A 144179-nucleotide genomic window follows, 5' to 3' on the forward strand; every position below is an offset into this window, starting at 1 on the left:
GGTGCGTCGCCTTCGGAGATGGCTTCATTGGCTTTGAAACCCGCACGTCTTCTGCAGGCTGTGAGCTGATCCTGTCAGGCACCGGATTGAAAGGGACCACCACCCGTGACAGAACAGGAGGAGAAAAAAACCCACAAAAAACCCCTCCACCACGGACTGCACAATTAACTCTGCGCGCCGGGGCTGGACTCTGTGAACAGAGAACATTGGGAGGAAAATCCTGAACTGTGATGCGGGGCTGAGCTGTGAACACTCCCTGGAATCCTGATCTCCCCAAAAAAGAGACTCTGAGAGATTTGGTGGTTCCTCACGCCTAAGCCAAAGGAAAGGCTTTTTTTTTCTTCTTCTTTTTTCTTTCCTAAATAAACAAATACCTAGACCTAGCGAAACAGACGCCTTGCTTTCCCCAGCCTTGGACTCCGGCAGACAGACAGAGGTAGAGTAAAAAGTGCTGCTGGATTCGGCTTCCCCTTCCCGCTTCTCTCCCTCCCTCGCTCTCGCTTTTTTGCCTCCTCCTTCTCCAAAAAACGAGAATCTGGCTTTCCTTCCCGGGCAGTGAGTGAGTCAGAGAAAGCCTCTGGAGGAAGCCGCGACTAATGCCTGTGCAGGGAAGACCCAGAGGCAGGCGAGGGTGAATACCATTCGTCCCGCTGCCTCCGACTCAGCCGGCGGCGGATCGGATCGGAACACCTGCATTCCTGGATGTGTCACCCCCGCACGGCCAGGCGCCCGGAGGACCTGACATAACGTGCTCACCGGCCCGGGTCTGCCGCCCCCTCGGAGGGAGCTCCCTTCCCCCCGGGGCGGGCGCCCCTGGCCGGCCCGGCGCGGCCGCCGCTCCTCGCTCCCTGCGCTCCCTCCCCGAGTCGCCCAGAGACTGGGAGCCAGACTGCAGAAGGCATCACGCCAGACCTTGATGGTGTATTTCTTTCATCCAGCTCATTCTTACTATTAAAATATATATATATATATATATATAATTTTTTTTTTAAGAAGGGGAGGAGAAAAAAAAAAAAAGACCCGCACTTTCTTCGCTTCAAACGCTCCCCACTTTCATTCCTCGCCAAAGCCTTGCCTTTCTAGATGACGCGGACTGGGAGACGGGGCCATTGGAAGGAGAGGCTGAATAGAAAGAAAAGAGAGGCACTTGACAGCCCAGCCTTGTGAATGCAGAGACTGTCTCCCTTCTAGCGAGAGACAGGGAGAGAGTGTGTGTGTGTGCAGAGGACTGGGAGGTGGCTCCCCCTGCCTTCCTATTCCTCCTCTCCCTCTCTTCCCCCCCGCCCCCAAATCTGCACATCCAACCATGAGTTGCCTGTTGATTTCCTTTCGCCCGGGAAGCAACGCAAACTGGAATTAAACTGCAGCCAGAGAAGTCCCTGCTCGCCGCCGGGAGAGGATGGGAGGCTGGTAGCGGCGGCGCCTGGCTTCCCGCAGAGAAATCAGAGAGCGTGTCGTCCGGGCGGAGGCGGAGATACCTCGATACACCCTCCCTCCCCCTCCACCCCCCTCCACACACACACCACACACACACACACACACACACACACACACACACACCCTCCCCGTAGACTCACACCGCAATCGCAGACCGGGCTGTGGCTTCCTTGACTTTGGGGAGGGAGAGCCTTTTCGGAGGAAGAGAGGGAGGAGCTTGGCGGAGGGAGGAAACTACAAATCGGGACACTAGTTCTTTGCACTGCATTTCCTCCCCTCCTTGAGGCTGCTCGGAAAGCAGAGAGAGAGAGAGGGGGGAAAATACGCTCGGCTGGGAGATGCAGCCCGCCGCCGCCGCCTCAGCCAGCAATGCAAGATTAGATCTCTAAATGCGGGGAAGCGCGGCCTGATCGGCGCAGAGCCGCCGGAGGAGCCAGCAGGCACCGCACCGCGCTCCGGGGGAGGCTTCGCCACCTCTCCGCCTCTCTCCCTCTCCCTGCGGCTCCCAGCCCCATTCATTGCATCACCGGAGGCGGCCAGAAGCAAGTAAGGATTTCACTTTCCCGTCTGCCCGAAGACACACCTCCCGCTCCCTCCTCCCCTCCCCATTGGGAGAGTATTCCGGAGGCTCCCGGCGGGAGCGGATTGGCAGCGTCCGAGGGGGAGCGAGGCAAACCGGCGCATTCCAGGCTCGTTCTCTCCCCTCCCGGACTAGATTGACATTTTTTTTTTTTTCCTCCCCGCACTGTAGTCGTCGCTGAAGTTTGAGTCTCCTGCATCAAGTTCGGGGCGGCGAAAGACAAAGCCAGCCCGGGGCTTGCCCCAGCCGCGGGGGATCCGCCGCCGCCGGGCTCCGCGCTCCCGCAGCCCCGTCGCGCCCGCCCCTGCCTCTCGCCCGCCCGGCGCGGATGCTGTAGATCAACAGGTTCGGGAACTTGAGCCGGTGCAGAGGAGGGACCGCGGGGTCCCCGTAGCCCGGGAGCGGGGGGGAGGGAAGGCAGGAGGGAGACCCCCCAGGACTGGTGGCTCGGCTCCATGCTGCGCGGGGGCTCCGGGCTGCCGCGCACCCCCTCGCTCTCCGCTCCGGTCCGCCTGTTCCTGCCTCCACCCCACCGGGCTGGGATGTACCTTTCCATCTGTTGCTGCTTTCTGCTGTGGGCCCCCGCCCTGACGCTCAAAAACCTGAACTACTCGGTGCCGGAAGAGCAGGGGGCCGGCACGGTGATCGGCAACATCGGCAAGGATGCGCGCCTGCAGCCGGGGGCGCCGCCCGGGGAGCGCGGTGGGGGCGGCGGGCGCGGCCGGTCCGGCAGCTACCGGGTGCTGGAGAACTCGGCGCCGCACCTGCTGGACGTGGACGCCGACAGCGGGCTGCTCTACACCAAGCAGCGCATCGACCGCGAGTCCCTGTGCCGCCACAACGCCAAGTGCCAGCTGTCCCTCGAGGTGTTCGCCAACGACCAGGAGATCTGCATGATCAAGGTGGAGGTGCAGGACATCAACGACAACGCACCGTCCTTCCCCTCGGACCAGATCGAGATGGACATCTCGGAGAACGCGGCTCCCGGCACCCGCTTCCCGCTCACCAGCGCGCACGACCCCGACGCGGGCGACAACGGGCTGCGCACCTACCTGCTCACCCGCGACGACCACGGCCTCTTCGCGTTGGACGTCAAGTCCCGCGGCGACGGCACCAAGTTCCCGGAGCTGGTCATCCAGAAGGCGCTGGACCGCGAGCAGCAGAGCCGCCACGCGCTCGTGCTGACCGCCCTGGACGGCGGGGAGCCGCCGCGCTCCGCCACCGTGCAGATCGACGTGAAGGTGATCGACTCCAACGACAACAGCCCGGTGTTCGAGGCGCCCTCCTACCTGGTGGAGCTGCCCGAGAACTCGCCCGCGGGCACCGTGGTCATCGACCTGAACGCCACCGACGCCGACGAGGGCCCCAACGGCGAGGTGCTCTACGCCTTCAGCAGCTACGTGCCCGACCGCGTGCGGGAGCTCTTCTCCATCGACCCCAAGACCGGCCTCATCCGCGTCAAAGGAAACCTGGACTACGAGGAGAACGGGATGCTGGAGATCGACGTGCAGGCGCGGGACCTGGGCCCCAACCCCATCCCGGCGCACTGCAAGGTCACGGTCAAGCTCATCGACCGCAACGACAACGCGCCGTCCATCGGTTTCGTGTCCGTGCGCCAGGGGGCGCTGAGCGAGGCCGCCCCGCCGGGCACCGTCATCGCGCTGGTGCGGGTCACCGACCGAGACTCGGGCAAGAACGGGCAGCTGCAGTGCCGGGTGCTGGGCGGCGGCGGCGGGGCGGCCGGCGGCGGGGGCGGCTCCGGGGGGCCCGTGCCCTTCAAGCTGGAGGAGAACTACGACAACTTCTACACGGTCGTGACGGACCGCCCGCTGGACCGCGAGGCGCAGGACGAGTACAACGTGACGATCGTGGCGCGGGACGGGGGCTCGCCGCCGCTCAACTCCACCAAGTCGTTCGCCGTGAGGATCCTGGACGAGAACGACAACCCGCCCCGCTTCACCAAGGGGCTGTACGTGCTGCAGGTGCACGAGAACAACATCCCGGGAGAGTACCTGGGCTCCGTGCTCGCCCAGGACCCGGACCTGGGCCAGAACGGCACCGTGTCCTACTCCATCCTGCCCTCGCACATCGGCGACGTGTCCGTCTACACCTACGTGTCCGTGAACCCCACCAACGGGGCCATCTACGCTCTGCGCTCCTTCAACTACGAGCAGACCAAGGCCTTCGAGTTCAAGGTGCTGGCCAAGGACTCGGGCGCGCCCGCGCACCTGGAGAGCAACGCCACGGTGCGGGTGACGGTGCTGGACGTGAACGACAACGCGCCGGTGATCGTGCTGCCCACCCTGCAGAACGACACGGCCGAGCTGCAGGTGCCGCGCAACGCCGGCCTGGGCTACCTGGTGAGCACCGTGCGCGCCCTGGACAGCGACTTCGGCGAGAGCGGCCGCCTCACCTACGAGATCGTGGACGGCAACGACGACCACCTGTTCGAGATCGACCCGTCCAGCGGCGAGATCCGCACGCTGCACCCCTTCTGGGAGGACGTGACGCCCGTGGTGGAGCTGGTGGTGAAGGTGACGGACCACGGCAAGCCCACCCTGTCGGCCGTGGCCAAGCTCGTCATCCGCTCGGTGAGCGGCTCCCTGCCCGAGGGGGTCCCGCGCGTGAACGGGGAGCAGCACCCCTGGGACATGTCGCTGCCGCTCATCGTGACGCTGAGCACCATCTCCATCATCCTGCTGGCGGCCATGATCACCATCGCCGTCAAGTGCAAGCGGGAGAACAAGGAGATCCGCACCTACAACTGCCGCATCGCCGAGTACAGCCACCCGCAGCTGGGCGGGGGCAAGGGCAAGAAGAAGAAGATCAACAAGAACGACATCATGCTGGTGCAGAGCGAGGTGGAGGAGAGGAACGCCATGAACGTCATGAACGTGGTGAGCAGCCCCTCCCTGGCCACCTCCCCCATGTACTTCGACTACCAGACCCGCCTGCCCCTCAGCTCGCCCCGGTCCGAGGTGATGTATCTCAAACCGGCCTCCAACAACCTGACTGTCCCTCAGGGCCACGCGGGCTGCCACACCAGCTTCACCGGACAAGGGACTAATGCGAGCGAGACCCCGGCCACTCGGATGTCCATAATTCAGGTAGGAGACTTTTAGCATCCCCCCCTGGGACTCCACGTTAGTGCTGGTGTGGGAGCTGTCCTGAAACCTTTCTGACAGGACAAGCCACTGCCAGCAGCAGTGAGAAGGGATTTTTCCTTTTCTTTCTTTCTTCTTCTTTTTTTTTTTTTTTTAATGAACATGGTTTACACTTTGGCCACTGCGTGTGTACAACATTTATCTATACATATTCTCTCCCATGTAAATGGTCTAAAGTCTATAAGATGTACATGTCTTGCTTTTGTGGCATTTTAAAAGTTTATTTTTGTAGTTTTAAAAAATGTTAGGGTTAATTAGGCATAGTTTATTTTACTTTATTTTTGTTTGAGGCTCTATATTTTTTTTTCCCCCTGTAAGAAAGGATTTCCAGAATAGAGAAAAAAAAAATGTTTTACCTAATTCACTTTAAAAGTGAATTTAAGTTCATTAAAGCATAGGATGCCAAGTGAGAGAAATGGGTACCCAAATATTAAGGAGTTAACTGTCGGCCAGAATGCCAGAGCCTTGGGCCAGTTTTCACTGCCATCCCCAAAGTCAGCTTTGTATTTAAAGAGTATTTTAAAGGACGTTAATTTTATCTACTCTTTAAAACTGCAGCACAATGCATTAAGTTGCTTAAGCTTTGGAAATGTCACATATACTCTTAAGATCTTTCAAAAGTTTGTATAAATGTATACTCTGGATAATGATGAGTAACTATCTATGAAAAGTTTAAATTTATTCTGTCCTGTGGTTTTCCTGATCTGTGTGTGTGTGTGTGAGTGTGTGTGTGTGTGTGTGTGTGTGTGTGTGTGTGTGTGTGATGAATGTAGAAAGTTCACAATAAGGTCATGGACTACTTTGGGGCTCTTGAAAACCGGAAGCAAAGTTGCACTTAAAGGCACTTGCCATGAAGAATTCCAGAATGCATTTAAGTTTGCATACTGTGTATTTTCTGTATATCTGAGTGATACTTATTATGTGTTAGATAGTACCGTTCAAAGGTTTTGATATATGAAAAAAAAAATGACCCAGCTTGGACATAGATTTTAACAGCAGCAGGTGACTGTATTGTGTCTAGTCACTGCCTAGTTTCTTTTATCCACTATTAAGTTGTGTCACAGGAAAACTTAATCATCCCCTATTATGAATGTGAGTTACTACAAATTACTCTGGATGAGTAGTACTTGAAATTCAAAACTGAGTTTCACTATAAGTCACACTTTGGGAGGAAGATTAGTTTGGGGCAAATGAAAATAATTTGTGTTATTTTATGCTTTCAAAAGTAAACGCCTTTAAATGACACTTGATTAAGTAATGTTTTTATTATTAAAATAAAAGGGTTTAAACATTTCAGAACCTTATATTTTCTGAGACAAGTGTAACAAATGCTAAAACTTAGCAAAATTTATTTTCTTATAATAGTATAATGTCCTTGTAAAAGAGACTCTTGTACTTGATGCCACTGAATATACCAAAGTATTAATTGTACTAATATTAAATTCCACTTTTTAGTGTTTAATAATAGTAGTAATCATAGTTTTTTGAGGTTTATATAACACTGAACAAGAAATTTATCCCTTAAAAAATCATGGTTTCTACAAAAGTCTTTCTGTGACTGTCTAAAACTGCTATTTATGATAATCTTTTAAAATAGAGATGTTAAAATATATATTTATAAATCTTTTACAGTCATTTCACAAAGACACATGTTATATACTCTTCTTATATTTTTATCATTGACATTACAATGGTATCACAGGGGGTTAATGCTGAATCTTCCACTTCCAGCTCTATTTTTATTTAGGGTCCATGTAAAAATGAGTTTGGTCTATTAGTGAGGAACAACCTTGGATGGAAGTATCCCAGGAGGTTTTGAGGGTTGAGGTGGCCACATTGTATTTGTATCATAGTGCTTTTCTAGCTGGTCACTGCCTGATGGCTGGCTGGATGGTGGTGGTGGTGATGATGATGATGATGATTCTTCTCATTAGCAGTAAAACTTGAGGAAAAGCAAATCACACACACACACACACACACACACACACACACACACGAAGAGAAGGAAAAGAGATAGTTTAATCTACACCATAAAGACACAGAAAAAGTGTTTTAAATTCTTAAACCCCACCCCCCACTCCCAAAGTGGCTCAGTTTCCCATATTGCTCTTCCCCTGGAAATCTGGAAATATCCTCAATATAAATTGTTAAAACAGGGTTTTTTGATTGAATTTTTGCAATCCTATAAGGGATGCTCTGTAAATTACTACTAAGTTAATTTCCTTTTAAATGTATCAGGTTTTTCCTCAATATCTGCTCTGGAGAACAGAGTAAATTTACTACAGTTACCTTACTTTTTCTTTATTTTTTAAATTAGGTTGCTAAATGTATTCTGGGCTTAAGTGATACCTTTAAATTAAAGTGTTCAGGTATCCCATACTCTTGTTTCAAGTGCATTTATTAGTGAGTTATTTAACACAGCCTGCTGAGGAAGCACACTATTAATCTCATGAGTATTTCTGAAGGATGAATTTTAATCCAGCAGAGGACACTTGGACTAGCAGCTATTAGACCTGGTTTATCTTATTTTTCAGTATATAGAAGGTGTATGGTGTATTTCTATTGATGGAATGAAAAGAGTTTCATAATTATTTGAGATACATGGGTAGAGAGTGGTGACATAAAACTTAGAAACTTCAGGATTTGTAAGACTCATGTTATAGTACAAATTAAGATTTATTTTAGTAATCAAAAGATTTTATGTGAGCCTTAGGGCTCAATTTTAAGGTTAAGATTTGTAGGTTCTTGGGCATAAAGGTGTTTTTATTGAATATGGATGCAGCGCAATTATGTAAACTAATGAAGAAAGAGGGTTTTGTGAGTATGTATTTTATTTCAGATTTTTAAGAGATTTTATTTCAAGTATCTCAGCTGAAGTAGTCTCTGAAGTGTTTAATCAACAAACTAGTGATTAAAATATCCTCAGTAGCATGACTCATAATAAAAGGCTGTTATAATGAAATATTTTACTCATTTTAAGGCTATAAAATTTATTTTGAAAAATAGGAGCATGGATTTTTGTGGTAGATAAGGCAAATAGATTATTATACTAATTTATAAAAACACTTTTCATAGAAACAATTTCCATATGAATTATATCATGTATTATATTAGAATCTAAAATCAAACAGAGATCATCACTAGTTGTCACAAGTAACTGCTTATTGTGACATAAAATTATTTAAGACTCAGAGAAACTTCCCAACAGGTGTTTTGAAAGAAGACTTCTCTGAGAAGAGGGAGAAGACTGGGGAGTTCTTACTAGTGGGAGTATTTCCAGTATTTGTTTAAACATCTGTGTCTTCATATTTTTTGGTAGCACTACTACATCTTAGTATGCTTTCAGAGAAGAAAATGTATTGAGCCAGCAGAATAATATATTCTACTAAAGTAAAATTTTAGAAGGAATATATTCTTACATAGTTTTTTACAGTTCAGTTTTAAAGAGGTTCACATTAAGGTTGATTTTAGATTTTTTTATGTTAAAAATATAAGTCTATAAAAATGAAATTGAGACATAGATGACTAAAGTATTATAGTTTGGGCATTAAATGCAGTGTTTTAGGATGAGAGGTAAAAGAAAAATTGTATCCTTACTTGGAACATTATTCATTGTACACTTGTATTCTCACTTCTTTATTCTCTAAGCGATTCTTGACAAGAAGAGCCCAGCTAATTTCCCTAGATTATGATCTTCAAAACTTTACACACTAGTGTGTTAGCAATTTCAGTAACAAACACAAAGTGTGTGAATATTTTTTTTCTTCACTTATAATTTTGAAGTTATTTTCCTGTAATGTTACCCTAATTCAGCACAGTTTAATTAGTTATATGCAGTCATTTCCATAAACTTCATATACATCTTTGTTTTTAGGGGTAATAGTTGGTTGAGTAAAAAGGGAATGTTTCTTTCTTACTACATGCCTCCAGGACTGTCTTGTACACGAGTCTAATTTTTTTTAAGGGTAGGATTAATTCCTGCTTTAAATTAACATGAGTACATAATCATAAAACTTTTTTTCTGTTTTATTGTATATTAAAAGTAGTATAAAGTGCAAATAAACTTAATTAAAAAGATAATAAGTCATTAAGGTGTTTTTGATTTTATTTACAGAAGAATTTAAAATGCAAAATATATCGCTTCTCGGCCTTTTGGCTAAGATCAAGTGTAGTAAAATGCAAAATATTATCATCATTCTTCATATAACTTTACTTTTACTCTTAGTTTTGTGTGTGCCCATAAAAATCTGAGCTCCAGTATAAATCGGTGTGCATTTCTCAATTTTACCATAAATGAATGCACAATATAAACTAGAAACCTGAGAATCTTGTTTTAATATTAGTTGATATAACTACTCAGAAGTTAATAACATCTTCATCCATTAGCTTTTAGTTTTCAATAAAATTTTCATAATACTAGTTAGGCAATACTTGTTCTTACACTGAGGTGATAAATCCATCAGCCTTTCATAAATGTAAAAGCAAGATAATTTTACATTTTAGTTGGGCTTGTTGAGCGAATTCTATAATTTTACTTGAGTTCTATGAGTGAGTTTTATAATTGCATTAAATACTAGTAGGATATGTAAGTCTGAACAGAGGATTTTGGTATCGTTATGTTATTTAAGGCTGTATGCAGTGATGAAAAATATCAGGCCATGGAAAAGTATGTCCTACAATTTCTCTCTCAGCTGCTTCAACATGTTTTTTAGTTAAGAAGAAAATAATATATTTTGAACATTTTTCTATTGCCTGTGACTATATTATATAAATCAAACAAAAAAAACTCCAATACCATATTTTCCAGAAACTTTTTTCTACAAAGTTTATAAAGTTTATGTTATAATATACATTATTTCTTTTTCTTAGAATGCATAGACAGGCTTATGTAGGATATAAAATAAATTAATTATTAAAATAATTCCAAATATCTCTATTAGATTACTAAGAAATATACATATTTTAAGAGAAAAATTCTTAAAAATATCTAGATAAACATTAAATTCTAGTTAAAAATACAATGTTTATAGTTTATCATGTTTCCTTGCCATTGTCAGGTTTCAAAATATTTTTTACTGGTAGTTATGCTTATGCAATATTATGCAATAGAAATATATCTATAAAATAAAAAGTGTAAAATAAGATACTATCTTGTGTTTTTAAAATTAATGAAGGCTTACATGCATTTAGTACAGCAAAGGTTGGCTCTGCCTATAATTATGAAAATGTGAACAATAAAACTTCTTGGCAAAATTCTAATATAATACATATAAATACATAAGCAGAGACATTAGCCCATTTTAATACTTTATCCGTTCAAAGTCAGTTCTCTTTTTAATGAGCACAAACCTTTGTTTTCCTTTGGAAATATGTTAAAACTTGTTGATTTTACTGTGTTGAATCTTCAAACAGTTTGAAGTTCCTTAGAATAGAGTCAGTCATTCTAGAGAAGAGAAGTTAAGGAACAGCTAGCATTCAATGGACCTTGAGCAAATTAAGAGGGAAAAACAACACCTTGCAAGTTTCTGATTCTTCTGGAGAATGGTAGGAGGCTTGGAAGCAGTTTGAGAAGGTATGCTGGGAGCCTGATGATGAAATAAGAGGAGGAAGATGCAACTACTAGAACTGGGCTCATGCCAGTTCGGAAGTACAACTTAACTCCCTATGCTGAGTGATACTGCAATACACTCAATAGTGAGTACATTCTTACAAATACACCTGCTAATTATGATATTAGTCATTGCTCCAGAATGTATTCCCCTCAGTGTTACTTCTGTTTAATAAATCCCACAGGGCATTATCTTAAAGTCATATTTTAGTCAAGCCATTAGGGAAGGATTTATTTTTTTGTATTGAATTCCTTCAACCAGTGGCTATATATGTGTTAGAGAATAGCGTAAAGTTCATTTTGCTTATCAATTTTAAGATAGTGTGACTTTTACCACCTACCTACAAAATGCTTTTAAAGTTCATCAGACCTACACTAATCTATTGTCAACATATTTTAGTAAAAGAGACATTGACAAGCTTTTCTTTCTATGGCCACACAGTATTTTACAGTTAGTCATAGCTTTCACCACCAGCTTTGACAGTGATATATTACTATCCTTTGGACTTCTGAAATAAATTATCCATAATAAAGAAGTTCTTAATGACATCAAACTTCCCTGCTGTGACTAAGCAGAAACTTGCTAGAGGCTTCTTGCCACTGCAGAAGTCTGAGTTCAGTATTTGTAAGGTAAAGGGGAAAAAAGACAACAGATGCGAATTGTGGCTGTTTTGGTGGTATCTATCACTTGTATGCATGCACCAGGTCTCCCAATGATAGATTGTAAATTGATTTCAGATAATGTTTGAGAGAATCTATTGATATACATGTGACACACTTCCATTTGTATGTCCTTGTCCTACTGACATTCTGATGACTGATATTTGTAGGACTTGCCCTGGATCTATTCCAGGCAGTTTTATTGTAGTGAAATGGCTCATACAGTTCATTGAGCATCTAGCATAACTGTGCTGAACATGATTGGCACGTTTGCATATATTTATTCAAAAAATAAGATAGTCAAACAGCATAATTATTGGAAAGTGAATCATAACAATAAGGGACAATTTAAGTTAACAAGCTTTGTGATCAAAAGATAAATACAGGTTGGATAAATGAGACTTTAGATGTAACTAATTTACATAAATAGACTTTGGTCTGATTAGAGAAATGGAATATATTAAAATAATTTAATGGTATTAGAAATGCATTTTACAGCAGTCATTTAATAACATAGTCATGGACAATATTTATGTTGGATGAAAAATAAGCAAGGTAAAGATAAATGTAACCCTGTAAGCTTGGTTCTGGAATATACCCTGTCTGAGTAATATTTATTATTTTTTAAACTTGTAATGTTTTTGAATGATTTTTAATTGGTGGAACACATTAAAGGGACCACTTGAAGGACAATTTCTTGTTTATTCTCTTTATCAGCTAACAACAGCCTTTATGGAATTTGAAAACAAGAGCATTAAAACTCTATTTCAAGTTTTCAAAGTTCACATTCATATTGTTTAATAAATATATACTACTATTGAGAGACACTGGGTACATATTTTTAAATTATATTAACACATAATATAGACAATGCATAGAACCTTACTTGCATAAAGGTTCTAGTACTCTTCTAATAGCATATATACATGTACATGTACATATACATATACCTATACTATATACATATATTTCCTCAATTCTTACCCAAGGAAATATTTATTGATTTTTAGAGAGAGAGGAAGATAGAGAGAACATCTATTAATTACCTCCCACACATGTCCTGACCAGGGATTGAACCCAGAAACTAGGTATGTGCCCTGACCAGAATGGAACCCACAGCCTTTTGGTGTACAGAATAATACTACAACCACCTGGCCAAGGCATATATATATATATATATATATATATATATATATATATATATTTAAATAACAGATTTAATTTACAATATGACTAAGTAATTTATTTTCAACAACTTGGTGCTTTAGATATATTTTCTTAAGCTTCATTAGTGATGGTTTTTAAAAAAATGTAATTTAAGCATATCAATAAGTCACCATTTAGCATACTTCTTTACAGTATTTCTACCTGATTCCACTAACTAATGACTAATTATACTTTTACCTATAATGTGTCCTCCAATTAAATAAAACTCAAAGGAAATACAACTATATATCCTGAATTCCAAAAGTTTAATTTTATAAAGCAGAAATGCAATAGGTATTTTATTGTAGGTAGAAATGGTTGGGTTCCAAATATCTTCTATTTTTATAACTCAGGCTTAGGCTATAAATTATGTAAAGTCTTAAACTTTTATTTGTTTGCATTATGTACATATACATCAGTTTTGAACCCTAAAACTATAGCTATAATATTTCTTTTCAATTCACAGACTCCAATATAAATACCTTTGCTGAAAGCTGTTCATGTTATTTTGTTAAGCTGTTTATGTTGCACACAGCATATTATATCAGAATACAATTATTATTATGACTGAATATTTTATCATTTCTTTTTACAATTTCACCATAGTAATTGCACATGCAGAACAGATATTTGTAAAAATAATTCACCTATGATTATCATGAAGGATTATTTAAGTACAGTGTAAAGTGGCTGCTATCTGCTTTTACCAATGTCCTCATTTGAGTAGATCAGATGACAGTAAGATATTAGACTGTTTGAGAAATAATATGCTTAAAATCTCAGTAAAATTTGCTAAGAAAAGTATTTAATATTTTGGAGAAAAAGGAATTAACTTCAAAAGGGATTATTTTCAAACTCAAAATTGATAATTGCTTAATGACACATCTTTATGTAGTGTCGTAACTTTCTGAGCAACATTAAAAATAATTAATTTTTATTTTATAGGTTTGTCAGCAAAAAAAATAAAAATAAAATAAAATAAACAACAAGCAAGCAAGCAAACAAAAAAACCTACAAAAAACAATCCAAGATGAATATTGTCTAAATATTGGTGAATTCTAATCAGTCTCTTCTCGGGGCATAAATATCTTGCTTCTTGTTTTGCTTTGTTTCAATTTTGCATCTATTTTTAAAGAATTTATTTCAAATCAACTTATTGCATTAAGAATGTGAATAAGAGGAGTTGTATGTCATGCAAAATAAAGAGAATCAATGATTTATCTTTATTATCTTTATCGTTAGCATAAAACTTCACATCAAGGCATAAAACTTGATTGCTTTATTATTATTTTAATCTTTACATCACTTTGTATTACATTAATAATTTCGCCCCTTTTTATTTTAAACCAATGTCTAATCACTTATCTTAAACTTGGTTGATTAAATCAGAATTTCCTTACTTAAAACTGGTGATACACATTAACTCTCCCTTAGCACAGTTTGTAATTGTACAAAACCAATGAAGATATATTGTTGTTAATGCATGAGCTAATTGCAATAAGATAGAGAGGGTTATTGAGAGCATACATATGCATATATGTACAAAGCAAACATTTTAATGCAACACACAAATTGAAAAAAGAAAGTCTGTAACCTTGCAAGTTTAGTATTGGTAGATGCCAGGATAGTAGTAATTATCAGCTAAACTTTTGGGTCCTGATATTCTAGGAAAGCAACTATTTATCCCTCATTGAAAATAAGGCAGAAAATAAGCAAACTATCCTATTAAGCAAATCATACTTACAGGAATTTTAAGGGTTATTGGCAAAAGCCTATTCTACAGTGAAGCCCTAATTATAAGATATGCCAATACCAGCAAATGAAACAGTATGCCTAATTGGAGAGAAAATAAAAGACAAGGAATTCATTTAAGGAAACTTTTTGTTGTTGTTGAGCAATAGATGTTCCATGATTTTTTCATAATCAAGACAATTACACAGTAATTTGGGTTGGAATGTATGCCCAATTCCCCATCTCAAAACCCAATTTGTTACTACCTGTGGCTATTTCTATTAAAAAGAAAGAAAGAAAGAAAGAAACATAATTACTATGAGTCTCAGCAGTCTTAGAGTAAATTTTTGCAATTACAATACCTCCCTTGGGCAGATGTGTGAAAATGGCAGATTAATTCCTGCCAGGATCTCTCTGTTCCTCATGCATTTTTGGATTTGGTGTCAACTGCTTATTAGAGTGTCTCTGTTTGCTGTGGTTAAAAGTTATGTCAGTGTGTCTATAGTATGACTCTAGAAATAAAGATCCACATGTCAACTATTAAAATTTGCCTTAGGTGAAAAGTTGACAACGTAAAATCTTAGCAAAGAATTAGATAATATTCTCCATTATGTTCCTCTGTTGCCTGGTTAAGTTTGAAGTAAATGATAGTAGGACCGTTTAGCAGTGTTGAGAAAGGATTTAGACTAGTAGGTAAAAAGAAAAATGCAGTTCTTTGAAATATGAAGTAAGATTTAATCAGCAGAAATCAATGAAACTATTTTCATTCTATGCCTGATCCTAAAGCTATTTAATGCATAAGAATTTTTAAAAGCCCTAATGAATATATATTGAGACTGGATAATAGGTGATTTAACATGCTACCAATTTTCATTTATTCTTTCTTTGGATTGTGGTGTATAGTCTCTGTTCTTAATAAAGATCTAATTGATCTACACACACATAATGTGTGTAATTCAGGCTGAAGAATTTTAAACCTCTGAGTCAGGTTTATAATCAGTGGTGAAGATAATTTGTCACAAAGCAGTTTAGATAGCAGAACACTTAAGAACAAGAGTTTGCTTTTGTAGTTGAGAGAACATAGTATGGTTTCTCATACATAGGAGGCACTTAAAAGTTAGAATTCTTTATAATTTTCTATGACCAGTAATCAAATATGAGCCAGAGCTTAAAATTCAAACCTAAAAATTACTAAGGCCAGCCAAAACCGATTTGGCTCAGTGGATAGAGTGGCGGTCTGCAGACTGAAAGGTCTCAGGTTCGATTCCGGTCAAGGGCATGTACATTGGTTGCGGGCACATCCCCAGTAGGGGGTGTGCAAGAGGCAGCTGGTTGATGTTTCTCTCTCATCGATGTTTCTAACTCTCTATCCCTCTCTCTTCCTTTCTGTAAAAAATCAATAAAATATATATTTAAAAAAATTACTAAGGCCAAAGTCTGAAATATTATTTACATTAACATGCTGAAATAATTACATGCTGGAAAATAGTTTATTTGAATATGAGTTATTTTGATAATTATTAAATATGATTTTTACCTTTCAAATAAATACAGTAAAATTCCTATAGAATTCTATTGGTCATATTAAAAATTTATGAATAAAACTTGATTAAGGTTCATAGTTATGAGTATCAACTTTCACATAAATTGCATTTTTAAATATATACATGGATTGTTATGATCTCTGAATGCATAATAATCTGGCCACTCAGTATATATATTAGAGGCCCAGTGCATGAATTAGTGCATGGGTGGGGTCCAGCCAGCCTGGCCATGGGGAGGGGACATGGACAGTTGGCTTGCCTGCCTGCTGGTAGAACTCCTGGTGGAGAGGATAATTTGCATAAAAGCCTTTTATTATATAGGTTGTACACTGAGTGGCCAGATTATTATGCATTCAGATAGCATAATAATCTGGCCACTCAGTGTATATGTGTATATGTATATACTGTATACATAAATGTATATATTATAGAATATTTTAAGAGAAAATAGTGTTGGTAAGGACATATCTTTTTATATTTTGTTCTGTTTCTTGGTGTTTATAAAGTATTGAAACTATGTAGTTCAGATGTTATCACTATTTGTTAAGGCTTTAAGATCCCTCAGCTCTAGTAAATTATTAAGCAATCAATGTGGTCCTTTTATATATTTAAGATTCTTATTCTTATGAAGACTTTCCATAATATTCATGCTTATTTTTATATGACTTTTAAAGAAATGAAATTATATATATGCCATAAGTAGTTATCTTGGGATTACATTTATTTATATTTATTGATATGTGATTTTATGATACTCACTTTGGTACCAAGTGACTAGTACAACTGCCATCTCATAATGGAAAAATAAAATCACCATAGGTAATTATTACATGTGTATAATAATAGTGCAACTTACAAAATTCTATTCAAAATTTTTGAAAGTATGTTGTTTAGGTGGTAGGAAATTGTCAGGCACCTATTGAGGCAGCATGCACTGAGCACTCTTATCAACAATATATTACCCATTTTAGTGTTATTTAAAATAAATCTACCGCCTGCAGAGTTGTTCAGTCCATAATCATTAATTCAGTTACTAAAAATGAAATAATTTTAAAAGTCAGTTAAAATAATTTACTACTTTTAAGCTATTCTTGGACTTAGTCACTACATATCTGAATTAAAAATTTTAATTGCAAAATCTATATCAAACAATAAGGTGGGACTGATAGAATAAAGGGTTCAAGTAGAATGAGCTTTTAAACTATTTTAAGATTTAATTATTCCACATTCGGAGTATCTGGGATACAAAATGAAGGGCAATATAATAGAAAGGAGCATAGAAATGTAAATTTAAGCAATTTATGGTTCATTGTCAAAACATTCAAAAATATGAGAAAGATTCTCTGAAAGATTAAACAGTGTTAAATATTTTATATATGATTTTTAAATTTAAATTCTTTATTGTTTCAAGTATTACATAAGTATCCCTCTCCCCCAATATTTTATATGAGTAGGAGACAAATAATGAGTTCTCTATGGGGACAATTTCACCCACAATTATCTAAATATTATAGTTCACGTCCATCTGTAAACTCACCCTGGCATGTTTCTCACCTGGAGAGAGAAGGCACATCTGCAGGGGGTGCCCTCTCTGGGTGGCCTACCAAGCCATGTCTTGGTTTCATGTTACTACAAAAGGCTTACCTGGGAGCAGGCATTTCCTCAGACAGCCTGTAGTATTCCAAAACCTGTCTAAAATTTACTAATTTCTCTGAATCTGCTTTTTCTTGAACTATCATACATGCTTTTTTTTAGAACAGTGATTTTAAACCCTTTTCATTTCATGACACATGTAAAGTAATTACTAAAAATTTGCAGCACACCAAAAAATATATCTTTTGCTGCTCTGACAAAAATAGATATAATTTGGATTGTTTTAAAAAACAATATTAGTAATTACCTACACTTTTTTGCTCCAAAGTGACTTTTAAAAGATAACAAGAATTAACCTATTATTCTACATGACCACTAACATGCAATTCTGTTATCTGACCTATACTAGTATATTTATGGTTCAAGATAGGGCATTCACACCCAACAGGTATTGTCGTGTTGGTTTTTGTCATTTTATCTGACAGTCTAAGGGAAAAGGGATCTGTGCTCCTGACTAAATAGTCAGGTATTGCATGTTTTAAAAATGTTTGTGGCACACCAGTTGAAAATTGCTGTTTTTAAACATAGCTTAGAAATGTATTGGAAATGTGATTTCCAAACAATGTTGCTAAAAATGTTAATGTTTTGCAAATATACCAATTTTTATGCATTTATGTTAGTCTTCCCACAAAACTATATAACCTAAAATATGTGTCATTTTTTAAAAACTTCAAAAAGTTGTTTAAATGTTTAAAAAGCATTACAAAATACATAATTTGAGTGAATCAAAAACAAAGCAGTATTTGTCTTATACTGACTTGTTCTAATTCTTTCTTCTTCTCCTTACCATCTAGTCTCTTCTGTGATATCCATTCAGAAAATACGTATATTTTTTACAGAGATACCTTAAGAACCTTGTATATTTATATTTAATGTAAATATATTTTAAAAAATTAGATATCTATGTTGATGAGACCATGGTGGTGTTTACCACCAGATTAATATTTAACTAGATGTACATTTGAATCTGATAATCATATATTGATATGACACAGTGGAGCTATTTAGGATTAGATTAGATTTGAGATGGTTTGGTTTGAATAATATTATGCTTATCATTACTTAAATGCACTTAATAGACAAGAAACATTTTTATTAGTTAAAGACTTCTTGGAGTTCCTTTAATCCAAACTTTAGTACATATTTTAATAGGTCAAAATTTATTTTCTTTTATATAAAAGCATTAAAATGAACCTCTGCAGTTGATGCTTTCTTCTTATCCTTCAGGCAAGAATATGCACTATTGAGATAGAGTAGAGATTAAGTTTCCCATCTGCCACTCCTTAGACTGTTTAATTTTATGGTTTTATCTATTGATAAACCTTCGTTGTATGTTTAAGCCTATGCAGATCAGAGAAATAAACTAACGTCATTTTATAGCATAAGGAAAGGAAATTTATAAATTTAGCGAACAAATTCTTTAAAATTATTTTCATTTGAAATTTCCCAGTGATCCTCGGTGAACCTGAGCTTTATTTTTTCTCATTATTTTACTGGAGAAATCAAACCTCAAAGGACACATCTGTTATTTAATGATATTACAGTTTAGGTTTTGTGGTTTTTTTGGTGGAAGTGTGCTATGGAGATGGAAAGGCACTGGGGGTGGGAGAAGGACAGGAGCTCCGATTCAATATCCCAGGTAACATGATATAAATAATTGGAAAATGGAAGTACCATTTCAGTTGGTTAATTGTAATAAACCTATTATCTTGTTAGAGCATTAAGGTAGAATCAACATGTTGGGAAACATAAAAGGAGAAATGAAAGCATTTAAAATTCAATCATTAGATTTCATTGCATCCATCTGCTCCCAGGAAATATAATTGGAAATTTGATTCATTGACCTTTAGCTGTCAGTTTGGACCACAGTTTCAAACTCTATGTTTTTAAGTTGGATGTTTGAAGTTAATCTGATAAGAGTCACATTCAATACACTTTCAACGCAATTACCTTTTGAATGAAATGAAAAATGAAATAAAATCAGGTTTAATGGGCTGGTGTATATTAGACAAAGAGTCAGAATAGTTATTTAATCCTAGATCTGGTTAAAGTAACTAATGTTCAACTTCATTAAGATTTCCATTAACTAGAAGGCCTGCTAAACTTTTTACTGTGATTCTATGTAACACTCCTGCTTCACATTAATTTTTATCTGGGTCTGTATTACACTACATTTATACTTACAACATCCAATTACACTACTATTACATAGCATGATGTAAATAAAGCAATATTTGATATTTCAGGTGGTTATCCCAAGTTTCAAAAATTTTGGCACCCTTCAGTAGGATACCACAGAACCTTCCTGAAATGTTTTTTATATCTTCATTCAGAAAGATGATGTATGATAAAATTATACACCTAACACAAGAAGTAGATTATGTAAATTGACATGATTTCTTGTCAGCATTTGTGTATTGCTCTGCTCACTGAAGTTCATGTAACTTGGAAATGAGTCATGATTAGACAGGTGTTTCTTCATCTATGAGATCAAATTTCTGAAATATTTATGTAGGGATGAGCCAGATGTACACAGCTTAACCTTATAATCCTATTTCATAGCTTTTTCCAAATACTTGGAAACTTGTTAAGTATGAAGCTGATTATTTTGGCAGCATATCTTCATTAATAGGATTCAGAGCTTCCTTATTTATAAGCCAGTGTTGTTAATCTAATCTAGTATATAAAATCAACAGGGAAACTGCAAAAAAACAAACAAACAAACAAACAAACAAAAAAAACCATCTAGGCCTAAATGATAAGGAATTTTTTGAAGCTTTTAAATGTGTTTTTATTGAATTTATAATATAAAAAATACAAAGCACAGGTGAATAATTACATGTTTGGATGTTATACTACTGCCATTTTGCTATGAAGTAATTATTTCTCAAGATTCTTCATATTTCTATCATAATCTTGATATAAGACTATCTGCCCTTTATAGAGATATTTCTTTCAGTATCATCTCAATTGTAAAGCTTACTGTCATTTGACATGTAAAATTATTTTAAATTCACCCATCTCTTTTTTTAATGAATAGAGACAATATAGAATAATGTTATAATGTGTCACGATTTTCATTTTGCTTATTTATTGGTTCTGCAATAATAGATGGAGAGCTTATTGTTAAGCTTTCAGCATGATCTATTTATATGCTGTGCTACCAGGTGCACAATTTCATATTTGTAATGTTCTGTCCTCTCAAGGAAAAGGGTATCAGGATCCTCAAATCAAATTAGACTTACAGAAGAGTTTAATACTTTGTCATTTTTATGTTAAGTGTGTAGCTTTTAGAAACTACCTGACTCAGCCTGAATAAACTCATGCTCCTTCACAGAGAGGAAAACCCTATTTTCCCAACTATGTATGACAGCCCGATTCCCTGTTTTTGAAAAGAAGGAAAGAGAAAGCAGGCTATCAGCTAAGAGAACAATTCTTAGCTTTTCATTTCTTTTGGAAGATAATTTTCTACTTTGCATTTAATATTAATACAAAACTGTATCTAGTTCTACATTAAGGAGACATAATATCTTTAATAACAATATAGATAGATGATATAGAAAGCAGAGTTCTTCAAGAACAATTGAGATATAAATATATGAGATTTTTAAACCCTTGACTTTTGTGTGTGTGTGTGTGAGAGTGTGTGTGCTCTATGACAGATATTCCAAAGAGGAAGTCATTCACCTGAGACTGCCTCTAAACCTATATAGTTGAGATTCAGGCACTGCTAGTCTAGTGTCTTTTGGATTTCAACCACTCTATCATTGAACTGGGGAATTTGTATCAGCCTCCAGGGATGACTTGGCTACATTTTACTGCAGGGCCAGGTACTCCTTTTCTGTTTGATTTTTGGCAAGTCGATAGTTTCCCTAGAAGATACTTTACTCTTGGGAAAACATTAAAATCCCAATACACAAAATCCAAGTTTCTGCATTAAAAGAATTTCAAGTTTTCTTTTCATTATATGTCTCTAAGTTTCTTCCTTTCTTTTCTTTTATTATTGACACTATTACAGACGTTTCCTATCCATGCTCCCCCTTAACCCAGCCCCCACCCAACCCCATGCCTTCACCATACTATTGTATGTGTCCATGGGTATCCATATATGTTATTTGGTTAATCTTTTCCTGTCCTCTCCCCACAACACCCTTTTTATTTTATTTTTTTTAAAGATAAGTGATTATATCTCCCCTTAATTTAAAGAGAAATTCAACCTTAATGCAAAAATTCTATTAAAAACCCATACCTAAAAAAGCACCTGGTATGTAATATCAACTTATCACATGTTTGTAAACTGGAAATAAAAAAAGTTGCATTTAAAAAATTGTAATTGCTGATAATTTAACACATTAAGCGCCCAGACACTATACTTTCCGTCTGAAGACAAAACAGGCTGGACACTTAACAGGAGAGGTAGCTATTGTAAACCTTTTGTTTTCAGATCTGCCACCCTTTTCTAGTTAAAAAAAATTCAAAGAATTCAGACCTAACCTGATTCAAGGTAATTTTACATCCTGACTTATTCCACTTAGTGTTAATATTAACATTATTTTTTACTGAAGAAATGTTAACATGTTTAATATGTGGTGGTGTTCCAACCAGCCCCTGCTGAGATGGTAATACAAGAATATACAATAAAATGTTATTCTAAAATATGAAAGATAATACAAAACATGTCTGGATGCAAGGGGTTTTGAAGAAAAGATTGTGAATCCATGTATCTTTCTATCACAAAAACTAGATTGTTTTTACAACAGGTGGTATATGCTAACATAATGTAGTAAGCTGTTTTTTTTTTGTTTTGTTTTTTTTTTCTTAACATTATATAAATATAAATATTTTCTCATGTCAGTGATGTAGTTTCATATTATTTTTTTTCTTTCTTCTCTTAACAATGGTGGATTTCTGGGATAATTAATAGATATGTTATATTTTTAGTCAGTTACTCTCTGGTTGACAAATTCTTTACTTTGCAATTCTATTCCACAGTTTTTTGTTTTTAAAATAAACTAGCTATTCAGTCCAGGGCAAGTTGCTAACTCATATTTTTCTGTTTTCTTTTTTAAATCAGGTGTAATAATATTTGCTGCCCATAGGGCTGTCATAAGAATTAAAGATGCAATATGATTATGCATATAAAGAATATGAAGAATATTCTATGCTTAATAAATATTGCACATATCGTTATTATTGTTGTTAGCAGCAATTTGCATAAAATATTCTGGTGCTGTTAAATTTTAGATACAGCTTTGCAGACATAGTCTTTGTGAAAACAATTATTTCAGTTGGCATAAGTGTTAGTAATTATATGAGTACAATTCTATTCCACAGTACTTATGATTATAAAACAGTAATTTTACTAGAATTCTGATTTAGTTTATTGCAGATTTCATTTTTACCTCTCTAAACCAGTATCAGTGACTAGTATTGTATTGTAAATAGACATGTTAAAAAAGAGATTGATTTTTGATAGACTATCTTGCAAACATTGGTTTCCAGATATCTTAAACTTCCTAAATTACCAAAATCAACCCTCAAGTAGAAAGATGTTATAAAGTCTTCCACAAGAACTATGCTTTTTAAGGCAAGGAGACCTTGATTCTACAAAGAACTGTTGCAATGAATAACAGAAAGTTAGAAACATATGACAGTATCTTATTGCATTTACACTTATTTTCATGTGAGAAAATGGTTGCAAATAAATGTTATTCAGGTATTTACAGCTAGCTAGGAATAGAGAACTAATGGCATATGACCCAAAGTTTAGGTATTTTGCTCCTACTTCAGTTGGGATATCATGTTTGGCATGTGTTTCTATTGTGGTATCCATAGAGTATGAGAACATCTTATAGCATGCATAATTGTTGTTATGAAGAATGTATTGCAATATCAATCCTACACCATAAGGCTATTTGGAAGATAATTCTTTAAGGCCTCCACATAGTAAACATCAAAAACTCTGCTGGGACCTCTGTACAACACATTGCCATAGGGTCTTGCAATTGAGAAACCAGAAATAGTTTTAAGAGGATATGTGGCTTGGTCCTGTAAAGTGAAATAAATCCAAATTTTGGAGATTCCAGAGCAGCCCAGGATTCTCAGATTTGGTCATAGAATTTGATGGGTTCTTTTATTCTAACCAAAATTGTCCAGTAGAACTCATTATTTTTGTTTGTGTTTAAACTAATTAAGAACTGAAGAGTTATAGGGAAAAAGCCATTCAAGAGAGTGTATCCTGGTATTAGAACTCCATAGGAAGCACCGATTAACAATTAAAATGAATATAATAAATCTGTAAAATAAACCAGACTGGTAAATTGAATAGACTTAGAAAGCAAATAACTGTACACACAAGAGTGAGATGAATCACATAATACTTGCAGATTTTTTATTTGAAAGAGTGCAGAATTTTGAGTCAAGAGGAACTTTTTCCTATTACTTACTCATATCTGGACCTCCAGCTGGCTTTTCATGAGTTCCACAGGCCTCATTCTTTTCATCAGTGATATAGAAATAATTATGATAGCCCCAGCTGCTAAGGTTGAAAGGAAATAATATGTTTGGAAGGGTTAAAATATAGTGACAAGGTTACCATGTGAAAAAATATAAGGAAGATCAGGAGACAAAAGACCAAGAAATGAATATTATTTTCCCCTAAGAGGGGAAAAACACACACACAAATTACTTTGGTTTTAAGCACTCTTTGAAGAAATTTGTAATGTACTTCAGGAAGCTTCATATATCAAAGTGCATTTTGTTTTCAGGTGTTCCCATGATAGTATTATTTCCATGGTTTTAATTAGTTTTGGAATTGAATATAATCATACTAAAAATCACCTAAAATGGAAATTCATTTAAAATATATGAATAGTTTTTTAATCAGCCTCACTTCAAATACATACACTATGAATGAAAATGTTTTCTACAGAGGCTGAAAATGATTTGTGTTTTTTTTCTAAATGATAACCTAATTAAGCATGGTGTATATATTAAAATGCTTCATTAGTTTTTTATCTACAGGAATGAATACTGAAAAAAAAATTAATTATAAATTTAAGAACTCAGACAGTCTTCCTAATCCAGGAGCCTGTAATTTTTCTAGTAAGGGATAGATAGTAAATATATTATGGTTTATGGCCCATACGGTCTCTGTCTCAACTACTCAACTCTGTCATTGAAGCATGAAAGCAGCCATAGACAACGCACAAATAAAAACACATGGCTGAGTTCCAACAAAAGTTTATTTTCAAAAACAGATAGTGGGTCACCAGCCAGACTTCTCCAACCACTTTTGTGATATATTGCTAAATCTTAACAATATCTCTAACTTTTTCTATTTGTGTTATTGTAAAACAAACAAACAAACAAAAAACAACCCCTGCATCATGTAGATTATAAACAGTTTCCAATAAAATCAAAGTGATCGCTATGTCAAAACTAAGCTTATTATCTCATGAAGGGATTGTCTAGGTAAGATTGCTTCTATTATAAGAAGAGAAAAATTCTTCTAATTAAACTTTTCAAGCAAAGAAAGAGCCAGAGATGCTTGACTTAGGTATTGAGAGTGTGATAAAGAGTCGAAGATATTTCATTTCATTTGGTGCTAATGTTTAATTAAAAATATGTTAACGTTAGTAAAGACACAGCTTTATTTTATTTTCAGGTATGAATGTCAACCTAAAATAGACTATTTTCATTGGATCATACATTTACAATATAATACTTATTCTTGTAGTTTAGGGGGAAATGATAAATATTCTGGTATTCTAATACTTGTAGATTTGATTAATTATTAATTTTCCCCTCAAATCTAAGGTCACCCTTTCCTTTGTACTAATCGTTTTGGAGGACAAATCTTCCAAATTCTTTGCATATTATCTCCTAAATTTTTATAATTGTATTCTCAATTTCTAGTTCATTTTCAAACCAGCAATTAAAATCCATGGGTAAATTATTTTGGAATTTAAAATTTTTATGTTATTTTTGTTTTGTTTTGCTTTGCTTTTTTGGAAAGGGTTAGTAAATTATATATGAAACCCATGCAAAAGATTGGAGACTTAAAAATCCCCCTCCCCCAAAGTATTTACTAATTGTAAAATATATTGTTTGTTAGCTGGTTGGCTAAAATGTTGCTTATAATTATAAAGAGTTAAAACATTCTCTGTGCCTATCAAGATGTAGAGGAGAAAAATTAGAAGGGTGTTGCATTATTCAATTCACCTTAAATTCCTTCTATTTTTTTTCTCCTATTAAAAATTTGAATGCACCTATTATACAGGCTGATGCAAAACCAGACAGGAAACTTCTCTTATTGATCACTTTTTACTTCATTTTTGAAATGTAACTCATTATGTTAATAATTGACTATATCTTCTGACTAACAATTTAATATTTTGAGGAGTAAAACTGGAAAATTGTGTTTATTAAATCATTGCATTCATAAAGTTTTAGTTTTAGTTGTGAAAAAATAAATTGTTAAAATGGATACATATTTATTCACCTTTATTTGGTAATATTATATAATGATTACTAAATGTAATACCTTAAATTTCTTTTGCACTTCAAGAGGTAAGTGTTTTTTGAGAAGCTGCTATTTTGACAATTTATATGACTAGAATGATGGTTTAGCGATACTACATGCATTAGAATATTTAATAATAAATGCCATTATTACCTTTTTATGTTATTGACCAAAGGAAATACCTAATTATTGGAATTATATACACATATAAAATATTCAGCCTGTTAAAATAAATATTCAGCCTGTTAAAATAAATATTCAGCCTGTTAAAATAAATATTCAGCCTGTTAAAATAACAACATTAATGTTGTTATTTTAACAGGCTGAATATTTTATATGTGTATATAATTCCAATAATTAGGTATTTCCTTTGGTCAATAACATAAAAAGGTAATAATGGCATTTATTATTAAATATTCTAATGCATGTAGTATCGCTAAACCATCATTCTAGTCATATAAATTGTCAAAATAGCAGCTTCTCAAAAAACACTTACCTCTTGAAGTGCAAAAGAAATTTAAGGTATTACATTTAGTAATCATTATATAATATTACCAAATAAAGGTGAACAAATATGTACATCTATAAAGGCAAAACTGCAGACTGTTTTAAAGAACCATCTTGTTATTAGGGTAATAGTAGTACTGCTTTTGCTTAGTATGTGATAATAATTTAAAAAAAGCATTTCAAGATAAGCTACATTAATGTCTTATTAACTTATTTATATGGGGATATAAAATATGGCAATAGAGCATATTATTTTTCTCTTTTTCTTAGAAAGCCAGTACAGCAACTGACTGGCACTCTATGGCAAGTGTTATTGTTCTCCAATGAATCAGGCATATGATGGGCGACTCTATGGAAGTCTGTTATCTGTAGTTTGTCTGTTTTACAAAAATGTGGGCAGTAACACTACTCTATCTCCTAACTCAATGAGAAGAATGAATAATACATATCAATAATACTGTTTTGTAGGTCCTAATATAGGACAACATACTTCAAGCTGCCAAGCACAGGATGTATACAATGACATTAGTTACATACATTTAGATTCAGTGCAATATAGGTTCAAAGCATGTCTCTATTATAATAGTTAAATAAATTAGAGTAAAAACTGGTTTGAATTTAAATATTTAGTTTGTAAAAATTTTCTTTGCTAACTGGCAAGTTCCTTAAAGTGAATAAAGTATTTAAATAACGTATCACAGAAGACTTGACATTTGTAGTGATAATCAGGAAAATAATTGGCCACCAATTTGTTTCCCTACATTCTCTCCATTTCTTTTCATACCTAGAATTCTAGAAGTTCAAACCTGTAACAATTTTTCATTGATTACATAAAACTTTGAGTTTTAAGTCTTGGAGGTCCAATTGCAGATAATCTAGTTTTAGATATTCATTCATTGGAAAAATTCTTTAGTGTTCTTAATAGAGATGGAAAATAGCACAATAAAGGGAGACTCCCCTAAGACAAAATGTGTGGCTATGAGTTAGAAAAACATCAGCAGAGAAAAGAGAACTAAGCTCTTCCCAGCCACACACAAACACTATTACACCCTGGAAGGAAAAGAGGAGGAGACTGGTTATTGGACAGAGTTGAAATGAAAGGCTGACCTCACTGAAGAGAATGGATTAATCGGAGAGGTGGAAATTAGCACCACGAAGTAAATTTGGATATTTATTAGAAGATATCAACCCATGACATAATACACTGACATTGCCAATGAGAAAGCACATGTAGCTTTTAGTGGCAACTCAGTGGCTTTTGCACTCTGACTTCAGCAGAAATATAGAAAATGTGCAGCATTCTCTATTTGGTGTGCTTTTATAGATGACAAATAACACTCATCTTAAATTTTGTCTCATTTTCTTCTTGTCAAATATGATTTCCTGTAAGATTTATAAATTGCACAATTAAATTATGGCACAGAAATGATTAAGTCATCAGTGTCATTTATAAGAAGGTTAACATTTGTAAGAGATTTTAGTAGGTAGCCAGATCTTACAGATGGCCAATAGACATATGAAAAGAGGCTCAACATCACTAATCAGAGGGAAATGCAAATTAAAACCACAATGAGATACCACCCCATGCCTGTTAGAATGGCTATCATTAATAAATCAACAAACAACAAGTGTCAGTGAGGATGTGGATAAAAGGGAACCCTTGTGCAGTGTTGGTGGGAATGTAGATTGAGATAGCCACTGAGGAAAACTGGAGGTACTTCAAGAAATTAAAAATGGAACTGCCTTATGACTCAGAAATTCCACTTCTGGGAATATATAAAAATAAACCCCAAACAGTAATTCAAAAGAATATATGCACCCTATGTTCATCGCAGTATTACTTATAATAACCAATATCTGGAAGCAGCTTAAGTGCTCATCAGTAGATGAGTGGATAAAAATGCTGTGGTATATTTATACAATTGAATACTATTCGACAGTAAAAAGAAGCAAATCTTTTGCGATCTTCTGAATGGACCTGGAGAGTATTATGCTAAGTGAAATACTGTATATTAGGCAAAGAAAAGCAAATACCATATGATTTCACTTACATTTGGAATCTAATGACCAAATTAAACTATCAAACAAAAATAGAAGCAAATAAAATAGAAACAAACTCATAAATACTGAGAACAAACTGACCATTGTCGGAGGGGATAGAGTGGGAGGGCTGGGTGAAGAAGGTGAAGGGATTAAGCAAAACAAACAAACAAATAAACAAATACATAACAGAGACTGACAGCAGTATGGTGATTGCTAGAGAGAAAGGGGTGTGAGCAGAGGTACAAGAGGACAAAGTGGGGATAAATGGTTATGGAAGAGCACTTGGCTTTGGGTGATGAGTGCACAATATAATATGCAGATGATGTTTTATTGAATTGCACACTTGAAATCTGTATTATTTTATTCATTTCAATAAGTTCAATAAAAAATAAAATGGAAAACAAGAAAAATCAACTAAGTCATCCTAACTGAGCAGTAGATTTAAAATTCTTGCTTAAAGATGTGGCTTTGTGGTCCTCCGGTTTTAAATTTAAAATAATGTTAGTCTTTGCTAAATGCGGTACAGATTTCTCGTGCTTTCATTGTGCCTGTAGTAACAAAACACAAACGTCAACCACACTAAATCGGTATAAAATGTGTGATTTTGAAAATCACGGATAAATACAGTTATTGCCATACCTCACACACTTTAAAAATGCCAAAGAATACCGCTGTCAGATAACTTTATAAGTGGTGGCTTAAAATACTGTTGCCTACTTCAGCAGCGTAGGCAGAAAGAACCACACCATACATTCTGTTGAAGAAAAGCTATGAGAAGCAGTGTCAATGTGAAGAGGCTTACAGTGAATTATTCACCTCTTAATCCTCCCTTGTGTTTAGTCTGCTGCAAAGAGAATTCTTGTTATCAGTGTGAAAAGCAGTGCCTCTGAATTAAGGGAAAGTTTAATTTATTTTGTGTCCTTTTCAACCCAATGACTCCAATATATGCAATCAACCTGGTGTCCCTAATTCAAAGGAATTTTCAAAATTCCATTCCCCTATGCTCCTTGATTAAGAAAACACTGCTCACCTAGTTATATTGGAAGCTAAGATGATATGTTTTTAAAACCATAACAACACATCCAACCCCAAATTAGTAGTGAGAAGTAAGTTGCTCTCTTAATGATGACTTCAGATTCAAGTACATACTTTCATTTTCCCTTAATATTTCTTATTCTAGATCAATATTGCTAGATTGAAAACTTTCTTCATATTTGTATTATAACCTTTGGGAGATTCTTTTGTGTTTGACATACCTGTCTTTACTCTGTTATATATTGCAAATTCATAAAGACAATGTTGAGACAAATCTATAATAATAAAAGAGAAATATGCTAATTAACCAGACGTCCTTCCAAACAACCTTCTGGAGGAAAGCGGGGGCTGCGAGGGAAGCTCGGGTCTCAGGTGCCTGCCAGCAGCCAGAGGGAAGCCTGGGTCCTGGGTGCCAGAGGGAAGTCAGTGCTGGCAGCCAGGAGAAGGAAAGCCTACTCTTGCACAAATTTCATGTATCGAGCCTCTAGTATTATATAAAGCTAATATAGATAAACACATAAAACCAGCTTTACTCTTATCTAAAACTAGTGGTCTGGTGCACCAAATTCATGCACATTAAAAGGGGACTAATTAGAGGGAAATAATTTAATATTACTGTTTGCCCTTTCTCTATAATAGAAGTGTCAGAGATGAAAGAAAACTAGTAAAATGTATATGAAAACCTTCCTCCTGTGAGAGTCTAGGGCACACCATGGGACCCAGAGTCAAGTCCCTGCCCACACACATATGCCTCAAAATTGCACCTCAAAATTGTGTGAGACCCAGTTCCTGTCACACCCACACACCCACATTTGGCTAGATCCAGAGCCGGCCAGTCCCACCCTTGTCAAGCCCCACCAGGCAGGGTACATAATCTCAAATCCCCTGGCCTGGTGCCAGGATTGGGGGCATGGCCTGAGGTCCCCCAGCCCAGACTGGGACAGAGGGCATACCTTGAGGTCCCCAATCAAGCCCCTCCAGGTGGAGGGCATGGCCTGAGGTTCCCCATCAAGCCCCACTGGCAGAGGGTGCAGCCTCAGGTCCCCTGTCAAGCCCTGCTGGGCAAGGGGTACGGCCTGAGTTCTCCCAACCCAGCACTGGGGGTACACCTTAAAGTCTCCCATCAAGCCCCACTGGTTGGGGAGCACAGCCTGAGGTCCCCTATCAAGTCTGCCAAGCAAGCGGGCACAACCTCAGGTCCCCTGGCCCAGGGCTGGGGTCGGGGGGTGGGGGTGGGTGGTGGCCTGAAGTCCCCTGTAAAGCCCCACCTGGTTGGGGGCACGGCCTGAGCTCCCCTGTCAGGGGCGGAGAAGGGCATAGCCTCAGGTCCCTGCTGATTGCTCCTTAAGGCTCCTTATGGGAACTTGGCCTCAGCTGTGGGTGCACCCATCTTTGTGACGGACTGGTTGTCAATTAACATATTCCCGCTTTATTAGATAGGATATTGAGGCAAATGTTTCTAAAACTTGCTGCCAAATGCTGCATATTTTCTTTCTTGGGATTGAATTTGCTGTCGAGCCTTTTCATTTTTATTTTTTTTAATTTGAAATGTTGTAGTTTTCATCTTTAGAAGTTCAATTTGACTCTTTTTTGTATCTTCTACTTCTCTCCTTTAGGCCTGAGATAGGATGACTCAAAGGAAGTACTTAGGGTTCAAAATGTAAAGAGGCTTTTATTCTCAGGGTGTCCTCTTAGGTAAAGGAACTGACATTGAAAGGCAAAAGGAAAAAAAAATAAATTAATTAAAAAAAAGAAAGGCAAAAGGATGTTAAGAATGCTAGCAGTTTATAAACTACAGCTTCCTACTTTTTGAAACTGTGATTCTGATAACACAAAATTGATCTCTCCTTACAAAATTGCCTGACTCTTCCATGACTCTATAATGGGAAATATAATAGTGGCTAGATAGCACCAAGGGAGTATTTATATATTAATCACATAGGGATTGTACTGATTAAAGTTTGAACCCTAGCAACATTTATTTAAATAGTATTTATGATGGTGAAAACTAACCATAGAAACCAGTTTCCTAACGTTTATATTATCCTCTCTTTCTTTTGCAGGGACACATTTTGAGACTAGTGTTCTGATATTTTTTCATTGAAATTCATTTGAAACAATATTGAAAATGATGACATCTTTATTTTTTCTCATCCCCAAATTTCTCAAATTTTCTAGAAATCCAAATACTGTTTCAAAATTTACCAGACTTTCATTCAGTTATTATGATTTCACAATCATTACCATGCTGCATAGAAGGCTTAAAAAATTAAAAACTTATAACATAACTTATGTATACTAGTAAAAGGGTAATATGCTAATTAGACCGGGTCAACCAGACATCTTTCAGAAGTCTGACTTCCTTTTGGACAAAACCACGGTGGCAGGGGCAGAGGCAGAGGTAGTTAGGGGCCATCAGGCTGGCAGGGGAGCAAGCAATTAGGGGGTGATCAGGCCAGAACAGGGAGCTTGCAGTTAGGGGGTGATCAGGCTGACAGGGGAAGTCAGTTGGGGGTGATCAGGCTGGCAGAAGAGGGAAGTTGGGGGCAATCAGACCGGAAGGAGAGGGCAGTTGGGGGCTATCAGGAAGGCAGAATTGGGCCTATACTGGCAGTTGGACATACCCCAAGGAGTCCCAGATTGGAGAGGATACAGACCGGGCAGAGGGACACACCTTGTGCATGAATTTTGTGCCCTGGGCCTCTAGTATTATATAACTGAGAAATTTTCCTATATTAGCTTATATGAAGTATAAACCTACACATTTTCAGATAATATCCTAATTTTACCTCAAAGTTGTAAAATTATTTTGACAATATTTTACATATACTTTGCTACATCTTAGATGCTAATTGTTTCATATTAAAAGATTTTAAAGGCTTTATAAAGATATGCATTCACCTACTTTCAAATGCAGAATCAATTTTACAAGGTATTTCTAAATTTAAAAACTTGCAATTTCTCAGGATGGCTCTCAGTGCTTCATGATGTAGCCAGGTTTGTTTCCTGCACGGAAAGGAAAAGCTATTCCTTTGCAATAAAGGCAGTCTGAAATCTTTATTTAAAGTATTTACTTTATGGCTGGGTAAACGGGAACTGCATACACACACAAAATCCTTGAAAGAAATAAAAATTGAGCTAAATAATTCATATTTAAGGTGCCTGTCTTATAGAGCTGTTGCTTGTGTTTGCTAGTGTGGTTAAATAGATCTTTGTATCTTGAATCCATTTGTAGTCTGTCAAAATGAAAATAAGTTTTCTACATAGGCTTTAAAAGTTGACTCAGTATAATTTTAAAGGACAAAATTTAGAAACATTATTTATTGAGACTATTTAATAAAATAACTTATCCTATATAATAAAAGGCTAATATGCAAATTGTCCCCTCAACTGGGAGTTAGACTAGGGGGCAGGGCCAGCTGGATCCCACCCACTCACAAATTCATGCACTGGGGGGCCTCTAGTAGTTTTATAATTCTCTATGAAACAGAAGGATCCTCACCATGTATGATATGCAGGTGATTACTTTACATATATTTTTTGAAATATCTTTTATTAGTAATCGGTGAAATGAATATTTTATTTAGTGTGGAGTTCTATGTATTCATATACAGCAAAATGAAACCTGCATCACAGTCAGATTACTAAATAGTTCTATTACCCTAAAAGCTTCCTCAGGCTGTATCTCTGTAGACAGCTTTAACCCTTGGCAACCACTAATCTGTTCTTTTTCATAATAGACTTTTTATTTATTTATTTGAAAAGTCTTTTAAGTAGAATCATATAGTATGCCATTTTTTGAGACTAGCTCTTTTACACTCAAAATAATGCTTTTAAAATTCATTTATGTTGTTTCATCAATAGTTCACATTTTATTGCCAAATTAGAGACCTGATGCATAAAATTTGTGCACTAGTGGGGAGGGGGGTTGGCCCTCAACCAGGCCTTCACACTCTTGTGATCCAGGAGCCCTTGGGGGATATCTGATTGATGGCTTAGGCCTGCTCCTAAGCCATAAGCCGGACATCTTTAGGGCTGCAGTGGAGGTGGGAGGGACTCCTGCCACCACTGTTGTGCTGACCAGCCAGTAGTCGATTTTAGGCTGAGTGGCACTCCCCCTGTAAGAGGGCACTGACCACCAGGGGTAACTCCTGTGTTAAACGTCTGCCCCATGGTGGTCAGTGCTCATCATAGTGACTGGTTGTTCTACTATCCAGTGATTTGCATATTACACTTCTATAATATAAGATAGTTTTCTATAGTATGTATATACCACAGTCTATCTACTCACCTGTTAGAAGACATCTGGGCTGATTCCAATTTTGGAAAAGAGAGTTTCTGTAAATAGTCATATGCAAATTTTTATTGAACGTAGTTTGCATTTCTCTAAGGTAAATGCAAATCTGTTGGGTTAATTTGGCTCTTTTCCCTCCTATAGATCATGATTTTGGTATCACATCTGAGAATTCTGCCTAACACAAAGTCACAAATATATTTTTTCTGAGGTTTTCTTCTAATGTTTTAGTTTTACATTTTAAATTCAGACCTATGATCTATTTTGAGGTTTTTTTTTTTAATATAAAATGTGAAGTGTAAGGTTGAGATACATTTCTTTTAAATTACCTATTGAATTGCCTTTTGCAACTTTGTTAGAAATCAATTGACCATATTTGTGTGAACTATTTCTGGAAAGTTTCTTCTGTTCAACTGATCTATTTTTCTTTTCCATCAACAATCCTGCATTGTCTTGATAGGGTTGTTTCATTATAAGTCTTAAAATAAGGTAGCATAACTCCTTTAACTTTATTTTTTTTAAGTATTTTGGCTATTATAGTTTCTATGCTTTTCCATATGCATTTTAGAATCCTCTTGTCTATATCTACAGGAAATCATGCTGGGAAGTTGGGTGGAATTATGTTACATGTATAGATTATTTGAGGAGCATTGACATCTTTACCATGTTGTATTTTCAAATAATAAACATCTATATGTCTTCATTATATAAACTTTTTTTTATTTATATAATCAGTTTTTATAAAGGTTAGCATACAGATTCTATACTAGTTTCTAAAATCATTATTTGCTAAGTATTTGATTTTTAGGGAGCTGTTATAAATGTATTGCTTTTGCAATTTTGACCTCCAATAGTATATTGATAGAATATAGAAATATAATTTTTCTGTGAGACCTTGAATGTGGCAACATTGCTTACCTTAATTGATAGTGCTAAGAAGTTTTCTTTGTTTTAATTCCTTCCTACTTTCTAACTCATAATATTATCTGAGAATACAATGACTTTGTCTGTATTTCCTCCCCATTTCTTTCTAATGTGTGTGTCCTCTATTTTTCTTGTCTTATTGAACAATTAGGACTTTCAGTGCAATGATTAATATAAGTGGTGAATTTTTTCAGTGTTTCACCTGTACTATATTAGTTATACCTTTTGTTTTTTTATAGATGCCCTTAATACTATTGAGAAAGTTTTTTTATTCTTATTTGATAAGTTCATCATTAATAGATGCTGAGTTTGTCAAATGCTTGATATGTCTTTAAAATTTCTATTTTTACTATTTACTAGTGTAGAAAAACTGTTTTTACTCCTTTTACTATTAATTTTCAGTTCAGCTTCTTTAGACATGTGAGTAGTTGTATCAAACTAATCAAATTCCATAAATGAAGAGCTTTCTCAATTTTAGCCAACTTGGTTCAATTTTAGTAAATACTTCCACTTGCTCAAAGACTTTAATTTTTCAAATTATGATGTGATCTTTATAGTTCTAAAAGAATGAAGAAATAAATTGTAAAAAGATGATATTTTAATATTAACTACTGCTGATAAAATTTTTGATTTTGAATATAACACAAATTTACTACAATTTGCAGAATACTACTAGAGAAAAGCATAAAGGCAAATAATTAAAAGAAATCATTCATATCTACTTTGTGTTTTTTTGATAACTTGTTTATTTCTTTGTTTTCTGTACAAACAAAAACAAAGAACATATATATATTTTTATAATCTTCATAAAAATATCAAGAAAGAAAAAATCAAAATAAGAGGGCATATTCAGTTTTAGAAATAAACACCTTTATCATATGGGGCACTTAAAAAAAACAAACTTCTGTTTTTTAATTCCTGACTTTTTTTAAAAAAAATATTTTATTGATTTCTTACAGAAAGAAAGAGAGAGGGATAGAGTGTTAGATAAATCGATGAGAAAGAAATATTGATCAGTTGCCTCCTGCACACCCTCCACTAGGAATGTGCCCGCAACCAAGGTACGTGCCCTTGACCAGATTCGAACCTGGGACCTTTCAGTCCACAGGCCGACGCTCTATCCACTGAACCAAACTGGTTTTGGCTAATTCCTGATTTTGAAATAGATTTAAAAGATATCTAAAGTATTTACTTTAGAACTTTCTATACCCACCAATTCAGGGTACATATATTTCAATACTAAATTATGTGTCTTTAAAATAATAATTAAACTATGTTCAAGTTGAATTTGAAGGGAAAAAACCTAGTGAATAGTTTGTGTGGAAGAATATAAAGGTTTTAGAAGTTATAAATATTTACATTTATTTACTCTGCTAGAACTTAGAAAACTATAAGTGTGTGACTTCAAATTTTACTTTCTTTCTAAACTTAAAAGATATTTATAAATTTACCAGGTAGAAGTCAGTTAAAAACGATCTTCATTGTTTAAAGTATTACATAAGTCTTCTTTTATCCCCATTGACCTCTCTTGGGCCGCCCCCACCACCTGGCACATGCCCTCACCCCACTACTGTCTGTGTCCATTGGTTATGCTCATATGCATGCATACAAGTCCTTTTGTAGAAGCCAATTTTTAAGTATAATATTTAAAAATATCTGAAAGCCTTTCTACTTCTAAATTACATGATGTGATAAATATGGCTATTTTTCTCTATTTTTTATTTTTCTATGCAATACTGTTATTTTATATTCAGGTTATTATCCTTGGAGTCTGGATAATGAAAATGTTATTTTCTATAATAAAGCCAGTGTGATTTTCTTATAGTGAATCTGTTTGTTAAGACAAAATGACTGTTTCATTATAATTATGAATACACACAAATCTCTCACATTCCTACCCATTTTAATGGGTGAATGCAGTCATAACTAGAAATTTCTGCTATTGTGCTACTGATTAAATTTCATATTTGAAAAACATGTTCATTGTGAAATTCTACAATAATAAATCAATTCCTTTTTAAATTTCCTGCATTTTAACTCTCTCATTTATTACCCTTTATATATATATATATATATATATATATATATATATATATATATATATTTCCTTTTTATTCTTTTTATTTTTTCTTGATTTTCTCACTTCTGTTATTTTTCTTCCTTCTTTTTTCCTTCAAAATCCCCCCTCCCTTTTTTCCCCTAACTTCCTCATTTTTCTATTTTCATTAGAACTGTATTTGGTAGCAGTTCATCAGCTACTAATACATACATAAAACATACAAACATACATACATCCTTTTGCACAATCATATTCAAAAACAGCTTTTTACTCAATGAGAACATGTTTATTTATTTAGTTTTGCTTAAGTCTCTTATTTTACTTAAACTCCTTATAAGTTTAATAATTTGCAAACATTTTAAAATACTATCCTGATTAGAACAGGTGAAAAAATGTTTCCCTGGTGTGTCTCCTGTGTCAACCTCTTATAAGGCTCCATTTAATTAAAGCCATAAAAAACACAAGATTACTTTTAATAGCACTTCTATTTTCTCACTAGTTTCCGCTTTTTGGGTTACATTTTACTCTCTCCTTAATACTCAGATTTTCATTTTCTGAAATGTTCTAAGACATTTATCCTGAACTTTTAACCTGAAGCATATGTATACATATTCTGACCAATTCAAAAGATGAACTAGCCCTGGCTAATGTGGCTCAGTTGCTTGAGTGTCATCCCATGCACCAAAAGGTCATGAGTTTGATTCCTGGTCAGGGCACATGCCCAGGTTGAAGTCTTGATACCCAGTAGCGAGTGTACAGGAGGCAGCTGATCAATGTTTCCGTCTTACATTCATGTTTCTCTACCTCTCTCTCTCTAATTAATTAAATTATATATATTTTAAAAAGATGAACTAGATTTTTTTTTACATTAAAATGTGGAATACCAACTAATTATAGTTCTAAAAATTGAAAAAATGCTTTTGCAAACATTTTTTGCCCCTCATTGTGGTTTCCATTATCTTTATTAGATCTTTAAATTAGTCTTAAAAATTGTTAGTTTGTTATTTTGGAAACAAAATAAGGTGCTTCACAGAGCCTGTGAAGAAATAAAACATGTCAATGAAAAATGTATGCTACCAACTACTAGCTAAACAAATTGGGTGTGAGAAATGAATTGTCCTTGTTTACCCACATTTTTACTTTTTTTTTTTTTTTTTTTAAATTAAATAAAATTCATTTGAACAACAACAACAGATTACAAATTAAGATATTCGTAAGGGATTTCTTCTGTCCCCAAACTTCTAACAGACATTGCAACTCAATGCTTTACGATGTTACTCTTAGCCTACGCCCCCGCCCCCAGGAATATTTTGAAAAGCCAAATAATTTAAATTATTACACGGGGAGAAAAAGAGTACTGCTAACATAAATTAGCCTTATTTATAAGGAAAACACATATTGCGCTACATTAGGCCTTACCTTGGGCCCTCTGCTTCCTGAATTGCATGCTCCTGTGCCACTGCTACTTGCATGCTGGATGATCTTGTACGAACCCATAGCTGCTTCATAGCATAATGGCGTGATATGAAGTGATGCAGAAAACAGGAGGACCTTTGTCCTGGAGTCAGCTGCAAGAAGAAGTAACGTGCATGAATGTACAGTATAGGGAGATCTATGAAAGATCTAGTCTCTTTCTCCCAAAAGACTCTGTTCCATGATACAAGGAGAACTCAGTTCTTCTTGGCGGTTGTCCAGGTCAGTTTGGAAGCAGTAAAAACAACCACAAAAAAAACAAGCCTGGTGTCTCAATGTCTTTACTCTCGGTGATTTAAGTAACATTTTATTTCTTATTTTCCTTTTATTTTGTTTTTAATAACCAGGAAAGAATACATCTTTCCATTGTCTTGTGTGAGTGCAATTTTTATGGTAGGGATGTAGTTGAGAATGAATTATATGGGCCCAGCTTATCTATTTATTTTATTTTTTCACTGAATTTATTGGGGTAGCATTGTTTAATAAAATGATATGTTTCAGGTGTACAATTCTTTAATACATCACCTGTATACTGCATTCTATGTTTATCACCCAACGTCGAGTCTTATTCATCACTATTTATCTCCCTTTTACCTTCTTCTACCTCCTCACATCCTCCTTATTCTCTGGTAATTGGAAGGAAAGGATCAGTACCTCTTAATTGAGGAATGGATGACTTTTAAATGATATTACATCAAAGAAGGCATAGAATCCCAGAAGATTATGTAATTATGCTAAAAATGAGTATTATTAAATAATTCACACTTTTATTATTGAGAAATTAGGTCATTTTTCTAATCCTCCCACAAATATGCTATCTTAATATCTAAATAATGAAACAACACAGTGTTATCCATCCTGGTGCTAAGAGAGAATGCCAGTTACGACAGGCTCATTGTTTACTTTAACAGGTAATTTGTGGACCGGAATCATTTAATTGTTCTGAGTACATAATTACATGTCAGCAATTTCCAATTTAATTAAAATGTACAAATCTGAAGATTAAGGGAATTTTTGAATTATTAATCATTTTTCCACTAGGAAATCTTGTTGCTCTGCAGGAGATTTGTCCAGTGTACAACTATACGTATTTTTTTCCTTCTCTTTCACAGACAGACAATTTTCCCGCAGAGCCCAATTACATGGGCAGCAGGCAGCAGTTTGTTCAAAGGTAAGGCCCATTAAATAACTTTCTCGGCTTCCACATTTGCATTCGTGTCAAAATTGCTTTGCAAGAAACTACGCCAGCCTCAACCTCGTAGAGACACCACTTTCTCTTCTCTTTTCTTTATATGTATTCCAGTAGCTCCACGTTTAAGGACCCAGAGAGAGCCAGCCTGAGAGACAGTGGGCACGGGGACAGTGATCAGGCTGACAGTGACCAAGACACTAACAAAGGCTCCTGCTGTGACATGTCTGTTAGGGAGGCACTCAAGATGAAAACTGCTTCCACTAAAAGCCAGCCCCTCGAACAAGGTGAGTGAAGCCTTCCAATGCTTACCCAGTGTAAAGTTTAAGCAATCATTATGGGCCAATTAGCACCAGAGTGCAGCTCATTACAGTGGAATGGACCATTAATATATCAAAAGAAACAGGAAGTCCCAACTTTGTCCCAGACAAAAAGCAACTATTCAGGTACCACTGTAACAAGGGAGAGAGAAAGGCCATAGATAGCAGCCTATAATCTTCTTAAAATAAGAACTTGATGAAGTCACTAGACTTGTTCTTATCTTCATGAATGCTTCCTAACTTTCCCTATTTTGCATTTTATTTACAAGCATATATTACCTATAATGCACATTTTAATATACTCATTTATTGGATTAAAATAGTAAATTCAACGCTTTTAGGTGAAATGAAAACTTGATTGGAATTGTATAGTTCTAGCACGTTGGTATGTTTTTAGTGTGAATTTTAGTTTTTAAAGAGTCAAATAATAGCTAAGCCACAGTTTTTGCTCCTTTTATTTTGCTTTACATTGAAGTCTTCATAGATGTCAAATAAGCATGAACTTGTTTACGCAGATAGAGATGAAAAATATTTCTTAATAAATATGTACATTCTAAAAGTCCACCATCAATTTATTCAATTGATATGCCTTTTAAAAAAATGTATGTCTTCATTGTTTCAAGCACAATGGAATATTTGCTGATGATTTACCCAAAACTACTTTCATGTGTAAGAATTAGAAATCATAGCTTTTTCCTAATGTCTAATTATAGCAAATGAAAAAATAATTGTTTTATAAATAGCATTTCAGAATTATAGATGTATTTTAGATTTATTAACTAATCTTATTAGTTTTCAAAATAGTCATGGTATTTAAATATTTAATATTTATCATTTCAGTTTTTAATGAAAAACTTGATTTATACCGTATACTTGATTTATACTATATAACTGCTAAGTCATTTATTAATTGATGATACATTGAAAGTAATTTTTTGCCTGTAGTGCACTCTATCTTATCACATACAGTTTAGCAGATATAATGTTTACTAACTTTTCTAATCATACTCAAATTTTAATACAAATATACATTCACAAAGATCTATTTAATACCAAAGTAAGTAAACATAGATATAAATATTTCTACACTGAATATTATTATGCTGGGTTTATTTTAAGGTTGACCTCCCCAAGGCCTTCTTTACTAAGTAATAAGTGCTAGATAGATAACTTTCTTCTGAACTTTTACCATCACAATTTTCTGTGTTAACAGAAATATTGTTTTTTTTAGACTAGGTTTTTTTTTAGTTTTTTTTTAACAAAAGCTATTTATTTGTGTTCATATCTGTTTTTTTATTGATTTCAGAGAAAATGGGAGCGGGAGAGAGAGAAACATCAATGATGAGAGAGAATCATTGATCCGCTGCCTCATGCACACCCCCTACTGGGGATTGAGCCCGTAATCTGGGCATGTACCCTTGACCTGAATAGAATCCAGGACCTTTCAGTCCACAGGCCAAAGCTCTATCCACTGAGTCAAACCAGCTAGGGCTAACAAAAGTTATTTAAATACTTATACTTAATATTCACAGTTCCTGAAAATTTGAATGTTTACTTGAATGTGATTTAAATGTCTTGATGGGTTATGACTAGGTGATATTATGTAAATCTTTTAGACACATTTTAAATAATGGGTTGTTGAATCATGTTATGTAAATGAGTAGCATAAGACAGACCCAATTATGTATATCGATATAATAAAGTAATTGAACAGATTATTTTTTGGCTACTATTTGTAAAGTTGCATATGGTAAGTAAGGGGTTCGCAGTTATTATCTGTCTTCATGAGATTCCAATTTTCCTTTCTTAATCAACAACATAAACAAGTACACTGTTGCTCACATTTATACTTTCATTCCTTTTCATGCACTAACTGAACAGTGTATTTGAAGAACATGAAAAAGACCTCTGTAGAAAAAGAAAGTTATTTATTTTTGAAAGTTTAAATTATAGTGATTTTAAAAAATTGATATAAAAAACAGTATTTTAGAAAGGAGACTATTGTTCTTAAAAGAAAATAGATTTAGCATATATTTTAGTTAATATGACACAGAAATATTGCTAGTCTAAGGGTGAGAATGTTAGTAGAAATATCTCCTGTAACACAAATAGATCCAGATCTCCTTATTAATAAATATGGAGAAATTATTATAATTCTGAAAACCACACTTAGGTAATCAATAAATTATATAGGATACAGACTTCTACTTTAAAACATGAACTTGAAGGCTTAGCTTAAATAATTGTTTACTTAATGATTGGATTCACTAATGCACTATTTAATTAATACATATTAAAATTTTAATATATAAAGGAACAAAAATATATTTTCTTTTAGGAGCAAAAAAGCGAAAGCTCAGCAAAAAGAAACCTGTTTATCAGTTTTTTTCTCTTTCTAAAATTGTGTAGTAGTGCTTTAACAGATTTCAATTAGAAACCAGTAGCATATTCCCTTTTATATTTTTTGGCTTCCATCACTATTTAAATGATCTCAAGTAAAAAAAAAAAAAAATAGTGTTCTATTTCTAAATTGAAATATTTCTTTAACTTATAAATTAAAATACATTAAAATTATCTCCACATTTTTAGTGGAATCTTTTGTGCTAATAATTGTTTTCCTTTCTCTATGATTAAGACTTTTTGAGCTTTTATTAGCTCAAATATTATTTTTTCTCTTATTTTGTGCAGTTAGATTTTTTCCCCCATTTGTTTTGTTCCTGATATTTGTTTATTTTATTTTTTTCATTAGTTTAATCATCTCAAATATATACCAGGAGTATATGTTGCCATTATTTTAGTAAAAATATTTGAAAGGAATCAGTAGTTAATTGAAAGAATACTGTATTACACAACAGTTAAAGATTGCTTTAAACATTTTATGTTAATAAACTGTTTAATAGAAAGAGGTTATTTTAGTTTCTCTTAGTGTGACTTAAAAAAACTATCAAAAAGTATTTATATTTTTCTATTTAATTGCATTTTTGTAGTTATCATTTTTTTTTCCAATTAGAGTTTCTCTATATTGGAAAAATACTCACTTCACTTAGTACTATAGGTAGGTGGAAGATAGATAAAAGGATCCAAATGTTTTAGAATTTGTATGGTAACATACATAGTAGGACATTAGTTAGAGATGCAAATGATTATATTTCAAGTAAGCATTATCAGAAATTTACACAGAAAATTGACCAAAATACATTTGATATTATTTTGCTGAATTTATATTTTCAAATAAGAAAACTAATTTATACCAAGAACTAAAAATAAAATACATATAATGTTATCTACTTAAATAAGAGTCACATACAGTTTTATAAATAATAAAACTCAAAAATTTTTAAATTAACTTCTTATGCCTCAGAATATTATTAAATCTTTGACTTTTTAAGAAAATATTGCTCCTTTGAATTTCTATCTACTATAAACTATTTTTATTACTAGCAATAAACATTTCTTTTTTTAAAAAATTAATAAGCTTGCCCTAAAATTCAGTAGTTTCTGTTGATTCCAAAAATAATAATTATGCAGTTTTCATAAATGCTGACTGATGATTTATCTGAGCTTCTTATTAATACCAAGTGATAGCTCTCAATTTTCTTTTTTTAAAACATTTTTTCTTCATTTAATTTTCCACCACCATTTATGCCCCCAGTACCCTCCACCAATCTCCCACAATCACCATACTATTGTTCGTGTCCTTGACTTCCTTTTTCTTTTTCTTTTTTGCTCATCCTTCTACCTTCTCATCCCCCCAACACTCCCTCTCCTCTGCCTGTTCTCTGTGAGTCTGGGATAATCAGTTTACTTGATATCTTTGTAAATGACTGAAACTGAATTCTTGAAGCCAGAAGTCAGTGGAATCTCATTGCACATTATGACTGTTGACAACCCATGCCAGGGATTGCAGTGAAAGAGTCACAGTCATGAGTCTAACTCCTTTGCTGTGTTGCCAGCTGTAAGGCCCTCCTCTGGATTTCAGGGCTTTACTGAACCCCAGGAGTTGTTCTGCTCACCTTTTTTTTTCTTTTCTTTCTTTTTTCTCATTTAATTTAATTGCCAAATAATCTTCCCCCTGCCCCCATTTAATTCTGTGCTTCCACTGTTCTCTCTTTATTGCTAAAAAAATATCTGACTCCTTAGATTACATTCTGGTTCAAAACATTTCACAATGGAATCCCTAATTAAAATCTAATAAAAATAAATCAATAGAAAGTTGTGAAAGAAGAGAAATTCCAAATGAGCAGGTTTGCTCCAATGAATTTCAATTTTAAAACTAAATTACATTCTTAAGGGTTGCCTTTTTTCTTCCCAGAGGACATTTTAGAAAATTATGAGGACTAAAGCTAATGGATTTTTTTTTTTTTCTTTATGTCAGGGCTTGGATTTTGTTTGTGTGCTCCATATTCCAAAGATGATTTTACCAGTTAAGCAATTGCAGGACTGTTATTTGATTTCAGAGTTTGATAAGTTTTGAGCCCCACTCCTTTACATCCCCCTGAGGCTCCTGTTCAGGGAGGGGAGAGCCCCACATTCCAGGTTGGGGAGGATGTCCTTGTGACAGAGGGTTGGGGCACTGAACACAAACTTGACCTACTTTGCAATTTCCCCCAGAACCCACACTGAATAGAAAAGTATGAGAATAGTGCTTTTATATTCTCAGGTTTTTGCTCTGTTTTTTATTCTTCATTATGGTTCCTGCAGTTCTGACCCTTTCAGCCAAGCACTGTCTTTTCCCAACCCTCCCATAATAGGCAGCAGCAAACCCACCTCTACGTAAGCAAGAACATGAAGGTAATGACTATATCTGTCCTCTCAACAGCCATCTGGCATCCTCTAATATATAGAGTTAAACCTTACCCTAAGATATTTTTTTTCCCATTGACTTTCAGAGAGGGTGGAAGAGAGAAAGGGAAGAGAGAGAGAGAGAGAGAGAGAGAGAGAGAGAGGGAGAGAGGTGAGAGAGACACATTGATTGGTTGCCTCCTGCACATTCCCTGACCTGGGTCAGGGATCAACCCAGGTATGTGCCCTTGACATGAATTGAACCCACTGCCCTTTGGCAAGAGGATTAGTGCTGTAATCACTAAGCAGCACCAACAATAGCTGAAAATAATTTTTAAAGGAAATGTTATAAACTTATTAATTGTAAATATAACTTAGGAAGGAAGTAGAAAATTACTGCCATTAGAGCATCAGCCTGCAGACTGGAAGGTTCCAGGTTCAATTCTGGTCAAGGGCATGTATCTTGGTTGCAGGCACATCCCCGGTAGGGGGTGTGCAAGAGGCAGCTGATTGATGATTCTCTCTCATTGATGTTTCTAACTCTCTATCCCTCTCTCTTCCGCTCTGTAAAAAATCAATAAAATATACTTAAAAGAAAAGAAAAGAAAAGAAAATTACTGCCATATATGGGAGGGGAAAGAAACTGTTGCATACATAATTTCAGGAAAAAAAATTTACGAATTTTTAAAGGTACAGATGCTTTAAGACTCACATACAAGGCATTTAAGAAATTGTGTTATTTGCCAATAATTCCTGTTAGTTTAAAGCCCTGTAAATTTTTATTGGATTGCACTTATCTAAGAGCATCTTAATATCCATTTCTCCTCCTTCCTGTGCTGTCATTTTAATACTTTCAAACTTCATCTATTTTCCCATTTTTCTGGATAAAATGGTCCACACACTGTTTATTTTTGCTTATCATACATTGCAACTGTCCCATAGTTCACCTAACTTTAAGTTTCAATGATATCTCTTTTTTCTCCTGTGCAAACATTTGTTTCTAGGAGCCAACAGCTGGTATCATGAAAGAGAGATTTTATTACCCTCACATTTGTTGCTCATCATAAAACCTTCCTAACAAGTGTTGCATGATTTACTATAGACTCAATGTGATTTTGAGATTCTCTTGCTTTTAGTAAGCACAGCAATAACTTTTGCTAAAACATTCCAATTAGGAAATGCCAGATATAAAAACATGAGCTAAGGTGCATCCTGGGTCTTCAAGGAGCTCTGACTGTATTAAAATAATTTGTGACATATAAGCTATGAGGTTTGCACAGTGGGAGGTATGCCCCAAGAACTAATGATGTCATGAGAATGAACACCCAGACCAAATTTGGGGGAATCAAATAAAATTCCTGGAGGAGGATGCATTTGAGCTGATCCTAAAAAAAAAATTAGCTCACTTGACAGAGTAAAGTTGGGAGAAGGAGGACAGCATTGTCAGAAGCAGAGATGCAATGAAGCAAAATGGCAAGTTGCTATTAGGTACAAATTAATAGGGATGTGTGAGACTGGGATTGGTGGGTATGAGACTCTCAACAGTATGTGAAGCCCAACGATGAGTTGACTAATAGGAAGCCATTGGATGTTCAGGAAGTAATAGTTCAAAGTTTCATTTTAAAGAGGTGATTTTTATGCCAATTCCTGGATAGGCAGGGATACAATTAGGAAGCTGGAGAAGTAACCAGGGCAAGACAAAATAAGGCCCAATGCAGTAAAGAGGTAGTAAGAAAAGAACCAAGTGAAAGATTAAAACTTGTTCTACTATGCCATTGCTTTTATAATGATAATGAAGTGCTTGGTATTCATTTAAAGTTAATTTTGAGATAAAGGTTTCTAAAGGAAAAAGCCATTTTATACCCAAATAAGTGGACTAACACTTGAATTATTTAATGCCTTTAAGTTTTTATGTAGTACATTTATACCATATATATTAAATTAACACATACATGTTTGAAACTTTTATCATTTTCTCTAAATAACGAGTGCTTATTTGCATACTTGATTTGTTATACTAAAGAAAATTTACCAATCAAAGACACCAGAAGGAAACAGAAACAAAATCACTTTAGTTAACCAGATCTTTGAGAGAACTTGGAGAACACAGCGAGGTAGCTTAAAATTGTGTGATAATTATGACTGCACTATCTGAGTCCAGTTCACTGACGGGGTAAAGACAGGGAGAGGTCACCAAGGGGAAACATTCAGGAAGTAAAAGAAGACGTTTAAGTGAGTATCAGAAGGGGCAGCACAGCTGTTGATTATAATTTGGCAGTCGGAGAAGTCAGGAGGCAGAAGATGTATGTCTGTCATGAAGAGTTAACCATTATTTCATTCATAATTGAGACACAAGATATAAGAACTTGTAATATAAAAAACCAAAAATTTAACATGTTTAAATTAACTCCCCATGTATGTTTCAATTCCATAGTTAACATCAACTTTTGAAAGCTAATGTTTTGACATGCAGGCCTACAATTATTAGAACCAGAAGTTTTCCAGAGTTAATAACTTTTCAGATTTTACAAAGTGAGTGATATAATTCATATGCCATATAGCATGTAATATTTCTATTGGGATCTGTGGCAGTACTCATAATCAAATACAATGATGATTCTGTAGTGAAAAGCTAAATATTCATACTAAATGGAATAAAGAATAATTTAAACAGTCCATAACAATTCAAGTCAGTTTTTACTATCAAGTGAGTAACAAAATAACTGCTAGATCTGAATGTTTTGGGAGTTTCAAAATATAGACAATGTAGACTTGTCCTTAATTTGCATGTTGTGGTTTATTGTCCCTTAAAGCCTTGACAATGCATTATACTAATGCTGTTTCAAAGAGCAACATAATGAAAAAATTGTCTACCACCAAGAGAAGTGATTTTATACAGTTTCCGATTAAGTCAGATTAGAAATGTGCAGTTGGTCTCTTGCCTCAGACCAAATATAGAAAAAAATTATCCATTAGCCCTTAATAGTTTTAATGTTATAAATATTTACTCTGGAAAGCCAGAGTAATGTGGGAACTTTTAAATGTTTAAACAGTTCATAAGATCATTTGGAGTAGTACTTTTAGGATTTGCAGACTGATAACAAATGCACCCCTGCATCTGATACAGGGTATATTTTTGAAACAAAGTACATATTTCGTAAGATTGATTTGTCTGCCCTGGATTTCCTTTTCTTTGAGGCTTTGTGAATTCATATTGAGGAATGAAATGGTTTTATTTATTTTTTTTGTCTTAAGTCATTTCCTTTTTAATTTTAATTACTGTTTGTTATATAATACTATATGCACTGGTAGGGTCCCGAGCAGCTGCTGGCCAGGACCTCCCTCTCTTCCTCTGGCCGGACCCACCCCCTGGTCAAATTCCCAGACAACTCCCAGTCCAGGGGACAATTTGCATACTCTGCTTTGATTATATAGGATGATTTACATAGATATCTGACCTTTGATCCCTACAAACTAACATTTTTAAGGTATTTAAGGAAAGATGACAATAAAACTCTATAGAAAATTTTAATACATGCAGAATGACTATGATGTTTGCAAGAATTACAGGAAACCAATAGACAATAGAATGAATCTTAAGTAGACATACTAGTATCTGATAATTTTTTTTAACCCATGGGGCCGATCTCATCACCATTAATTGATACATGAATAAATTAATTCAGTAAGTATTGTTTCAGCACTCATGTTCCTGTAGATGACACTCTGCCTTTAAGGTATTTATCTTTGAGGGTATCACTCCTCTGTCCATCTAACTGTAATTCTGTTAGATAAATATTGTGATATATCTATACCGTAAGTGCAATTAATTCTGCTATAGAAATGAATAAAGCATTACTTCACAAATTAAATGTGCCTTTAACAGGGCCTTGAAAGCAGAACCTGACTACAAGATGCAGTGTAAATTAAATATATTTGAAGCTGGGATAATGCCATGATCAAAAAAGATTTAGAGATGTAGCAATCAGTATATTATCCAGGGATGGCAAATAATAGAAATAACTTTTTTGGACTATCGAGTATAGTTTTATAATGGAGAGGAATTGGACCAAATGAATGGGTTTTGGTCAGATTATGAAGGACCTTGAATGCCATACCAAGGAGTTTGAATATATTCTATAGGCCATTAAAAACTTTATTTTGATTGGAGTTACCTGTTCAGAGTTCATTAGAATGATCAATTAATAATGGAGTAGGGAAACCCAATGGTCAATTGGATCATTCATTCAGTTTCAAAAGTGCAGAGGTAGGTTTAATACTTTCTAATTTTTTTGTCTATCCTAATGTGTAATTTAAATGTTGTGCCCCATAGTTTCAACTTAAATGATTCTGAATAATAAACATGACTCAAAAGAAAGTTTGTACTTCAAAGTACCATCTATTTATATTTGTCAATAATGATCATAGTTGATTTTTCATTTCATTTTTATTTCAAAGCAGAGCCAGCAACCCTACCTTAAGTATAAATCCCAATGAAATCTTTGAAAGATTATAAATATATGACAAACTGTGTGAACTTAATCAGATAAGAAAAGATCAGCTAGTAGTAATATGGAATTAAAAAAAGATAGGATTTATTAAACATCTATTTTAGGTCAGTCACTGAAACAAGCACTTTTAAACAGATTTGTCCTCATGGTAAGCTGCTGAGATGACTGTTATCTCTTTTATTAGATGAAAAACCTGAACATCAGAGAACCGAAGTAACTCGCCCACAGTCGATACCATTAGCAATGTTCTGCCTGATACCATGTGTGTGTTCTTTCTACTCTAGTCATTTTTGCTTATTTACAGTCTTCAACAGAGAGTTTGCAAGGCAGATATACTGGCATTCCTAAGTTGAAAATAAGCATCTTACTTTTTTTAAAATATATTTTTATTGATTTTTTACAGAGAGGAAGGGAGAGAGATAGAGAGCCAGAAATGTCGATGAGAGAGAAACATCGACCAGCTGCCTCTTGCACACCTCCTACTGGGGATGTGCCCACAACCAATGTACATGCCCCTGACCGGAATCGAACCCGGGACCTTTCAGTCCGCAGACTGACGCTTTACCACCGAGCCAAACCGGTTTCGGCAGCATCTTACTTTTGAAAGTAGAGTTGAATCTGATTCTTTACACCTAAGTGTATAGAGTTATGAAGGGTTTTTTAGAACATGTAATCATCGGATCAGTTGCCGTTAATTTTATTATTATTAATAATAATAATAATTTTGACTTGCTGTGCAGAAGCATCTTGTACTATTGTTTTTTTCATCTTTGTATTGACTCGCTGCCTTTATGCAGAATAACCTTTACTTCATTGCTACAGATTCTTCAGTTAACCCTAACTTGCCTTTTAAAAAATGGACATATAGTACAAAACTTCCAATGTGAACACACTGATACTATTTGAAAAATAATTTACTTTCCTTATACTTCAAAAAGTCATCTATGTTTAGCTTATTAATATGTAATCACTGGTAAAAGTAGATATAAACAGTTGTAGGTGTATATTCTATTCCCCAATCATTGCCTCTTAAGTTTGACAAATGGTACTTGTGTTATTTTTAAGCAACATTGCATATATTAAGCTCTAGCATTAGTGTTACTTTTAGAACTATGACAAACTACTCAGAGATATCCAAGTTAGATATAAAAATTTAATTTTATTTGCAAGACACTATAGTCCATATACATTTCACAGTTCAACATATATTTGACCAAAGTTTTGCACAATAAAAATTTGAGTAAATTTTACTTAATTTATTTCTCCATCCTAAACTTTCTGACACTTTCTCTCCACTTTCCCAAGCCGTCCACAGCCAGCTCCATTCTAATCTCACTAAATGGTACCAGCATCTACCTAGTCACCCCAGCTAGAAACAAAGGGACTCTTCCATTTTCTTCCTTATTCCAGCATGTATCATTAGATCTTGCTGTTAACACCAGCCAATTCTACTTGACATTTCTTCAGTTCACTTACCTCCAATATATTGACCCACCCTAGATGCTACCTCTTTTTTTTTTTTTTTTTTTTTTTTTTTTTTCATCACAACACCCTTTCATGTAGTTAGTCACCTGCTTCTCTTGTTGTCATGTTTGTAACGGGATTTCAATAATTTTCCTCCAATTAAAACCACAGAGTACTTGGGGAAATATCTAAACTTTTAATCTTACTCTCTCCCCCGCCCTCTTGTGTCACTCTTCTGCTAGCTCACTGTCCTCCTGCTGTGGAGTTTCTTCTTTTCTTTCTCAAGACAGACTTCCTAGTGCTGAGACCTCTTTTGCACAAACTTGTCTCCCTCAGTAGTCAGCATACTGCATGTGCAAAGGAGATGCTTCTCTTGTTCTCTAATGTATTCCCAATGTTAGTTAAAAGGGGGGTTATTAACGAGAAAAACCACAGATTAAGAAGATTTTAGAGAACTTGAAGTCACTGGTAAAAGTGAAAGGATCTTGGTTGGGTAAAGAACATATTGTACTAATCTAGAGGGAAATCAGTTCTGTTGCAGTTACAAACAGATCCAACAAACATTTAATAACATCAGAGCTGAATTATGCACATTTACTTAAATTTTCTCACTTACAGTACAATTTTGAATAATTTTATAAAATAGGCACGGCCAATTTTATTTTGAATAGAGAAAATGAGCAATCTAAGGTCATTGAGCTTCTATGTGGCTGATCCAAACTTTTAGCCTGAGGTACCTAAATCTAATTTTCTGAGTCTTAATTTTATGGGTCTTTCCATTGTTTCCTTCCAGTAGTGGCAAGAGTTACATGAGAAATAAAATTCTAAAGAAGTCATTGGGATGGCTATATTTAGAACATTAAAGATCTTAACATCTTGAAAAGAGAGTTTTAATATTAAGAGAGAAAGTTTTTAATATTATCAAGCCTTACCAGTATTGTTGGGGTATTGAATAGTACTGGCTGGTTAAAGTGAAGAGCAGAGTACGCATGTGGTGTGATGAGGAAGGGTGAAGAGATGGGGACAATGCAAACTTGAGTGCGGTCTATTTGAAATATGTGGCAGCTGCACTTGAAATATCTGACTGCACCCACCCAGAATATCCTGTAATAATGAAGGAAAAAATTAATACATTTGGGTTATATAAAATTTAGAGCAAGTTGATAAACTAACACATTCAGTAAAAGAGTAAAACATTGCTAGTATGAAACACACAAGACAACTCAATAAAATCAAATCATATTACAGTAAAATGCAATGCAGAACCTCAGAGAAGGCAGGTAAAGATGCCACAGGGCTCAGGAGTGGTCTTTCATATTACTGGGCCCAGAATCCATCCTTACAATAAAATAATTAGATTTGAATACCCAAATGTTTGTAGTGTTTATTTATACAGTTTGTCATATTTATGTACTGGTTTTAAATATCACCAATATAGATAAGTTCATCTAGAGTGGAAGAGGTGTAGTGAAAATGAAAGTTTTGTCATTTGACTGGTTTTTATGAGCTATAGCTGACTTTCTATATTTTGATTACTAAGCTAATTTTCTGCTATGTACCCACACATACATGAATGAAAACATATGTGAGTTTATGTACACATATATATTTACCTTCACTATTTGAACAGCAAAAGCTCTTTTTATTTTTTAAATTACACTTACCTTACAAGCATCAGGATATCAATAACTCCTCAAGTGTAATTGTGCCTGGAAGCTTGGCTTCCATTGCCGGGGAAACCCAAGCCTCTCAAGATGGCTGCAGCCATCTTGGTTGAGGTTAATTTGCATACTTGCTCTGATTGGCTGGTGGCGGGGCCTGAGTGGTTATGGTTAATTTGCATATTACTATTTTATTAGATAGGATTATTAAAAAAAACTTGAATGTTGAAAAGAATGAAATAAAAAGCTATTTAATTCTGTTTTCATTTTTTAATCCTCACCCAAACATATTTTCCATTGATTTTCAGAGTGGAAGGGAGAGAAGGGGGGGAGGCAGAGAATTATTCACATGAGAGAGAAACATTGACATGAGAAAAATACGATTGGTTGCCTCCTTCACATGCCCTTGACTGGGAATTGAACCTGTGACCTTTTGGTCCAAGGAGGATGCTCTAACCACTGAGAAACCTGCCAGAGCTAAAAGCTTTTTTTTTTTTTTTTTTTTTTTTTTTTTGTGGCAATGCCAACAAGAACTGAAAAAACAAAACAAAACATAAGGCAAGTTATTTATTTTTTCTAGGTTATGAATGAATGAATAATATGTATTTATTGATAGAGGTTTCATATTTAGCCTAATTAGTTTTTAGAACTATGGTGTTATAAATAGAAATATGTACATTCATTTCAGTATGTTTATTTGAACACTCTGGGTACGTTTGTTAATACATCAGTTTGAATTATCTGTTACTATTTTCTTCAGATGTAAAAACAGTTTTTCTCTGTTATCAGTGCAGTACTCAAATTCACTTTCATATAGATCACAGCCTTTAATTCTATTGGGGGGACCTATCTGCATCATGAATTACTTAAAAAAAAAAACACACCAAAAAACAGGCAGAACTCTGCTTTGATTCAAAGATGTATGAAATTCTAATAGAGTCAATAGTATGTTTTCATATAATTCTTATTAAAAACTTCAAAGGTGAATAGATATGTTAGATAGCAATTAGTATGTTATCTATAATTTGTTTCTAATTGATTTGAGGAAGGCTAAAAGTAGTTTGTTCTCCTAGTATTATAAATATCCTTTTATAATTATGTTCATGCTCTTAATGAGAAATATCTATTAAAATATTGGACAAGGTAAAATATCTACTCAGTAATAATTATGCTGATGTATAAACACTATTGATGTTTCAAAGTGGTATACAAATATAGTTTGCACTAAATTATTCAACATTTATTTGTGCCAGACACTGACTGTATAAGGTGCTAAAAAATGAAATTATGCATAAAACAAACCTAAGTCCTGATCTCTTATAATTTTACCCCAGTAGAGGTTTGTGTTATTCAGACCTCTTAGATCAACATCTAATTTGACTTTTTAAACTGAATTATTATTAACATTGTATTAGTTTCAAATATATATATATATATATATATATATATATATATATATATATATATAATTTGACTTTTTAAATTGAATTATTATTAGCATTGTATTAGTTTCAATTATATATATGTATATATATATAATTTGACTTTTTAAACTGAATTATTATTGACATATAACATTGTATTAGTTACTAATCAAACCATTAGTAATGGTTTGATTTTTGTGCACATTTCAAAATGAATGCTACAACAAAGTCTACTGACCATCATTACCATACAAAATTATAAAAATTTAATTTGACTTTGTCAGTGAAACCCACCAGCCTGAACATACACACTTTAAATCTATCATATGAAAATGAATGAATATGTGAGTGAATTTTAAAAATTGGGTGGAGAAAAAATTTACCTTATCTCTAGCTGTGGAAGGTATAGGATGGATTTTTTTCTTCATTTAGATATAAATATTAAGGAATGATTGATATGCTACATGGAATCTCTGGACAGAAAAAGAACATAAAACTAAAGCTAAGGAAATCTGACTTTAGTTAATAACAATGTATTAATATTGTTTTATTAATTGTGACAAATATACTGCATGATCATAAGATGCTAACAATAGAGCTAATTGGCAAGATACATGGACTTCTCTGTAGTAGCTTCTCAATTTTTTTTTTTGGTGAATCTATAACTACTTAAATATTAAATTTATTTAAAAATTACAAAGTTTAGCTAAAAAAAAATTGAGCAGACCAAATTGTGCAGGATCTTGGATGTTAACATAAGAATATAAACATTTTTAATGATTAGGAAAAAGCCATTTAAAATGTGTGGGCAGGAGCATAACATAATTAATGTAGCCATTTAAGGAAACTTTTTTTATGACTGCACAGATAAATTGTAAGAAGGGAGAGGTGGCATCAAGGAGAGCAATATAATTAAATAAACTTCCATATAAAATGAGAAAGGTGAGATTCATGTAGTGTTTAGTGTAATGAAAAGTTTAAGCTTTGATACAGTATAAAAAGTTAATTAACAATATTGGCAATTTATTGGATATGAAGTACGTAGGAGAAACAAAGTAGGGGTGATTTAGACAAGAGATTTATAACATGATAAACTGGATATAGAATCTCTCTATATAAAGTGGTAATAGGCAAATTAGGTCAGGACTCCATAATGGGTCACAACTAGACAGGAGGAGGTTGTCAGCACAGGTTCTGAAGCCCAGAGCAGAGACAGAGACAGAGGCAGGGGGCAGTTTGGACAACCCTAGAGCGGCAGGCAGCGGGGCCGGTGCTGCGTGGCACTGGGCTCACAGCAGCCATGGGCTCAGGCCTTGCAGCCCCTGTGGCTGGCAGTGGCAGCAGCAGCAGCAGCAGCAGCAGCAGCATGATGAGGGGGGGCGTGTCTTCCCTGATCAGCTTGGTCGCCTCCCACAAAGGGAGTCCAGACTGTGGCTTAGACCATCAGTAGGACATCCCCAGAGGGCTCCGGGACTGTGAGAGGGAGCAGGCCGGGCTGAAGGGCCCCCCTCCAGTGCATGAATTTTCATGTACCGGGCCTCCAGTAGGGAAATAATATAATTTTAGATTTAGAAACTAGACTTGCTGGTGATTAAAATAGACAAGGTAAATATGATATATTTGAGTTTCCAAGGCTAAATGAAATTTTAATCATATCCTCCAGGAATGTCACATGGTTAAATAATTTGAAACCTTTTGACCAGTGAATAAGGAATGATTGGAAATTTGAGCCTCAAATGTCACTGTAGTCTCTTTCATAATAATTTTGTTATGATTATTGTGTAATTTGAAACCTTAACATTTTTATAAGCATACTGTAAGTCCCATTCTCTTAATGTAGCTTCCAGAATATCACTTAATCAGTAATATCTAATATTTGTTCACAATAGTAAATCCTGGAACATGATAGATTGTGTTCAGCCATCAAGGGCAAATATTTTCAGATATTGGGATCCTCTAAGAGTATTTGGTTGTGATAACCTATGTAGAGAGGTATTGTTTATCTAAATCAGTCATAGTGCAGTGAAATATGAACATCTTTAAAAATTATGTCTTCTGCTGAAAAAGATTAATCTAATCTTTCTCCTATCCCACCCCACTTTTTTCCCCCCCCTAAAATCTTTAATGATCATCAGATTTTTCTCTAGGTATAGTTAGACATTAGTGCATTTAAAAATTATTTAGGAAGAGTTGTGTTTGTATATAGTAAGTATAATAAAATTTCAATTTTTATTCTAATCAACACATACTAATGCTTTTTATTTATTGTTCTGATCAGAAAAGGGCAAAGGCTAGAGACTATTATATCTTAGATTGATTTTTCTTTTTAATTCAAAAGTTTTCTTTGTTTCTTTCTTTCTTTTTTTTTTTTACAAGTACCTATAAAGTATAAGCATGAGTCTTTGCAAAAATCCTACCTGATATGCAAAGTTGCTTTAATGCATTGTCATATACACAGAAGACCTGAAACTTTCCACATCACTGTAATGAATGTTAGATCAGGAATTAGTGGACATGGTTCTAATTTTGACCCAATACGTATCTATGTCTTTGGATATGACCTTAACATTCTAAGTCTTAAATGCTTTATCTATAAACAAAAGGACAAAAACTACATTATCTCTAAAATATCTTACCACCTTATAATGCTGTATATATACAGATGTATAGAAACTGAAAAGTTTTCCCATTGTAAGACTGATTATTCAGCCTCTTCTCAAATTCTACCAATTATTTTTTCAGTATAGAAAAATGATTAATTCTACATAGGTAATACCAAAAACTAAGAATTTGTTAGGGAATTTGTTTGTATTATTTCAAATTTTCAGTAATCTTGTTGTTACTGCTGATAAGGATGATGATGATATGTTAATAACTGAATCAATTTCTGAGCAATAAGATTCATTCACTTCAAGCAGATATATTGTAGAGAGGACTCCTCACAGAGAATATGGCATTCTAGTTAATGTATGAGGGTAATAAAGAGGGACAGCCATGAAGGGAGTAAGGAAGTACAACCAGGTTACTTCCTGTGGAGAGAGTCCCAAGTAGATTCTCCTAGTGCAGTTCCTGCTTGCCTGACATCATATATAATAAATGTCTAATACTAGTATGCCAGTTGGCCATTCAACCAGTCTTAATATATAAAAACCCAGATTCTGTAACATTCAAAATGACCAAAGGCTTGACCTACTGGAAGTCAGTCTTGCAGTCAGTGCTGGGCTGCCATGGCAACCCATCACTGACTACCACTGCTGCAGGTGCAGGGCCCCAGCGCTGACTACTGAGGGGACTGCAGATCAGACCCGAAAAGAGGCCTGGAGAGAGAAGCAATGCCTGGTACATAGGCTCTATAGCAGCTGTTGATCAGCCTTTGCCTCTCTCTTTCTCTCAGGGCCTGGCCAGCAGCCATGACTCTCTATTTGGCCTTTCCTGGGGCTTCTCATCAGGCCTATTGATAGGCCTTGAGACACTGACTGGCATAGAAACTGACCAATCATAACTAAATCTGGGTGAAGTGCGAGGAGCCAATGGTTGCCTAAGGGGGTAGAGCTTTTGATACTGACTGGTATAAAAACCAACGATCCAGAACCTAATCTGGGTGAACTGCAAAGGCAGAACCTAAGGTGGGGGCTGAGGAGGGGTTTTAAGGGCAACAGCTGTTTGGTATAAGGTGTAAGAAAGCAGTTCAATTTTTAAATGACTGGTTTGGCAGTATAGTGCATATGTCCAGATATAGGGATTATATATTTCTGTCTGCCAAGAGCATCTCCTTGAAAAAGGCTCTCCCTCATTTAGGCAATCCTATCCTATGTAATCTATCTATACTACTAAAAGGATAATATGCTAATTAGACTGGGTTGATTGGCCATCTTCTGGACATCTGACTTCCTTCTGGACAAAGCCATGGTGGTGAGAGCCAAGGCAGAGGCAGTTAGGGGCAACAGGCTGTCAAGGGAGGGCAGTTGGGAGCAAGATCAGGCCAACAGGGGAGGGTAGTTAGGGGCGATCAGGCAGGCAGGCAGGCAGAGAGCTTATGGGCAACCAGGCAGGCAGGCAGGTGAGCTATTGGGAGCCAGTGGTCCCGGATTGCAAGAGGGATATTCGACCACCATTTGGACATCCCCCAAGAGGTCCCCGATTGGAGGACTGCGCCCCTAGTTCACAAATTTCATGCACTGAGCCTCTAGTATTAAATAAAAAGCACAAGGTGTAGAATGGCTGGAGTAAAGGAGGTGAGTTTGAGAGAGAAGAAGGTATCGTTTAGGAAAGGGAGAAAGCAGTAGATAAACAGTATAGGGCCATATAGTCAGAGAAAATGGAAAGAACACAATTTCTGCTTAGTTATCTTACTGAAGATGTATCTGACTTATTTATTGAAAGGACCATCTATTGTTCTCTTAGAGGAAAACACCTAACTTTGTGGGAATTATAGATTGTAATCAAACTTGCTTAGAGATAACCTTTGTAAACACATTTGCATGGTTAATCAATAGTTGTCTTGAATGTACTGGTATTTGTATTTGAACATATACAGTATATTCCACATTTGGATTCATTCCAAATATATAATTTGTACATTTCCCTTAATGCTGAGCATGTTCCTAATCTCTAAATGTCTTCATAAGCATTAGTCTTATTTAACTCAATATTCAAACTTAGTATTGAGAAATTCTTTATTGAAGCATGCTTGTATTTTAGAAAAATTACATATAATATACATACACTAGTACAGATATTTATAATTATTTTATAAACAATTGGCTATTCTAATTACTCTCACAGATAATGAACTATTAAAAATGACATTTATAATAATAATATTCTTATTATTTCTTTAGGAAGTAATTGTAGGAGTAAAATTCTAGTTTCAAAGAGTAAAAATATTTTTTAAGATTCTTGAGAGATTCTAAAACCTCATAGTAGTTTAAAATAAAATTAACAAGCTATAGATTCCTCAAAATTTTGACATGAGAAATCAGCCAAGTACCTATAAATAAAATATTCTTAAGAAAATTAAATTAGATTTTTTATATTTAATTAGGTTTCAGAAATCATCTCTAAAAATAATTATTTTTATTTTTATAACAGCATCCTAACAATATTCATGCTGGGTTTTTATTACATAGTTGGCATTATTTAGGCAAAACTGTTTTCACAAATTAGTTTTAGGGAATACTATAATATAAGCTTAATGTAATAGAGCTTAGGAAATTGTGTTTAAAATTCTGATTTAAATCAGAATGTCAAGCAATCACTTAAAGATGTAAGGGAGTTAAGATTCAGCATGTTAGAAAACCTAAAATTATGACCATAATATTAATGAAGCAATATGCCTTGTTTTATCAAATTGTGCATCTGAAACTGAATGAAAAAAGTAAAATTGAACAAAATCATGAATTTTTAGTAGGTGAAATAGTTAATTGAGTATGTAGCTATAATCAGAGGATATATATTTTGAATAAAACCCCACATTTTCATAGAAAATAAAAGATTCAATGCATGAGCCATAATACAAAGCCTTCATAGTATCATTTATGTGATAATGTATAATACGTAAACTGTGCAGTCTGTATCTGTGCCAGGTACAATTTTCAAACTAATCTAACCACAGCATGTTCACTAATTACGTTAACTATATTGTATGCCCTTCATTGAACAGTATAACTATATAACCTTTGAAAATGGTATGCTTTGTGATTTTTAAATGCAACATCAAAATTTTGGTAGAATCGTTTTGCAGGCATTTAAGTTACAAGCATTTAAGTTAAAATGACATTTTCTGAAAAATTTTTTTCTAATATCTTTTTTTTTAATCTGCTCTTGCTATTGGAAGTATAATGAATTAATAATTATTTGGTGACGAACAATTAATCAAAAGTGTGTTTCAAAGCTGAACATAAAGAAATTTTGGACAAACATTTAATGATTTCAGCCAATATTTTATTAAATGAAAACATATGTATAGAAAGAATATGAAGCAAACTTTATGTCATTTGAAATTAAATTAACTCCTTAACTCATAACCATTTTAAGAGTACTTAATGACATAATTTAGTGGGTTAAACATATTATTTATTATCCAAAGTTGCTTGTTTTTTAGGATGAAATACTTTTAATACTTTCCCTGAGTCAGATTTTTCAAGGTAAATCTAAACCTATGGTCAGCTTAATATAGGGTTTTTTAAAATAGTGGAATAAACATATTGACAAGAAAATAAAAATGTAAGTACAATAAAGGGATAAATAGTGAGAAGTAAAATTAATATTGTACTTTTGGGCCCGTCTGCCATTATCTTTTATTGTTACAATGTCTAAAACATTTTAATTTTTAAAAATGCAAGCTATTTTTGTTAGAAATATAGTACATGTACAATCAATTAAAAGTTTAATGGCTTTACAGAAAGCTTTACACATCTCCCTTGTGTATTTAGAAGCTGAAATGGGTTGCTTGAAATGGAATTCATTAGAAAAAAAATATTTAAAATTTAATTTAATTCACAGATAAAATGGCCTATCTAAAATAATTTTAATTGCTACCAAAGTAAAACTATAATGTCTTTATATTTGCCTTTGTCTATATCAATAAACCTGATTATGTTAATTAATAAGGGTGATTTATTTTTGAATTATTGGAAAACCTATTTTTGAATACATATCAGAATGTGTCTTTCTATTTTGAATGTATACTAGAGCTTATAAAATTTTAATACAAGTAAACCAATTAAAGATATTTATCCTATCTAATAAAAGAGTAATATGCAAATTAACCATCATTCCAAGCCACAAGATGGCCACCCCCAGTCAGAGATGGCTGCGCCCATGTAGACACAAGTTGGCCGCACAGGATGTCCTGCAGGGGAGGGCAGTTGTGGGCAGTTAGGGGTGATCAGGCCAGCAGAGGAGGGCAGTTGGGGGTGACTAGGAAAGCAAGGGAGAGCAGTTGGGGGGACCAGGTTTCTGCAGGCGAGGGCAGTTGGGATGGACTGGGTCAGCAGAATAGGGCAGTTGGGAGGGGCCATCCCAGGAAGGGAGGGAAATTGGGGGACCAGGTCAGTAGTGGAGGGCAGTTGTGGGAAATTAGGCCAGCAGGGAAGGGCAGTTGGGAGGAACCAGACCTGCAGGGGAGGACAGTTAGGGGCGACCAGACTGGTTAGGGGGTGATTAGGCTGGCAGGCAGAAGTGGTTAGGAGAAATTAGGCAGAGACAGGTGAGCAGTTGGGAGCCAGCAGTCCTGGATTGTGAGAGGGATGTCTGACTGTCCTTTTAGGCCCAGTCCCAGTGGGATCAGGCCTAAACGGGAAGTCAGACATTGCTCAAGGGGTCCCAGATTGGAGAGGATGCAGGCTGGGCTAAGGGACATCCCCCTCCTGTGCACGAATTTCATGCACTGGGCCTCTAGTCCATATATATATATATGTCCATACACACACACACACACACACACACACACACACACACACACCTAAGCGACCAGCCAACCAGCCAGTAGCTGTGATGTGCACTGACCACCAGGAGGCAGATGCTCAATGCAGGAGCTGCAGAGCTGCACTCACTTGGCAGTGGTGGTTCTTGGGTGGTACACCTGAAACCAGAGAGGAGGGAGCCCAATTTAGGGTGCACACTTGAGACCTGCCCTCTCTCAATTCCAGTCCCCTTGGGGGATGTCAGAGAGCTGGTTTCAACCAAATCCCCACAGGCCAGGCCGAGGGACTCCACCAGTACACAAATCTGTGCACCTGGCCTTTGGTGGTTCAATAAATGCCAGTGTGAAAAAGTTAAAACACATAAAATTTAGGGAGATAATTTTAACCATAATGTTTTATGGTGCAGACTGATAAAATTTTTTCCTACCATTTTTGTTTTTGTTTTATTCCCTATTCCTGGAATCCAGACATTGATATTTAGCATTTTCATATTATGAATAATAGTTTTATACTTATTTCTAAGTTATCTGAAATTTTATGGATAAATAAATGAGAGATTCTTCATTTCTCATCCATGCCCAGAAAGCATACTGGCAGTTCCATTTTTTCTACATCAAATAAATGTTACTTTAGCTAGTTGCTCTCTTAGTTATCAATAATTAATTATATCTGAATTAATTTACTTTAAATTTTTACTTTTTAAATATTGTAACATATTTAGTGATTAAGTAGGCTGATATTTGGCAATGTTAGTTATATTGAAATAAAACAATGCTAGATGAACTAATATAATCTAGAGCAGAAGGGTAGACCACAAATTGTTTTTAAATTCACTTTCTCTAGATTGTTTTCTTTCTTTCTCTTTTCTTTTAGTCTTTTTTCCATGTTGTCTCTTTCAAAGGTGAGGGGGGAAACTGCTTATTTAATTTTTCCAGTTCAGCTTATCAAAGTAAATTTCATTTTCAAAATTGCTCTATCAGTTAAAAAGCAAACATAATAAATGTGTGTGGCAGTAATATCTATGTAATACAATATTTAATTTTATATTCATTTGAACTTCTTTTATAATCAAGTTTTAAAATGTCTATTTTTCTCATAAATAAAATTTTAAGAGATTTAAGTTTTTCTTCAAATAAAGAAATAAAGACATTGGAATTTTTCAGCTTTTCTTTCACTGTAAACAAATCCATGACACAGCTTGGACTGGAGGTTGTAATTCCTAACTCCTCTTCTCAAGGGATGTGTCTATTGTTAGTACTTCCTCTTTAAGATAGTTACACATTTTCAAATACCAAGGAAACTAGTGTTCTTGAAGTAGTGAAGATGAACAGTTGAAGTCAGATCAACATTTTTAAAAAAATTTATTTCAGAGTGATAGTTCATTGTGAATTAAAATTGAATTTGAAGTAAAAAAAAACATTAAACATAAAAACAAAAGGAACCTGATGTGTTTACTTTCATAGCCATATTAGGGGATTAGGACACAAAATATATTTTCTCAAATTGTGAGATTCATATCTACTAATATTTTTTATTATTCCCTAATATTTTATTATGTTAAATTTCAGCAATATCATTAGAGGAATTGCAGGTAGATCAGAATGGAAGTGGATCCTGTATATTTCATTTGAAAATGGTAAATAAAGTCAAATTTCTTAAAATCATTTGGATCTTATTTTTCATGTTCTATGGTGAGGGACACAGTAATTCATCATAGCTTTATTTTTTAATGTTCAGTTACACATAAATATCTTTTATATGAAGGCTTAAATTATTGCACAGAACAGCCCTTCAATCTAATAGTTTTCTTAATTATATAAAGCTTTGTCTGTTATTTTTTCACATTTTATGATACATTATTGTCTTTGGAGGGTGTATATATTGTCAGAAAAAAATGTAATATAGTTTTATAAACTGCCAATTTAAGAAATATCTAACAAACGGTTATGTTTTTACAGTTTTATATCCTATCTACATTTATAACAATTCAAGCCATGTCTTCAGAGACCAATTAAAGTCAAAGTAATTTGTAAGGCTACTTCCAATTTATGAACTGTAGATATATAAATTTTAAGGTCATATTGCAGCATTCAGCGAAGTATTTTTCATGGCAATCTACATAAGGAATGGCATAGCAGGAAGGTCCAGATAATTGATAGCAACACATCTCAGATGTCTCATTGCCATGTTTTATATTTTCTTTCTGGATAAAGTTAGAGGCAAAATGAAATCAATCCTACCTGGAAATGGCAAAAGTTGGATCTTGACTTAGTTATTAAGATGTGAAGGCTAGAAGTAACTAAACCAGGCCCTGTGTGAGATGTTATGCTGTTTTCTCAGCCAGAGGTGTTTGTTGGTGAAGAAGGTATCTCTGCAGTACTTTGGGGCACAATGAAGTTGATACATTATAATTGCTACCATCTTTTCTGTAAAATTTTGTCAGCAGTGCCTTGCATTCTTATCCTGGAGAGCAATTATTAAAATCCAATAAATAATAAATATGAACATATTTTGGTGAGAATGAAAGACTGTCCTATATTGAGTCCTCATCTTACATGCAGGGATTTTCCTGTGGAAAGGATGCGTACATTATTAGGAAAAATGTTATTAATCATTAGCTAATTCAGAAGTTTCACTTTAACCTTCAAAATGAAATCTGTGTGAGTTCATTTATTATTGATAAACTCACTTGATGCTAGTTTAAGCCTCTAGAATAAACTATGTAAAGATAAAATGGCCTTATTTAATACTATCCTGAAGTGAAGTCTCTTCCCTGAGATCAGCATTTGATTATTTTAAAATTTGTAACCTTTGTTTTGCTTTATTTTGCTGAAAACCAAAAATACAGTTGCAGAATAAGGTGTATAATCGTTCCATTTTCATAGAGTCTATTTCCCCCCCCACTCCTCAGAGAGATCCTATGTAGGCCATTGCCAGATGTATCATTCTAGAGTATATTAATCAAGGATCCGAATCAGGATGGCAACTCCTGTGTGTCCAAGGAGCTGGGTCAGGATGTTTCTACAATTCCCTCATGAGGAATAGAAAGATATTGGCCTTTTGTGCTATATAGATTTTAGTGTTTTGTGTTTTATTAACCACTAGATTGCTGCTCGGTGTATCTGATAAGTAGGACACACTTTTGTTCCAGAGAGTGAAAGTCTCATTGTCCAATTTAATATAATTTTGAGAAAAGATTCCCACAGCCTCAAGAAATGAAATCAACTATGTTTTTCCTTTTCAAATAAATTAAAACGAGGTGTATGGAGAAGAGAGAAAGTTGAGCTGCATTTTCTCTGTTGTAGAGTATCTGGTATAAAATAATGGCTCCAAGTTTATTGATAATTTACATGTTAAAAAAATCAAGTATTTTTTTCATAAAGGAGGGACATGGTCACATTTAGTTTGCTTGAATATGACTGCCACTTATTTAGCAATAGCCTTGGTTTTGAGGTGCTGCCAGAAATAAGGCTTTCTTATAAAGACGTATAATATAAAATTGCGATTACAAATTAGGAAAGATGCAAGTGGGAAGTAGGGAGGCAGGGGAAGGAAGGGAAACATGGTTTCTAAAGGTAAATTATGTCTTCAGGAGATATGGTATTTATTCATTTATTTTAATGGAAACAAACTCATTTTTAAATTATTGTTTTGTGATTGACACATTTCCCTCCCAAATAAAAGCTTTTCTAAACTACTAAGTTAATTGTGGATGGGAAAATTGAGCCAGATTTTATCATGGCTGGTATGGTGGAATATCAATCTGCTATTTACCATGTCCCTACTTTGTGTCAGCTCTTCACAGCTATCATCAGTGTCTTAAAAGAAAAATCATGCAATTTAGATGTTATTACTAAAAAGTAGGTTATTACTCAGCAATATTCTTGTATTTTAAGCCAGTCTATGTATTTTGTTTCATATAGAAGTAGACAATGAAGCAGAAAACTAGGATTCTGGTTTATTTTTGCCACTTATCCCTTTAACTCTGTATTTTAGTATACAATTGAAATCCAAAACTGATAACAATTTACATGTAAATCCCACCTTCTTTAGAAATAAAGTTCAAGTGTATTGATACAGGTGAGCAAAATGTGTAAACTTCATAACTCTATATTGTATATATTATTATAACAGTTGTTCTGAATAAGAAATAGGAATAAATGGTTGGTTTTTATATTTTATTTTAAACTATTACTTTGATTTTAAAGCCAATTATTTTTAATTTTCAACAAATGATATTTTATGAAAATATTATGAGTCTAAAATACAAAAAGGAAATTGTAGATGGTATAAAAGTATTTAAATCAGTTTTAGACAGTCAAATTTTTCTTATTTTATAAATCTTCAAAAATTGAATTTACAATTTCATATAAATTAATAGTATTTAGTCCAAACATGTTAAGAAAAAGCACATATTAAATTAATAGAAAAAAATTATTAAAATAGGTTACCAGTAGAAAATATCAGTTACATCAAATAGATTAATGAAGAAAAATACAAATATATACATTTTTTTAAAAAATGAGGAAAAGAATGGATTGTTTTTAAATGCCCTAGAATCAATTCTTTGTACTCTATCTTAACTTACATCCAGCAAAATATTACATATTTCAAAGAATTAATAATGAGATTAAAATTTATTTTTACCCTTTACACTGAATGGAGAAAATTGGTGGTTCTTTTTTCAAGCAAGGCATGAAATTTCATACCTTTTGAGTAATAACAATAGAAATTAAAAAATAATTATAAATTAAAATTCACAATGTGGAATAAATCATTTTTGCTTCTAAATGGCAGTGAAACTGCTGAAGTTTTATCAGTGTCAGTATATGAAGTCAAATATAAAGGTTGGAAGTGCTTCCCTCTACTTAAATTCCTCCCACGTCTACTGTTGACTGACACTCTCAGCAAACTGATAATTGCCCACTTGATTTGCTTTAAATAATTGTTAAATTTGGGGATTATTAAAGTAAATTTGAAGAAATTATTAGTAAATACTTTCATCAAGTGGAAACATCTGTTGGGTTTTCTTTTTTTGTCTTCTACTATTTATTTATTTATTTATTTGTTTGTTTATTTATTATTGAAACTACTTTTTTAGAGGCACCACTTGCTTTTTTTATGGTAAGGGGTCCTGCTTTTAAGGGAGCAATCTTTTATTCATTTTGGCACCTGCTTAAATTTTCAGGTAACTTTCGCTTCATTGCGCTGCTTGCTCTTGTTTTCATTAAGTGAAAACCTCGTGAATTCAGGCTGGCTTTTTATTCTTTTTTAGCCCTTCCTGGCTATGATGAATAGTTCTTATTTATTCATAAAATAAAATGATTATTAGCCATTTTGCATAACAGTGACTTAGCAAATTTCTGCTTGAGTGTTTTGTGCTAAAACCTGTGACTATCTTTATTCTTGAAGAGGTACTAAGTTTTTTTAAATCATCTTTTAAAATTTATGTTAATATGTTTAACTATATAGAATTCATTGAACAATAGTTGTAGAAATCTTGCCAATTAAGCGAAATAGGGGAAATGATGTTAAGAAGTGAACCGTTTCTCATATCCAACATGAATAGTTCTGCCATTTAGGTTTTATGATCCCATATTTCTACCAAAAGTGAACTATGAACCCCTCTTTGTTACCAAATCGTACTGCTTGGATTTAAAAAAAAATAAACAAAAAAATGCCTGTCTAATTTACATGCTCCGTTATATAGCATTCAAAGGCAAACATTCTAGAACTTTTTTTTTTTTTTAAGATTATAGAATAATGACAATGACACAAAACACAGAGTTTATATGTTTAGCATCCTCATCCTACATCTCAAAGAAAGTGTATTTCTTTTTAAGGCCATAAAGAAAGTTTGAAGAGAGATCAGAAACAAAACAGCACCAAAACTCCAAGTGTGACATGTTTTATATTAAATAAATTTATATTACCTTTATTACATGAAACCAAATAGGTCGTAATTCTAATTCTATGTAGGATTTCCACTGTTCTTCCTAATACATTAAAATATACTTCAGCATCCCAGATAATCTTCAGTGTCGTCCATGTGTAGCTAAATCATAGCTATTGAGATTCTGAATTCAGTGAGAGTCAAAATCCATAATCTCAATAAAGTAGTCAAAGTAGATTTTGTTGTAAGAATGTACAAAGACATTTCATCATTTAAGATTTACCTGGAGGTGGTATATTTTGCAGTGTCATAGGCCTATAAAATATTTTGAGTTCCTTGAATTGATTGCATTGTATATATGAATATGGAAAATATATAAAAAGAGGTTTTTTTGTTTTCTTTAGTTTTTATTTTAATAACATAAGATTCTTTACTTGTATGTTTATTTTAAGTACCATTACTGGGAGATACTTATTGAAAGAAACTTCACTTGTTGATCTGATGGAGATATTGAGGAATGCTTGTACAGAGTCACAGTTCTAAAAGAAAATCAGGGCTCAAATACTGATCTTCAATAGATTGTAAAGATCACACTTTTTTTTGCTTTTTTGTTTTGTTTTTGTTTTTTCTAATCTTCCTGAGAAACACAAGCCAATAATAGAATCCTGGCCAATTTTTTCTGCTCATGTGACTGAAAGTGCCAAATAGCAGCATACTGTGTTTCACCATTTAAATTACTAATTTGATTATTATTTAGCAAAATGAATTTACTTACTTCACAAAAAAATCATTGAATCAGGTGAACCCTCCGAAGATATAAAATATTGTCTCTTATTCTGAAGCTTGTTCAGCTTTTATTCAGGTAATGGAGACACCTTCATCAGAAGCATTGCCTTGCAGAATGGCCTTGCACACTGCCAGAACTTGCTTTCAGAGCCAAAGAAGTCAAATGAACCGTCACCTTTACATTCACCTTAGGTAGTGAATATTTATGAGAAAAAAGGAGTGATCTTTGGCACCTTGTGGAAAATCAGAAAATACCAGCTAATCATTTTATGTGAACAACTGAAATAAAAAAAACCCAGAAAAGCCTTGACATGTGACCCCCTCCCCCAACTCAGATTCAGTTCTCTGTAAACAGAACTCCATTTTGACAACTGCTTAGCTCAAGGCACAGATTTGAAGTATTAGAGATATCGGCAGATTTATTAGATTGGCTTTCGCCGGTATCTCTCAGTGTCCTAGATAATTACTAGCCACAGTACATCTGAATGGTTTCTGCTAGTGTTAGTGTTATGTGTGCATCCCCTCGTAGGCATTGATGTTGTGCCAAAGTAGGTATTAGGAGGTCTATATTTAGTTACATTTCATTGATTTGTATTTTTAAAGTATATGTGTGTGAGAGAGGGAAATATTTCATATTTCTGCTTTTTTCTTGCCCAAATTAAAAAGAGGGTGAAAGTTCCTTTCTATTAATTTCCTGAATTTTAAACAAACTATTCTCTCAGCTATCTATCTAATTTTAATTATTGATCTGTCATTCTTTGATTACTCCAGTGAACACGACCAGAATACCCTTCATTAAATTTATACATTGTAGTTCCTCTTTCTGTTTTGTATGATTAATTCACACTGTCTCTTTGTATACTTGTATATTCATTCCAAATATAATGTCTTTTCTTCTTCTTATTTGTGTGTTCTTTTCTACTCACTGCTTATCTGTTGTCCAGGCATGATTATTAAAGCTGGCTCCTATCATTTAAAAAAATACCCTTGTTTGGACAGTATATTATGTGGTCATCCTGATATGGATGAATACAACTAAACAACATAAAAAAGGGAAATACTTAGACACAAGTAGTGTGGTAAAAGACCTATACCTGGGATAAGGAGAATCATTTTTGTTTTGCCACTGTTCTGAACCTCAATTTTCTTACCTAAAAATACTTTGTATTGCATGATCTTTAAACTTTCTCTCATCCCCACAATATAAAGTATCACACATAGTTAGTTACATCTCTTTTGAGATTCAAACTACACAAAGATTGTGCATGCATATAAACAGGAGTTGCAAGTAAAGATGATTAGATGGATATACTTGATTTAAGAGATGATCTGTATATCTGGATGAATATTTGCTTTCTTTTGTTTGGAGATATGTTGCTATTGTCAAATACTCTTAGAAAATATAAGATAATTAATGAAACTATTATTCTCTGTGAACAGCGAGTCATACATACGAAAACCTGAACCTCTAAGAAAAAATCAGGCCAAGCAATTCTGAAAATAGGTTTTCTCCACAGTGTTCAATTAATAATAAAATCAGATATACTTTTTTGTGCCATCATTTCTTTGATATGAATAAACAATATGAAAATTACACATAGAAGGCCAATCTAAAAATAAACCTTATCATTCTTCTCTTCTAGTATTAAGATTTGATGTAAGAATTTTAAAAAATGAAATTTTTTTATTAAAAAATCAAATAAAGACAAAAAAATTGCATCACTTTTCAGTTTACCTTATCACAGTACTGCTTTATTCTTTGTCTCTGAGATTTTTTTATTACCTAATTTGTGGAATTGGAGGGTTGCAAAAGAACTTGTATGGTAGACATGGGAATATGTTCTAATCCTACTTCATTCTTTTTTATTTTTATTTAAAAAATGCTTTTAGAGAGAGGGACAGGGAGATAGAGAGAGACATAGATGTGAGGAAGGAACATTGATCAATTGCCTCCCATATGCATTCTGACCAGGGATTAAACCCTAATCTGGGTATGTGCCCTGATTGAGAATGGAACCCACAACCTTCCTTGTCTGGGAGAGTGCTCCAACCCGCTGAGCCACCCTGGCCGGGGCCCTGATCTATGTCTGATTTGTGTGTGGCCTAAGTCAGATTTCCTTACCTTTCTGGTATTGCTCAGATTTCCATCGATGGGATCCCTACACACAGAGAATAGTAAATACGTACTTACAAGTCTTCTAACAGCTGCTAAAAATACCCACAATTTTGCTTTCTGCCTTGTAATAGTATTTGATTTAACAGAGAAATAATGATTTCAATTATTTTCCACTTAGAAGTTTTATTCTTCAGAAAAACGTGTCTTGTCTAGTTTCTGTTTTGTGTATCTTTAACACTTTCCTGAAAGAGAAACAGAGATAAATTATCAACAGCTCTGGAATTTTTACTCAATTTGCTCCAAAAAAATATGCCCTACATAGAAAGAATAGTATACTGATGCCCTTTTTACCTAAAATGTAAATTAATACAACCCCCCAAAAATTATGTATGGTACTCATTATATGCTAAAGTGTGGGGTGAGACATGTTATATTGAGCATATTAAAAAGAGCCATGGCAATAACTGAGTTTTGCTCTCTGATGCTAAAACATAAAGTTCCAAAATGAATGGCTCTCACTTGCAAGAGGATCTGTATTCAAACTGACTTTGTGTTCAAATTGTATTGGATTTCCTTGACGTGCCATTTCTGCCCTAGCAAAACCCATTGGTAACATTCATTCAATGGTTTTCACAATCTGTTCTAAGTGCTAATTTACATGTCTGTGCTGATTTAATCCTCACAACAGGCCTATGAGGATATCCCCATTTTTAAGATAAAGAAGTGAAAGATATAGAAGTTAAGCAATTTGACCCAGAACACATGTAGTGATATTTTGGATCCAACTATGGAGTTTGCTAAGTTCAGTCTCTGTTCTACCAAAATATTCTAAGTGCCCAATATGATTGATATTTGTAGGCATTCAGCTTTAGATATTGAAATCTTAAGCTCCCCAAACAGAACAGATGATTAAAGTAAAAATATGTTATGGCCCTAACCCAGTGTGACTCAGTGGATAGAGCGTCAGCCTGAGGACTGAAGGGTCCCAGGCTGGATTCTGGTAGGGGGCATGTACCTTGGTTGTGGGCACATCCCTAATGGGAGATGTGCAGGAAGCAGCTGATGGATGTTTCTCTCTCATCAATGTTTCTAGCTCTCTTTCTCCCTCTCCTTTCCTCTCTGTAGAAAATCAATAAAATATATTTAACAACAACAAAAAAAATGTTATGACTGCCCCTCATTGCTTCCAATGTGCTCTCTGGCAGTACAATAGGCAGCTGCATGTAGCAAGACAGGCAGCGTCTGACTTTTGAGTGACCCACATACACAGAAGAACACTGTCCCTTCCTCATTGTCTGACACATTCTGAACCCCTGCTGCTCACTGTGCCCTCGAACCGTGGGGAAGGAAAGAGCCAGGAAAGCAGGCACAGCGATGGGTGATGAAAGGCTCCCACATGACACCGGCCTTCCTTTGTCTTCGCAGACGTGTTTCTGTGTGTGCAGGTGCATGTGTGCATTTGTGTGTTCTGCCTTAATTGTGATTTCCCATTAATAGGTAACTTTTATTAAAATTTCACAAATGAAGCAGTTAGTTCATTTTGTAAATGTCTCCATTTTATAAAGATGTGAACTCTTTGGCCAAGAAAGCCATTAAAGATTTCATAAAAGATGCCTTATTTTTCTCTGAATTTTGAGAAAATTTGGGGTTTATTACATGAATGTGGATATGATTTAATCACTTTGTGTCCATGCTCTATGCATAACACAACTCGATAAGATCTGCTTGTTTTCTTCTTTTTCTATATACTTTTTTTAAAATTTCTTTATGAAGGTGTTACATATGTGTTCTTATTCCCCCATTACTCTCCCCCCACCCCTCACTCATGCCCTACTCCCCTCCTTCTGTGTTTATTGGTTAGGCTTATGCATGCACACAGGTCATTTGGTTGATCTCTCCCCCTTACCCCACCCTCCCCTACCTTCCCTCTGAGGTTTGACGGTCTGATTTTTGTTCTGGATCTGTTTTTGTTCTACAGTTTTTGTTGTTCATTATATTCCACAAATGAGTGAGGTCATGTGATATTTATCTTCCTTGCTTGTTTTCTTGAGGAAGGAAAAGTCCTTAGGTGATTTGGGAGCATAGTGAACTATGGGGGGGACAAGAGAGTGCTAAGTACAGGAAATATAAGGAAGGGAGAGCAAAGGAGATGTAGTAAAAGAAATTCTTATTTTATCTATCCATAGAATCACCTCTGTGTCCGGGAAGGAGGAAGCACTTCCACTGATTTATTGTTCCCTGTTAATAGGACCTCAAATTAAAGCCAAAGTTAGTTTTCTTAGTACTATAGTCAGACACCCTATGAGTTTAGCAGGTTTATCTAAATTAAAGTAAGAATCTATTTTACTATCACTAAATTTTTTAAATTTTTATTTATTTATTTATTTGTTTGTTTGTTTGTTTGTTTAGGGAGGGTAGAAGGGAGGGGGAGAGAGAGACAGAGCTGTGAGAGAGATACATTAATTGAATTGCCTTCTGCAATTACCTTGACTGGGGATTGAACCAGAAATCTAGGTAGGTGCCCCAACCAGGAATTTAACCCACGACCTTCCAGTGCGTGGTGCAATGCTCCAACTCTCTGAGCCGCAGCAGCCAGGGCACTGTGACTTTTGAAGTAATCAAGTAGTTTTGAATGTTCAAATTTAGAATAATGAATAAACTTACAGGACACAACTCATTGTTTATTGTGGAATATATAAGTTTGGTACTTTTGATTGCGTAGACCACTAGTGATGTTTGCTATCTGTCATAAGAATAGTGACTTGTCTTTTTCTTTTACTCTTATTGTTAATGTGTTGAGTTCGGGCATTCACAGAAAATTTTTTCAGAAAAAAATATATTTATGAGTTAGTTTGTTTTAATATTTGTAGGTACCTATCCTCTGATTTCAAGACTAAAATGAATGAGAATTCAGCTAAATAGGTTTGTAATCTCTGGAAATTTAATAAAAACCCAGCCTGTACCTGTCAGTTTGCCATTTTGTTTTGATATTGAATTAATGTGGATTAAATGATCTCCCTCTTCTCTGTAGCCATTGTCAAGGATGATGATGATATGGCTTATTATGTCTCCCTGGCTTTCTGGTAAGCATTACAGATTACAAAATCTGCTCACTAAAGCAGTCTAGTAGTTGGCAGAAATTTTTGTATAAAACCCAGAGTGTATTGAGCATTTTCCACTTTGATTATAGTTCTGGTAATATAAGTCAGTTTTTAGAATCTAACTTTGCATTATTTTTCTGGGTCAGCATAATGACTGAGAGCTAAATATCAAGGAAAAAAAAAAGTTAATAGCTGTTTGCTATTGTAAAGCCTGGCTCAGTGACTCAAATCCCTAGCAAGAACCCACTGAAACCAAGATGTAGGCATGGCACTTTGAAGATATTATTTGAAACAAAGTGACAGGGGGTAATTTGCTATGCTACAATAAAGCATGGATTGATTTTTTTTTTTCATTTAAAGAAACTGAAATTACTTGATAGAGTCTACTGTGAACAGTATAACAAAACAATAAGAGATATTTTCTTGCATTTGTGTATGAGATCCTGTCATTTTTTACATGCAAATTTAGTGTGTAAATTGGAGAGATTGATTTTTAGGCTTTGCACTTGCAAAGGACACATGAATACTCAATAAATAACATGTATATATGTACATGTATATACACACAGACACAGATGCACACATATATATCTGATTTGGTGGTGTGTGTGTGTGTTATTTATTTATTAATGTATTAATTTTATTCTTAGGTAGTTCCAAAACAGGCCAGTTGTTAATTTGACTCAATTTCTTCTTAGGACTACTTAACATGTAATCTTCTCCCTTCCCATGGCATTTATTTTCTTTTATTAAGTAGAGTGTTCTCATTAACTGAACTAGTAGACCCGTGCACGAATCCCTGAGCAAGTAGCTGCTGCCGCTTGCCTTAGTTGACCACCTGCCCCCGGCCTCTGGTCGCTCTCCTCTTCTCCTAGCTCGCTGCCTGACCTCCTGTAGCTCCCCAACCCGTCTCCTAGCTTGCTGCCCTGCCCCTTCCTGTAGCTCTCTGCCCCCTGCTTGTAGCTAACTGCCCCACCCTCCTGCTGGACTGTGATCTGGTCATTACTGGGTCAGTCATTATTCCTCAAGGCAAAACGGATAATTAGCATATTCTTCTCTTATTATATAGGGTGTTAGTACCTCTCTGAAATTTATGTTGAAAGGTGATCCCCAGTGAGATGGTCTTAGGAGGTGGGGCCTGTGGGAGGTGATTATTGTATATCATGGAAGTGGAGCCCTCGGGAACAGGATTAGTGCCCTTTAGAAGTGGCTCCCTTTCACCATGTGAAGATACAGGGGAAGGGCAGCCTCTGTGAACCAGGAGTGGGTCCTCTCCAGACACAGAATCTGTGGGTGCCTTGACCTTGGACATGTTCTCAGCCTTCGGAATGGTGAGAAATAAAGTTCTGTTGTTTATAAGCACCCAATCTATGGTAGTTTGTTATAGCAGTCCAATGGAGCCAGACAAGTGTCTCACAGAAAAAAAAAAGATGATTTAATATTAATATAAAGGCCCAAACCACATGCAATGTATGTGTGTGTGTACTAAATTAATGTAATAAAGAAATGCCTTTGGTAATTATGCATATAACCATTGCTGATGTACAATATATTTTGGTGAAATTTATTAGCATACTTCTTAAGGGAAATATATTTACCTTATTTTTTATTTAAATTAAAAATGTAGCCAACTGTCTCCTACTTAATGTATACAAAATGAGTATTTTAATGTTTGTGCATTTCTCCTAAACAATGAAAAAATGCATTAATATATGTCTTGAGATATATATATATATATATATATATATATATATATATATTAGTTTATATATTCTGCTAGCATTTTGGGGCCCTAGGGGAGTAGGCACAGTAGTATCAGCGAGACCAGGAATATCTTTCTCCCCCATTTTTTACAATGACTAAGTTGAGAATACTGAAATTGACATCCACAATACAACCCTGAACAGATTTTCACTTTCTCTCTCCAGTCCTCTGTGATCTATAACAGAACTGCCCCTTACTCAACAGCAGACAGATATGGCCATGGGTCAAGGCATCCTGCTTCATGGGGAAACCGTGTTTGTCCTTCCCACAACTGATTAGAACCACATAACTTTTCTATTCTCCCAGAGTGTTAGCAGCAACTTCTCTGGTCATATGCTTCCCGAACAAAGTTACAAAGGTTGCATTCATCATCCACTTGTATGAGTTTCTGGCAGCCAGTGGTTGGGAAAGAGATGGTTAGCTTCATCCTGAAGCAGCCTACAGCCAGCATGTCAAACTTGCGGCTGGCGGGCCACATGCCTCATGAATTTGACATGCTTTGATGGCATCCCAAAAAAAGAGAAAAGTTGAGTTTTATGCTCAGTGGCAGCAGCATCAATTTTACTGGCATGTGTAGATATCTCTTAAGCCAAGTTTAGTTTATTTATGAGTTAGAATATAGAAGACAGCATTTTAATTTAGTCACATTAATCTCATTTTACTTTCCCAGAATTTACTTTTTAATTTGTCCCATTTTCATTCAAGACAGTAATGCTTTGCTCTCTGGATATTTTCTGTTTTGAAGTTTATTTTTTGATAGTCTGTATTATTTTCCTAGGTCTGCTGTAACACAATACTACTAAGTGTGTGGCTTAAAATAACAGAATTTATTTTCACACAGTTATGGAAACTAAAATCCAAATTCAAGGTATCATCAGGGCCATGACCTCTCACAGCTCCAGGAATGGATCCTTCATGCCCCTTCCTAGCTTCTGGTGGTTGTTCCTGATCAAACTCTGTGTTCATGGGGTGTTCTTGCGTGACTGTCTCTGTGTCTCTTGTTTACCCCTTTATAAGGACAGCAGTCATTGGGTTAGGACACACCCAACTATTAATTTAAGTAACTTTATCTTAAGTAATTCTATCTGCAAAGATCCTGTTTTCCAATAAGATCATGGTCTTATTTTCTAGATGGACATATTAATACATTTTGAGGGAGTACTGTCCAACCCAGTCTACCCTCTGGACCCCCAAACTTATGTCCATCCCACTTACAAAAGTCACTCACCCACTTCCAACATCACCCAAATATTTTAACCCTTTCCAGCATGAAATCTTAAGTCCAAAATCTTATCTAAATATTAACTTAAAAAGTTCCAAATTTCGCCACCTAAATCAGGTATGGTATGGTTCTCTCCTGGGATAATATCCTGCTCTTTTCACAGACCTATCAAATTACAAAGCAAGTTACCTGTTTCCAAAATACAATAGTACAACAGGTATAGGATAAATAATTCTCATTGTGAAAGGGAGAAAATGGAAAGAATGCAGGGGTTACTAGTCCGAAGGAAACTGGCAATGCAGCTGGGCAAATCTCATGATATTTCAAGGCCTGAGAGTGTTAATATTTAAGAGATATTTTTATTAATTTTTGGAGAGAAAGGGAGAGGGAGAGAGAAACATCGATGTGAGAGTGACACACTGGTCGCCCCCACCTGAGATTGAGCTCACAATCCAGGCATATTCTCCGACCGACCGGGAATCAAACTGGCAACCTCTCTGTGTTCAGGACCATGCCCAACCCACTGAGCCACACTGTCCAGAACCTGAGAGTATTTCTTTATGTTTGACCTTTTTCTATTACTTTAAACTCACTTGACACTCTGGGGCAGTAACCTAACTTTCCTGGTTTCTACATCAGTATTCTTGGAGTCATTTTCATTTCATTTTGTCCCATCTTATTCATCTCAGTGTTTCTTATCAGTACAAAATTCTTAATAACTTTGTCTCCTGTGGACATTCAGGGAATCCACACCATTAGACAAGAGTATCCTCCCAAGATTCTTCCTCTATAACCCCATTTGTAATCCTGTCTTTCCTTGAGCTGATTGATTGGGCCCTAAGTCTTCTGTCTAATCATTATACCAAAGGACTCTCCAGCCACACCTTTGTTCTTGTTCCCGGAGCATGATTACTGGATAGACAAAAAATTTTCCAAATTAATCTCTTTTATCTCACATTTTACTGTAACCAACAAAAAGAAACCCGGCTGCACATACCACCCTTTTCTTGGAAATTTTTTTTCAGCTAAATAGTCAAGTTCATTACTGATAAGTTCTACTTCCTGTCCAACAATGTATTTAGCCAAGTTTCCTGCCACTTTATAACAAGAATTGCCTTTCAGTGTCCATTAGCATTTCCGTCTGTGACCTCAAGAGAATCACCTTTAACATTCACATTTCTATCTACATTCTGTTCATGATAATACAGCCATAAATTTATTCTCTAAGACGATAGACACTTTTCTCTACAGCTATTATTCTTTCTGAAATACCAGCCGAATCACCTTTAATGTTCATATGTCTTAATGGTCTACTCAAGGCAATCAAGGCTTTTAAAAATCATGCATCTCAAAACTCTTCCAGCTTATTCCCGTTAGCTAATTCCAGTCACTGCCATAGTCTTAGGTGTTTCTTGTCATAGCCCCTCACTTCCCTCTCAGGTACCAAAATCAGAATTGGTTTCCTAGGACTGCCAGAACAAAACAAAACAAAACAAAACAAAACAAAACAAAACAAAACACACAAACAAAAATAAACTGGGTTGGTGACTTAAAAGAACAGAAAACTATTCTCTCCCAGTTCTGAAGACCAGAAATACAAGATCCAGATATCAGCAGGGCCATGGTCTGATGGCTCCAGGAAGAATTCTCCCTTGTCCCAGCCAGCAAGCCTAGACAGGGACTCCAATCTCTCCTTTATCATGTGGCATGCTCCCGGTGTAGCTCTTTGTCCCAGTTTACTCTTTTTGTAATGACACCAGATTTTGAATCAGGATCCATTCTAATCCAATATGACATAATCTTAAGTATTTGCATCTGTAAGGACCCTATTTTCAAATAAGATCATATTCTTTTGTTACAGGGGATATGACTACTGAGGGGGATAATACACAACCTAGTGCTCAGCCTACACCGTTTTCCATTTATTTATTCTACAACTTGAATGGGATATATTTTTTTCTGAATAAAGGAGTTCTATACCTTATGTGACTCTGTTTATATTATCTAATATATATATATATATGATCTAATATATACATATATGTGTTTATATACATATATGGTATATTTTGAATATATCTAAAATATTTTTAGATATTGATTTCTAAATTTGGATTATTATCAAGAGAATGTAAACTGCCTTTTGAATTGCAAAATGGTCAGTGGATAGAAAATTTTCAATTTCTCGTAGGACTGAAAATTTAAGAGTATTGTGTCAAATGCAAAAAAAGACAAGCGAGTCTAAGTCTGGTAAAAAGAAAAAGAAGAAAGAAAGAAAGAGAGAGAGAGAGAGAGAGAGAGAGAGAGAGAGAGAGAGAGAGAGAGAGAGAGAGAGAGAAGAAGAGAGAGAGAGAGAGAGAGAGAGAGAGAGAGAGAGAGAGAAGAAAGAAAGAAAGAAAGAAAGAAAGAAAGAAAGAAAGAAAGAAAGAAAGAAAGAAAGAAAGAAAGAAACAATGAACAGGTTGTAGACTATATTCCTCATATGTCTTTGGCAAGAACTAGATTACCTCCTCTGAATTTTGAATTGAGCACAGTAACAGGGTAATTTACATATTAGTTATTTCCTTTCCCCTAAGCAAGTATTCTGGATATCCTCTACTCTCTTTACAATGTTAAATACCACAATAGGCATCATTTAAACATGTGCACGAGGCAGGCTTATTTTCAGGTGTTTCCATCTGTTGTGGGAATATACTTTAAGAATAGGTGCGAAACGTACACAAATTAAACAGGAAGCCAGGGAATAACAGAAAAATAATGAAAGAAACATCTGTAGTCCAACAATGTGGAAAAATGTTTGGGCGCCTGTTATTAACTACACAACCTGTTTTACATTGGAATCCTGCATAATGACATTCCAGGGGAGGAGCACACAACAGATGTTGAATAAGATTGAAAGTAAGAGAGTGAGAATATTTAGAATATAGAGCTACTTTTGCTCACTGACAGACAATTTTTTGGAAGCATTTTAGACAGTAATCAATTTCATATGTTCACTACACATATAAATAAGATCAATGCAAACAAAATGTTCTCTTTTTTTAAGTCTAAGGAATTGATCAATTAATATATCTATACTGCACCTAAATTACATGGTCATAAAAAGCAAAACAAAAAAATGTAATATTTCCTTACTTTTATATTACATAAATGTTTTTGTTGGTAAAATAGTGTAGAAATTTTTACAAAAATGTATGTTTTCTCATTACTAAAGTCAATCATTTTTAAAAATTGAAGGTTTCTATGTGATTGACTAAAGAATTAAATTTTAAGTAGTCTGTTGTTTCAAGTTGCAGACAATATACATTTGTGTAAGTAAATTAAGATGCAGTAAATGTTTTTATTAAAGCCTTGCTTTCTAGGGAAATTAAAAAATAGACAGTTTACAACTTTAATATTGCTGGCCTGCTTGTTTACATCTACCTACTATTGCTGAAAATTTTTTATTTTATTTAGGGTAAATGAATCCATCATCATCACTAAAGTATTTTCCCAATCAACCTATGCATTACTGTAGTTATTTTGTACTGTTTCTATCTCATCTAAACTGAAATTATCCAAAACAGTTATTTTCTTTCAATAATTATAAGTCTTATCTATTTGGGGAAATGCCAAATGACCTTATTTTTTAAGGAACTGGTCAATCTAAAGAATTTTAAAAGATAATTGGAAATCAATAAAATATTCATGATTCAATTGGCCCTTTTTTCCCACTTGGTTTTTCTATTTGTTAACTAAAAATATTTTATTTTTCAAGCATTCCCGACTTTGCTTTCCTTTGCTATCCTCACCCTACACACCATCACAAGTAGACTTCAGTCTGTTGATCTGCTTCCTACAGGTGAGCAATTTCTTCATCTGTTAGCTTTCTTCTCTGTGATCTGAATTTTACTTGCTTGATGATGGCACTCATAAGAATGTGTGCACCAAAAAATGGCTTTCTCTCTATATAGCCAGGCAGAACTTGTAGACTTTTTTTTTTTTAAAGGAAAATATCATTAAGATATTTATTCCACTATACCTGCTTTGGTACTATTAATATTTCAGAAAAAGCTGTGCAGTGTTAGGAATTGAAAAGAGAATCTAAACATTTACATAGAGGCTTTCCAAGTTTATTATTCTTGAAGGAGTTTTAAGTGGCTCGATTCTCAATTATTCAATATGAAAAATATTTCACTCATAGCAATTTCACTTTGGAAACAGTGCAGGAAATGCTAAGGAAAAACTGATGGAATGAAAAGTTGGCTGTTACAGGAAAGGGTTTTTTTTTTTCCTTCTTGTTTTTTTTTTCTTTGGATGTTAGTTGTGGGTATAAAGCAACCTGCTTCACTGTTATAACCTGAAGAACGGTGTTTCACCTGACAAACTGGGTCCCCAAATTCTTTTCTTTTGAACAGGCATTTACACACCATATTAGACAAGTGTTGTTTTGTGGAATTATATTAAAGGCTTTTTGTGCATTATCTTGTAAAATCCTTATATACCACCTTAATATAGATTCCTAAAGGCAGGGCAGAACAAAAGTCCTAGGAGTTGTAATAGTTAATAAAGCTCAATTTAAAAAATTTCGAACTCAATACATTTTGCCAATATATTTTAATCTCTCAGTATGCTCTGGATGTGATAGATACTCTGAGAAAACACATTGAAATTTGAAATAACTGGATGGATTAAGTGAAAGGCAGGAAGGAGTATCTATCTCAGGTGAAATTTTAGCTCACCACATGATTTTCTGTATCTGGAGACTTTATAGTCCAAATCTTTGAGGCATATGAATGCTTTAGAGAGATTTGTTTGGTTCCTGAGTAGTTTAATCCCTACATAAGAGAAACAAGCCTGTTGAGAAAACCAGTACATCCGGTTGTTGCTGTGCTTGAAATATATGCATGTATGTTATAGCAATCTGACAATCACTGTTATAATTATCTGTGTGACTTTACTCATACCAGAATAAAAAGAAGAGCTTGCCTTATTTTCTGTATGGAAATAAATGGAAGTTGAGGAGAAAAATATGAGCAAAATTCTTAAATAAGATTAGAGTTGGGACAGTTATACTTGTTAGTGTTTTTGTGGGTGATATGAAAAGTTTAACATGTGTGCGTGCATGCACACACACGCACACACACACAATGACATAAAATATTCCTGCTACCTAACTTAAATAGTTGTCAGTTCACTTTCATTAAATTATAATCAGTTGGAAAAAGATTAAATTTTGTAGAAATTTAATTCAAGGATAACAACAAAGCATTTGAGAGCATAAATTTCTTTTCAATATTTTATGTGTTCCTGAAAATCTTTCTCTCTATCTGACATCCACTTTCTTATTATATACATGTGTATGCTCTCTGGTGCATGTATATGTCTATGCATGTGCATATCTCTGCTTTCCCATGGCCATCTACCAACCTAAGATACAAAGCTATTTGACAGTTGTAACTGAACCTCAGGAAACTAGAAGCTGTCATTAGAGGTTTAGTCCTCTATTTTTATATCTATGAAAATAATTTTGTTTTTAGGCAAAGCTCCCTCCATTCATTCCCACCTAGATTAGGGATGTGTTTTGTCATGTGTACAGTGGTTATGGACATAAGGATATGCATGCTTGGTTTTTATTTGCATTTCTTTGTTGATAGTTAACTAACATATTGGAAGTTATCATGCTTATTTTCAAAGTATCAAGATAGTGAATCTTTTGAATATTTTTATTAACATATATGCTATAATGAAACTTGAGTTTAGAACTCAATTATCAGAGCTTTCTCAATGTAATCTTTATATATATATATATTTTTATTATTATTATACTATAAATATTATATATATAAAGTTTTTATATGTCTGTTATAAAATAATCAAAATAACTATATCTTTTTATTTAAAATACTACTATCTCCCAAACATATGGTTCATATAGATATAATCCTTATACTTATGGGTAATAAGTAGGTCAATGAGTTAAATATGTGAGATAATATACTTTTAAAATAACCAATCGTAAAACACATAATGTATATTTATAATTTTTATACAAAATTATGTGCATATATATGTTTTAATAATAAAACTATACCCAATAGATAGATATTAATGATTCTTCCATTTTGCAATATGCTTTCCAAATGCTTAACAAAATGACCATATTTACAATAATAATTAGCTAGATAATTTTCTGTTGTGATTATGTACATTTTTATTATTTAATGAAAAAAATAAACAAATAAACATTAACAAGTATATACATTTGTTAATCCTCACCTGAGGATATTTTTCCATTAATTTTTAGAGAGAGTGGAAAGGAAGGGGAGCGACTAAGAGAGAGACACACACGCATTGATTGGTTGCCTCCTGCATGAGTAGGGCAGGGGATAGAGCCTGAAACCAAGGTGCATGCCCTTGACAAGAATCAAATTCAGTATTCTTCAGTCCATGGGCTGATGCTTATCCACTGACTAAAACGGCTGGGGCAAAATATATGTATATATTTTAACTTGTCAAATCACATAGTAAATTTTTATTCTATTTCTAGGTAGACCTTGGGTTTAATAGTAGATAATTTTAGATCAAAGCATACAGTCATCTGAACTTAAAATTTTAAAATAAATCACTTATAATTGAAGGATAGAGTGAGACTTGCTCAAATTTAAATTGTTTTCCCCTTTGTGCAGACACTGTGATGCCAACTATGTAAAAGGTTACACATTTTCCAACTGACTTAAATCCTTCAACATTCTAAAGGCATGAGCGAGTTCAATCAGAAAAGCACTGACACTTTCCTAAAGATTACAAGAGAGTCGCTGTCAAGGAAAGTGTACAAATTTGACTTGTTACAATTTAAATTTATTTGTTTTTCTTATATGGTAGAATTGCCTGAAGAATTTATTTGGTCCAGATTATGGAGGGCTTTATACACCAAACTGAGCAGTTCAGATTATAACCTTTTTCATCAATGGCAAAGGAAATTGTTAAGCAGCTATCAAAAGTAAGTTTGGCAGCACAAAAGCTTCACTTCTTTCTGAGGCTGAGCATGCAGATTTTTAAATGGAAGTACTCGACTATACCATGCCAGGGTTTAAAAGGCTGTCTCAAAGGATTCTCCCTCGGATGTCAATATGAATTTCCTACAGATTAGATTTAGATTATAAGTGCGAAAATAAAGTCAGTTCTTCTATGCTTATATTTTCCCTCTGTTATTATTACTCATGAGCAATACATTTTACTTGTATTGTCTGCTCATTTTCTGGGAGTGGTTGATTATCCATTCAGTCATGAAAGTACACTCTAAGGTCAGAAAGTATTCCAAGCACCACTGCTGACACCCTTTGATCTTCATGTTGCATTATGTATGGGTGGGCTTTCATATCTTTTAGAAACACATTTTTATATTTGTTCTGATTTAAGGATGACCATGTCCAATTGTTTCACAACCCTTGGTTTGATTACATAACAGGGTGATTCAGGGGGCCAATCTCCTGTTTGTCTATATGTGTTTCCTGACCTCTTTTCCCAATTTTTTCTTTGCTTTGGTGTGTTTTAATGATTACAAATTATTAAAGCTGTTACTAGAAAAATGGCTTGTCATTGCCAGTAAAACCCATTACAAGAAACACTTCTGTGTATTTACTCTAGAACATGGATATTGAGTGTATTGATTTTGCTCAAATTTTCATTATTGGGATGACCCAATCATACAGGATAAAAAACAGCTTTCAGCAAACTTACAGCACACTAAAGGTAATGGCATAATGGTTTTAGAGAAGTAATTTCCAGAACAGGTTTATTTAAAATGTCTGCTATCTTTCCTACTCTTTATATATTTTAAAACTCTCTATAATAATAATTACAATAATAGCAGCAGTATTAGCAGCTTAGTGGTAGGAGTTGTTTTAGTAAAATCAAGCCCAAATATCCTGCATTTTATTCTGAGATTATTTTTGAGACACTATTAGTTTTAATAGTTCTATAGGAAAAACTTCATTTGACAAGAGGCATTTTTGGTGAAAATACATATTATCTCATAGTGTGTGTGTATGCATACACATTGAGGACATTTAGCTTCAGTTTATTTTTAATTATAATATAAGTAATTTTTATAGGAATCATTTATGGAGAGGAATAGTTTTATATATATTTCCCACTTCTTTAACTCTTAAAATAAAATGTATTCTGTATTAGTTCTCTCTTTAAATATGCTATATTCCGGCATATAAGACGACCCCCTAATTTTACAGTTAAAACATAGGTTTAGGCCTATATTCGCTGTATAAGACTACCCCCCACTTCCGAGGCAACACCAGTTCTTTTTTTAATAGACCGCCTCTCTGACTCTGGACAATCTGAGCAGGCTTTTTTTCGTTTCAAAAGTCATCTTATACGCCAGAAAATACAGTATGTGTATATAATTGATATGAAAAACACACCCATCTGTTAATTTTGGAACCATGTCCATGAGATAACTTCATTGAAACTTTAGGTCTGTTTCTAGAGTAGAGTTCTATAAATTTAATGAATAGCTTTTGAAGATTAGAATGTCATCCTATCTAATAAAAGAGTAATAGGCAAATTGACTATTACTCCAACACACAAGATGGCTGCTCCCACGTAGACACAAGATGGCCACCACAAGATGTCCTCCAAAGGAGGGTAGTTGGGGGCGATCAAGCCTGCAGGGGAAGACAGTAAGGGGTGACCAATCCATCAGAGGAGGGAGGTTGGGGGTGAACAGACCTTCAGGAAAGGGCAGTTTGGCAGTTTGGAAGTGGACTCAGGCCTGCATTGGAGGACAGTTTCAGGGGGGACCAGGCCTGCAGGGGAAGGCAGTTAGGTGACCAGGCCTGCAGAAGAGGGAAGTTAGGGGTGACCAAGCCTGTAGGGGAGGGCAGTTAGGGGCAAACAGGCTGTCAGGGGAGTAGTTAGGCATCAATCATGCTGGCAGGAAAGTGGTTAGGGGTTGATCAGGCTGACAGGCAGAAGTTGTTAAGAGCAATCAGGAAGGCAGGTAAGTGAGCAGTTGGGAGCCAGCAGTCCTGGATTGTGAGAGGGATGTCTGACTGCCTGTTAACTGGGATCGGGCCTAAACGGGCAGTCAGACATCCCTGGAGGGGTCCCAGATTTGAGAGGGTGTAGGCTGGGCTGAGAGACAACCCCCCCCCCCCTCCACCCCATGCATGGGCCTTTAGTTAAATATAAACATGTTAGAATCTTTTTAAAAACCTATCTTCTGGGATTTCCAAATCCTATTATTTACAAAAGGGAAGGATTAGTTGCATCTGAATGAACTTTTTTCTGAGAACACCAAAAATGATGCCTGATTCTGTTTACTTATCTCTAGCAATTGAAAACAAACAAGTGCTAGAAGCAAGATGAACTAGGGGATTTAACTTGGTAAATAGATGTACATTCTAGAAGAAATAAGATAGCAGGCTTGAGAGAAAATCACTAAGACTACCTTTCTTGCTTCTTACACAGACTTTGCCTTAATAGGCATATTTTCATTGACCTTCCTTACAGGATTACCACTTGCTAGGAGGATAACTTGAATTTTATATATATTCATCCATGTCATCAAAAATGGTGTCATTATCAGAGATAGGGTTAGCTTTCACAGGCAATAAAAGCATAAGGAAAATGTCCTCTCTGAGGATGAAGAATAGTGGCATATTTAAATAGTCTTGGATCTGAAATTCACAGTGTGAAGTTGCTAGAAATTTTAAATTTGTCCTTGTAAACCAAACAGCTTTTACTAACTATTGCATGCCAGAGCATAGGTTTCTCACTGCATCTAGATCAGGTTCTTTTGGAAGCTGCATTAACTCTTTCAAGACTTTAAAATTACAAGATTTTTAAATTAATTTATTTTGATGATAGCTGCCAGATAAAGTATAAGATACAAATGCAGCTAACTAAAACAAGAGAGAAAATGACACATTTGACATGACAATGCAGTAGAATCAAAACAGGATAAAAGGAAAAATCTAGGAGAGAAGAAACATACCTATAGATGCTGAGGTGTAATTTTTCAAGATACTCACTGTTTTCCATAATTTAAAAATTATAAAGAGGTGATTTTTAAAAAAATATAAGCTTTAATTTTAATAATAGTGTCATTGGTTTAAGAAATTTCTTCAGGGAAAAATACTCTGACCTCCATGTTTTAGGGGGATACATGATAGGCAGGATTTATTGTATATAAAATGGTACTCTCAATAATAAATAAAGAACTTTGGATTTTTATATAAATATGGTATTTAACAAACAGATCTGATGTTACTTTACTCAATTGTAACGACATTACATCCTCATATGAGTGGATTTAAAATTAAAATTAGTCACTTGCAGGGGTATATATATATATATATATATATATATATATATATATATATGTTAGAGGCCTGGTGCAGGGATTCATACATGGGTAAGGTCCAGCCAGCCTAGCCAGGGGGAAGGGACATTGACAGTTGATTGGCTGGCCTGTCTGCTGGTCAAACACCTGGTTGAGGGAAAAATTTGCATATTAATCTTTTATTATATAAGATATACACTGATAGGCCAGATTATTATGCATTCAGAGATCATAATAATCTGGCCACTCAGTATAGGTTGCCAATAATATTTTATACCTTTTTAAATTACAGTACTTTGTTCAAATTCAGAAAAGTGAATATTTTGTTCTGTGTACTCAAGGGATTGATCATGAAATAACATACCATGGTGTCAGTGTCTGAACCTCAAGGGTTATAAAGATCTCAGTGCGAGGTGTCAAAGAGACTAAAAAATACTAAGAGTTAGGGAGGAATGCAAAAATATATAACTCAATGAAAAATGGTGACATAATCTTCATCTAAAACAGAAATGTTTATTTCAGAGGAAATTATTAGGACTTTTCTTTAATTATTAATTCTTCTTGATATCCAGAATAAACTTTGAAGAGTTTCATACATTCAATATCTACATTACTTGTGGTCATTCTCTGTGCCTTTTAAGAGTATTTATTATCTCTCTCCTAAACATCTAAAAGGATCTTCTTTCTCAGATTTTCCCTCTTCTGGATTTCTGAAGGAATTTTTTAGTCTTTAAGACATGTGATCATATGCATTCTTATGCTTGTTTAACAATAATGAACTAGAGGAAGAGGCAAGAAGGATACAATGGATGTAGGAAGAAGATATATATTTTCCAATACAGAATTATAAAGTGCAAGATTTATCCTGTTAATATGAAATGCCAATTGAATGAATATGCATTAAAGCTTTCTGTAGTTTAGGAAAAGTCTGATGAGATGCAAGCAGAATGGGGAGGCATTGGGTCAGAATGACTAAGCCAGTGAATCATGCCAGGGCCTACTGTGCTCTGTTGGAGATATCCTTGTTTGGCACCAAACCTCTAGATATCTCTATTTAGAAATAATGCAGATTTGAATACTACTTGCCTTGTGGCTCATCCCAGGTTTGTGTGTTCATAAATGTTGCCCAGTACCTTTGCAATCAAGTACCAATATGTTGTTTCTGAAACATGCAATAAACTGCTCAAATACCTGTACTAGTGTTCCATTCTCTGCTACATTAAATTTTTTCATTTAATTAGAGTTTTTCCATTCTCTTGTAAATCCCAGCCAGTTCCCCCTATGCTACTGTTTTATTTATTTATTTATTTTTGCATTGCAACGTATGTCCTTTGGCTTGCAAAGCTGGTTTCTTATTACCCTGAAAGATGCATACTTCTGTGTGATGAGTGTTTCACTTTCTAATCCTTTCACCTGGATCATGCTTTGCCTGCTCTCCACTGTCTGTTGAAACTCTGATCATCCTTTGAATTACAATCAAACACCAGCTCTTGTAGAAAGCCTTTCATCATATTATAGGTGACTTTTATCTGTGTTTTTGCTGTGATAAAATGTAATTTATCATTAATTATTTCCCTATGATGGTTTCAAAGCTCCCCCCCTACCCCCCAGTTTTCAATCAAAGAATAAACTCCTAGGTGAAGAGATATAATCACAGACTGGAGGATTTTATTTTATTTTTAAAAATATATATTTTTATTAATTTTAGAGAGAGGAAGGGAAAAAGAGATAGCAACAGCAATGATGAGAGAGAATGATTGGCTGCCTCCTGCACACCTCCCACTGGGATCAAGCTTGCAACCTGGTGCCCCAACTAAAATCAAACCAAGACCTCCTGGTTCATAGGTTGACACTCAACCACTGAGCTATATCAGTCAGGCTAGACTGGAGGATTTTAGGTGGATGGACTTAGGTTCATTTACCATAAACCTCTATTTGACATAACACCTATCCTACTATATTCTGTTCAAAATGCCTTTCCTTGAAAACTGCATTATGGATGATTGAGTATAACTTCTTTAAACTAACTGTTGAACTACACACATCTAATATCCCCACTGAATTTGAGCTGTCTTTACTCAGCTCAGGCATCTGAGCTGTATTTCTTTCCTTGGGGAGGCTCTTTCAGAGCCCTTTTCTCAAAAAACAGAACAAAACAAAAACTTGCTCCATTAGAATAGTATTGAACTTCAGAGCCAGTTCTCCTCGGGGTACCTGTTAAAAAAGAGATGGCCCATCTATCTGGGCCTGCACTTCCACACATCTGCTGCTGCCCCAGGTGATGGCGGAAACCACAGTATGAGACTGGGGGAGGCAGGCAGCTGAATTTTGAATGTTAATTTCAGAACAGTGTGCTTTGGGACATAATTACTATGCTTGTGCCATAGATTCCCTGTGCATGGTTTAGACTCTCTCTCTCTCTCTCTCTCTCTCTCTCTCTCTCTCTCTCTCATATATATATATATATATATATATATATATATATACGCAAAACATCAAAATGATAAAAAAAGAAATTTGATGTGTTGGTAGCACGATAGATAGATAGATAGAGTATATATATAATATTTCTGGTGCTGTCACATCAAATTTCTTATCATTTTGCTCTTCTGCTTTTATTGATTAACTTAAGTTTCCATTTAACTTAAGTTTTCTTTATCTCAGAGTATTATTTTCATGATATCAATATATATGCCCAAAACTTCACTAGGGTAGACATATCAAAGGGTTCCAAACACTGAAAACCACCCCTGAAGGTGTACAGCTGGGCTGCATGGTGAATGCAAACGTGCCAATCCCCAAACACGCAGCTGCAGTGGGATTCAGGTGAACATGACCCAGGCCAGTGGTTTCTAGTGTGTGAAGGCAGCCCTGGCGATACACACAGAAGCATTGTGTGATCCAGGTGCATGCAGAGGATTAGCACCTCAGAGCTGCACTGTTTGACTGTTGATAGTGTTATAATAACTTCCTCTTCCCCATGTGCTCTCTACCCATCAAAAGCAGAGAGAATGGCATTTCACAACCGAGGGAGGTAAAACCGAGAAGCCAGATTTGCAGTGCAGCCACCTGAAAATACGTGCTTGTCTCACAGCATTTTTATTGTGCATTATGTTTCTAAATTATGACTTATTATGGGCAATTATTAGGGAAAATTATATTTCTGCAGTCCTATGCCTAGGGTTTCATCATTATATCACTGCCGGTGGGAATAGGCACCCTCATAAAATGACAAATGAGCATATTGTAACAAAATGCACGATTCCACTCATATTAGGAAATTCAGGAAGCAAAAAGACATCCCCCATCTGTGTATTTTTTGTACCAGTTATTTGATTAGTAAAACAATATAGATCACTGAGCACAGGTAAGAAACACAGGAAATACAATGTAATAGATGAAATACTACTTAGTTAATAAATGTGACTGGTCCTCAGATGTGACTTTTTTCCTTATGATTCCTTCCCTTCATAAGGTATTACACCAAGCTTATTAAAATTGTGCTAATATTAAGGCTGGCAGACATGTGAACACTAGCAGGAAAAAAAAAAAAAAAGTGTGTGATAAAATTGTAATATTAGGATACTCATTTCTTTTTATTCTGATACAGTGGAAAAAAAGTTTTAAGACAACTTTCTGACACTGTCTCTAGAAATGATATTGAAAGTGAAATTTTTACCCTTCTTATAGTCAGAGTAAAATCAGGTTTATTTTTAACTAATATGCTAGTAAATGGGACATAGAAGTCACAAATGGAAATGATTTGAATGAGTATAGATTGGTAAGGTGCTATTTTCATCGAATGACTCGCCCTAGTATATCAAGTGTAAGGGGCTTATAAGATGGTAAAATGTAGTAAGTAAATAATAATCAGCATCACCAACAAAAGGAAGAACTGTTGGTTGCAAAAGTGACGATTCACAGAATGCCGCAAATTATATCAACTTACTGAAACATTCATTAGAGCTTTGTTGGACTATATTCTGATTAGATCTCTATTTTAGTATCGATATTTTCTCTCTGATATGTTAGAATATGTTTGGGTAAATCACAATTTGTTGTGCTTATAGGAAAGTATGTGTGTATGTGTGAAATTGTGTGTGCATGTGTAGTGTGTGTGTATGTGTATATATGTGTGTGCTGAAGAAGAAAAAGGCAGTAAAAGCAAACTGCTGTTACACCATTAGAATTTTTTATTAGGAAAGTAGTATAAATGAACTGCCAGTCTACATTCTGGGCTCATCTGTTTGAGGGTAGATACTCTGCGATGGGTGCCTAGTTTACATTCTGTGGAGTTAATATCCAGAACACGTGTGCTAGCCATAAGTGGAGATGTTTTCTGCTTCCTGCTTTTCTAGACAGCTAATTAGGTGTTATGAAAGCTTATGTTAGTGAAAAAAAGGTAAGTTTGAAATAAAAAAGAAAAATGAGAACAAATAAAAAACAGACTTCCATTTATAGAGTTGTCTACTTGGAAACAATGCTAATTTTAAGATGCTGCTAGAAACATTAACAACCACATCAACACTAATAGAGGAGCATAATTCCTATTTAAAGCAGAAATAAAGCCATTTTGTGAACAGCCATTAAGCAGAGAAAACTCTCAGATGTCCTTCCCCCACTGGCCGCAGCGCTTTAGAACTTGCTCATTCATGCCCTGACTTATAGGTTTTGGTTTTCACCTTTCTAAGCCCAAATTATTTCCTCATTATAAAAATTAAAACAGATGCATATCTGAAGTTCTAATGATAGGAACTATATGCATATTTTTAGATTTACAAATGTGTGGGCTCCTGAGGCAGAAAGCAAGTTTGAAACCAAGGAGAGGAAATCCTTTTATGTTTTCTAATATTTCCCTAAGTGGAAACAAATTAGTTGCCAGGCTTCTCTCTTTGGGTGGTGTGGTTTAGTGTTTCCAAGGCTGGGAAAATAAACTTAACTTCTGATTTGTGATAAATTCTCCCCTGAGAATGAGATGGGTTAGAATAAAGACCTAGATTTAGTCTGAAGTAAGAGATTTCATGGACTTGTTTCTGGACATGTCTCCTTTGCAAAGAGTCATGCATATTATTAGAAATAATAACATGCATATTATTAGGAATGCATGATCCGTTGTTGAAATGGCCATGCATTCCTAATAATATGGTGATTTTACAATGTTAAAATCACACTGTAAGCATTAAACATGGCGTCCTTTATGGGAGATTGCCAATAACTTAAGATCAGATAATTTGATGCTTTGCTTAAGTTTTTTCCTTACATATATACTAATAATTTCCTCAGTTCTTTTGAAAATATATTTGGCACAAAATGATTGCTTACCTACTATCTCTAAGATTAAGTTGTTGCACTGCTTCATCAGCATTAAAAAAGAGTGCTTTCAGCCGCCTGGTGTGGCTCAGTGGAGCATTGCCCCATGGACCCAGAGCTCATTGGTTTGGATCCTAGTCTGGGCACATGCCAGAGTTGCAGTCTCTACCACCAGTAGAATTTGTTCAGAGGCAGCCAATCGAAGTTTCTCTTTCATTGATGTTTCTATCTCTCTACCCCTTTCCCTTCCCTTATCTCTAAAAAAAAATCAATAAAAACATACTTTAAAAAAGAGAGCTTTCAGATATGTTAGCCAGTGTGAATATGAGTATTTCGGACATCTTTATGTCTAAATCAGTTTGCATTATATAAAATTCTAAAATCAGAGGTAGTCAAGTTGTTGGGCCAATGATAGATTTTAGATAAAAAGAATTATACATATATATATTCATTATATATGTGATGCTTTATATATAAATATTTATAGTTTATATAGAGAGAATATCCCAAAAAATGTATACACACACTTTGAATAGTTATAAAGGCAGTGCTTATTAACATGTATTTCATTTTCAAAATTGAACTATCAGCTGTTAAAGTGTATATACATTTTTGGGACACCCTATATTTATGTTATCACTCATATTATAAATATAGAACATTCTTGTATGTTGTAATGATCACCTGCACATTGCTCATGGCAATTACTGATAGTTAATTTTCAGGAATGGAATGTATTTGAGTTTTTAAATTTTACCTGTACTATGTATCCTGGGAAAAGCTCAATTTTATCACACACACACACATACAAACAAAGATCTGTGTGGGTGTGTGTGTGTGTGTGTGTGTGTGTGAGAGAGAGAGAGAGAGAGAGAGAGAGAGAGAGAGAGAGAGAGAGAAAGTGAGAGAGAGATTTGGCACAAAATAAACTGCAATACTGTAGTCATTTGATTGGCTTTATATCATTTGAAAAAATATCTTACAAATTAAGATGCAAAATTAAACTAATTAGGATGACCATATTTAGATTCCTCCCTATGGGTGCTTGTGCAATAGTTAGATGAGGCTATATGATTACAGAAAATGATTCTTAATACTAAACAAGTATTCCAGTTTATCTGATTGTCACATGATTCTTCAGGCAATCATACATTTTAAAAAATCAGACATTGGAAACTTTCCCTATAGGCAAAACTGTCCAGATTTTTAGCTGTTGGTTTTCAGAATTGCTTTGTCTTTGCAATATAAACATGCTTATTTCTCAATTTTTCTCATCTGTATACCATTTGAATTAGTCCATTTTTCTGGTAGAGGGTGCATTCTGTTGAAAGAAAATCAAGTTATATTGAGTACAACATTAAAATAAAAGTAAACAATTCCCTTATAATCCCAGATTGTTCCTGAAGACAAAAGTAAATCTTGAATCAAATATTTTTGCTTTGATTTCTTCTGCCCAGTGTCTCTAAATTTGTTTTCTAATACAAATGTTTGATTTTGGTTACACTAATTTATGCAAGTAGGGACAGTCTTTATATTTTGCTTTTGAAAAAATTCTATAGCTTCTAATTCAATATAGATATCTATTCTGGGATCCATTTTCTCTAAGATGCAGAAGTTTACCTTCATTTACAGTTCTAGGGCTTGAGAAAACACTCAACAGTATTATTCTTTATTATGCACACTTAGGTTATGGCGGGGTTTTTTTGCAAATATATGACAAAAGATACACAAAGCAGAAGTCCTCCTAAAACAACTCCCTTTCTTTAAAACATTTCCTCCTCTTCTTTCCTCTCTGCTTCCCTCCTCTGCCTCTCTCCCTTCACTTAGCTTCTCTTCCCTTTTCTTATTTATTTTTCCTTCTTGTTGGTCTAGCTAATCATACATTATATGTCTTTTTTCAGTACCTACCTATTTATCTTTTTATTGATGTGACTTCAAAAATAATTTTACTTTCATAAATTCTTATTTGACCCCTGTAGCTGTTGTTTACTTTATGCTCATAGTTTCTGCTGCTAGTGCAAAAGTGTCCATTCTATTTTCTTCACTATCTGTGAACTGCTGTCATCAAAATTGCAGTCTAATCACAAGGTGAACAGCTTATAGTGTATCACAATCAATACTCAAAATTTGCTCCCTAGGATGTGACATGAATGAGTCAAGTAAAAAGCTGCAGATTTTCAGCAGTGAAGTGCAAACAATCATTTTATGTTGAAAATCAAGGTCGATTTTCACTTTCATATATCTGCATTATTCTATCACTTTCACTCTGTTTTTAAATTCATATTGAATTTATTCAGTGTTAGGCTATCCAAATAGCTGAAATTGAAGGCCAGTCACAATTGGAATATAAAACTATGTTATTATGTTTCAAAGAGAGTGTATGGATTGCAAATGAATTTTTAAAAAATTTTGACTCTAAAAGATTCAAAAGTATCACCAAGTGAAATAGGTAGTAAAGTGTTCTACTGTATTTTTGGAGGACAAAATTGGTTGAATGAAATAATATCCTTTTTTTCTAACACTTACTTGCACATACATGGAAGTATTTTTTATGATTCCCATTCAGAAAAGGAAAAGAAAATAGATACCAGATACTAAACTTTTCAGGATATTCTTTTCTATAAAATTTCTACTCTACTTTAAATCTATACAAGAAGGCATTTTAGAAAATTTTATGTTTCTGTATCCTCCTGCTTCCCTTTGTATTCATCTGTCCAACAATTTCACATCAGATGATATTCTAGTCTCTTGGTGAAATTTAGTTGGAAACTGCATTTCAACATACTTACCTGCATTACATAATAAACTTAACATATTTAATTTATGCACTGGTAAATATATTTAAAAAAACATGGCAAAACATGACATACCTAAATATGTTTTAAATGTGTCCCATGTTAATGATACATGCTATGTAATGCCACAGTGTTTTGTTCTGTCATAACAGTATTTAGATAACTTTAAAAATATTAATGTAATAGAAAATTATTTCATCTTAAAACCTTCTGAGATAAATTGAGTTGTATTGTATATATATTTTTCTTTTTCAGAGAGGGAATTATTTATCTGTTTTAAATATAAACTCAGATTTTATTTATGGCTTTGAAAAGCAACTGTATAAACTTATCAATGCTATTAAATTTGCTTCTTGCTATTTTAAGTATCTTTCATGTGAACATTTTTCTCCTTACACATGATACTATAAATTTGTCAAGATCCTCTCTTGTCAATTTAATGTCAATCCCTAGGGTTCTTAAATATGTAGAGAATTCTATTTCCACCACACAGTGGTAAATTGTAAATACCCTCTCCTTAAAAAAAGTTTCTGATTTAAAGGATCATTAAACAGTAAGGGGAATAGCTGTTTTAAATGAAAGAGAGAACTAAGAAGACAAAGTTCAAAGTTATAGTTTAAAATATTGAGGTCATGGAAGTATGCAGCTGTTGTCATGTTGTCATAATGAAGACATTTTCTTTCATGTTTTCTTATTCATCATCTTTAAAATAGGATCATTAAAAAAGCTTATTTAGATTATCTGTATTTCTATTGGTAAAAGAGAAGCAAAAATTCTCACAGAAAGCACTATCATTTAAAATAGGAAATCATGATTCGTCATTCACTGTGAATTATATCTGTTGACTAAATCCATTTTCACCTACTTACAGCAAAAACAAAAACCTAAAGTGAAGAAAACTGATTACATGATCCATACCCGTATCTAATAAAATAGAAATGTGCACTTTTTGACAAGCTACTTCATAACACATTTTGATAGAAATTTCCATTTGCTACTCTCGGCAGGAAAATAGGCTTTTAAAGGAAACCCTTTATTTTATGACTGTCACCAAAATAACAATTACAAGGAAAATAGGGATACAACATTAAAAAAAAAAATAAGCTTAGGACTTGTTACAGAAGTCTGCAATCCAGCTTTTACCCTGTTATTTGATTTGAAAAATTAATCCGAGTAATCCTTTTTGAAGCTCACTGTTTCCAGGATGGGTTACACAGAACAAAGACTAACTGCTATCCCAAGGAAAGTAGTTTACAGTGATGTTCTATTCCACCGAGAGTGATTCTCCAATGGCCACTTTTTCTGCTTCCCAGGCTATGGGAATTCATTAATATCTAGAGACGAGACTTAAATAAAACCATTGTCTCAACCAGGCAGGTTTATGCAACCGTCCTGAAATGTATTAATTATTGTTTTCTTTTCCTTTTTAATTAAGAGACCAGAGGTCAAGCAGGCCCACTGAGAGCTGAGCGAGTTCTTGGTAGAAATGCAAAGGCAACTCTAATGACTGGGCTTGCTTTTTCGCTTTTGTCTTGCAGAACCCGAAGAGTGCATTAACTGCACAGACGAATGCCGAGTGCTTGGTCATTCTGACAGGTGTTGGATGCCACAGTTCCCTGCAGCCAACCAGGCTGAGAACGCAGATTACCGCACAAATCTCTTCGTGCCCACAGTGGAGGCTAATGTTGAGACTGAGACTTACGAAACTGTGAATCCCACTGGGAAAAAGACCTTTTGTACATTCGGAAAAGACAAGCGAGAGCACACTATTCTCATTGCCAATGTGAAACCTTACCTAAAAGCCAAACGTGCCCTGAGCCCTCTCCTCCAGGAGGTCCCCTCAGCATCCAGCAGCCCCACCAAGGCGTGCGTGGAGCCCTGCACCTCCACCAAAGGCTCCCAGGATGGCTGCGAAGCAAAGCCGGGAGCCCTGGCCGAGGCCAGCAGCCAGTATCTGCCCACCGACAGCCAGTACCTGTCGCCGAGTAAGCAGCCCCGAGACCCTCCTCCTTTCCTGGCTTCCGAGCAGATGGCGAGGGTCTTCGCGGATGTGCACTCCAGGGCCAGCCGCGACTCCAGCGAGATGGGGGCCGTCCTGGAGCAGCTGGACCACCCCGCCCGGGATCTGGGCCGGGAGTCCGTGGATGCGGAGGAAGTCGTGAGAGAGATTGATAAGCTGCTGCAGGACTGTCGGGGAAATGACCCTGTGGCTGTGAGAAAGTGAGAGGGGGAGGAGAAAAAAAAAAAAAAAAAAGCATTGGCATTTTCTTATCTCTTCTGTTGATTTAAAAAACGATCCCTCCTGGTGACAACCTGGTGTACAGGGAAGAAGAGAGACCAATGCTGCTTCAAGGCTTTCCGTGAACATCTGAAGTGCCCACAAGTATGTCCTTTTCACTGCTATTTCCCCCCCACCCCCACCCTCCCCAGAGATAACAATGGTTTTTGTTTTGACCAAACTTATATTGGGACAGCATTGAGGATGCTCAAAGTGGAAAGACAAACAGAGAAGAAAGAGGAAGATGAGGAGGCAAATACCTTTTGACGGTCACTCAGGAAGGTATGCCGTGTGAGAAGGGAAGTATTTCCGGTCACTGTTAAGACTGTCCTCCGTGATTGATGCTGACTTCGCTGTTTACCTACAAACCCCGTACAAAGCAGGGTCCTAACGTGTGATCTGTGGTGGCTCTTTAGCAGCCATCACAGGCTTCTACTGAAAGTCCCGCAAAGACCTTGCAGTAGTCCAAGCTACACCAAACATTAATACATATTTGTGGTAAGCATTTCTGTATAAAGTTACCTGCCACACATAGAAACACAAGGAACATTCCATATCATTAGTTGAAAAAACAATTTTTTAAAAAAATACTTGGTCATTTGTAAGACACCTCATGTCGTATTAAAGTTAAATGTAAAAAAGATATAGTCCATTTTGTCCTGCACACACACACAGACTAATTCACTTCATTAAAGGAGGAGAAAATTTGAAGTTTTAAAATTTCTCTTTAGCATTTTAGTGTCCAACAAACATATAAATAATGATGGGTAGAGAAAAAATTAACATGATTAATATGTTTTACTGGTTTGTGGACACTAAAATAGCTCAGGAAAGGGAAAATGTCTTAGATTTACACAAATCACATGATCATTTTTATGTGCAAATGTAAGAAGATTCAATGTGTTTACATCAAATGACATATTTTTATTGATTTATTGCAGATTCAGTGCATATGAGCCAAATTGTTGAGTGTATAAGAGCTATATTGTGTATTTTATTAAATTAATATATAGTTGTGTTGCAAAAATATTTGGGCTTATATTGTAAATGGCAAGTGTTGCCTCAGTAGCTGTCGAACTCTATGAGTTTTGTTTTTTCCTGCTTCCTTTTCCCCATGGAGCGTGGGAAGCAGTGCCTCAGAGCAAAGTCTCTTGTTTAATGTATAGTCTACCAAGTACTGCAGTACATAATCTGTTCAAAATGTGTTTGCGTGAGCCGACGGAGCTATCTGAAAGGTCAAAAAATACATCTGTCAGTCATGGTTATGTGCAAGTCCTTGTAGAAGCTTCTATTAAAGTCATGCTAAATCACAAGAATTGCATTTGTACCAATACCTGAAATTTCTTCATGTTTTCTCAATAACACACACTTTCTGCCTCTGTAGATATCATGCTGTTGATTGGTTTTTAAAAGTATCTTATGTGGTTCAAGATGTGTGCTCCCATTTATTTCAAAACCATGAAAAACGCTTTGATGCATGTGTGATACCAGCCCTGGCTATTTGCATTGTGTAGTGTTTTTCAAGAGGTCTGGGTCTTCACAGAATGTTTTCCATTTTTCTCAATGTTCTTCTGCCTCTTTTTATTGGTGTCCTTTGAGAAAAAATACACCTTCTATTCCTTCATTTGTTTGCACCTTTTTTCTTGTGTCATTTAGCAAGTTTCAAACTGACTACCATGTGAGGCTAGGAAACCTCAAATTTCAGGAATTGGGGAAAAATAAAATTAGCACTCACAGAAGTAGCGGCAGATGGGGAAATGCCTTGATTGACATTTTCCTTCCCTGTTAAAAATTTTTGGCATTTAACAGCTTCATGTCAAACAGCTTCCAGCCCATACCTTAGAAGACGTGGTGCTGAGTTACATAAATGCTGTTTGTGCACTGGAGCCGAAAAATGCATTATTTGCAAACTGGTGGAGAATTCTGTGCCTTCTTTTCTGGCCACCAAGCCAATGTAGAAACAGCATAAATGTCATAAAATTCCTAGATTAACAAAAACAAGAATAAAAACAAACACTGAACTGAATTAGGTTTTGTCTCTACAAATTCAACTGAAAACATTTCCCTCAAATGCTGTCAAGATTTTAGACTGTACATCCTTTGCAAATTGCTTTGAAAGGAAAAGTGAACACCTGCCCTCAGCCTTATTCTCTGGAGAACTGTACTTCGTTCCTAGTAACAGCCCTTCCAAAGCTCTACTATTGGTTTTTATCATTTGTAAATGTTTAAATTAGAAAAGAAGGGATCTTGTACATGTGAAACTGAATTGACTGTCTATATTTTGGACAATTTATGTATCTGAAACGTGTTGTCTCTGTTATATGATCTTACTTTTCTGCCGGGAGACCACAGGTTGATTTAGCTCAATAGCAGACATTTGATGAATTTCCATTTAGTCTTACCAAGTGTTGCCTCTCTCTTACTAGACAGATAGCCGCTTAGTAAAAACTAAGGCAGTATGTAAATGACATTTAAAGGAGAGTAGGGTTTATTTTTAAAACATTCTTAACTTTCAGTAACCAGTTGTTCAGTTTAGTATATGTGTCTAAAGACATTATAATGCTATAAGACTTTAAGAATTGGTGTGCCAATGTGTGAGGGATTTCCCTTTCGGCTCTCTGTCACCAGTGATTTACTAGTGTTAGCTGTTTAACATGTTATCTGCATTTAGTAGTGGTTATTTATTTTCAAGTTGGTGGTACTTCAGCAGTCAGGACTCTAAGCTTTTATAATTGAGTGAGGAAATCTTGCTTTTATTCATTTGGCTGGCAACTTCCTTTATCACAGACCCCTGGTGCTTGACTTCCAAGGAAGTCTATGAGATGCCAAAATCACCCTTTTGGGGAGCAGCTTGCTCTAAGAGGTGATACACAATCAAACAGATATGTTCAAGGGGTTTCAGCATCATTGAGAATGTAAAAAATTAATTCACATCTCAATTAACTAACCCTCAAAAAAACTTCACACATTCAAAATGAATACTTTGATGATACTTTTTCTTTTAGGTTCTTAAATAACTGATGTCAAGCACAGAATAATAGTTTATATAAATTTTCATAGAAAGTCAAAGTTTTAAAAATTGTTTACTGGTGAACTAAAAAAAGTCAGTAACAAAAATCTTTCCACAACATGCTAATGATGAAAGATCTTTTCATCAAAGTTAAAAGTAGTAAATGTTAGTTATACTATACCAAAGTTAACATTAAAGAGATATTTCTCACAATTTCAAACAATGCTTTCATATCTTTTTCTGAACCTGACATCCAATTGCAGGAGATATACAAAGATTGTCTCACTGCTCTATAAATTAATTGAATTTTTGGTTTGGAAATTGACTTGCTGAAATAGCAGAGATCTTGTAAAATATGACTTCCCTGTAAAAGATCTAGGCACTGCTTGATTTAAAAAAATGACACCATAAAAATATAGTCATGTATTAAGAGAACAGTATGCTTTATTAGATCCAGATTAAAAACTGTTGACTAATGAGTAGAAGTTGCTGAGGTCAACTGGGAAACTGAGGTCTGGCATAATATATGCCCACTCATTATTGTATAATTATATTATATTATTTTGACAACAGACAGCATTTATTAGAGCATTAATTCAAATGAGAGTTTTGGCTATCAAGATGTGTTGTTTTGAAACTTAATTGAATGAGACCTGACTTTCCTGGCCCCAGTGTTTTGAAGGTTGGCTATTCCCATATATCAACTCCATCACACCATAAGTGTTCACCACAAGTGACTGGTGAACAAAGACAACATCAAAAGCAGCATACATTTTATGGATTTATCTCAATGCTATTGTTTAATGGCTGTGTTTATGTGACCTATCTGGAAATTGAGGACTCCGAATAAAAAGCTATTACTAATAGTGGCATTGCATTCCCTTGAATTCATTAACACACAAGTGATGTGTTACACACTGCATGCCCCCACTGACCCTGGTCATAATTAATTTGGAAAGCAACTGTGGCAGCACAACTGCTTATGCTAGTTATTTGTTTGCTAGTAAAATAAGGTGTTTTCGTTTTTTTTTTTAAATATGTAACAATAATGTCACTAGGTTCTCTCAGAAACTGGTTAACAGTCATCCAGATTGTTTAGAAAAATTGACTAATCAAATAATTACCAGGGAGTTGTACTATAAAGAAACTTGTGGTTTTTAATATTTAGAACTGGTTTGAGGGTAATCCTATCCAATAAAAGGATAATATGTAAATTGTTCCCTCGACCAGGAGTTTGACTAGGAATTCTACCAGAGGGCAGGGGCAGTTGGCCAACCACTCACAGCCCCTCCTCCAGCCAGCCTCACGCCTCTAAATCAGACCCCCCACCCAATTGGGGCTGGCCAGTCAGAACCCACCCGTGCACAAATTCGTGCACTGGGTCTCTATTTTGGTATAAGATCCTACTACTCCAGGACTTTAGAAAAGTTATTTTTATGAGCCCTTTCATAATCTTACATTATTGATTAAAGTACATATTTATAAATGACATTTTAAAGCAAATAGATGTTAATCTTAGCAACTTAAAATAATGAGTGTATCATTCTACTCATTCAACAAACATTTACTGAATTTCTGTTGTGTGTTTGCCCTGGGCTGTTATGCCCCGAAGTAAAGAGTAACGGATTTATGCCTGGATCACAGCCTGGTGAGAGAAACAAATAGGTAAGTTCTAATACACAATACTGTTTATAAATTGGATTTAGTTGTTTGTATTTTCCTCAGTTATCCCACACTCTAACTTTCAGTGAGGGGCATCTCCTAAATCAATATAATAGTCTGCCCATTTATATATATGTTTAATTTTAATTTTCTTGTGAGGGCATGATTTATAGCAAGAAAAGTGCATTGCTTTTTCATACTGAAGAAGATGTTTAAGTTTTATAGTTATTGGGATAGACTACATGGCTTACCTACTCAGTCTTTTGCTCATATGTTTGTCAACCTCTCTATTTCTTTTTCTTTGAGCATCACTTAGGTATCAGGTGCTTCACAAAGATCCTGAGGTACTTATCCTCAGGGTACTTATAGTTTGTGCCTAGGTGATATACGCTAAAATAAAAATTGACCTTATATTGCCATGACAACATTACTTTTGCATAATCAAAATAAATTCATTCTTAAGAAGAACAAAAACCACATACCTATTATGCCATTCACTGCTTTCAAGAGTGAAATGAGAGCAAGGTGTTCATTGACTCAGTTGAACCATCTGATCAGGGTTGCAGGAGCACACAGTTGCTGAAATGAAGAACTTATCTGGCCAGGCTGTAATCAGGAGAAAGTGATGAATGAAATATATATTACAGGCTTACTTCATGACAATGATCTACGAAATTATGTGTTTTTTTTTTAAGTAGATATGCTCACAAGTTACAATTAATCAATAATTGTAGAACAGAACCTATTATTTATATATATATATATGTGTGTGTATATATATATATATATATATATATATATATATATATATAAAATTTTATTTTATTGATTTTTTACAGAGATGAACAGAGAGGGATAGAGAGTTAGAAACATTGATGAGAGAGAATCATCCATCAGCTGCCTCTTGCACACCCCCTACTGGGGGTGTGCCCACAACCAAGGTACATGCCCTTGACCGAAATCGAACCTGGGACCCTTCAGTATGCAGGCCAACGCTCTATCCACTGAGCCAAACTGGTTTCGGCAAACAGTACCCATTCTTAAAGTTCATTGATATGGCACACAGAAATAAATCAGCAAGTTAATGGATCATCCTCAAACCTCTTCAGTATGTGTTTTTGAGATGGTTGCACATGATTCACCAAGGAAATATATCATTTTCTGCTCATTTTAGACACTGTAATACTGGACGAGCCACTTAGGGATTAAATTCTCAATATTCTTAAAGGAGGGTCCCCATTTTTATTGTATTTTAGAGTCATAAAATATTACTGTTTTTCTCCCAAACTAGTTTAAATGGTAATGAGTATCTTATGTGCAAAGATGGATTAAAGGGGTGGGGGAGATTTCAGGGAGCATTTGCAAACTGTAGCACACCAGTTTATACCACCCATTAGATCAAGATAACTATTCTATTTTTTGTCTTACAAATAAAACACTTCACTTTAAGAGAGACTTAATATTTATTCCACTCCTTTTTATACACATTAAATTACCTGTAGCATTTTAATAAATGAAATTTGGAGTATGATTTATATTTAAAAACCCAGTTGCCTGAAGTTATATTACTCAGTCAAATTGTTTCATAATATTTTTTATGATTGTTAAAAAAACAAAAACTAAATTTGGAGCCCTCTCTCTGTTCACTTCATACAGATTGTCATATTTTGTGGAAAATATTGATATTCATCATTGCTTACATGAAATTTTTTCTTACTTCCCTAAGGGTTTTCAGCACCAGGCAGACTGACAGAGAGTTACACAAATATAAATTAATGCTGATAAATTCGCTTATAGAGAACTTTCCAATTTACAGAGCATTTTCACAAAATTATGACAGTACAGAATTCAAGATACTGAAGCTCAAAAAGGCAAATGCACTTATCCAAGGACAGTAAGCAAGAAAGCCTTAAGACTACACTTGAACTGAAAGTCCTACTGCTGTGCTTGATTCAGATTTTATGAATCTGCAATCTTGTCCTATCTAATCTTTTGCCTCTCTAGTGTCTTAAATTTATCGTCTGAAGAATTATATTATTCTAGTAATATTCCTTTCCCTATAAATTAAGTCCAATCATAGAATTTAGATAGCGTCTATGTTAATCATTTATAACAGTAGTAAAGAAATTGAAAAGCAGAGCAAAGGAATGACAGTTTCCAAGAAAATTTAATGAAATAAGAATAGTGCTTCCTTTAAGATTCCCTCAACTTTTCTACATTGGTGTTATGTTCTCCAAAATATTCAAAAAGGATATGATGAAACATTATTTTTTCTATCAACTTGATGTATTTTCACCTGAAAGCAGTCATACAAACTTTATGGAATTCCTTTATATTATCATTTGGCATATACTAAACTAATAGGGTTATTAATTGGCTCCTTAGAAAGATTTACATAAACTCTAGTAATATTGAAGAAACTTTAAAATATTACATCCATATTTAATATTGATGAGAGTCAAATATTCTGAAAACCAGTATCACAAAATTAAGGAGAGTGGGTATTTCAGCAGTAGTAGTAATATAGCTAAGAAATGAACAAAACATTTTTTAAAAATTTATAACCTGCTCCAACTACATTGGATACAATATTGCATTATTCAATTCTTCAATGATCATATGAAATGAGAGATCACAATTGTCAGTGATGCCATTTTCAGGCTGGTTAATGAATTTTTTCTGATTCTGCCTGAGTTTAACTTAATAGAACATTGTTCATATCTCTTTTCACAGTCTACAGAAAACCAACTTTGTTCTGAAGAAATCCAGAAATAAATTCAAAAGTTATTTTAACACTAATTAGCTAGTTTTATGTTTTGGAAATCTAAATTCAAATAGGTGGGATGTGATATTCACTTGTTCTATTGATTGGCTGAATATCTCATTATACAGTTTTAGCAAATTAAATCATATTTTGATATTTTCTCCTACTATTGCAGCCAAAAGACTATGTTTGCAATATAATAATTGGGTTAGAGATAAGGTTTTTTTATTTTTTAATCTTATCCTTTCTTTTCTAAAATCAGGTATTTATTTATATCAATTTAATGTATTAATCATTCTATAATATTTATCTACTGTCTTATATGTAACTATTTTCTTACCTTACCTTTATTTCATAATTTTTATCTCAATATCAACTATGATGTAGTTTTTCTTACCTATTTTTCTATTATTGGTGTTTATATTTATATGTATTTTTATCTATTTTATCAATTTTTTAAAAATATATTTTATTGATTTTGTACAGAAAGGAAGGGAGGGAGATAGAGAGTTAGAATCATCGATGAGAGAGAGTCATCGATCAGCTGCCTCTTGCACACCCCACACTGGGGATATGCCAGCAACCAAGGTACATGCCCTTTACCGGAATCGAACCCAGGACCTTTCAGTCCCCAAGCCGATGCTCTATCCATTGAGTCAAACCGGTTTCGGCTATTTTTATCAATTATTTAGACAATGATGTCTCACCCCAAAATTACATAAAGTGAAAAATGTCCATATTGTTTTATTAAGCTATAGGAAAACTAATAATATATTTTAGGTATAACCTATATGGAGTATTAAAATGAACAAAATGTATAATGTATACTGTGAGAGAAGTACAATTTGCAGTTGGAGAGAAAAAAAGAGAGAGAGAGCAAGTCCTGTCAGCTGAGGAAAGGAGAGGTGACTGAGGGAATCAGTACCAGCTTCTTAGAGAAGGCAGCATTTAAATTGAGCATTTAAGATGGCACGGGATTTTGGCAGGAGGGATATACAGGAAATAAATTCGGGAAGAAGAGAGGCCATGTGTGCAAAAACACGTAAATAGGACAGAACATTTTCTGGTCAGAAATTAGAAAGGGTTGAATGGTGTGATAGGTCCAGTTGGAAATTGTACCAAATTCTGAGATGAGATGTCACACACATGCCTACTCCAAGGGGGAAGAGACTTGGGGACACCTGAATCAGGCTCTCTAGCTGGGGGAGCTCTGTGAGAGGCTTGCCAAGCTGAATGTGAATTCAGGAAAATAACACTAGGACAGCTTGCTGCTGCCTGGTGAGCCATTCTTTATAAGACGCTGCCTAATAGCACCTTGTTCTTGGGTTGCATCCAACTATCTAAAGGCGATGCCAACTTTGCTGAATCTTGCAATTCTCAGCTTCAAGCCTTCAGCAGAGTATTTATGTGTATGTTTCCAGCTTCCCAGAAATAATTTTTCCTTTGAAATCTGTAATCGGGTTCGGAACATTGGGAGGCAAAGCGAGACAGGAGAAAAAAAGTGCAGATCAAGAGTATGGGTGATTTTCATCTCTGAAAAAGAGTTTTGTTTATTTCATATTCCAAGATTCTCCAAACATCTCCTGGTATCTGCTGTGTGAAGTCTGTTGGGCAGAATAATTTGATTTCTGAGAAAATTTTTCATTGTATTCACTATCCCAGGAACCCCAAGGCTGATGATAATGTGTCCTATCTTATGTTTCCATAATGTTCTATGCATATCAGTAGAGGAGCTTACAGTTATTATTTAGGCAATAAAATTGGGAATAGTGACTTTTGATTAGTGATTTCCAACCAGGGGCAATTTTGTCCCCCAGGGATATTGTCAGCACCTAGAGACACTTTCGGTTGTCAAGAGGTGGGGGTGCTGTGTTGCTAACCAAGTAGTAACCAAGCATCCTGCCATGTTCAGTACAGCTTCCACCCCTATATTTATCCTGTCAAAATGTCAATAATGTCCATGTGGAAAAATCCTGCCTTGGAAACTATTTTTTAAAAGAGTAGTGAACACATTTGGGTTTAGATAATGGGCATTGGATACTAAATGGATTGACATGTCTTTTCCAGAGTGTTGGGGGGAGAGGGGGAGTCCTGAAAATACTTCTAAATTAGTTAGCATAAGGAGCTATTTCCAACTTCTTGGGGGTATAGTCTGCTCTGTAGGTTGGCAGGGCTAGTGTCTTCTTGTGGCTGAAAATATTATCTCAGATTCTAGCCAGTTCCAGTGGCACATACATTGGAAGACCATGTTTGGAATGGGAAAGTGTTGGTTGGGATGGCTGCTCACTTCCACCAAAGCAGTTTAAAGCCAATCCCCTAGGGAGGGCAGGTGAAACACACCCCCAAGCTGTAAAGGGAGGGGAGAGTCTGTCTCTGGGACTATTTCAAGGGTCTAATCCACTAATGCCTTAGAGGTCACAGGATCAACATATCCTCCCACTTCAAGTCACCTGTCCTTAATATGTATGCGGAATCTGTGTCTGCCATGACATTAGGAGTCTGTGGGGGGCAGAATGGAAAAGGTGATGATGGCTGGGAACGTGGTAGATCAAGGAATGACAACATTTGAGCAGAAGCTAGATGACCATAAACATGCCTGTATGCAGAAGAATGGATATCTCTATTGATCTCTCAGGCTTCTTCCTGCCATAAGTACTGATTTTAATCCTTTCAAAGTAATATGTGGAATTCCAAAAAATGTCAAATTGACTTTGTAAATGAGGTGAGGGGAAGGTGAGTGCAAATGGTTTCTCAAAAGTTTTATTTCTCCTGACACATATTCTGTTTTACCCATCTGTAATGCAGGGTGGGTGGTTCCAATGCACATTTTATGAATTTGAACTTGAAATGACTCTGCTTTAAAAATATTAATGGTAATGTGTTAAAAGGGTGACAGGAACCCCAGTAGCAAAGTGGAAAGTCTGAATGGTGACAGGCTAATTAATATATTATAAATAATAATGACTATAGCCAATCCACATTAGAGATCTTATTTGTTATAACCTGGTTAAATATACACTAAATATGTTTTTAAAAATATAGTTGCTATGCACTGTAGTAAATGGCAGTGATGCCAGCAGGCCAGGAACACTTAGAAAAGCATTCAAGAGAAGAGAGAGAACCACAGCCACAGCCTTAGCGGTCCTTCTTCCAGTGGAGACTCAGTCACCTCCCAGCACATCCACAGACTTGCTGGGTTTTATTTATTTATGCTGAATCTTTCTATATTAAAAAGCAGCATAATTGCTGAAATACCACTACTGTTCAAGCTAATTTACTTTCTAATGGTTTATTTGCATAGTGGAATTTGCATTTTATTTCACAGCAAATGTTATGACTCCACCTGCCCTATTTTAGATAAAACTGAGAAAATAGGAAGTGAAAGGAGAGAATAAGTGTAAGAAACTTCTCACCCCCCCTCCCCCACTTTGCAGCAGTGAACCCAGCAGCCCAAGAGGACAGGAAACACTCAGGTGCTTCCTACTCTCACAACTCGCACTAGCTTTCTGCTTCCATCTTCTGCCTCTTCCCAAGTCTTCACTGTTGCAGTTCAATAAAAGTAATTTTCAGAGGTGATGCTGAGCTGTGCTAAGTTCATTGTGAGGGTGTATTCATTTTGAGAAATCTTAAAGGCAAGTGAGAAGTTACGTGCAGAGGTAGAATGCCTCACCCAGCTTCAGCGCCATTCCAGCTTTCCTGCCTTTAACTGGTCTCAGACAGGAGGGCAAATGGGGGATCAAAGACTAATAAAACAAAACATTGCTTTCAGATCCCTTCTGTGATCAAACGCATGAAATCTGGGGACATATTTTCCCCTTTTTGTTGAAGCACAGGCTTCATTATATATAACTCATTCCCTTTTTTGTGTGCTTCAAGGCTCAAATCTTAGGGTGACAGCTGCCATTTTAAAGGTGACTCATTACAGTTATTTAGAGAGTCCCCTAACAGATGGATAGGACTTTGTTTCCCAGGGAACACTGACAGGTTACAATTCTCAACAGCTTTTAATCATTTCAACAAACTATGCACATCTGTCAATTACCCTATTCAGCAAGTTAATAATACAGCAATCTGAGGGTGACAAAGTGCTGGATTAAAAAAAAAAATTCCATAACATTTTTAGGTAAAGAAAAAAATGTAGGTTAAAATATATTTGAAAATTTATTTTTTTGTGCATAGAAAATGCTTCTTTTATTTTCCATAATTCATTTTCTATTTAGGTTATTATTCAAAAGAAGTCTTAGATGCTTCATAAATAAAAGCATCTAGGATTAAAACTATGAAAATATAAATAATCAAAAAAAAGTTTTAAAAGCACATAATTAGGCAGAGTTGTTTTTCTTTTTGAAAACTTTAGTCACAGCACAATAAGAGGTTTCCAAATAAAAGGAATTGGAAGTATTTTCAGTTGAGAAGTTGCACAGAGGAAGTACTGGATGAAAGCGCGAGGCTGTGCAACTGAATACTAGCAATTTGCTTAGAGTGACACCTCTCACTACTGCTCTCTAGCTCTGGGACTTTATCAGGAGGGAGCAAACTATGGACTTCAGGCCAAAAGCATACCTCAGCCTACTTTAGAAATAAAGATTTGTTGGAAGCCAGCCTTACTCATTCGTTTACATGCTGTTTATGGCTGTTTTCCAGTGCAATCGGAAAGCTGAGTAGTTTGGGTAAAATTGTTTGGCTTACAGAGCAGAAAATAGTTACTGTCCAGTCCTTTACAAGGAAAATTCACCAGCCCTGCATTATGTAACCACTGTGTACTTCAGTTTCTCCATCTGTAAAATGTGAATGAGAGTAACTAACTCCTAAGATAACGATAAGAAATAAATGAGATAATGCATAAAGAGCTTAGATGCATTTTAGACACAACGAATGCTCTTCAATGAATGCTCTTCATTATTGCAAATTGACTCTTCTCGGTAATATAAAAATCTCCACACATAACCACAACAGATAATTTCAATATCCTGTTAAAGGTCTTTGTCAGACAAATGATTCTAAAACACAACACAACAAAACAACAGTGATAATAAAATAGTTATGTTAACCAGCAGCTGTATTCCTTGCATGTTTAATAGTTGATAAGTCAAGTTAGCACGTAACCACTATTTCACAGGAACTCTGGACACCTTTACTTGGTTTGCCACTAGCTTGTAGGACTATATAGTCCATGGTCAAATGCTTTTCAGTAAAGTTAAACAAGTGGCAGCTGGCACCATACAGCTCTGTTATAATGAAAACATGAGGTGGCTGCCATTACACAGTCCTGCACTAATGAGAACAGTGGGAGGCTAGCATTACAATGGTCTAATGAAAACAGGAAATGGCTGGCATTAAACTAGTATAATAAAAACAGGAGGTGGCTAGCATTACACTGGCAGAATACATAAATTAAGACATGTCAGGCCTCCCCAATCTCATCTCCATTATATACAACCATGGTACCCACAATCTACAACAGATTCACTCAAAGTCAAACCCGTGTAGGGTGAAAACAAGATTGATTTTCATCCTGTGCTTCAAAATTTCTTCTGTTTCAATTTGTGTTTCCCTTAGGCCAATGCAAGCCTGTTGTAAAATAACAATATAATTTACTGGATTCTTTTTCTCTCTCTCTAATTCCAAAAAGAGCAATATCATTTCCGACTCAGAAGAAGATTGGCTGGAACAAGAGCCAACAGTTCAAAAGGATTCTAATTTGGTTCTTGCCTTTTCCTCTCCTTTTCTTTTTTAAGTATCCAGTGGTGAATAAATACTCAAAGTAGCATGAACACACTGAAAAGGAACACAGAGAGAAAATAAAATGCTGTAGAGAACAAACTTTGAGCACAAAATCAATCATTTAACTAGTAGACATTTTTTTTCTTCTCTGTATAAAAGGGTTTCTCATACATTGGTTGATTTTTTTTAAAAAAAAGTTATTAGTATAGATAGAAGACTGTTGTATACAGTTTGTAGACAATAGATTTACAGGAATATTGTGTTTCATTGTAATTCTTAGAGCCAGCTGAATGTGATTCATCCTGGTCTTTTTAATCGGGACTGAAAACAAAGCAAGTTGGCACAGCTCAAGGTCAGTCCATTAAGGAAGCACATTAATCCTTTCTATCACTCAGTAGCAACAGCTCCCATTTTTTAAAATCTATATTAGTAACTTATTTTTTTTACATTTAACATACATATGTACATATATTTATAAATGACTTCAACCTAGAACAATGCCACAAGTATTTATATGGAAAGGGTCCTATTTCTTCAGACTCTGATACACTGAAAGCTGTAGGTTCGCTTCCCAATGTGGGAAGCATTCTGGTGAAGTATCTAGATGATAAAACAGCAGTCTAACCCAAGGGAGGAGAATATATTGATAAATAAAACTTTCCATCCAGTCTTATACATTGATATTTAGTTTTCTTTGCTCCATAGTTTTTCTTAGTCTTTTCTAAGGCTTCCGAATTAGTTTAACAAACAAATCTAATTTCATGAATACATTCCTACCTAATATATACTAGAGAAGCAAGAAGTGGAGGGGAAAATAATTGTACACTATTTGTTAAACTTTTATATTTATGTAAGATTACTTCTTTCTTCTTGAATACGCTTTTACTAGTATAAGAAATAAGCACAATTGTTATTCTTGAAATGCAAATAAGGAATCATTAACATAAAAACGTCAATTAGCATTCCTTATTCATTTTTTTTCAGAGGAGAAATTTATAATGTTAGGAAGTAATTTTTGTCACATGTTTAAAGCCAGAATGAAGTCTATGTTGTGCTTAAAGCTAATACATGTGTTGACTAAAATCTGTTCCTGTGCTTGCCTGGGATTCACAGACATGGCTTAATCAGGAAACAAAGTGATGTGTGCCATGCATTCAAAATTAGCCTCTGGCCCAGGGCCACTAAATTTGGCATCCCAAGAACTGATTCTATCCTCAGCCAAGTTTCTGCAGGGACTAGACTCACTGAATTCTGAATCACAGCCTCTAATTTCCCCTTCAACAGACTCTCTTTGAAATGTGTGGCCAGAGACGCTTGCAAGTAAACATAAAAATTGAATGTGAAATATAGAACTCTCAAAAAAAAAAAAAAAAAAAAAAAAAAAGAACCTTCTAGAGAAAATATACATACAGAACATGAAATATTCCTAATTAATCAAATACAATGTGGACTGCTTACTAGCCAGCCCATCCTCCATTCAATGTTGTTTGTTTCTTATACAGACAGGGAATACACTATAGGCTGCCCGTGCTGCCAATCTGAAAGGAATACTTGAAAGCTTGGAATTTTGCATACCATAAACTTACTTGACAGGCCTCATCACATTGCAAGCAATACTTATTATTAACCAACTTTGTGAAGCAAGTGGCATTTTGCCATAATATAGCACTAAACAATTCTGTCATGGTTGACATCTTCATTCCAACATTAAATACATCAATCAACACTACCTGGTGTAATTGAGTCTTGTTCTATAACTCGGATAGTTGCTAAAACTATAGCTTTTTTAAAATTTCATTTTATTGTTTAAGGTATTACAAATAGTAGTACACATGTCTTCTTTTTTCCCCATTGACCTTCCCCCTACTCCCCACACCAGCACTTGTCTTCAACCCGCTACCCCCACTGTGTTGTTCTGTTGGTTATGCTTATGTGCATGCATACAAGTCCTTCTGTTGATCTCTTACTCCCACAAACCCTCCCCTACCTTCCCCCTTGTAGTTTGTAAGTCTGTTTGATGCTTCTTTGGCTCTATTTTTGTTAAACAGTTTATAATATTCTTTAGATTCCACAAATGAGTGAGATCATGTGGTATTTATCTTTCACTGACTGCTTATTTCACTTAGCATAATGCTCTCCAGTTCCATCCATGCTGTTTAAAAAAGTGAAATCAACAGGCAGAAAAGAATATTGTTTTAATGGAATTTTAGAAAGCTATGTATCACCACTGTACTTATTTCTGATTTAAAATAATGAATTGACCTTTCCTCAGATTATTTTCAAAATCACACATAATTGTGTTCCACTTAAAGTACTGCATTAAGCACTTGATTATACATGATTTCATTTTTGTGTAGCATATGCAACCAATGAAACCCAGCACCTGGAAATTGCAAGGGGATCACAAATGAATGAGGTGGCAAATGTGAAAACAACTTGAAAACACCTGCTTAGAATTGAAAATGAGGAATGTAAATGTTCAAGAAAGAGACAATTTAATAAAAATAAAATGAATGTTCCTTTATTTTCAATTCTTAAAAAAATAGCTCCAAAGGAAAAGCTTAGTAAGTTTCTCAGAGGTCAATAAAATTACTTTTAAGGAAGTAGAAAAGATGTTAAGGGAAGAAAAATTCTAGGAAAAAAGTGCAGGTGCTTAGTTACCCTATCTCTCAAAGCTCATTAAAACTGTTTTAAATGCTTATATAAAGCAATGACATAGGATTAAGTTAAATTTTCATGGGTAAATAAACATTACTTTAAAAAAATATTAGTATCTAATCTGAAAAAGGCAACTTGATTTTTGATTCTCCCAAATCCTAAAAGCTAGCATTTGTTTCATTGTGTTTTTCAAAGGAAAGAAAAGTAATGTGTATAATCTTATTCAGAAATAACAAAATGGCCATAAAAATTATTTCTAGCATATCTGAACTTTTAGGATACCACAGAAGAAATTTAACCCAAATATAAAATGTAATGCAACCTTACAGCTTCAATAGTATTTTAAAAAGTAGACCAAATATAAAAAAGTAACCTTCTGAAAATATGACATAATTTAGATTTTTGTTGTTGTTGTTAATTCTCATTTTTTTCATAGATTTTTAGAGAGCGCTCCAGGGAGGGGGAAAAACAGAGAGTGAAACAAAGTGAGAAAGACTCATCATTTGTTGCTTACCACATGAGCCCCGACCGTGGCCAAGTGTCAAGCCTGTAATGTAGGTATGTGCCCTTAATCAGGGTGAAATCCAAGACCTTTCAGTCCCAGGCCAATGCTCTATCCACAGAGCCAAACCAGTTAGAACATAATTTAGATTTAAGAATACACTTATTTTTAGAAAATCTTCTACCCACTAAGTAGTTCTTTTTACTTCTTTTAAGACTAAATTGTTCTTTAAAAATAAATGTCTCCATGTACATATATATATATACCTTCAAGTTCAATCTTAAGATATCAAAAATAAATAAATAAATAAATAAATAAAAAATAACTACCAAAGAAAACCCATATTCCCCCAAACACTATCTTTTCATTCTTATAATGCTCTCATCTCTGCCAATAGAGAATATTTAGGCATTACTGAATATTGAGGGGAAGGAGAGAGATATCTGTGTTACAAAGTAAAATTAGAGCTCCCCACCTTACCTGACAAAAACAGACCCCTATGGATTATTGCACTTTAAATATCCACCAACAGACTCTACTAAATATGTTGAAATCTGAGTCATTTACTACAAATTCCATATGTTATCTTTCAATAAAGTTTAAATTCTTTTGCTGTTTTCTTTATTCCATTTCAGTTCCTTGGCTTAGGTTTTTCTCAGGAAATTATACCTATTCAATTCTCATTACTGTTTTACTTTGGAGATCTCAAAGAAAAAAAAAAAAAGAGCTAAATTTGACATGCAGTCGAAAACTTAATGAATCTACATTTGGGAGATCAGTGTAAAATGAAAATGGTACATTCAATGCTAGATCTCCCTGTAAAGTAGACTTTGTAACATATTAAGAACACTAGCTTCTTGGGATATATTCCTAGAAGTGGGAACACTGGGTCACATGTAAGTTCCATTTTTAGTTGTGGAATCTCTATACTGTCTCCCACAGTGTCTGCACCAGTCTGCATTCCCACCAGCAGTACATGAAGTTTCCTTTTTCTCCTCATCCTTGCCAGCACTTGTCATTTGTTGATTTGTTGACAATAGCCATTCTGACAGGTGTGAGATGATACCCCATTGTCATTTTGATTTGCATCTCTTGGATAACTAGTGATTTGGGGCTTGTTTTGGAAAAGTATCTATGTAGGTCCCTTGCCCATTTTTTGAATGGATTGTTTATCTTCCTTTTGTTATGTTATATGAGTTTCCTGTAAATGTTGGAGATTAAACCCTTATCAGAGATAACTTGACAAATATATTCTCCCATGCAGTGGGCTTTCTTGTTGTTTTGTTGATGGTTTCTTCACTGTGCAGAAGCCTTTTATTTTGATGTAGTTCCATTTGTTTATTTTCTCCTTAGACTCCATTGCACTAGGAGCTGTATTAGTGAAGACATTGCTTCAGCATATGACTAGGATTTTGCTGCCTGTGAATTCTTCTAAGATTTTTATGGTTTCCCATGTTACATTTAAGTTCTTTAGCCATTTTGAGTTTATTATTGTGTATGGCAGTGTTTCCCAAACTTTTGACATATGTGTACCACTTCTATAATTTTTGTAACGCTGAGTACCCCTCGTACTCATGAAAACGTAGAATTAAGTGCAGCTAAGCATGGTGCAGTGCATATTCCCACCAAACTCTGGTGCAACGCGTACCCCTATCAAACTCTTCCTGTACCTCTGGGGGTACGAGTACCACACTTTGGGAAACACTGGTGTATGGTATAAGTTGGTGGTCTAGTTTCATTTTTCTGCATGTATCTGTCCAATTTTCTCAACACCATTTATTGAAGAGACTGTCTTGACTCCATTGTATGTTCTTTCCTCCTTTGTTAATTATTAATTGACCATAGTGTTTTGGGTCCATTTTTGGATTCTCTATTCTATCCCATCGGTCTATATGTCTGTTCTTGTGCCAGTACCAGGCAGTTTTGAGAACAGTGGCTTTGTAATACAGCTTGATATCTGGTATTGAGATCTCTCCCACATTGCTCTTCTTTCTCAGGATTGCTGCAGCTATTTGAGGTCTTTTTTATTCCAGATAAATTTTTGGAGAGTTCATTTTATGTCTGTGAAATATGCCATTGGTATTTTAATGGGGAAAGCATTGAATCTATAGATTGCTTTGGAATATAGGAATATGCTCCAAGAAACTAGAAACACCAATCAGAAAGGATCTATGCACTCCTATGTTCATAGCAGCACAATTTACCATAGCTAAGATTTGGAAACAGCCTTAGTGCCCAGGCGCAGGTGAGTGGGTTAAAAATCTGTGGTACATCTACACAATGGAATACCTCACTGTGGTAAAATAGAAGGAATTCTTATATTTATAACAGCATGGATGGAACTGGAGACCATTATGCTAAGTGAAATAAGCCAATCAGAGAAAGATAAATATCACATGATCTCACTCATTTGTGGAATATTATGAACAACATAACTGATGAATAAAAACAGATCCAGAGACAGAGAAGCATCGATCAGGCCATCAAACCTCAGAGGGTCAGTAGGAGAGGGTGGGTGTAAGGACTTCTATGCATGCATATAAGCCTAACCAATGGACAGAGACAAAAGGGGGGTGAGGGCATGAGTGGGGAGTGGGGGGTAGTGAGGGGATAAGGATGCATTTGTAATACCTTAATAAAGAAGAAAAAAATAAAAATAAAAAAGAACACTAGCAAAGCAATGGTATGAAAATAAAAAGTTTTGAAGTAATTTTCATATATATCAATAATATTCTTTAAAGGATAAAATTGATTATGGAGATAATAAAATAATTATTGTATTTCCTTACAATACATTGTTTTTATAATATATTTATTTTAATTATATATAAAGAACTATGATGTTTTGTGTCAATTCCACCAAATATTTGATCTATCTATCTATCTATCTACCATCTATGTATCATATATATCTCTCTCCAATTGGCTATGTTTTCTTGGAGATTGATAGCAAATGCAAGTGATGTACCCTAATATTGCCAGTGTTTGAGGCCAATTTGTTTAATGGCAGTTTTGGTTTAGGACATTTAACTATATTGAGAAATGTAACCTGATTAATTTTGAGAATAAGGCATGTATAAGATGTTCTCCAAATCATATTCAGCAAGACTTGCCATAGGAAGTAACTAGCTAGCTGCTTTAAAGGTTAAGTAGAAGTCTGTTAGCGAGTGGAGAGATGGAGAAATTGGCATAAAGAATAGAATTCTAGGAAATGGAAACAGCACATACAAACCCAGATGCCTGAAAGGTAACGACTTATTTAAAAATCTTTATATCAATAGAAAACTCTGTACTAGAATGACCAATTGCTATAAAAAAATTACTAGCCCATTGAATGTTCTCTTGGCAAGTCTGGTATTGAGGAAGATTTCTCTGAATTCCCTTGGAGCACCTCCATTTCCTCAAAGAAAAACTTATCTGGAAGTTTCCTGTCATTAACAAATTATTTGTAACATTATGTTAATTAAATGTGTACAAGGATAAATACAAAACTTGAATGCGAATTCCATAATTGGTGGTTGCTAAATGGAAACAAACATAGCTTGTATATAAACATGATGCAAATCCAATAAAACTCAAATTAACTATAATTAATTTAAGATGATGAATGATTGTGTTTTGTTGAAACTAAATTGCCTCTTGAAATATGAATATGAATATGGAACAATGCTCTGTTTAGTGACTGACCCTGGGTGGTTTTAGGTTGGCATTACTAAACTACTGTGCATTGTACAGTGTCATAAATCTCTTACCACTTATCTCTTTTTGACATACTGTAAAACATTCATTAGTATACATACCCTGATGCCATTGGAAATGAGTTTTATTTACCTATCAATTTTGTCTCTATTTTCTCTTTAGCTTATTGCAATAAATATAGTATGAATATAATATAATAACTAAATATAATAATATAATATAATATAATATAATATAATAAATATAAATAGATTATAGTAAATAAATATAACAACTAAATTTTCTACAATTTTAAAACTGAAAGCCTACACTTTGAAAGTTGTGGTATGAAATGTCCTGGTACTCAAGGATAGTAGACTGTCCTTATTTGTGAGGAGTATGTTTGAAGACCCCAGTGGATGCCTAAACCTGCAGATAGTGCTGAATCCTATATATAGTATGTTTTTCCCCTCTAAACATACATATCAATAACAAAGTTTAATTTACAAGTTATAAGACTTATTATGAGAGAAACAATAATAACCAATAATAAAATATAAAATTATAACAATTACTGGAGTAAAAGTTATATGAATGTGCTTTGTGCTCTCTCTCTCCCTCAAAGTATCATATTGTATGCATGCATATAAGCATAAGGGTAGAGGGCGTGTGCTGGAGTGTGTGGTGGGAACAGGGGGAGGTCAATGGGGGGGGGAGAGAAAGAAGACATATAATACTTCAAAAAATCAAAAAATCAAAGTATCATGTTGTATTGCATTCACGCTTTTTGTCACGTGAAATGACAAAATGCCTACATGATAAAAGGAAGTGAGATGAATGAGACATTATTAAGTAAAATAAGGGTTAATTGAATACAAACACCAGATCTGAAAACCCAGAGAGCTATACTACTAACTGCCTAATGGGTAGGTAAAGCATACAGTATGGATATTATGGACAAAGGGATGATTCAGATTCTTGGCAGGACTGAGATGAGTTGGCATGAAGTTTAATCATGCTAGCTAGTCAGAATAGCTCAAATTGAAAACTTACTAGTTGTTTATTTAATATTCTCAGATTACAGTTTACTGCAGTAACTTAAACCATAGTAAGTGAAACTGTGGATACAGGTGTATCTGCATATCTCAGAGAACATGATTCCTAAATGAGAGAAAGTTATAGAAGGATTTTGTGGTCGTCTTTTTATTATCCTAAGGCTATTTTTGTTCAAATTCTTTTTTTTTCTTCTTATACTGTTCCTCATAATATTTTCCTCATAATGCACAATGTAAACATTAAATTGTGAGATGCAATATAATGTGCTATATAAACATAATGAAATACTGATTCACCATTATCAATTGTATTTGATTTCATGAATGTAAGTAGAGTCGTTCCCTTTATCCATAATTCAGTTGAAAACAAGCAAACTAGTGTCATCCAGGGAATCTCTACAACATGAGAGTGAGTTTAGATGAAGTGAAAATTTTCCAAATGAAGAAAGGGCAATGAGATAAGGCGCAGCTTAACAAATCTTTAAATTTCTCCATTTTCATAAAGTTTCTAAGAAAGTAAGAAATGGTAGTGAAGTGTCTCATTCTCACATTGATAAACCCTTAAAATGTAATTTTCTGTTACTCTTAATTACTGTATATTCCACAAGTGTTGACTGTGTTGGGCTTACAGCCACCTCACAGTCAAATGATGAAAGCATATAAAGATTTGATCTGTTTTAACAGAAATCTAGTGTTAAAGCAAAATAAGATATTTAGACTAATCTGTGTGACTCCCAAGAAAAATTTTAATAAACTGCCAAATTGATGTGCTAAAATTGGAGTGAATTATTCCAAGAAGACATTTTCCCAAGGAGATAAATGGTTTTCTTCAAAAGGAAATGATACTTTAGCATGTTTTCCAAGTGTGTTGTTTGAATTAATTATCTAGATTCAACAGGGTCTTACTTTGTCTTACTAAGAAACTTGGTAACCAGCAATAAATTCAAATATCCTGAATGTGGAAAGAATCCCCCAATTACACTTTGATTGAAACTCTTTTTTTCTGAAGTTATGTCTTATGTGTCATACATAACTTTTGATATCTGGGTGCATACACATTGGTTGTTTATAGTCTACATGATGACCAAAAGCAAAGCCAACAACACAAAGCAAAAAACTGAAAAAACAAAACAAAAAAAACACAAACCATTGGCAGAGAAGATATGTTTGGATGTGGCTGGCAGTGTTTGAAAACAGGTTGTTCCTAAGAGAACATTTTAGGAAAAAAAAATGTTTATTCCAAACAAGTCCATTGTGTAATAAGTTAGGGTTTCTATCAAATAATTGTGTGCTATCAAAAGTATAACCTTTGCTATCATTGTCTTGGTGCCATGGTATCTTGTTTATGAGATAAATTTTTGTACATATTGCCTTTTTCTCTCTTTTCCCTACACATTTAAATTTTTGTTTTTTTTGTATATAATTATACAAATATTGAATTTGCATATTTATGTATTTTGAGCTATAAGAAATATATACATATATTTATTTGACGAGGCCGATCACTTAGGCTAGAAGCAAACAAGCAGAATAAATATAGTTGATATTCATTATGTAATGCTAGAGGCATGGTGCATGAAATTCGCACAGGTATGGTCCCTAGGCCTGACCAGCATTCAGGGCCGATCAGGGCCTTCTATCCTCTGGCTGCCAGCTGCTGGCCAAGGCCTGCCTTCATTCTGTGCCACCACCTGGTGGTCACCACACTTCATAGCAAGCAGTTGAACTTCTGGTTGGTCAAACTCCTGAGGGGACAATTTGCATATTAGACTTTTATTATATAGGATGTCCTAAAATGCTCATTTATTTTCCTTTTTTCTCATCCTAAAGTTTCTCTAATCTATCCTATCTACCGGTAATAAAACTCCAACACACTCCAACACACAAGATGGCTGCCCCCATGTGGTCAAAGATGACTGTCTCCATGTGGACACAAGACGGTCACCACAAGATGGCAAGCAGGGGAGGGCAATTGGGACAAACCAGGCCTGTAAGGGAGGGCAGTTGTGGGCAATCAGGCCAGAAGAGGAGAGCAGTTGGGAGAGACCAGGCCTAAAATGGAGGGCAGTTAGGAGTGACCAGGCCTCCAGGGGAGAGCAGTTGGGGGGGGGGGTGGGATCAGGTCTGCAGGGAAGGGCAGTTTGGGGGAACCCAGGCCTGCAGGAGAGGGAAGTTGGAAGGGACCAGACCAGCAGGGGACAGCAGTTAGGGGTGATAAGCCTTGCAGGGGTGAGCAGTTAGGGGTGACCAGGTCAGTAGGGAAGAGCAGTTGGGGGGACCAGGCCTGTAGGGCAGGGCATATGGGGGCGATCAGGCCGGCAGGGGAGAGTAATTGAGGGGGGACCAGGCTGGCAGGGGAGGGCAGTTAGGGGTGACCAGCTGGCAGGGGAGTGGTTAGGGGGTGATCAGGTTGGCAAACAGAAGCAGTTAGGAGCAATCAGGAAGGCAGGCAGGCGAGCAGTTGGGAGCCAGCAGTCCTGGATTATGAAAAGGATATCTAACTGCCTGTCAGGCCTAATTTTACTGGGATTGGGCCTAAATGGGCAGTCACATACCTTGAGGGGTCCCAGTGCATGGAATTCGTGCATATATTTTAGAGGGGTCCCAGTGCATGGAATAGTTACTGGTCATAATGGTCACATACCTCTGCCTATGTGACCATTATGACCAGTAACTATTATGCACACTGACCACAAGTGGCAAGACACTCAATGCAGGAGCTGTCCACTGGTGATCAGTGTATTCCCCTGGCTGACCAACCTCCAAAAGTCCCTCCCCCTGGATGGCTGGCCCTAATTTGGCCCTGATCACTAGCCAGGCCAAGGGACCCCACACGTGCACAAATTCATGCACCAGGCCTCTAGTTCAAATGTAAGATGTATAATTAGAGGTCATCTACTAAGGTTTTGAAATTAGAGGGTTATATATGCCAATCTATTTCAAACTCTTGAAAATTGGGTGAATTTAGGCAATTTATTTAAATGATCTGAGACATATATATATATATATATATATATATATATATATATATATATATATTTTTTTTTTTTTTTTTCATTTGTATAATTGGGCCTATTTCATTAGGCTACTGTGAAGATAGAAGTGATAATGTTTGGTATATAATGTACATATAATATAGTGCTTGGATCCTCTTAATTTCTTTTTAAGTGGTAGTGCTGATTATTAGGTGTTAGGACATCCTTTACTACTAATGCAAAACATTTATTGAGTTTTAAGGGAATATGTTAGATCCTGTGTAAAATAAAAAAATATGACTAATAGAAAAGGATCTTATATATATAAATGTGGGGAAAAAATAGGTTATGGTTGTGAGTACAAAAACAGATTTTATTCTTATATTATTATTTATTAATTATTGTATAATTGTAATGGAGAATGAATACAAATACTACTTATATTACCTCTTTTTTTCCCCTTTCTTAAAACCAGAGCTAGAAGCAAAGCTAATGACCAGAGTTTCCTTTCCCTGTTGGAGCTGGGTCCATTTCTGTATCAGTCTAGTTACAGTCCATAAGTCCATTGTGAGTGAGGAACACATGGCTGTGAACCATGTGGGTGAATGCAGGGGAGTGCTCCCCACGCAACAAGATTCCAATATTCTGGTAGAATCTACATCATTAAAATGTCCATACTACCCAAAGCAATCTCAGATTCAATGCAACCCCCATTAAAATACCAACCAATCACCTAAAACAAACTCTCCAAAAATCCATCTGGAATTAAAAAAAAGACCCCAAACAGTCACAGCAATCTTCAGAAATGAGAACAAATTTGGAAATATCAAAATACCAGATATCAAGCTATATTACAAAGCCACTGTTCTCAAAACTGCCTAGTACTGGCACAAGAAGAGACATATAGACCAATGGAACAGAACAGAGAACCCAAAAATTGACACAAGCCATTATGCTCAATTAATATTTGACAAAGGAGGCAAGAACATACAATAGAGTCAAAACAGTCTCTTCAATAAATGGTGCTAAGAAAATTGGACAGATATTTGCAAAAAAAAAAAAAAAAAAAAAAAAAAAAAAGAAATTAGATCATCAACTTACACTACACACCAACATAAACTCAAAATGGCTAAAGAACTTAAATGTAAGATGGAAACCATAAAAATCTTAAAAGAAGCCACAGGAAGCAAAATAGCAGACATAAGCCATAGCAATATATTTACTTATATAGCTCCAAGGGCAATGGAAACTAATGAGAAAATAAAGAAATGGCACTACATTAAATAAAAAACTTCTACACAGCAAATGAAACTATCAACCAAACAACAATAAAGCCCACTGCATGGGAGAACATATTTGCTGATGTTATCTCTGATAAGGGTTTAATGTCCAAAATTTACAAGGAATTCGTACAAATTAAAAAAAAAAGGAGATAAACAATCCAATAAAAAAAATGGGCAAAGGACCTAAATAGACACTTTTCCAAAGAGGACATACAGAAGACCAAAAAAACATCAAATATGAAAACATGCTCAAAGTCACTAATCATCTGAGAGATGCAAATCAAAACAACAATGAGATACCATCTCACACCTGTCAGAGTGACTATCATCAACAAATCAACAAAGGACAAGTGCTGGTGTGGATGTTGAGAAAAAGGAACCCTTGTGCACTGCTGGTGGGAATGCAGACTGGGGAAGCCACTATGGAAAACATTATGGTACTACCTCAAAAAATTAATAATGGAACTTCCATTTGACCCATTGATCCCACTTCTAGGAATATATCCCAAGAAACCAGAAACACCAAAAGGATATATATACACCCCTATGTTCAGAACACCACAATTAATAATAGCTAATATTTAGAGACAGCCTATGTGCCAATCAGCAGATGAGTGGATTAGAAAACTGTGGTACATCTACACAATGGAATACTATGCTGCTGTAAAAAAGAAAGAATTCTCACCATTTTCCAGAGCATGGATGGAACTGGAGAGCATTATGCTAAGCAAAATAATCCAGTCAGAGAAAGATAAATATCACGTGATCTCCTTCATTTGTGAAATATAAACAACATCATAAACTGATGAGCAAAAATCAATACAGAGACCAAGAAGCCTGGAACAGACTGTCAGACTTCAGCAGGAAGGCAGGGGAGGGTTGGGGGCAGTGGTAAGAGATTAATCAAAGGATTTATATGCATGCAAGTTAACATAACCAATGTACAGACCCTAGGGGATAAGGGCATGTGCTGGGGGGTGGGGCCAACTGGGGAGAGGTCAATGGGGGAAAAAGAAGACATAAGTACTACTATTTGTAACACTTTAAACAATAAAAAATAAAAGAAAATAAAGATTCCCAATGTTCATAAAAGCACAAGAGAACAAGTGAGTGATCACCTTTGTTCAGAGGATTCAATATTCCAAATTTAGTGCCCTTACAGTGGCCATGCTCTTTCTAGCCAATGACCTTTGTCTCAAGTGTGACTGACAGTTACCACTTTCACTAGTCCCAGCAACTTTACTGGATATGCATTGATCTACTTTTTGTTAGACTCCTTGGGAGGGTGAAGTTCTAGCTTCCTTGTGAAGTTGCTCAATGACATACCTATAATACCTGGCTTCCCTCTTTGCTCCTTTCCTGTTATTAATAACTAAGTTAATTATAGCAGCATCAAAATAGTATAAGCAACCAGTGAGTTGGAGTTACTAAGTGCCTGAATTCCTATGCACTATGAAATCTCTTCACATATTTATTTCATAAATAAGAAAATTGTCTCCTTTTTTATAGAAATCAGTAACCTTGGGAACTTCCTTACAAAAAACAAAAAGGGTTGTAATTTATGCTTCATAAATGGATTTTAGAGAAACTGTGAGCTGAATAAAAAGAACGTGGTTAATAAAAACAGTTTATTAAATAACAAAATACCTCTATTATTCACTTTACCTAAAAATGCATCTTTTGAAGGCATTTGGAAGAATATGAAGGATGTATATTTATGTCAATTAAGTGGTTGTTTAAAAAAAATGAATGTTAGGTGTTAGCACTTTCTAGGGTATTGAAAATAATTGGTATTTTTGAATCAATTTTCATAGCTTTTAAAGTTTATAAAATGGTTTTATATATACAAATATGTTGGAATAGAAAGAAAAAGATAATGAAGTATGGGCTTGAAGCTTAGTAATCTTATAATGTAAAATATTTGTCCTCCTAGTTCTTCAGTTGTTTATGTATCTCTGCCCTAGAACTTCTATTTTTCTAATATTCATAGAGGCCCAGTGGATGAAATCCATGCATGGGTAGGGTCCCTAGGCCTGGCTAGCAATCAGGGTTGTTCTGTGTGGCAACTGGCAGGGTGATCAGGGGCCAGGACCGGCCCACTCGCCAGCTGGCCCCACCCCCTGCCACCGCTGGTTACCTCCCTCAGCGGGGTAACTGATGGGGCAATCAGGGGCTCCCACTGGCATCCTCCTTGGCTGACCTGGGGCCTGGGGGCTGAGGGAAGCTCCTGCATTGAGCATCTGCCCCCTGTTGATCAGTGTATGTCATAGTAAACAGTCATTCCACTGGTCATTCTACTGGTTGTTCCGCTGCCCGGTATATTTGCATATTAGGCTTTTATTATATAGAATAATACATTATAAAATATCAAATGCTATGGAAAGGCTTACTATATACTAGGCATTGTTAAGTGCTTTGTTGTTATGCAGATACTTATTATTCACAATATTCCTGTATAGTTATGTATTATTAGTACATTAATCATATCAATGAATAAAACTGAAGTTCAAAGCTTCCATAACTTGCTCATAGATCCTATATAATAAAGAGCTAATATGTTAATTAGACTGAACAGCAGAACAACCATCTGGATGACCTTCCGGACAAAACCAGGGCTCTGAGGGCTGGCATAGAAAGTGAGGGGCTGTGTGGGCGGAGCATCTTGCATGAATTTTGTGCATTGGGCCACTGGTATACAAATAAAGAGGGTGAACACACCATTGTATCTACCCAGTGAAACTGAGAAGGATATAATCTTCTATCACCTGGAAAAGGTGATAGAAGATTAGAATCATGATAACCAGTTTAGACTAACAGGCAAATAAAAGCAGAATGATAAATAAGGTGGCTTTTTTGGAGTTTGGAACAAATGCTGATCCAATTCACTGCTTGAAGGGAAAAGCTATAGAACTAAGGACTCAAGGAGAGCATCACTGAGCCCTCTGAACTCAAGTTAGAGAGCTGCAATGTCCAGTACCATTTTCTTACTTTCCAATGCAAATAACTATTGTGTCATTTATAAAAAAATAATAAAAAAAATTAAAAAAAAAAGTTTATGTGGTCACTCTGCATCAAAAGACTAAATTTTCTGACCTTGAGGCCTGAGAATCTTGAAGACATTGTGTTCAAAGTAACTGAAGGAGTCAGCAGCCATCTTGCTCAATGCAGCTAAGGAGTAAAACAGGGTTACACAGTTCAGGGAGATGTCTAAACACTTTCATTTCTTAAAACTTCTTTGTTTTTCATTTTAATAGGAGGTTTAGTATAGTTTTACTTGAAGAATTGTTGTAAAGTAGGGTGGGAAATAATCTTTAATTTTATCTTTCTTTTGTTGAAATAAATATTATGCAACTGAGGATCACCAAGAGTCAATTAACATATTTCTGTCTTTTAATATTTTATTCTGAATGTGGAAAGCCAATCTGAATAGTTCAGGGTTATCAGGCTACCTTTCTTCAATAACAAAATATGTGTTTGATACTTATGATATTGCAGTAACCACTTTATCTCCACTTCACTTGTGTGGACACAGTCAGCATTAACTTTTATGGGGTGTGAAATCAAGCAAACTGGAACTAATTGAAGTGTTAGTCAACACTGTATTAAAATTTAATAAAGCAAGATTAATATGGCTCAGGTAATAATTGAAATACACAACTCATTACAGATAAACTCATCTATTAATATTTATCATCTACTTCTCTATAGATATACATATATGTTTATAAACATATTATCTAAGAATCTGACTATACCATAAGTTTATAGTACTACAGACCAACAGTACAGCCTACTGTTGAATATGGCTTTTTAGTGAGACAGATTTGGGCACAAATCTTAACTGTGTGACTTTGGCAATTCATTGTCTGAAAAAAACAAAGATAGTAATGCCTATTTCAGAGGTGAAGTAATTAGTATAAGTCACCTAATAAAGTGTCCTGACAGACTATGAATTCAATAAATGCTACCACATTGAAGAAATAAAGCAGTGACCTTTAAAGAAATAAAGGTAAAATAAAGCATGTAAACCTGTACCTATGGAAGTATATTCAGTTAATTTTGACTGAAATCATACTACATTTTCTAATTTCCTTTCCAGGCTATATTTAGACCAATCTAGTAGTAGTACTCAATGGGTTGGCAATCTTGCCTCCCAAGGGACATTTGGCAATGGCATTTTGTATTATCATGATTTCAGGGAGACATTTAGTTGTCACTTGCGTTTAGTGGGCATAAGCAGAGATAATGCTAAATATGCTCTAATGCACAGAACAGCTGCATACACAAATAATTATCTGGCCCAAAATGTTTGTGGTGGAGACGTCGAGAAATCCTGTACTACTCCATGGTAGTTGGAATTTATAGTAATCATATTTTAGCATCAATCAATAAATACATTTTATTGAGTGTTCACCCTCCCACCTCATGTTAGACTGAGACTGAGTATTGATGACACAGTGCCTAACAGAAGGCATGGTACTTTTCCTCCTGGTGAATATAGTCTAGTCTCCCTGCGGTCCTTTTTCTGTCCTTCCTCCATCATCAAAAATACTTTAAAAATTAAAAATGTATCCATTTTTTCAGAACTTCCAAGAAGTCATTTGTGAACTCTCTAATCTTTACTATTATCCCTTTTTCCAAATGCTCATAGTACTAGTGGCCTATACGATACACTGTAGTACAGTAAACAATATTACACTGTCATTGTTTGTCATAAATTCAATTGGATGAGAATTTCCCCAGATGATTAAGGATAAATTTCATCAATGGCTTTGGAGTATTTATGTGACCTTGGGGGCAAATGTCTGAATAGCCAAAGTTTCCTTATCTTAGCGGAAAGGATGTGAGAAAATAAGGCTACATCCAGGCATGAAAAGAAGAGGTTCTCTCCTTGTTCCACATCAAGGAGCAGACAGATTCTGTGAGGCTGCTCTCTACTTGTCTTCTCTTATACTCTATGTTCCCAAGCCATAGTTTCCCCTTCTCCATGGTGGTCTGGTGCATGATCTCTTCTCAAGGATACATGCCAGCACCTTTATTTCCTCTTTAATGTTCTGTATTTATGCCAGTTTTGATTTCTAAAATTTCAAAAATGTACATGCTGTATTCACGTGTTCATTGACAGCCTGCACCTAAGCAATGGAGAGAGCCCAGAGTAATCAAAGTTTAAGAAAAAATCAGACCTTCAAATGCTCCACCCCATCTCTTGCAGCATATGGAGCACAGTGGAACAACTATGTTATAGCTGCTCTCACCTCCATTTCTCCTAATTTATTCATGCGATTGGTCTATGTGTGTAATCCAGAATTTTCCTTGTGCCTGGAACGATCAGTTTGTCTGCCTCTCCCTGGACATTTTCTTCTCCCAAAACTGGTTTCAGTGCACATTCTTGCATGTAAGAAATTACCTATAAATTATTCTGTATCTAATGAAAACAATTGATAATTTTGCACTGAAAGAAAAAGCCTCATTTAGTTTCTTTGTATTCTCAAATTATAAATTTCTAAAATAAGAGCTCTTTATCTAACTGCACAGTTGCAGTTAGCACACTGTGGGAATGCAATAATCAATTCCATTTATGGTTAACTATGTGGTATATACAAGCATTTATACTTTGAAAATAGTCTGTTCTGTGAAATAAGAAAACACTTGAATTAATTTAATACACAAATTTAATACAGCTTGAGCAATGTCGTTTCTTTGTACTAAAATAAAGCTGAGTATAGAAGAAGATGCATGATAATAACAATTCTCTTATTTGAATATATACTTTATGGGCATTCCATATTCTGCATCCTTACTACATTCATTTAATGGTGTTATGAATATTTGAGTACTAATCTGAATCTTTTTATCCCATTGTATAAGCAATTTTGTTTTTCATTGCTTCCTGGGATAGTACTTTGCCCATCTATGCACCTCCAAACAAAAGCAATCCAATCTCCCACAAATTTTCACCTGATGCTAGTCATAAGCAGCCAAAAAAAATGGAATCTTCCTGTTAATGTCACCATTTGCATAGCTATTAGTATTCCATTGCATTATTGCATCAGAGAATGAGAAAAAGTAACATCATATTTTATTCAATCAAGAAACAATCAGTGTCAAAAGCCTGATGTCCAAACCTAACCTTGTAATTATAATTTCCTCCCATATGGGATTTCGTCGTGAGATACAAAGGCTTATCCTTCAATAAAAACAAGAAGAGTCTGCAGTATACAGGAGAAACCCACAACACAACTATTTCTGAATACAAGAATAGAAAATATGTGTGTTTTCCTCAAGGGAAACTTTGGTCCGGCACACTCCTGAAATTAAATATTTCCATGAGTGTTCACTGAGGATGTGATTGCCTGTTTTACTGCTAGATTAGGTCAATGCTGCCATTGCAATCTGGAATCACTTTACTAGCAAGGCAATTTCACACAATTAATTTCCTCCTTTAAAGGAAGCAATAAAGGACAGGCAATTGGAAACCTCACAACTTATAACTAATATCCTTTACTAACTAGTGCACACATCTGCAAACACATATAGCTCCCTTTGTGCATGCTTACACAAGGGCATTCCATTTTTAAATGACGATGGAGTTTTCACAGAGCCATTGTTAATTTCTTGCAAAAAAAAAGAAAAAAAAAAGAAAAGAAATTAAAATGTTGTGAAAAGCAAAGAGCTCAGATTGATTTAAAGATTTCAAACTCCTCTTAAGGCACATGTGTATTCTTAGGGGATTGAAGAGTATGGTTGCAATATAGTATAAAGGTGGAAAAAGGAGTAAAATACCAAGAAGTAACATAATGCAAAGACAGAATATCGTATCTAATTTATGTCTTGACAAATATTGTATGCATTGATTTTGTAATTATTTTCTGTCTTTCTTTTTAAAGTTCAGAGGCCTCTTAAAGTACTGTGAGGTATAACATTAGCTCTCTTTTTTTTTCTTATATGGACAGACTTTGCTTTTTGGACATCCTTTTACTGTCAATGCTTACATCTGTTGTTTAAAAAGCTATTGGTGGTGCAATTGCTTTTTAAATGCAAACCCATATGTGTGATCTCTAGAGGAACTGGTAAATTTCACCAAATGGGCATTCCTAAATTACATGCCATCTGTGGCTAGTGAAGAGAGGACTAAACCTGCTCAGCTGTGATTTTGCACCAATGTTTCCATCATTTTGATTGGCTCTAGGGAAATCATTCGTTTTTGGCATGAACTTTTCTAACCCCAACAGGTTATTATGGTCTGCTTGAGTTGCATGGGCTCAAAGAATATTATATTTTTGGCACATGTTAGAACTCACTTGACTTTTTGTATTGCTTTCTCTACCACATTTTACCATTATGGTTTAATCTTTTCCTTGTCGTTTTAGGTTTCAAACTAGTGAGGAGATGGTAAAGGTGATTCTATTGCCCATATAGTGTTGTTTAAACTGCTGAAAGTAAACAAATAAACCTCCAGAATGGACAATCTAATGGTTGAATTACTTTAGTAAAAATTATCACATTATACAACTGAGACTAAAAAAAAAAAAAATGTTGAGAAAAATAAGGCAGAAGGTAAATCTCTAGTCCATATTTTTATCAGTGCCTCCCTGCAAATAAATGAGAAAGCATATTGACTTTTTTTAGTTTATAAATTTAATTTTTCACATTTAGTTTCTTTGTTAGTCAAAGGCTGTTTTAGGCTCAGATCTATTAAATGTCCCAAAACATCAATGCAGGGTGGGGCAAAGGTAAGTTTACAGTTGCTTATATGGAAACTAATACAATCATTAATAAATAATAATATAAGAATAAACTGTTTCACCTAATCACAACTATAAACCTACTTTTGCCCTATCCTGCATATGGAAAAACACTCAATTACATTCTAGGTATTCTTTCAATGACTATTTTGAATATTTACCTTTAAAATAATTTAAAGTTCAAGTAAGAATACTGTCATATAGATATTTTCCTAATTTTCTCACTTCTTCCCTATTGCTTTTAATCAATAGTAACATTTTTTTTTTTTGTATAGAAGGTGGAACATGAACATAGTGAAGACATTAGCAGACAGATATTGTGACTGTGTATCACAACCATAAGCAAGATAATTACAGTGAGTTTCCCACTCCTTTCTCTATTCATTCTCAAATATTCCCTTTGGTTCATTTAAATCAGAGAGGATGACTGGTGTAAGTATATAAGGGACAAAAGGGACCTGTGGCAGAATACATAGGCAATAGATAGCTTATCATGGGTCACACAGAGAAATGTCAACATCAGGAAGTTGGAAAAGAAAAGGATTAAAACTTACACTTCTAATCAACTTGGCAGGAAATCAGTAAAGAGGAGACTAGACAGAACGGGAAATATGCCAGAGTCAAGAAAAACTTATCTTTCTCTGACTGGCTTATTTCACTTAGCATACTATTCTCCAGGTCCTTCCATGCTGTCCCAAAGGGTAAAAGATCCTTCTCTTTTATAGCTGCATAGTGTTCATGGTATAAATGTACCAAAACTTTTTTTACCCACTTGTCTACTGATGGGCACTTGGGCTGTTTCCAGATTTTAGCTATTGTAAAAGGTGCCACTATATGATCTCACTCACATGGGGAATGTAATGATCAAAATGAAATGATGAACAAAGTAGATCCAAAGACATAGAAGCATGGAATATACTAAGGAATCTCAGAGGGAAATGGGGTAGAGGTTGGGGGGTAGGAGGGAAATCAGCCAGTGAGATTATATGCATATATGCAGAGCCCATGGACACAGACAATAGTGTGGTGAGGCCTGGGAGGGGTGAGTGCAAGGTGGAGGGGGTCAATGGGGAAAAAAAGGGTGGGGGCCATATATAATACTTTCAACAATAAAGATAATTAAAAAAAAATACAGTGGTTTAGGGGTATAAATGAAAGAAGATTGGACATGAATTAATAATTATTGAAGGTAGCTAATGAAAATACGAGAGTTCATGATACTACTTTATTTTTTTGTATACTTGAAAATTTTCCTAACAAAAATGTTTTTAAGACAATACTAAAATAAAATAAAAAATTAATTAATTAAGAATAAAAGCAGTAAAAACTGAAAAAACAAAAAAAGTCAAAGAATAAAAACTAGAATAAAGGACCAGGGGAAATGCAGGTGTGATATTCGACACTAATTAGAAGTGCACCATTTCTCTGCAGTCTTTTTGAAATTGTAGTCTTTAATCTTCCCCTGACCTTCTCAGTTTTCAAAGGACATATGACCAGGGTCAGTGCAGAGAAATGCATGCACTGACATTTCTAGAATATAAAGAAAAAAATTAAAATTAAAAAATTTAAAACATAATAAAAAATTCAGCACCTTAATTGTGCCAGAAATACTTATCAAAGTGTACTATGATCTTCTTACATCTTTACTCTCATCTTTACATAGGTTGTCATCGGTATATGAAATAGCACTGCTGTCACATCCTATATGATTTAAATTATGAAATAATTTACAGAGAAATCTTTGAATGGGATATTGGCTTGGTACAGACAGAAAGAGCAAGCAAACATTGCCAGAATGTGTAGAAGACAAATTTTTTCTCTAAGGTACAGGTAATGGGTCAATGACTTATGGTCACTTTTTTGGGGGAGAGGGGTGGTCACAAAATCCTGGCTTTATAATATAATCAAAAGCTCTTGAATTTTTATTGGAAAATAACATAGGACATTTTCAAACATTATCTTCAATATTTCATAAATTATCTCCCACATAACCTTACTAGGAAGACACTAAGTTATTTTTTCTTATATAGACTCATACCAACAGCAAAAAGAACTATTACAGTATCTTGTCTGATGTAAATAGTGTTAAAGCTAGATATGTAGAAGGTCCATATTCATGGCCAAATGGAACACAAAAGAATGTAGAGCAGGGGTGTGATAGTAGAGGAAGGAATCTCAAGGGAGAAATGTGAAGAAGAGAAGAAAGCAGGAACTTGTCCCTGTGACCACACATTGGTATCTGACCTCTCAGAAGCTAAGAGTAAGGAAAAGAAGAGGATAATAATATGATTTTGATCTTTTAAAATATATTTATATTCTGTACCACCAATGACAGGTATTTTGTGTAAGTCTGTTTTACACTTTCTGCTAAGTTACAGACAGCCATTCAAAAATAGTATCCTATACCTAAGTAAGCATCAAATGATAAAACTGCCACTTAGAAGAGAGGAAGTGAAGTGATCAATTTCCTTAGTTTCTTGTAGAAAGGAAATTGTGGGTATAGTTGTAATTGTTTAAAATATGTCTGACCTTCAGGCCAGCCTGCACCCTCTCACAGTCCAGGAGCCCTCAAGAGATGTCCTACTGACAGCTTAGGCCCACTCCTCATGGGGAGAGGGCCTAAGCCACAGTCTGGCCTCCCTCTGCAGGAGATGACTGGGCTGATTAGGGAAAAGCACCACTCCCATCACCCCATTGCTGCTGCCACTGCTGGCCAATGCAGTCACCAAGGTGTTTTCTTCAACATGAACTCCAATGCCTTCACCACAAAAAAAAAAAAAAAAAAAAAAAAAAAAAAAATGACAACTTTCTTTAGCCATTTTCAAGATGTCTCTTTCATAGGGTATGATATTTCTTTGTTTTTATTCTCACCTGAGGATATTTTTCTATTGATTTTTAGAGTGTGGAAGAGAGAGAAAGACAGAAACATCAATGTGCGAGGGGCACTTCAATTGTTTGCTTCCTGCATGAGCCCTGACCTGGGCCCTGGCCAGAAAGGAGCCTGCAGCCTAGGTACATGCCCTTGAGTAGAATTGAACCTAGACCCTGCAGTCCACAGGTTGAGGCTGTATCCACTGAGCCAGATTAGCCATGGCAAGATATGACATTTCTTAGCCCTTGCAGAATCAGAAAGAACCTTCGTTCTTTCTTCCAGGAGTGAGGTAGAAAAACCCTAGATCACCTTCTTGGATTCTTATTACCCAAGTTACCAAGAACACTGTGAGTGGTGTACAGGGAGTTTAGCCAATCAGCTGTCAGAAGAGGTGTTTCCTCTGTAGCTCAAGCACAGAAGTGGGACTGCTGGTGTGCCACGGTGTGTCTGCTTCAGGCCTGCCCCAGCCGTGCCCCAGCGGCTGGGACAGGCCCCCCTGTGTGTGTGTTCGCTCCAGTCCTGTGCCATCCATGGCTTGCCTCACCATGAACACAGTCTCCTCCTGCCCATCTGTACTCAAAACCTCCTCCTGAGCTGGTCGTGACAGTTATGATGTCCGGGCTAATTTGCATGCTACATATATATGTTCCAAGAGAAAAAATCATGTAAATATAAATAAGATTTTCTAATTAAAAACTAAAAGTAGATAAAAAAAAAAAAAGATAAGACAAAGTCAATCAGTTCTAGTTACACTCAGGAAAGATGCTGTATTTTCCAATATATATATATATTTTAAAGAATGATCATCATCTTTATATAACAAGCCCAACACATCCACTATATATAATAGAGAATCCCAGCTGTGCCTATCAAAGTAAATCTGAAGTGCCTATTTCTGTTTTGAAGATTTATAGACTCAGCCACCCAGAAGTTGACTAGACTGTCTTCAACCACCTAGAAAACAGTGCTAAGGTAAAAAAAAAAACTAGTAGAATTAAAAAAAAAAAGCATTAATAAAAAATGTGATTTTAAATACAATACCATATATTGGTACTCAAATATGTTTCTGAGCCCACAGTTTTATTCATCAGTAAGATCTGAAAAACTAATGGAGGTCAAAAGACACAAAAATTGCTTCCCCTCACCAATACAGGTTTGGCTCAGTGGTTGGAGCATCAGCCTACAGACTGAAGGGTCCAGAGTTCGATTCTGGTCAAGGGCATGTACCTTGGATGCAAGCACATCCCTAGTGGGGGGTATGCAGAAGGCAGCTGATCGATGTTTCTCTCTCATCCATGTTTCTAGCTCTCTATCTCTCTCCCTTTCTCTGTGAAAAATCAGTAAAATGTATTTTAAAAAATTGCTTCCCCTCTAACAAAAAAAAAAAAAAAAAAAAAAAAGAAAGAAACTATGAGGATATATCAGAGAGAGCACTCCTTGAGCAGGTGAAAAGTTAATGGACTTCTTTATGAACAGTTTTAAACCTGTGTTGACTCTCAGAAATCATATGCAGGATTTGACAGAAAAGTTAGGGCCCTTTCAGTAATAAATAAAGACAGAAGTCAATGCAATAGGGATCAAATGAAACAGCAATACATCAATTCAATGAAATTAGTCAAAAATATTTGTTGGCATTTTTCATCAGTACTCCCATTTTATTGGTTAATAGTGTAGCTATATAAGAAGTAGCTTTATTTGATTTAATTATTGAGTCAAAGAACTGGCAAATGAAATAAAAATGGTAAAAAAATGAATATAAAACGAAATATCAATATTAAATGTATTGAATTTTTCAGCTTTACCAACTAGGATTTCATGGATGACAACAACAAAGTCTAACTGTTTTCTTTTCAATCAATCACATATAGGTGAGGAAGCATAGGCATAAGGAATGGCAATCAATGAGCTCATAACTGATGCACCAAAATACACGAGTAGCTATTTTTCTGTGTCTGTTGGTTTACAGAAGTCTTGGTTTTATAATTTCTTATTTGGTCAATCTTCTATGTATGAGTAATTATCACCAACCCTAATAACATTTAAAATACATATCCTATAAAATATACATTCATAAATATATAATATAAAACTAACCATTGTACTTGCAATAAATTAACAGAAGATCATTATGCAATATGAATATGGATCATCAAAGTTTTCATTTTACATTTATCTTGTGCATTTTCTTTGAGAGGAGGAGAGTCAAAGATGAAAAACTCCTGTTTCCACCTTGCTAGTTGTCCCTTGAGACAGAAGCAAAAGGTAGCAATAGAAACCAAACTTTGTTTCTTACAAAAGAAGAATTTAAATACCTTATTTTGTTACCCAGAAAATAAAAAAGATACCAGGGTGTAAGTGAAAACAAAGACTATAAAAAACAAACATATTAGAAAGGTTTTCTTGATATATTGTCCTTTGGCTCTTTTCCCTCTTAACCTTTATGTGTGTGAGTGCTTGATGTGTATGTGTGTGCATTTGTTTTGTTTGCTTGCTTTTATTTTATTTTATGTCACATCAGATAGAATTAGATCTGTACAACACAGTGTGTAAAAATACAAAGATCCACATTTGATTGTTTTTTTTTTTGTTTCTCCCTGATAGTCACATGCTAAATAAGAACTGTTTCTTGCAGACTTTCTTTACCTTGTTTACTTAGCTTAGTGTCAAAAGGATAATTCTTAAACATAATGTTGAATTTGAAATGTGTAACTCTCCAGAATCTTGCTTTATTGTCCTATGTGCTCAACACGCATGTGATGTTTCCATTTGATTTATGGCTTAAAGATTGTTATTATCTCTCACACTCATTAAAGTATTATGTAAATGGTTAAAATATGCTTTGCTTTGTTTTTCTTTATTCTTTCAGGTTAAAGATGTTAAATCATCTTTAATAAAAAGTGACCCAAATTTTATTCATCCTTAAAATAAAATAAAAAAGAAATAATATTTTAATATTTAAAAATTTTATTGTACTAAGATTTATATATATAATTTGCTATCTTAACAATTTTTAACTGTCCAATTCAGTAGCACTAATCACATTTATAATGTGTGCAACCATCATTCTATTAACCAAACTTTTTCATTGCCTCAAACAAAACTCTATATCCGTTAAACAGTGACTGCCATTCCTTCTTTTCCTGGAAATCTTTAATATACTAAGAAATAAATAATTTTTAAAATATTTAAAGACTTGAAATGTTTTTGAGCATTTTATTCTTACTATTAACAAAGCAATGTAATAAAAATACTTCAGAAAAAAACACTTGAATTCAATATATTTAAATTAAAACTTTAACTTTTAAAAGTACTTTTAGTTTTACAGTAAAATCGAGGGGTAGGTATAGAGAATACCCATATGTCCTCTTTCCCAACACATGTATAGCCTCCCCACTATGACTATCCCCCACTAGAATGGTACATTTGTTATAATGATGAATTCACATACATAAACACATAATAATCACCCAAAGTTCATAGCTTAAATTCACTCTAAATGCTGTACATTCTATGGATTTTGATAAATGTATAATAACATGTTTCTATCATTATGGTATCGTAAGGAGTATTTTCATCCTATAAAATTTCTGCATCCCAGCTCCTGGAAAACTACTATCTTTTTCCTATATCCATAGTTCTGCCTCTTCCAGAAGGACATAGAATTGGAGTCATCCAGCATGTAACATTTTTCAGATTGGCTTCTTTCGGTTAGTAATATGCTTTTAAGTTTCCTCCGAGTCTTTTCAAAGCTTGATAGCTCATTTCTCTATACTGTTAGATAATATTCCATTATCTGGATGTACCCCAATTTATTTGTTCATTCACTTACTGAAGGACATCTTGATTACTTCCCAAGCTTCGGCAATTATGAATGAAGTTGTTATAAACATCTGTGTGCATATTTTTGTGTGAAATACAGTGAAAATTTAAACATAAAATGATCAACCAAGTAGTTTGATTTCATTATAGCAAGCAACCATTTTGAATGATTTCAAAAATCTTTATACACACAAGCCTTTATAGTTTTTTCTTTTTAGTATCAGTTCAAGTAAAATTATTGGCTAGTCACTTAAAAATTTTTATAAACTAACCAGATTTACCAAATTCTTATAGACTTTGTATTTATTTTACTAACAAAGAGAGAGTTGACTAGAAAAGTGTTTTTAGATTTTCATTTTTAAAATATTATGTGGATTCAATATTAGCACTTTCTCAGTTTGTTTCTTCTTTCTAACTTTCTCTACTCATAGTTAGAAGTCTTGTACTTTAACAAAAAATAGTGAAATATGACAAATATCCTACAACATTTGAACAACCAGTTACATTATCCTAGTTATTGATAGAAGCTCATAACTGACTGTATAAACCATATGATAGTGAAGAAATGATAGAGTGTGACTTCCAAGTGTAGGTCATAAAAAACATCCCAATTTGTGTTTCACTCTTGGTTTATTTTCTTCTGAAGAAGCCAATGCCTTGTAACAATAACAACAACAACAACAACAACACACACACACACACACACACACACACACACACACATACACACACACAAAAAAAAAGAACCACTCAGTTTTTCTTTATGGGGACACTTATGTGGCAAGCAACAAAGACCTTATGCCTATACCTTCAAATGAGGCCTCCTTCGAAGACATTGAATCCCCTTGGAAGGGTATCCTCTTGCTCAAGTCAAACTGCCATAATTACAGCACAAACCCACATCTTGATTACAGCCAATGAGAGACCTGGAGCCTGAACCACTTGACTATACTGTTCCTGAGTTTCTGATGCACAGAAATTGAAGTAAATAAATGCTTGTTGTTTTAAGCTTTTATGTTTCAGGCTAATTAGGCATGTAGCAACAGATAAATACAGATAGTTCTAATATTCCCCCAAACAACCACACTTTACTAGGTAGGCACCACTCCAACTGTCTGTAGAAAAGGAGCACATAAGACAAGCTGGAGGTGACTAGGGAAGGAAGCATTGTGGAAGGTGGTCTGAAAGAACAAATGCAGGTGAAATATGCAGTATGGGAAAGGAAATTCCAAGCAAAGCTAATGGAATGTGTGAAACCACAAGAGTATGGCCATGTATGATCTCTGCAGGAAATCTGAAGTTCATGGAAGGTGACAAAAGCTTGTGCTGCTGGTGCTGATAAACTTGAAGGTAAGTGGCTGCATAATAATAAGGGGCTTTCCTTGTATGGAAGTCAACCTAAGAAGTTAGAATATTTTACCTTAAAGATCTGAGCAGCCATTGAATCCTTCTAAGTAGGAGGAGTACATTCTCAAAACTGAAAACCAATCCTATATACAAGCAGTCCTCGGGTTACATCAAACTCGACTTACATCATGTTGTGGTTACGTTGCCATCACCCATTTACAGTACTTATAAAAAAATGTTCAATCATTTTGACTTATGTACATATATGCTTTATGGTATTGTTGTTGTTTTTTTTTGTTTTTTTTTTTTGTTTTGTTTTATCTACCATAAGTAAAGGTCAGGAATTGTTATCTTTCTTTTAACTTTTTTTTTTTTTTTTTTTTTTTTTTTTTTTACTGTTTCACTTTATTACTGCTGTGTATGTGCTCCATGTGAGTGAGGTGTTTATATAGGTGTGTTCTGACGGCGAAAATTGAGTTATGTCACATCGTAGGAACGGATCTCCTAAGTAACCTGAGGACTGCCTGTAATAAAATCCCAGTGACTGAAATGGCAGAATGAGCAGAGTGACCAGAGACCAGAATTAACACAGCCCCTTGCCCCAGCTGGCCCTTCTTCCCCAGTGAGGACCCCACCCCAATCGAGGACCGCCATCAGGGCAGGTCAGCTGGCCCCTGCCCTTGCACCAGGCCTATATAATAAAAGGACAATATGCAAATTGACCCTCACAATGGAACGATGAGAATGACTGCTGAACCAGTAGCTATGAGGCACACTGACCACCTCTCAGTCCCTTCCCCCCCACCAGCAAGCTCTGATAGCCTGATGGTAAACGGGTAACCAGGGGTGGGCGGCCGGGGATGTGGAAGGCAGCAGGTCAAGGCCCCCACATCGCCAGTTGCTCCACACACAGAGGACAGGGGCGAGGCTGGCGAGCAGGCAGGAATTGCAGACCTCCCTGTCCTTTCCCTTAGCCATCAGGCACCAATCACCCATGGCGAACAGGGAACGGAGGGGGGGCGGGTGAGGGGGGGTGTGGATGGCAGTGGGAGGTGGGTCCTGCTGTGTGCATTCTGGGAATATGATCTTGATTGCAGGCCAGGCCTAGGGACCATACCCACACACAAATTTCATGAGCTGGGCCTTATGAAATTGCAATAATTCCAGGCAATAAGTGATAAAGGTAAGTTTAAACAAGCAGCATTCTAGTCTCATCCTCCACTTTGACCGCATTTTACCACCGTGATTCACCTATTCAAATTGCTACTGTAGACATGTGTGAAGGTTCATTTTAGAAATGTTTTAACAATCCTGCTACTTGTCTGAGGCAGGCTAGCAAAAAGAAAAAAAAAATATATGCTGCAATACATGTATTTTTATCAATATATTATTTTCTGTTTTTAAGTGAATGGCATCTTTTATAAAAGCACTAGAGAACAGCTGTTAATATATATAAAATTATTTCTGGGAATTGCCAGTGGGATTATTAGCACTCAGGTTATTTGTTCAAATGTTATCACATCTTGTTTATAATTTCTATACATTGAGGAATTAAAAAACAACAACATTGTGGGATATGGATATCAATCACAACACTGGAATATGGAATATATTAGAAAGATTCTCAGATTAATACCATTTAACCTCATAATGTTAGCAACACATTGTAACTTGTACTTAGAACAACAGTTTTCAGAATGCTGACCTAGAAAGAAGCTCCTAAAGTCATTTACTATGGATTTCTAACAGAACTAAGCACTCTTCTTTACTTGCTATCAATTTCTTGTCAGACCCAATTGAAAAATTTGATCCTGATCCTTTACAATTTAAATGAGGCAGATAAGAAGTTCTACCCTTTATTGAAGTCTGCTTTCTACAAAGTGGGTTTTTAAAAACATACACAGAATAGATGTTTTTAAGTAATGAAAGTAGATGAATATTCTATTACTAATTAGATTCCAATGTATGACTTCGCAGAAGCTTGCACAAATGTACTTCCTATAACAGCGAATACTCAAATGTTCTATTTTGCCATAAGAAATAGCATAAGCCTTCCTCATATTTTCTCTAATTAATTAAATAAAATACTTTTAGTACAGTGCTGTGTGGGTCACAAAGTTCTTTAAAGAGACATCAATCATTAAATAAACTGTAAATTGTCATTTTCTGAAATTATCATAAATCTTCAGGATGATTCCAAATCATTATGATCCAATGAAGACTGTGCTCCTTTGAAACAGACTGAATCCATAAGACATCCTACATATCCTTATCCTATAGAGATTAGGTAAAAAGTGGCTGCCATAAATTTAATTAACTATAGATACTTGCCCTGGATTACTTAAGAGTGGGAGTCCATAAAACAGTCCTGTGGCAAGTCAAAATAATCTAATCACATTGATTAAAGTCAAGTGATTTCTTATTCTGATTGCTAAGACAAAATGCAAAATAAATTTTTAAACCCCTTGTTACTAAATTATTAAGAATTTCAAATTGGTGACATCAAAGCATTGAAGCATAAAAATTCTTCCGACTGTGGTTCCCTGAATAACTGCGCAGTTAGCATGCTGTTAGGCTGGCTCTGATTATGATAGTATATGTGCAATAGATTAACAGCAATAATATGTTTGTCAAAACTGCTATGTTCCAGACACAGAGTTGGATTTCATGCCCTGTGTGACTTCTAACTCCCAGAAAACATAAACTGTGAGCAGTACTGTTGTTCTATTCTAGGGATAAAGAAACTGGAGTTAGATTTTTGCAGTCTTCAGGAATATAAAATATTTCTATCCTTCATTTTTCTTCAGAGGTGATTTTTTATTTAATAAATGACCAAAAATTATAAGGAGTAGGGCTTAAAAGCTCACTCTAATCCTGGAATTTGAAAGATCTATGAGCTCAGCTAAAGAGAAAGCTAATCCTAGTCACTCCCCTACTCCCAGTCTCAGGCCTGAGTTTGTAGCATTCTTACCTGTGTTTTTTTTTGTGTGTTTTTTCCCCCATAATTTTGGGTATCTTCACAGGGTGGAAATTTTTCTTTGTTATCAAACATACTGCAGTTTTTTTGTTTTTGTTTTTTTGATTAGCATATGATGAAGGATAGAATAAGTAAATAATTTTAGTTCTTATTTTATCTATGGATGAATGCAAGTCTTGGGCAAGGGTCCAGTTTTCAGTTCATCTGCATCTCTTAGTAATGCTTCTTCTAAATTTTAGTGACACATTTAAAATGTTTTGAAATAGAAAGATGTTACAATGTGGAGAAAAACTTTGCCTTATACAATTGTTGAAATGGAGTCATTACAACCTCAATTTTTACATAGGTGTTGTTTGCTATTGAATTTCATAGAAGCAATCAAAACTTCTACATATTTAAACACCAATTTTTGGCCATAATATGCTGTGGATTATGTCTTTGTCCATGATATAATATGCTGGCAAGTCTATGGTAAAGAACTTAAAATTAATTACAATTTTTCTTTTTTCAAGTGATATTTTAATGAATATGTTTTTGCATATATAGCTAATCTTTCTCAAGGATATTTCATTAGAGTAAATCTCAAAGGAGAAATTACTGACCCAAAGGTTATATGCTTACCAAAATCAACTTAAAACCACTTTTTTTTATTATAAAGAAAATTGCAAGCTTATTTTAGACAATTTGAAGTACCTATAATATAAAGATTAAGTCATCCCAAATAACAATAAGCAGAATTAGTCATTGTTATATTTTTAGAATAGACGTCTTTTCAGTCATATTTATCTCTCTGTGTATCTATTTGAAGTATCTATTATATCCTATCTAATAAAAGAGTAATATGCAGATCACGCCAAGATACAAGATGGCTGCCCCCATGTGGACACAAGATGGCCACCTCAAGATGGCCAGCAGGGAAGGGCAGTTGAGGTGGGGGGAACCAGGCCTGCGGAGGTGGGCAATTGAGAGCAATCAGGCCAGCAGGGGAGGACAGTTAGGGGTGACTAAGCCATCAGGAGGGCAGTTGCAGTGGTACCAGGCTAGTGGAGAGGGCAGTTAGGGGTTACCAAGCCAGCAGGAGAGGGCACTTGGGACAACCAGGCCTGCAGGGGAGGGCAATTAGGGGCAATCAGGCAAGCAGTGGAGCAGTTAGGTGTCTATCAGGCTGAAAGGGGAGTAGTTAAGGGGCGATCAGGCTGGCAGGCAGAAATGGTTAGGGGCAATCAGGTAGGCAAGCAAGTGAGTGGTTGGGAACCAGCAGTCCTGGATTGTGAGAGGGATTTTCGACTGCCCATTTAGGCCCTATCCCTGTGGGCAATCGGACATCCTTAAGGGTTGGTGCAGGCTGGGCTGAGGGACAGCCCCCCCATATGCACGAATTTCATGCACTGGGCCTCTAGTTAATAAATATTTGTTTACGGTGCCTTTTTATTTGACAGCTTTTCATGAGCTTTTTCTTGGGTCATTAAAAATATTTCAAATTATAATTTTAATGTGTTTACATTAACCCACTTACATAATTACACTACATTTCTTTATTATTTAACTATTTGACCATAATTGAGGTTTAACTTCAAAATTTTGGTCATATAAATATAGCTTTGATAAATATATTTGTGGACATTTTCTCTCTCTGTTTTTCTTTTTTTTTTTAATCCTTACCCAAGGATATTTTTCTATTGATTTAAAAGAGAGAGGAGAGAAAGAGAGGGCATGAGAGAAACATCAATGTGAGAGAGAAACATCAACCTGTTGCCTTCTCGATGCTCCCTGACTGACCAGGGATCCAACTGGAAACCTGGGTATGGGTCCTGACCAGGAACTGAACCCATCCCTTTTAGGTTTACAGAATGATGATGCTCTAACCAACTGAGCCATGCCATCTAGGGCTGTACAATTTTTCTTAAGTTAAATTTAAAAATAAGTAAATAATCATGTCAAAACGTGCTATCCTTTTTTTTTTTTTTTTTAACATATTTTATTGATTTTTTACAGAGAGAAAGAGAGAAGGATAGAGAGCTAGAAACATCAATGAGAGAGAATCATTGATCAGCTGCCTCCCGCACACCCCCCACTGGGGATGTGCCCGCAACCAAGGTACATGCCCTTGACCGGAATTGAACACGGGACCCTTCAGTCCTCAGGCCGACGCTCTATCCACTGAGCCAAACTGGTTTCGGCTGCTATCCTTTTTTATACAGTCTACTTCCTCTTTATAAAGGCTGAATTTATACAACTTTAAAAAAATATGTTTTTATTCATTTAAGAGAGAAAGGAAGGGAGAGGGAGAGAGAGAAAAACATTAATGTGCGAGAGAAACATAGCTCAATTGCCTCCTTCAAGCACCCCAACTAGGGATGCCCTAGTTGCCCCAACTGTCCTCCCCTATAGGCCTGATCCCCCTCCAACTGCCTTCCCCTGCTGGCCTGGTCTTCCCAAACTGTCCTCTCCTGCAGGCCTGATCCCTCCCCCCTCAACTGCCCTCCCCTGCTGGCCTGGTCTTCCCAAACTGTCCTCTCCTGCAGGCCTGGTGGCCTCTCCCCTGCAGACTTGGTCTCCCCAACTTTCCTCCCATCCCTGCAGGCTTGGTCACCCCCCAACTTCCTTCCCCTGCTGGCCTGGTTGCCCACAACTGCCTTCCCTTGCCTGCCATCTTGTGGAAGGCATCTTCTGACCATATGGGGGCAGCTATTTTGTGTCCACATAGGGACAGCCATCTTGTGTGAGGGTATGACTGACAATTTGCATATTATTTCTTTATTATATAGGAGGATTGGTTTCAGAAAGGAAGGGAGAGGAAGAGAGAGATAGAAACATAAATGATGAGAGAGAATCATTGATTGGCATGCTCCACAATGGAGACTGAGCATACAACCCAGGCATGTGCCCTGACTAAGAATTGAACTGTGACTTCCTGGTTCATAGGTTCACATCAACCACTGAGCCATGCAAGTTGGACTAGTGTTGACTTTTCTATTGAGGCTACCCTTCTTATTGTTGATATTGTTTCTGGTGCCACTTGTGCCGCATGAGGGAAGTCACTGTGACCTCAGGGAATGCCCCATCACCCAATGACTTTCTCTGCATTGTGGTTAATATAGATTTTGGGACCTCTGCAAAAATTGTTTTCAAATGTTTTTCTTAATGGGAAATGGATTTTAAATGGAGCTTGTTTGTCCCATGACTGTCCAAATTTTAGTCACCTAACATAATTGGAAAAAGGGGCTGGTGAAATTCTGATACACTTTTGCTTCAAAAACTCCTGATAGAGTTCCATCCAA

The 144179-nt window shown here is 35.4% G+C and overlaps 1 protein-coding gene and 1 pseudogene across 4 annotated transcripts; both read left to right on the forward strand.

Annotated features, from left to right (window-relative positions):
* The first annotated feature begins 977 nt into the window (after nt 1-977).
* PCDH17 (protocadherin 17) lies at nt 978-100229 on the forward strand. 4 transcript variants are annotated; one of them, XM_045588683.1, is made up of 6 exons: nt 978-4914; nt 5041-5124; nt 39555-39613; nt 39746-39918; nt 79860-79943; nt 96088-100229. In XM_045588683.1, exons 1-6 carry the CDS (start codon nt 2473-2475, stop codon nt 96771-96773), a joined length of 3528 nt encoding a protein of 1175 aa, XP_045444639.1. In that variant the 5' UTR covers nt 978-2472; the 3' UTR covers nt 96774-100229. The 4 variants fall into 4 exon arrangements, with proteins under 4 accessions (XP_045444639.1, XP_045444638.1, XP_036312889.1 ...); XM_045588682.1 differs by having other exon boundaries at nt 980-5124; nt 39749-39918; XM_036456996.2 differs by having other exon boundaries at nt 982-5124.
* On the forward strand, nt 9318-9441 carry LOC118730927 (annotated as a pseudogene).
* Nucleotides 100230-144179: the final 43950 nt, after the last annotated feature.

The sequence above is a fragment of the Pipistrellus kuhlii genome, unplaced genomic scaffold (genome assembly GCF_014108245.1).
Source record: "Pipistrellus kuhlii isolate mPipKuh1 unplaced genomic scaffold, mPipKuh1.p scaffold_m20_p_3, whole genome shotgun sequence".
NCBI classification, from domain to species: domain Eukaryota; kingdom Metazoa; phylum Chordata; class Mammalia; order Chiroptera; family Vespertilionidae; genus Pipistrellus; species Pipistrellus kuhlii.

Excerpts from the sequence above, each read along its gene's own strand:
- PCDH17 (XM_036456996.2), top strand. The coding sequence starts at position 2,473 with ATGCTGCGCGGGGGCTCCGGGCTGCCGCGCACCCCCTCGCTCTCCGCT. Across the intron at positions 5,125-39,554 it reads CTCGGATGTCCATAATTCAG|ACAGACAATTTTCCCGCAGA; the intron begins GTAGGAGACTTT and ends TCTCTTTCACAG. Across the intron at positions 39,614-39,745 it reads AGGCAGCAGTTTGTTCAAAG|TAGCTCCACGTTTAAGGACC; the intron begins GTAAGGCCCATT and ends TATGTATTCCAG.